This window comes from Crotalus tigris, unplaced genomic scaffold (genome assembly GCF_016545835.1).
Source record: "Crotalus tigris isolate CLP2741 ecotype Arizona unplaced genomic scaffold, ASM1654583v1 scf7180000018077.189128, whole genome shotgun sequence".
NCBI classification, from domain to species: domain Eukaryota; kingdom Metazoa; phylum Chordata; class Lepidosauria; order Squamata; family Viperidae; genus Crotalus; species Crotalus tigris.
The window spans coordinates 3,771-147,949 of NW_024096810.1; the positions used below are offsets into that span (position 1 = coordinate 3,771).

Sequence of the window (144,179 nt, forward strand, 5' to 3'; positions counted from 1 at the left end):
CTGATGGCCTGGGGGAGTGTTCTGTTTGGTTGTGCTCAGGTTAGTCTGAGTTGCAGAGGGGTTTAAGATTTTGGGCTGCCTTGCTATTTTTTGGCTTCGCGTTTTTGGTCGTGCCTCATTTTCATGGAGGGTGTCAGTTTGCTTCATGTATGGATTGGAGGGCTTTAAAGTGGCTAATGATGCAGCTCTGGTCTGGCTTCTGGTTTGTGGTCGTGCCTCATCATCGGTGTGGCTTTGGGTTTGCTTTTTGCGTGGATGTTTGGTGGTGACATCCTGTGTGGTTTTTGTGAGTGTGGGTCTGGTATCATTTTTTGTGTTAGGGAGTCGTTTGTCAATAAGGGCGGGTTTCCAAATGGCTGGTAGGAGGGAGGTATCATCTCGCTTGTTCATGCTGTGTGGGCGTTTTTCTATCTCGATGGCTTCTCTGATTATTCTGTTATTAAAATGTTCACTTTTGGCAATGGTTCTGGTATTTTTAAAGTCAATTTCATGTCCTGTGGCTTTAAGGTGTTGGACCAGGGAAGATGTTGGTTCCTCTTTTTTGACTGAGTTCTTATGTTCTTCAATGCGTGCACTTATTCTTCTGTTGTTTGTCCGATGTATGTGGTGGGACAAGTGGTGCATGGGATTTCGTATACTCCTTGATTTTCTAATTCAATTTTATCTTTGGGGTTTCTAAGGATGGTGGATATTTTTCTGTTTGTGCAGAATGCTGTTTTGATGTTGTGTTTGTGGAGGATCTTACTGATTCTGTCTGTGGTGCCTTTTATGTATGGGAGGAGGGCTTGCCGTTTTCTTGTTCTTTGTCTTGGATTTAGTGGGGGTTTCTTTTTGGATTAGGTTTGTAAGCTTATTTCTTTGGAATCCATGGATGTTATACTTGTGAGAAGTGTGAGTTCGGTTTTTAGCGTGTTTGTTCGTCAGCTAAGCGTTTTGTTCCGGAGATGAGTGTCTGGGCTACAGAGTTGATCTGTGCTGGGTGGTGGTGTGAGAGAGCGTGCAGATAGCGGTTTGTGTGTGTTTTCTTCTGGTAGATGGTGTGTCCTAGGGAGCCATTGGATTTCTTGTAGACTAAGAAATCCAGGAAGGGAAGTTGGTTGTTAGTTTCTGTTTCCATGGTGAACTGTATTTTGGGGTGTAGGCTGTTGAGGTGTGTGAGGAAGTTGTCCAGTTTTTCTTTCCCATGTGGCCAGATTATGAAGGTGTCGTCTACGTATCTGAGCCAGAGTTTGGGTTTATGATCCAATTTTTCTAGAGCTTGGTTTCAAAGTGTTCCATGTAGAGGTTTGCAATGACAGGTGAGAGGGGTGATCCCATGGGTGCTCCTTCTGTTTGTTTGTATTTTTGTCCATTATAGATGAAGTATGTGTTGGATAGGCAGTGGTTGGTCAGATCTAGGATGTGTTTGGGGGGGTATATTTGTTTTGGATGGCTGTCAAGGCTTCTTTGTAGGCACTTGGGTGAAGTCGGGATTATGACATCCAAAAGCTCAACGAGTAGGTCGCTGGGACTGTAAGTTTGTTTCTTTATGATCTCCATAAACTGGAATGAGTTTTTTACGTGTGAGGTGATGGATTCTGCATAGGGCTGTAGTTGTTTGGCGAGAAATCTGGCTAGGTTTTGTAGAGGTGAGCCTATGGAGCTGACTATAGGTCTGAGCGGGGTTCCTTCCTTGTGTATCTTGGGGAGACCATAGAGTTTGGGGCATCTGGATGATTTCTCTCTGGGAATGATTCTTTGCTGGATCTCTTCGCGAATGGGGGAGGCTTTTATTTTGGATCTGGTGGTTTTTTCCAGGTAGGTGGTGGGATCTGTATTTAGGGGTTTGTATGTGGAGTCTTGGAGTAGGTTGGTTAATTTGGTTTGGTAGTCAGATGTGTTCATAACCACCGTGGCGTTGCCCTTGTCTGCTGGTAGGAATATTATGCTGGTGTCTTCTTTCAGGTTACGTAGTGCTGTCTGTTCCTCTTTGGGTAAGTTGCTTTTGGGTGGCTTGCTGGTACAGAGGATGTTGGTGATTTCGAGTCTGATTCTGTTAGCATAGTCGGGGTTGATTTTGGTCAGGCTGGTTTCAACTCCACATATAATGGTTTCAGTGGGGATGTGTTTGGGAGCGACTGCAAAGTTGAATCCTTTGGAAAGGACATTGGTTTCGGCTTTGGTGAGGATCCTATCTGAGATGTTATGCACTGTGTGTTTCATGTGTGGCTGTGAGGGAGGAGGGGTTTGTTTCTGGCGTTCTTGTAGTCTTCGGAGTTTGTTGGTGTGTGTATCTGTCTTGAGGGTGGTCTGTGTTTCGGCTCTCCAGACGGCAAGTTGTTTGGATTTGTCCCAAAGTGCGGGGTGGATCTTGTTGCTGAGTTTGAGGTGGAGTGTGAGGAGATCTTTGTAAATTCGGTCTAGGAGGAATCTTTTTGTGTGAAGTTCATTTCTGATTAGGGCCAATTCTGTTCTTTTCAGGATCCGTTTGGTGGCTGCAGAGTTGGAGTGGAATTTCAGTTGGAAACATGTGGGGATTAGACTTTGATCTCGGCAGTTACGTAGGAATGCGAGGTCACATAAAATGGAAGCTCTTTGGACTTCAAGTTTTTCATAGGTCCTGGTCAGATGGTGGATTTCCTCCCCGTAGAGGTTAGATATTTGTTTTCTGAGGTTTTCGCGGGTATTTGTATATAGGTCTTTGGTTGTTCGGGTTTTCTCCCGCGTAAAATTGGAAGTGTCTTGGCAACGTTTCGACGAAGTCACATTCGTCATCTCAGGCTGGTGTTTTCAGCTTCGTGCTTCGAGCAGCCCCCCCCCAAGCAATGTGTGGTCTTAAGCTGTTCTTCCTTTTAACTGCCAGTGGGGGTACTGATATCTTCGATACTTTGGAACAGATTGGGGGAGCTGCTGGTTTGATGGGTGGAGGTGTGTTATGATTGGCTAGGGGCGTGGCTGTGCTTGATTGGCTGGGGGGTCTGGCTGGCTATGATTGGATGGCGGGGTCGGCTTGTGCTCTGATTGTGCTGGGGGAGTGTTCTGTTTGGTATGTGATCAGGTTAGTTGAGCTTGCAGAGGGTTTAAGATTTTGGGCTGCCTGATATTTTTTGGCTTCGCGTTTGTGGTCTGTGCCCTATTTTTTGGCTTCGCGTTCGTGGTCGTGCTTCCTCTTCATGGAGGGTGTCAGTTTGCTTCATGTATGGATTGGAGGGGTTTAAAGTGGCTAATGATGCAGCTGTGGTCTGGCTTCTGGTTTGTGGTCGTGCCTCATCATCGGTGTGGCTTTGGGTTTGCTTTTTGTGTGGATGTGTGGTGGTGACATCCTGTGTGGTTTTTGTGAGTGTGGGTCTGGTATCATTTTTTGTATTAGGGAGTCGTTTGTCAATAAGGGCGGGTTTCCAAATGGCTGGTAGGCGGGAGGTATCATCTCGCTTGTTCATGCTGTGTGGGCGTTTTTCTATCTCGATGGCTTCTCTGATTATTCTGTTATTAAAATGTTCACTTTTGGCAATGGTTCTGGTATTTTTAAAGTCAATTTCATGTCCTGTGGCTTTAAGGTGTTGGACCAGGGAAGATGTTGGTTCCTCTTTTTTGACTGAGTTCTTATGTTCTTCAATGCGTGCACTTATTCTTCTGTTGGTTTGTCCGATGTATATGTTGGGACAAGCAGTGCATGGGATTTCATATACTCCTTGATTTTCTAATCAATTTTATCTTGGGGGTTTCTTAAGGATGGTGGATATTTTTCTGTTTGTGCAGAATGCTGTTTTGATGTTGTGTTTATGGAGGATCTTACTGATTCTGTCTGTGGTGCCTTTATGTATGGGAGGAGGGCTTTGCCGTTTTCTTGTTCTTGTCTTGGATTTTAGTGGGGGTTTCTTTTTGGATTAGGTTTGTAATCTTATTTCTTTGGAATCCATTGGATGTTAGTACATTGGTGAGAGTGTGTAGTTCGGTTTTTAGGTGTTGTTCGTCAGCTAAGCGTTTTGTTCTGGAGATGAGTGTCTTGGCTACAGAGTTGATCTGTGCTGGGTGGTGGTGTGAGAGAGCGTGCAGATAGCGGTTTGTGTGTGTTTTCTTCTGGTAGATGGTGTGTCCTAGGGAGCCATTGGATTTCTTGTAGACTAAGACATCCAGGAAGGGAAGTTGGTTGTTAGCTTCTGTTTCCATGGTGAACTGTATTTTGGGGTGTAGGCTGTTGAGGTGTGTGAGGAAGTTGTCCAGTTTTTCTTTCCCATGTGGCCAGATTATGAAGGTGTCGTCTACGTATCTGAGCCAGAGTTTGGGTTTGTGATCCGATTTTTCTAGAGCTTGGGTTTCAAAGTGTTCCATGTAGAGGTTGGCAATGACAGGTGAGAGGGGTGATCCCATGGGTGCTCCTTCTGTTTGTTTGTATTTTTGTCCATTATAGATGAAGTATGTGTTGGATAGGCAGTGGTTGGTCAGATCTAAGATGTGTTTGGGGGGGTTATATTTGTTTTGGATAGCTGTCAAGGCTCTTCTTTGATAGGCACTTGGGTGAAGAGGGATCTGACATCAAAGCTCACGAGTAGGTCGCTGGGCTGTAAGTTTTGTTTCTTTATGATCTCTATAAACTGGAATGAGTTTTTTACGTGTGAGGTGATGGATTCTGCATAGGGCTGTAGTTGTTTGGCGAGAATTTGGCTAGGTTTTGTAGAGGTGAGCCTATGGAGCTGACTATAGGTCTGAGTTCCTTCTTTATGTATCTTGGGGAGATCATAGAGTTTGGGGCATCTGAATGATTTCTCTCTGGGAATGATTCTTTGCTGGATCTCTTCGCTAATGGGGGAGGCTTTTATTTTGGATCTGGTGGTTTTTTCCAGGTAGGTGGTGGGATCTGTATTTAGGGGTTTGTATGTGGAGTCTTGGAGTAGGTTGGTTAATTTGGTTTGGTAGTCAGATGTGTTCATAACCACCGTGGCGTTGCCCTTGTCTGCTGGTAGGATTATTATGCTGGTGTCTTCTTTCAGGTTACGTAGTGCTGTCTGTTCCTCTTTGGGTAAGTTGCTTTTGGGTGGCTTGCTGGTACAGAGGATGTTGGTGATTTCGAGTCTGATTCTGTTAGCATCGTCGGGGTTGATTTTGGTCAGGCTGGTTTCAACTCCACATATAATGGTTTCAGTGGGGATGTGTTTGGGAGTGACTGCAAAGTTGAATCCTTTGGAAAGGACATTGGTTTCGGCTTTGGTGAGGATCCTATCTGAGATGTTATGCACTGTTTGTTTCATGTGTGGCTGTGAGGGAGGAGGGGTTTGTTTCTGGCGTTCTTGTAGTCTTCGGAGTTTGTTGGTGTGTGTATCTGTCTTGAGGGGGTCTGTGTTTCGGCTCTCCCAGACGGCAAGTTGTTTGGATTGTCCAATGCGGGGTGGCATCTTGTTTGCTGAGTTTTGAGGTGGAGTTGAGGGATCTTTGTTAATTCGGTCTAGGAGGAATCTTTTTGTGTGAAGTTCATTTCTGATTAGGGCCATTCCCTGTTCTTTTCAGGATCCGTTTGGTGGCTGCAGAGTTGGAGTGGAATTTCAGTTGGAAACATGTGGGGATTAGATTTTGATCTCGGCAGTTACGTAGGAATGCGAGGTCACATAAAATGGAAGCTCTTTGGACTTCAAGTTTTTCATAGGTCCTGGTCAGATGGTGGATTTCCTCCCCGTAGAGGTTCGATATTTGTTTTCTGAGGTTTTCGCGGGTGTTTGTATGTAGGTCTTTGGTTGTTCGGGTTTTCTCCCGCGTAAAATTGGAAGTGTCTTGGCGACGTTTCGACGAAGTCCCATTCGTCATCTTCAGGCTGGTGTTTTCAGCTTCGTGCTTCGAGCAGCAATGTGTGGTCTTAGCTGTTTCTTCCTTTTAACTGCCAGTGGGGGTATGAACTGATTGGGTGGGAGCTTGGCTGTGTTCTGATTGGGTGGAGGTGTGTTCTGATTGGTTAGGGGCGTGGCTGTGCTCTGATTGGCTGGGGTTTGGCTGTGCTCTGATTGGCTGGGGGGTTGGCTGTGCTCTGATTGGCTGGGGGAGTGTTCTGTTTGGTTGTGCTCAGGTTAGTCTGAGTTGCAGAGGGGTTTAAGATTTTGGGCTGCCTTGCTATTTTTTGGCTTCGCGTTTGTGGTCGTGCCTCATTTTCTGGAGGGTGTCAGTTTGCTTCATGTATGGATTGGAGGGCTTTAAAGTGGCTAATGATGCAGCTCTGGTCTGGCTTCTGGTTTGTGGTCGTGCCTCATCATCGGTGTGGCTTTGGGTTTGCTTTTTTGCGTGGATGTGTGGTGGTGACATCCTGTGTGGTTTTTGTGAGTGTGGGTCTGGTATCATTTTTTGTGTTAGGGAGTCGTTTGTCAATAAGGGCGGGTTTCCAAATGGCTGGTAGGCGGGAGGTATCATCTCGCTTGTTCATGCTGTGTGGGCATTTTTCTATCTCGATGGCTTCTCTGATTATTCTGTTATTAAAATGTTCACTTTTGGCAATGGTTCTGGTATTTTTAAAGTCAATTTCATGTCCTGTGGCTTTAAGGTGTTGGACCAGGGAAGATGTTGGTTCCTCTTTTTTGACTGAGTTCTTATGTTCTTCAATGCGTGCACTTATTCTTCTGTTGGTTTGTCCGATGTATGTGGTGGGACAAGTGGTGCATGGGATTTCGTATACTCCTTGATTTTCTAATTCAATTTTATCTTTGGGGTTTCTAAGGATGGTGGATATTTTTCTGTTTGTGCAGAATGCTGTTTTGATGTTGTGTTTATGGAGGATCTTACTGATTCTGTCTGTGGTGCCTTTTATGTATGGGAGGAGGCTTTGCCGTTTTCTTGTTCTTTGTCTTGGATTTTAGTGGGGGTTTCTTTTTGGATTAGGTTTGTAATCTTATTTCTTTGGAATCCATTGGATGTTAGTACATTGGTGAGAGTGTGTAGTTCGGTTTTTAGGTGTTGTTCGTCAGCTAAGCGTTTTGTTCTGGAGATGAGTGTCTTGGCTACAGAGTTGATCTGTGCTGGGTGGTGGTGTGAGAGAGCGTGCAGATAGCGGTTTGTGTGTGTTTTTCTTCTGGTAGATGGTGTGTCCTAGGGAGCCATTGGATTTCTTGTAGACTAAGACATCCAGGAAGGGAAGTTGGTTGTTAGCTTCTGTTTCCATGGTGAACTGTATTTTGGGGTGTAGGCTGTTGAGGTGTGTGAGGAAGTTGTCCAGTTTTTCTTTCCCATGTGGCCAGATTATGAAGGTGTCATCTACGTATCTGAGCCAGAGTTTGGGTTTGTGATCCGATTTTTCTAGAGCTTGGGTTTCAAAGTGTTCCATGTAGAGGTTGGCAATGACAGGTGAGAGGGGTGATCCCATGGGTGCTCCTTCTGTTTGTTTGTATTTTTGTCCATTATAGATGAAGTATGTGTTGGATAGGCAGTGGTTGGTCAGATCTAAGATGTGTTTGGGGGGGTTATATTTGTTTTGGATAGCTGTCAAGGCTTCTTTGATAGGCACTTGGGTGAAGAGGGATATGACATCAAAGCTCACGAGTAGGTCGCTGGGCTGTAAGTTTTGTTTCTTTATGATCTCTATAAACTGGAATGAGTTTTTTACGTGTGAGGTGATGGATTCTGCATAGGGCTGTAGTTGTTTGGCGAGAAATTTGGCTAGGTTTTGTAGAGGTGAGCCTATGGAGCTGACTATAGGTCTGAGCGCGGAGAAAACCCGAACAACCAAAGACCTATATATATATATATATATATATATATATATATATCTATATATATAGCTACATACAAACACCCGCGAAAACCTCAGAAAACATATATATATATTCTTTGTCTTGGATTTGGTGGGGTTTTCTTTTTGGATCTTAAACCCCTCTGCAACTCAGACTAACCTGAGCACAACCAAACAGAACACTCCCCCAGCCAATCAGAGCACAGCCAAGCCCCTAACCATTCAGAACACACCTCCACCCAATCAGAACACAGCCAAGCTCCCACCCAATCAGTTCATACCCCACTGGCAGTTAAAAGGAAGAAACAGCTAAAACCACACATTGCTGCTCAAAGCAAGAAGCTAAAATCACCAGCCTGAAGATGACGAATGTGACTTCGTCGAAACGTTGCCAAGACACTTCCAATTTTACGCGGGAGAAAACCCGAACAACCAAAGACCTATATATATATATATATATATATATATATATATATATATATATATATCCTGCCCCCCCCCACCGTAGTTAATTGCTCTGTTGTTTCCATCACGCTCGTTGACAGTTGTTTGCATTTTGGCGCCCTGCTCCTCTCCTCGCACCCCACCCGTGCGGAGTGTGCATTCTGCTGCACGCAGTCATCTCGCTACTTTTCTGATGTTTGCATATGCGATGCTGCCATTTCAGCTGGTTGTTCTTTCTTGCTGTCATCGCCCCTGTCCATGTTGGTTCCAAGTCCTTTGCTGTCACTCATCGGCGCCGTCTGCCTCCTCTCGATCATTTGCTGTAACCCTAAGTCCATTGAGGAAGGGATACGATCCTCTGTTGACCTGTTTGTATCAGTGAGGCTCTGTGGCTGTTTTATCCTTGCAGTTTTCTTATTTAAAGATATCTGCCGGTGTAATGTCTGATAAGCTGGTAACAGTTCAATATGCCGATTGTTGGAATGCTTTTTGGATAGCCATGCCTCTTTTAGCAGACATCCACCCTTTGTTGCATCATGAGCTATGACCCTGGCCTCAGTGAAATTAAATGTGTGGTTATGTTCTGCAGTGTGAGTCCACACTTGGGACTGCTGCTCATGGCGTTTGATGGCCAACTGATGTTCATGCAGTCTCATTCAAAGACGCTTTGTGGTCTCATCTACATAATTACATGTACAAATTATTACAATTAATTTCATATACCACTGGTGGTATATCTTTGGGGCACATTACCCATGTTCGAAGAGTCTGATTGAGTCTATGTGTCACTCTAATGTTATGCTCAGATAATATTCTTGTAGCCGCTTGGCGTTACAGAGGCTATAAGAACGTAATTCTCAATCCTGGCTAGAACTCTGACAATGTCAGCAGGAGCTGATGAAAGATAAGTTTTTAAATAAATTCTTTAGTCTCGGTGATCTGTGTTTTAGTTTTTATATATATATAGTTTATATATATATTGTTTTTATATATAATGATATTGTTGACAAGAACACAATCATTTCCAATTCTTCCTTTTACTAGTGATAAAGCCATATTGTTATATTATTCACAAATTCTGGCAATGTATTTTTCTTTTATATAATTAATAAAATATGGATTGTATTAAATACATTTAAATAATATATTTAACTAATTATAAAACTTCATTTTATTATTAGCAATTTATTAGTACTTGTCTGAATCAGTCCATGTAACATGTTTGCTACACAGCACTAAAAAAAGGATTAAAGAAAATAAAGAGATGCTACTGGAATTTCTTTGATTTGCCCTTGGATATAACATTCTGCCAGCCTTGTTGAATCTTTTTCCCTTGCAAGTGAGATTAGCTCCATCCTTTTTAGCATTCCACACGTCCTTCAAGACCTTGGGGGTCCAGGAGACTGGGGAGATTTTTTGATGGCTCCCTTGCTGTGTGCCTTTTAATAGTTATTTTTAAAATATTATTGTTTTTATATGTACTTATTATTTTTAATTAAGTGCTGCATTCCACCCATTTTCACTTGAGATAGATGGTGATACAAATAAACAAATAAACATAAAAGACTTCTCAGCAGTCAAGTTAGGTTTAATTATCCAGAAGCTCTCTTATATTCTTTATATGACTCTTATGAATAGAACGCTGATGAAGAAACGAAGATCTGCAGCCAGAAAGGGCTCACAATAAATCAATAGCAGTTACTTTCCATTGCTTCCTTTCAATCACTAATTCCATGTCTTCTTTCAAGCTGTATTCCTCCCACACCTTTCACCTTCTTGAAAAATTAATAGGTATATGCATTTAGTTCTGACTTTTGCTCTAATTTTGTAATATGAACACAAATTTTGGATTCCTTTTTCACAAAGGTAAATGTCACTGCCTTTAATTGCTTATGTGCAATCTCTATAGTTATGCACATTTGGGAGCTTTCCATATTAAGTTGAAAACTTATAAAATAATGTTATTTACTTTTCATCATTACTTTCAAAAATTATTTCTCATGTTGAAAACCCAGTGTTAATTTTTGAATCCATACATAAATGATATAAACTTCAGCTCAATATACTGATCAGTGTCTGAATGCACAGTTCAATGCAAAACTATGTTTTGCCTGGTTTAGTTTGTTAGATGAACCCCAAAAGTCCATTTCACTCACAGCTTCCCTTTTTCCAGATTTCCAAAATATCAGTTGAAGAACTGTGTGATCATTACACTTTCCAAATACAAGGGCTTTCTAATATCAGAGAAGGATTGCTCAGTCTTATATTGCCTTTTCCTTACATGCTACATCTGCATTCTTTAATAATGGTCCCTCGTGTGATTAGTGAGATTAAACAGTTTGTTAGTAGGGTACTAGAATACCTGTTATTTTCAGGGTATTTTTTTTAAAGAATAGGGTCCATATAAATGAGTTTTCTAGTTCTCTGAAATAATGTAAATTTAGAAACAAATATTCCTCTCTTTAAAAAAAACTATATAAATGAATTTCATAGATTTTCTAAAATAATTTGCAGGCAAAAATAGTTAATGATTGGCTGGAACCAAGGCCCTGTTTATTAAAAGTGTAGCCCAGCTAATTAGTACCTAGGTTATTTGTTGATTTGTAGCAGCAGATTGTTATTTTATACTAGCTGTACCCAGCCACGCGTTGCTGTGGCTCAAGAAAGAAAAGAGAAAGCGCACTTTTGTAATATGTTTAATTTCACAATGCTTGTGGGTATACAATATTTTTTGTTGTTCCATTGTGTGTGCAGATATAGAGATTACGTCCAACAGATGATGCTGTTTTTCAAAAAAAGCATGTTTTACCTGTTTTTCAAAAAAAGCATGTTTTTACCTGTCACAGGTATGATATCTATACAATATAGGTATATACAAACATGTGTGTATTCGAATGCAACATTGTGTCAAAATTTCAAAGTAATCGGTGAAGAACTTGCAGAGATTTAAGATTTTGAACAAACGAACATTTACATTTTTATTTATATAGATGAATCATCTGATTTTGCTTGTTTGGAATGTGTTTGCTTTATAGTGCTTTTCCTCTGAACACCTGCCAGAAGTCAATTGGATCTTATTTCTCAGCTTGTGGAGGGTGTTCTGCTTAGTTCTGTGAGACAGGATACAGCTTTGTCATGAACAAGGAGTGCTTCTGTGAGAAAACTCTTGCCTTAAAAGATAAAATCAGTTATGCAGAACATGACAGACAGAATTGATCCTCTGGGCTATAAACTTTCCTGATGGAATTGCCAAGCTGTTATTGCCAGCTACCATTTGCTGGATTTGAAGTTTCCAGCTGGTATGTGTTTCCTGAGAGTGTTCTTTGCATTTCTTTTGAGAGGCAAATACAATTGTTTGCTTACAATATAGTGTGTTTCCAATCTGAAACACTTGCCCAGAATCACTATTGGCTATTTCATTAAAAGACATTGGTGATGTGGTAATAGCACTTGGATACCAGTATCTTCCAAAGGAAATAGCTCTTAAATTGAAATCTAAGAAAAAATAGCTCCCATCCATGTCACTGCTTTATGGGGGGGGGGTTCTAATTAAAGACATATTTAAAAGAATAAAAACAAGTTTTTAAAAAAAGGCAAAGAAAGAAATAGAGAAGAGAAAGAAAGGAAAGAAAGAAAAAAGAAAAGTTTTAAAGAATCAGCTTCCAATCTTCTTAACAGTAGTTACAAGTACATTTATATTTACCCCATCTCTAAGGTTACAACATAATTTCCTTATTTCCATCTCTACCCTTTCTAATCAATCCTATAAATCACAAGTTCATTTTTTTAATCAGCAAAAAGTCCTATTGCTGCTTTAACTTCTAAAGTGATACTCCTAATTATTTTAAGGTCTCACGCAAATGTGCACTGTTAAGCACTGGCATATAAAGAAGAAGACATAGAGAAAATATACCTTACTAATAGAACCAATTTCTCCAGGGCACCAGTGTCAAAGATTTTTTAATTAGATGCAGAAGTAATCATACAGCAGAGCCACTGAAATTAATGAGCCATTTTTAAGTATAATAAGTTAGTGGAAAGCTCTTATTTCTAGAAGTATCATCTGGTCTGATCTGACAATTGTCCTGCCTCTCAAATGCCATAAAATCTTTGATTTTTAGATTTGCTTATCTTTGAAGTATAAAGGCAAGAATTCGTTGTTGTTGTTGTTTTAAATGTGGTGCTTCCAATTGGCACAACCCATTTGTAGTATAACAAATATTTGGACATTTATTTAAATAATATTTATCATGCTAAAACAAGTTCAGTTATCAAATAAGAAATGAATTAATTCTGATTCAGTTTATAATGCAGTGACCATATAGTGTCAATCTAACAACTTCTTTGAAACTGGGGCTGTAACTATGCCACTGTCCCTGGGTGAACTTTTCAATGAAGCATTGGCCTTAATAAAAGACTGCAGTTCCAGAACTGCCAGATAATTTCCAGAAATCCATTTATTGGCTTGTAAAAACGGTTGTTCTAAAAACAATAGTTTTGTTCATTGTTCTCTGTTTCTCTGTTTCACCTGCCCTGGATTTCTGTCTTCTTCATAATGTAGAACTATTTCAGAACAACCATCAGCTAAAACATGTTTTCTTAATACTCAAATTGAAATAGTCACAAATCTCACTGAAAAAACAGCGAGATGACATCAAAAATGCTTTAAAATACAAGAAAAATTTATTGCTGTATAATAATCACCATTATCACCATCGTCATCATAGTCATTGTTTATCCACTGCAGGATGAAGGCCTCTTCCACATGTTTCCAACCCAACCTTATAGTAATAACAGATTCTCTTTTGATTCTTTTTCAGAGAGATTCATTTTATTTATTTATTTATTTTACTTCCATCTTTATTATTTTTATAAGTAATGCAAGGTCGCAAACTTACCTGACATGGCCTTCCTCCTCCTAGGGTCCCCACAACCAGCATCCTGTGAGGTGAGTTGGGCTAAGAGAGCGCAGTTGCCTAATCTTTCACGCCTGTGGTGTAACTAGAATCAAAGTCTCCTGATTTCTAGTCTGGTGCCTTAACCACTACACCAAACTGGATTTAGTCCAGTATGAAAGATTGAATGAATCATTTTATTTTCAGTCTTGGTTCTTTCCCACCTTTCCTTTACTTCTGGGACTATTTTCCCTAAGAAAAAAATTCCCCAGGTAGTCCCCAACTAACAACCATTTCTTTAGTGACCTTCAAAGTTACAATGGCGCTGAAAAGAGTGATTTATGATCTGTTTTCTCACATATCACCATTGAAGCATCCCCATAGCCATGTGATCAAAATTTGGGACACTTGACAACTGGTATGTATTTGTGACAGTTGCAGTGTCCTGCGGTCATGTGGTCACCATTTGCAACTTTCTCAGCTGGCCTCTGACAAACAAAGTCAATGGGGGAAGCCAGATTTGTTTAACAATTATATGATTCAAGTAACAACTGTAATTATTTGCTTAACTAATTGTGGCAAAAAGGTTGTAAAATGAGATGCAACTCACATAGCAACTGCCTTGCTTAGCGAAGGAAATTTTCAGCTCAGCTCCCAAACTGAAGAAACATACCACCTACTTAATAACTTATTGCCTGGGATCAAGTTTACACGCAAAGAGGAAACAGACAACAGGCTCCCCTTCCCCAACATCAGCATAAGGAGAACTGGACAATGGAGAACTGGAAACATGTATCTACCACAAACCTACACACATGGACCAGATCCTCAGCTTCGCAAGCAACCATCTCACCGCACACAAAAGGAGCTGTGTCCGGAATCTCTTCAGAAGGGTCAAGACACACTGCAGCACCACAACACTAAGAAAAGCAGAAGAGAAATGGTTGCTTTCTCCGTAATGGCTATCAAAAAACCTTTGTATTCCAACACATATTACCCAAACCACAACACATCACACAGCCAACCACCATGCAAAAACTAACCTTACCATACACAAAAGGGGTGTTGGAAATGACAGCCAGAATTCTCCAACTCCTAGGAATAGCAATAATCCACAAACCCATAGCCACACTCCACCAGGAATTATCCAGAACCAAATACAAGATACAGAAGGATGAAAGAAACAATGTAATCTACAAAATAAATTGTAACAATTGCAAGCAATTCTATATGGGACAAATATCACATCAGTTAAAAACCAGGATGCGTGAATAGTGGCTGGCAGTCAAAATACCACAATCCCAACTCTTTAATCTCTACCCACACTGACACCAAACAACACCAGTTAGACTGGAGCAACACTAATATCATCAGCCATGCTATCACTCACCATGCTCATGAGTTCATCAAAGCCTGACACTCTACAAGCAATTCCATCAACAGACACATTGACCTACAACCAGCCTACAAACCCCTCAGAATCCAAATCAACTACACAGCCAGCCAGAGACAGCAGCGACCCTCAACCAACCCACACAAGCCCCTCTCCTCCCCACCAGCAGTTCACCTCACAATGACCCTCACCTGATGTAACCTCCCCATCACAAGACCCATCACAAGCCTCTCACTCACGACTCACACCTAACCCATCACAAGACCCTCACTTGACACACCCACACCTGAAGCCCTCATAAACAGAACACTGACACTGACATCCCCTAAACTCTGTTAAAGATGTTACCTAGCCTGGTAATGAAACATTCAGAAACCAACCCACAAGCTCGGAGAACGAACCTTCACCCTCATTAGTTATGCTTTTAGATTTAGATTTCTTTCTTTCTTTTAGGTTTCTGCTCAGAAGCACTGAAGCTTTTCTGTTGAAGATTCAGGTAAGAAAAAACATTAGTGCACACATTTTTCGTATCTTTTGTTTCATGTCCCAAATGACATATTACAAATGGCTTTCACTGATATTTGGAGAAATCTATTGTTCCTGCACATTCCAATATATTTGGAATGGTTTCCGGTCTTTCTTAAACACTTGGAAGTTTCTTTCTGTGTGGAAATTAAGGATATGAAAAGATGTGTGTACAGTACTTATCCATTTATTTTGTGATTTTTATCTACTGGTGCATTGAAGCTCATTCTTATGAGCCTTGTTTTTCCCTTCATTCTAAAAGAATGCATCATAAATAGAGATTGGAGCATGGAGGAAGACAGAAAAAAACAGCTGAATTCAGGAGGGGAAATGCAAATAACTGCATCAAGTGCCATCTGTTTGTTCGTCCTTCCACCCAGAAGAATCTTGAAATACTTCAGGAGAAATACAAATCTTCAGGCAATGTGGATATGGCAAATATTGTATGGTCTTTGGACCTAATGCAAATACCATGCATACCCTCTAGCTCTCTATATAGCAAATTAAAAATATGCCTACTTTCCAAATAGGTATCTGGACTTAGAATGGTATCAGTGATAAAGGGAAGTGATATTTACTCCAGCAAACAGAGTTACTGCCAGCTGATGCAAAACAGAAAACCAAGCAGATCCTTTGCTGTCATGTCATGTATGTGTTTCACTTTGAGAGCGGGCAACTAAATTTCATTTTTGATGTGTGCCATTATGCCCACAGTATAAAAATGACAATAAAGGTCTTATCTTAAACTTTCTAAAGGTAGCTTGGAGTCATTAGCCAGTACTAAGGTTTATCCTGAAATATGAGATGTCAGCATTTTTCTAGCAGGAGAAAGACAAGATAGCAGAAATAAAAGCATTGTCCTTGACAGTCCAAGTTTTGGGGACCAAAGAATTGCACATACTGATCTGAATATCAAGCTGAGGGTCTGAATGAAGGGCTAGGAGCAAGAATGGCAGGGTTATAGGTTCAGAGTTGGAGATTTTTTCCAACAGAGGAACAAAAACCTGAAGGCTATTCTTATATAGTTCCAGGTATTTGTACGGCTCGTTAAGGGTCAGTGTTGATTTCTCCTCTCAAGGAATCGGGCTGATCATCTTTGCTTTTCCCTTCAAAAATCCTAGCATGTCCAGAACCATCATTTGAATCAGGTCTCACATTATCAGGCTTATTGTCTCCTGGAGCGGGCATAGGTTCCTGATTGCTTGCTGGCTGTTCAGATTGCCTGTCTATCTGGCCTGTCTCTTCAGCCTTTGGTTCAGAGAATTCAGAGTACACCATAGCTGTTTTGTGGATATTTCACCCATTCCTCTTGCTAGGGCTGTTCTTCTGAAAGAGATGGTGTGCTATTGGGGGTCGTCCTGGGTTCATAGCTCCTGCTGAAAATGCAGGTTGAAATCATTATCAGAAAAACTTCTGGCCAACCTCAGTGGATCTTAGCAGGTTTCACAGCTCCAAAAATGAACTTCGATGGGTGATTTGACCAAAGTTTTGGTATGGTTGGCTGGTACTTAATCTGGATTATGGTCACCAGAAGACCTGATGGTCATTCCCCCACTTCTTGCTCTTCCCTTCTGTACAAGGAAAGTAAGCCTTACCTGGCCCATCTACCAGTGTTCATCATTCTGGAGTGGGGGGATTATTCCCTTTTCAATTGTCCTCATGACTTTCCTTTGTTTTCCTGATGTTTGCACACATTAATCCTTTCAGCTCACTACCGACATTATTTTCTTTGACTCTAACAGGGGTGCTTTTTCGTTTCTTTTTTCTCTTATACGTCCATCCTTGTTTGGATACTACAATAATCAAAGTGAGAGGAAAAAAGTTATTTTGCTTTGTAAACTCATAGAAATGTTGTGGCAAGGAAGAATTTATACTTCAGATTCATTGAAACAAAGTTACAGTGTTCCTACATCATGTTTTAAAAAGTAAATGAATTAGAAGTTTTGAAGTACCATGAGCAATGCTGGGCAGTGGAGATATAAAGGTTGATTCATGGAATAGGTGCTCCTAAGGTTGAGTATAATTCATTGATGTAATGGGCCATTGATGTATCAACTACCTTTCCCCCCCCCCCCCAAAAAAAATAGCAACTGCTGATCAGTTGCAAAGAACAGAGCCCCTTGGCAGTGCAAGGCAGCAATCAGCTCATGGAGGGAGGGGCATACCAAGCACTATAGCCAATAGGAGGTAGGACTGCTACTAGAAACATTGTAAACAATCCTTTTGAAGGACTCAAGATGGCTCCATCAGAAAACAGCAGTTTTGAATGGAAGCTAGAAAATATAGACATGGATAGTTTGCAATGGGCTATGTGGAGGAGGAGGAGGTCATTAACTGTTCTTATACTCAGGAAGCAATGAATGGACCAAGCAAAAAATGCAGACCTGTCCTCAGACTTTTTATCTTTTTGCACTGAAGTGCAAGTTTTTCTTCCAGTTTTTGCCCCAGTCCATAGAAGCTTATGAGTCAGATATTCTTGTTCACATCGCTACATGAATAGATGAATTGTTAACAGCAGCTACAAATTCAAAATCTCAGTACATTTTGTATTACACAAATGGCTTGTAGGTATTCTGCTGTTATGGGAATTTTAATATGTGAAGCAGTCCTATGCTTGCATAAAAAATGTATAATTCAAAGCCATGCTTGAGGCAGAGGGGCATTTTGGATTGCATTTAACACTTGTGGCAGCAAACTTCCAACAAATGAGGCTTTCAGAAAGATCAGCCACTGGAATAAGGCAACTAGAGATTAAATGCTAGAACTCAACTGTTAATTGTAAGCACTGTTTTTTGAAAGAGTTGTGTTGGATAGTAAAAAAAAAATGAATGGTTAATGCAGAAAGTGCTGTTGACAGGGTGCTCTTTTTGTGTGTAATACAAAATATAATACATTTTGATATAAGGTATACTATGTTTTTTTTTCCTTTTACATAGAATGAGTTTGCCATGTGGTCACAGAGCAACTGACCCCTTTTTGCCTTCAAATTCAATGAAAAACCAGTGCATGAAACGAACCCAGATTCCTCTATTGTCACAGAATTAAAGAAACGTAGATTTAGCTTTCTTAGGGCCCTTCTTCATGGCCCAGATAGTTTTGATGGGGATCTAGAGTGGGTATGTTCAAGGGGAAAACAACTAGCAGACTCCAAGCATTATTCTGCCATTAGCAGTATTTTGAAATACTGATCATCGATAACAGTAATATTGGCAATTCTGGAATAGGATTGTATATGCATCCCCAGAAAACATGCCAAGGCTTGGAGGGATGACTCTTTCCTTGCCAAATCTCTAATTGCATAAAGCAGCTCCAAATGACTGGAGTAGCCAAAGTGCCTCCATATCAGCAGCAAGGGCTTGGAAGGGGCAAAAGATGGCTCTTCAGCTGTCAGCAATCTATTCATTGATTGGCTCAGTGCAATGAATCAACAATCAGCTCAGAGACCTGAGAGGTATCGAGGGAAAGGTTCGTCTGAAAGAGCCATTCTAGAATGGTCCTGCAAAACAGTGCCCAGGACAAAAGGAAGGCAGCATGTTCATACCAGACTAGTGCCCAATAAGTACTGGGCAGGATCCAGTTATTGACCACGTCATCACCAGCATCATTGAAGAAGTGTCATATGACAGGACTTGAGCAGAAGAGAGAAACTAAGCTGGGGTGGGAAAACAAAAGGGTGGCATCATAAGGACACCTTTAAAAGATGCATATACAGAATATGTGTTTTGTTTTAGCAATTCATTTTAAAACTCCAAGAGACATTGGCTTATATTACTTAGATATTGAATTAACCTTTGGGGGGAATCCATAAAGTACATTGAATCCTAACGCATGAGTTGAATATGTGCAATGTGTTAATCCAGAAGCAGCAAAGCAAGATTACCCCTAATCAAAATTAACATGTGTGAATGCAGCATTTAGATCTTTAATTGATCTAAGACTTGTGTGAACCTCAATCTTTTATCTCAAGAACCCTCCATATTTTTAAACAGAAGCCCATGGATAAATAAATAAATTTAAAAATCTTGATGTTTACATCCATGTACAGTATGGGATAGACATGTAGATTTGGGTTTCTTTCAACATAATTTAGAACATAAGTTAAGATATTTACACTTAGGAGCTGGAGCAGTGGGATTGTGCAGTGAGCCAGAACAGATTAGTTGGAGACTAATGCAATTCCCTGATGATATAATTTAGAGAGAGGAATTCTATATAAACATAAATCTATCCAACCTATAGTGACAAGTGTGACATCCATGCATTGATTCTATACTTAGAGCTATGAAAGGGGCCAATAAGATAAACTATTACTGTTATTATTTATAATTGTAAGACATTTCTTACAGATTTTCCCCTCTTCCTGGAATAGACCCAACAACATTAATTGCTAGTAGTCTTAGAGAACATAATGTATGAAAAATATTATACATACAAAAATATACTTTGAGTCTTCTTAACAAAGCATATGTGAATAAGTAGAATAATCTTATCAAGGATATTTATTGGCAAATATTTAAGATCTAAAAGTATATAGAAAATACATTAAGGAAATTACATTTCTAACTGAGAATTTGCATCTTTGATTTTTTTTTTTTTTTACTTCATGGCAAGAGGGAGAGAAGGAAAAGGAGAAACAACATTATTTTTATTGTAGAAAACAAACTGAAGGACAGAACGTAAGAGTATCACTCATCCAGTCAGAGAAAGCAGAGCAGAACCAAAAGGAGGAATATAGGCCTTTATTCGTTGTGTCTGTTCCCAATATTGAAAAGAATGAGAGATACAAAAAGAAGAATGCTTGAGTAAACAGTTTTAATCCATGGCACCTGAAATACTGAATCTGAGCCTATTTATTGCTGTTCATTCTCTCGTTACTCTTTGGTGGTCATTTATGACTGCAGAGCTTTGGACGTCCAGCCTGAGATCCAATTCCAGCTGTCATAGTGCTATCAATAGTTTTGCTTATTGTTCAGATCAATTGCAAACTCTCCATAGACCTAAGTCTATTGCTATATGAAATAACTTGAAGTACCAAAGAAAACTCTGGCTCAGCCAGGCCATATAAGAATTTGAAGAGACCAAAGTATTCAGTATAAGAATCAGCATAGGTTCTAATGGTCTCATGCAAATGACAAATTAAAGTGATTTTGGTAAAAAAAGAATAAATAGCTTTAAAGTGCAATCTACTCAATTGATTCAACCATACATGAAAGAGGTTGACCAGTTTCCTAGGTGCCTTGGATTACAAAAAGTAGCCAATCGCTGCTGGATTATTAACATGATTAATAGACTGTAGATTATATTCATCTTGGTTGGTACAACTACTGCAGATTTCATGTGACTTGTTTCTGTCCTTGTGGTAAAATGGAAAATTATTAACAAAGGAACTTTGGATCAGTAAATAAAAAGCATTTTCATGGATGTGACTGAAGTTAATATAGAAATATGTATGGATGTGGCACACATGAGAAGAATTTAAAGAATTTTTTTCCCCAAAAGCTTTCCTGTCCTGTACCAGGCAGCTCAGTTTGTAATCTTTCCCTTTAGTATCTGTTCACTTTTAGCAAAGAGCTCAGGTGGCCTTAACATCTTCCTTTAAAGAAAGCCAACTAACGTACTGTCTGCTGTGGAGAGGCAATACTAGATCTGTCTGTCATAATCCAGTTAGCTTATTTGAGGAGTTGAATGAACAGTGTCTGGTGACCTTTCTGTAATTATAACATGACCTTACACAGGGAGGGACTTGTTTGGCCAATGTATAAAACTTGGCAGAGACTGAGGTTTTTCATTTTGCCTCTCCATGCTCAGAATGCTGTGCCAGCATAGACAAGGGAACATCGCAGTTCCTAGCTTGGCCTTCCATGTTGTTCCAAGGCTGTTATTACCATGGTATAGGTCACAATGGTGACTCTGCTGATTCTTCACCCAGGCCTTTGGCAAGGGAGGGAGGGCATTCCCTTCATTGCTACTTTTTATCTTTATTGTTAGTCTTTCATTGTGTTTTCTTTGATTGTTGCAAGGTGCCCAGAGTTTTTGAGAGTCAGTTAGCATTCAAGTTTAATAAATGATAATGACGATAGAATGCAGATGAGGATTTTGGTAGGATCATTGAGGGTAGTTTATTGGCTTTTGACCATAGCCAATACTATCTGACAGAGCAGCAATGCAGAGTGTGTAAATTGTGGTTTTTCTTTGATCCTTCACATCACAGTTAACTATGTCCATTTTTTTAAAGCTACACTCATGTGGACAAATGTATATAATGTGTGTGTGTGTGTAGCGGAAGAGACAGAATCCTTACTGAGATATTGAATCCTCTTGTTAATATCATGTGATTTTTGTTGTCATGGTTACTAGTGGTTAAATGCAAAGCAATAAATAAAGAGGTCAAGGCAGGTAGAAACCTAAATGGAAATCAAGGCATAAAATGTAATGGAAAGAAAACATGTCATTGCCAGGTTTTTTTAAAAAAGAGAGATGGGAAGAGTCCAAAAAAAAAAAAACATTGTCACAAAATGTTTAATATAATTAAAGATACATGGTTCCATGCAAACTAGAAGAAGAAGCAGAAAGATAGAGAGATTAATACAAAATTGAAGACACAAATGTTCCTGATCTGAGTTAACCCAATGAAAGTTACTATAATAGAAGAAACTAACAGTGTTGGGGATCTTGCAGTTCTATTTATGCTTGTGTATGAGAGAGATAGCTTATAAATACTACAGGTAGTGCCCAGTTAACTGCTCTGTTTAGCAACCATTCAAACTTACAACAGTGCTGAAAAAAGTAATTTTATGACTAGTTCTTGAACTTAGGACCATCACAGCACCACCATAGTGATGTGATCATGATTTGCATGCTTCACAACTGGTGTGCATTTAAAACAGTTGCAACATCTGCAGTCATATAATTGCCATTTTCGAGCTTTTCAGCAAACAAAGTCAGTGGAGAGGCCAGCGGTAAAACATAAGTTGTGAATATGTGATATTGTGTTTAATGGTGGTATTGTTGGTCCCAACTTAGATCCTTAATAAGGGCTACCTGTATTCATTGTTTCATTGGTGTTTCTAAAACAAATACAAGGAACATGAATGACAGTTAAACTAAAATGAAATTTATAAATAGAAGTTATCATAAAGGCTTAATGCTGTGACAATTAAGAAATTGCAGCCATTTTACCTTTTGCTTTCTTTGTGCTTTTCTGTTGTTTGGGATTCTCAGATGTAGAAGGGGGGAAGAGGGGAATGCTTGAGCTTTTTCAACTAGCTTACACCAGGATAGGCAATCTTGGCTCTTTTATGACTCGTGGATTTCAACTCCCAGAATTCCTGAGCCAGCCATGCTGAGGGGAAAGAGAGGTTTCCATGCTGAGCCATGCTGGCTTAGGAATTCTGGGAGTTGAAGTCCATGAGTCATAAAAGAGCCAAGGTTGCCTACCTTGCAGCTGGATGAGCTTCAAGGTCAATTCTAGATAAAGTTTTGGCAGGCTGAAAAGTAGGGAGGAGAGCCCGCTGTTTTAGATTAATTGGTGAATGTGATTTATGACAGCCTTTCTTGGATGGGAATTGCAACTTGTTACATTGTATCAGAGGGCAGGGAACTTTAGTCTTATGTTCAACTATGTAAATGCCCATACTTTGTTTCTTGAATAAAATGTTCTTTAAGGAAGAACTTTGCCTTGAAGTTCTTTTAAATGGCTTCATCTATATCAGAACCATGACATAGAGTCTTTTCAGCATCTCCAGAATGTTGTTTTGTACCTACTATGGTATTGAAATGCATATTTCTAGATAAATTAGGAGGAAAAAATATAAACAGACAAGGAGAACTTAGTAATTTCATTATTTACAGATACCTAACTTTGCATTTTCCTATAATCAGATGAATGTGAATACTGTAAGACATAGCTGATATTTAGTGAGAATATCACTAAATATTGATTTAGTGATTTTTTTTTTATAGTTTTACTTCTATCCTGGAAGCTATAAATGAGAATAAAAACTTCTTTTTTAAAGTGTACAGTTACTTTTTACCAACATTTGACAAGGAAAATAAAATAGATTTAGGATATCTCTAATTCTTTCAATATATGTTATCACACTCTGCCAGGAAAACTAGAATGTAAGATATTTATACCAAACTAAATCTTTTACCTTTCTATCACTTGTTCCAGGATATTTTTGTCCTTCTGGTTTATGACACCAAAGTAATGTTGCTTTGGAACATGAATCCCTCATTTTTATACTTATAAGGTAAATGGTTACACTAACCCACATTGACTTCTATTTGCAATCCTCTCACTTTGTGGCTTTCAATTTTTTTTATGGAATAAAGGGGTAACCAGAATTATCTGAGAACTAAATCATGAAAGAAACATTAAGGTATCTGGGTATTAGCCTTGAGAGGATATAACTGAGAGGAATAAGATAAAATAGGTTATCATGTGGAAGTAGACCATGATCTGTCCTCTATTCTGCCAGGGTACAGAACACAAAATAATGCAATTAAATTACATGAAAACTGAACTGTTTCCCAACTCAGGACATTATAGAGAAGAATCGGGCTTTGGAAAAATGGTTAAATTACATGCCTTGAGATCAGCTCCCTAGTGAATCAGTGCAAGAACTTAAATTACAACATCCCTGAAAGATGGCTGCCTCTAATTTCTGTTTGAACCATACCCAGTGAAGAAGAGCTGACACTACTTTAAGCAATTTGTCTTACCTTCAGACTGCTCTAATCTTATAGTTGCTGGAATCTGCCCTCCTGTAATTTAAATTCATTATTCCATAATGAATTCTCCATTCCAGGTAAAATAAAACAAATCTTGACCTTGTGACATTCTTTCAGATACTTAAAAATGCTATTATATACCACCCTACCCCTACTCTGGTCTTTTTAAAAATTTAGTTTGCCAAGCTAGGTATCCATCACTCTATATTTACATACTTGATTTCTGTTTCTAAAAAGAGCTTTGCATTTGCTTTGTTAAATTTTATAGTCAGTTTTAGCCGATTTCTCTAGCCTATAAAGATTGTTTCAAAGTTTATTCTTACCTTCTATTGTATGGTATTGTCTATCCCATCAAAAAATTGTAGATTTGATAAGCATTCTTACTTCAGATATATTGCATACATTATTTTGCTAGGCTATATTAAAATAATCTTCATGCTAAAGTTTAATTTCTCTCTTGGAATATAAAAAAAAATCAAACTCCAGATTGCTTCTGATATTTTTCTTAGATAACTATCTTGTTTTACAGAAACAAAGGTAGGTCAGTAATCGCTAGAGGCCCCTTGCTATCAATACTCATCTCCCCCAAAATCCTAAGGATTTATTTCAGCCACAGCTTATTAAGCATTTTCCAATAACAAGAAATAAGGGTGAAGCAAGGTTTTCTTCCATATTATCCATAGGCACATTTGTATTATTTATTGTGTGCAGTGAAGCAAGGGTGTACAGATTGCTTTTAAATGATCTTTTCCTTTGATTTAGAAAATGACACACTAAGAGAATTTAAATTATATTTGAGAATAGTGGTTTTTTTCTCATTTTTTTCTGCATGTTAATTGCCTCACTAATGTCAGTGAGCTGAGCTAGAGTTGCCAGATCTGAGGTATAAAACTCAGTGGACTTACTAGATGGCAGCAAAAGGATGATATTTTTTGTATTCCTCTGTTTTCATCTAGTGGTGATTTTCATTTTTGTAGACCCAATTTAGTAGTTTTAGTTGTACAAAATTGTGATGGTTCCGGTCAAACAAGTGTTCTTCCAAACAAAAGGGGATAAGAGGGAGATCTAAGTAAAAAGCAAATCTGATTCAGTTGTGTCAGGACATAGTAACAAGATTTGATAGAAATATCCTCTACTAAAATGGACTGTAGCATGGATGTCTAAAGTAAAAGAGCAGAAAGGTAAAGGTTAATTGACAGGAGTAGTGGTCTAATTGATATAAAGGTGAAATTAGAAGTGGATTATTATTCCCAAGTAACCTAGTCTCTGCAATTATCTCAATTAGTGCTTGGGATGGAGCAAACCTTTAAGCTTTCTTGAGAATATGGACACCTGTCAGTTCTAGGTCAGGTATCATTAGTATATTGATGATATTAAGTTGTGCTTGGAGAATGTTGGGGTCTGAATAGTTAGGAATGGCCTTAGATTCAAACCTAACAAGAGCAATTGGCTACTTCTGGGGAATTTCCATCGTTGCTTCTGAAAAGGATTGTACTGGTGTGAAATCAGAAGGTGAGAGAGTGTCTTCCTGCACTCTCTGCATTTGCTTTGAGGAGCAAGTGGAAGCTTGGTCTATGAAGAAATTTTCCAAGTTCAGTGTGCACCAATCAAAGCCATTCCTTAATTTAGAGGTTCTCTTCAACTCACTTACACCTCATCAATAGACTATTGAAACATAGTTGGAGATTCATATGGCCCCCATTTTGCCTTCTTTAATTAACCTTTAAAATTGGCTTTCCCCCCCCCCCAGGCTTTGTGTTAAGGCACGGGTGTCAAACTCGCGATGACACATGACATGTTGCGACATATCACCACTTTTTTCCCATTTCTGGCAATGGGGTGGGCGCAGTTTTGGCATGATGCATCCGGCCTGCAGGCTGGCAGTTTGACACCCCTGTGTTAAGGGATGTTCGCATGGAAGGACAGTTTGTTGTTACTAGCTGTTGTTTCTGTGTAATGTTTCTTTTAACTTTGTGAAGTCACACAGAGTTGTTCTGGAGCTGGTAGCCTAAAACTTTAAGAAATAAATGAATAAGATTCCAATCCCTGTGTTGGTAATTTTATTTATTAGAAAATAATTAGAAAATTTGCTTTGTCTCAATAATGGCATTCCTACTAAGTCTGATATATCTGAGCACAAATACTAGATACACTATCCAGATAAATTGTGTCTCTTTGTCACTGGGAAGTACCTCAAGAGAACAACCTGTGCAGTTATTATTCCCATGTGTATTTCTTATGGAGGTATGGCATTTATTTAGGAAGCACAGCAGGTTGTCTTAAAGGTCCTTTTTCAAAGGGCAAGTGGACTTTTTTTCCCTGAGGAAGAAGAAGACATTTCACTTCTCATCCAAGAAGCTTCATGGGGGGTGGGGATGATGGAAGATTACTTCTGACAGAATGGAGGTCTGGGTTGGAAGTATCATATTTCTTTGCAGTCATCTGGCCATTAGCACTCTCCCTGAGAGCTCTTGAAGCCACTTGGGGGTTTATTGTGCCATTAGGGTCACTTGTGCAAATGAGGACGGAATCTTCTTAGAACTGTTGTGAGGGGCTGCGTTGTAGACAGGAGATAGGTGGGTGTCTTATTGCTCCCCCTCTATTGAAGGAGAGCTGTTCTTCACCAAGAAGATTTCACCCCCAGTTGAAGTCTGCATATCTTAAAGATGTCAATGGCTATAACCAATCAAATTTTTCACTTGATTTTTGGGCTGGATATTTATCGTGTTCTTGTCTGCTGATTTAATTTCTGCTTTTTGGCTGGTTTTTTGACTCTGGACAATTTTACTATTCCATATAGTGTAGATATCTGTTCTTGATTCCTTATCTTCATACCAGCAACATCGCTCTTACATTCATAATATTTTGATGCATAGCCCAAATATGTTAGTTAGTCCCTTCCTTGTGTGGCGGTACTTTCCTATGTATAGCAGAATTGATGCCATGCATAGTGAATTTTATTGTACAACACAATATTGTTGTAGAATTGCTTATCTTGTATTGGTTTTTGAAGCTGAATGTGTAGTCAAAGTAATACAAGAATTTAAATCTTTACATTTAAAAATCTCTAATAGGGTTTTATTCTTTCAATGGTTATGAATTTTAGAATAATTGCAACTTAAAATACATTCAGCAACATTTACTAAATAAATGAACACATGGTGAAAAAAGGAAAGCTGCATGCAATATCAAAATTAAAACTTGTTATAAATTGATGTTATAAATAAAATGCATTTGAAATGGAACACTTTGATATTCTACTGGCAATGGATGTGTAATATCTGCTAACAAGCAGAACCTATAATAATCATGCATTATAAGCCAGCAGGGAAAGTTGCAAACAATGCTTTAAAATGTGATATTTCAAAATTCCATTATGAAGTCAATTAACCACAATAGTTATCTACTACATATTTTACACATCTGAATGTTGTGATACTGTTCTCAGTTCCAAAAAAGGCTAAAATATGCATTTTGAAAATTATACATTTAAATATAAATACATTAAAAAGATTTTGCATTTTTAAATCATTAATTAAGGTGCAATTGACCAGTTAATGTGAGTCAGATTTTCAATGTACTAAAAAGAAAGTGCATCCAAAGAGATATATTATAGAAATACATTGCTTTGTTTTTCTCTTCTTAGACTCCAATTGCTTTACTGTTTCCCTACGAGCAATAACAAGTCATCGCTGTCCATCTTTAACACATGAGAAAAGAGGGCCATTAGTGTCATATCTTATTTCAAGCTTCAGAAAAAAATCCTTAACTAACAGAGGATGGATTTTAAAAAGTGTTATGTAAAAAGAACCGAGAGAATCCATTTCACTGTGCCTATAGATTTGTAGAGAACCATGGAGATGGCCTTGGCCTTGAGGGAAATGTTCAGAAACCATTAAATAAGAAGGGCAGAAGCATTATTTGAGCGGGCTGGCCCCTCCCTGATTCACTGGATATAAGAGTGATAGGAAGAAAAATACAATTAGATTTGCAAGATGATTTTAATATGCCATATAATTATAGTCCCGGATAAGGGGAGGATTTTAGGTACCAAAATACACCCAAAATGGCCAGTTGTGAAAATGGATACATGAAAATTTCACGAGTCAGCTTATCTACAAATGGTGTGTTTTTTATGGTATTTGTGTTAAAAAAATTGAGGATTGGCTTATCCACAGTCGAGCTTACCTAGGAATATATATGGTAGCCATCTCAAGAAAGCTTAGATTTAACTTTCTTGTGAAATCTGTTTCCTGATCTAGACATCCTCAAAGGACTACCAGTAGTCCATGTGAAATTATCAGGACCAACCCAAATCAGAATAACACAAGAACAGGCAACATTTTGAACTGCTAATCATAGCAGTTATCCAGAGCAGGTGACATAGGGTTTCCTGCCTGAGCAGGGGGTTGGACCAGATGACGTCCAAGGTCCCTTCCAAGTTTATTATTATTATTATTATTATTATTATTATTATTATTATTATTATTATTATTAATCAACATGCTTGTGCAGTTCAAAGCACTGTGGGTACTTTGTACAAAGTATCTGTGACTGTGGGATGTGGTAACTCAAACCTACCATTCCTTGAGTTTTTCACACATAAACAAGAGAAAGTGATAATTGCTGGAAAAAGCAAACTGCCTCAATTGTTAGAAACACTCAGTTTGTCAGAAGTGGAATAATTGCTGCTTGCATATTTATTCAAAATATGTCAACTAAGAAGCTGAAATAATACTTAGCAGCCAAATACTCAGGAAAAACCTGAAGTATTCTATCATAGGATGAGAAACATTAAGCCATATAATTTTGTATCTATCGAGTATCAGCCTGAAAGAGAATAACTGTGAGGAGATAATGTATCATTTTGCAATAGAAAAATGCCAGAAAAATCTGCATTTAAAGTGAACCTATTTATGAATGATCCACTTCATGCTGATTTGTTTTTTAAAAAAGAGTAAAACATGTTACAGAACAATTAGGAAACTTTTTAGATTTCTCTCCCCCCTTGCCCCACAGGATTTTATGTATAAAGTTTATTTCTTCTTCCATGTCCTCCACTGCTCTACCATTTTCTAAATCAAAATTTGCCATATGATGCTTGGCCTTGCAAACACAAAAAGTTCTGTTTTGCTTATTTTTAAAAACTCTTGTCACCCCAAAGTCAAAAACATTGGGAGCTCCTAATATATTTCTTTGAGTTCCAACCAGACACCAGAACTGAGATGAAAAGATAAATCTGGGCTGGTTTTATTTCAAAGCTACCTGCCCAGCATCTGCAGTGGTATACAGATATTTCAAAGGCACATGTTTTGTACCTTTAACATAAATTAGTTAAGAGGTCACATATTTAATTTCAAATACATGAACAAGCAGAACACAAACAGAAACCCTACCTTGCCAAATGCAGTTCTGCTTATATTCATTACCCATGCCCATTACCCCACTAGTTCCCTATTTCCACAAGCGCAGAGCTATCACTCAAGCTTGAAACCTAGGAAATAATATATGCACCATCTTATGGAGAGGATTCTTCAAGAACAGAGATCTTTAAATCTGAGTTGTTGTTTTTTTTGCTTTTGCAAAGGCCCTTTTCTTTAAGCATGGGAGAAATTATTCCCAAAATGATATTAGGGTTAGTGTGTGCAAAGCCTATGCAAGGTCTGTGGATACTGATATTCATTCATTTGCAATCTGGGTAGAATCACATCCTAAAAACATGATCTTCCATTTTAGCCTCTTAAATTTCCCTATTTTCTACAAAATGAAGTAAGTAATTGACAATTTAGCCTCCTGCTGTCATCAAACTGTAATAAGAAAAGGCCATCAGATAGCAGATGCTTGCCTGAAACACATGTGTTGGAAGTTTGATAGCAGAGGGTAAGGCTCAATGAAGAGCTAATATGGAGATCAAATGAGAGGAGCCTGTTCCAGATCAGGTACAAATAAAATCAGCACAGCAGTCCTAGAAGATAGTATTACCTCTCACCTCATTGATACAAAAGGTTAATATTCACGTACACACACCTTCCTGGAATTATGGAAAATAAGTGAAAATTAAATAATTATTTAATTGTTTACTCTTCATCAATACAGTAGCTGTTTCACAGCAAGACACAACAACTGCAGGTTGATAATTGTACTGTTTTCAGCTAAGGAAAGGAAAAAAAAATACTTCACCTGTTTTCTCTTAGTTAAATTGCTAGTTCGAGTCCATACCTTTCTCGCTGGAATCTTTATCAGCACCACAGGTGATTGTCGTGTACTTTAAGATGCCATGTCATGAAATTAGGAAGTTTAGGAGAGATATGACAACCCTGATGAGACTTAAAAGCATGTATTACAAATTCCATTCTGGTTCAAAGAAAGAGTACATGCCTACAGTCATATGTTTTAAGCGCTGTTGAAGAAGTAAGGATGGGGTGGTGGGGGGAGGGGAGGAGATCCTAATTTCTATTTCTGTGGGTAAAGAATAAACCTGCTGATATTACTAAAGGAAGAAAGAACAAAATAATTTCCATAACAAACTATCATTGACTGGTGTGGGGAATTCAGGCAATGGAAGTGTGAAAATAAGGGTTAAAACCAAACAAAATATAAATTGGAAAAAACAGAGGAGACACTAAAGTTCTTTTATATGACCATTGGAAAAGCCTTGAAGAATATTAAGTTTGAAGAAATGTACTAGGGCAACAAGATATCACTGGTAGATTATGCAACTAGACAATTATGAGCATATTTCACACCCTCAAATACAGAGTGCTTCAGAACCTCCAACAACCACTATATGTTTTAATTTCAACTGTGTTGGCCATGTGTGTTTAATTTATGAAAAGCTGCACTTTGACCCTCCCACCCAGAAATCAAAAGTAGAAGAAAATTAGAAGGAAATCCAGTTCCTTTGGAGCTGGTTTAAGAAAAAGAATGCAGAATATGGGCAGTTGCTTGAAACAGAAGTGAAGTTTGTTTCCGAGAGCACAGGAAGAGTACCAGGTCAACTATTGGAGGTGGATACTTTGCATCTTCCCAGGCAAGTCCTTTATCCTTTACTTCAAATGTAATTCCTAACCTTTTGCTTTGAAAATGGCAGGGAGATTTGAATGAGAGAAACAAAGGGAAGATTGAATGGCAGAGCAAGTTTGATAGCCTTCTTATAGTAATGTTGGAAAGTTCTTCCTAAGAAATTCAAAAGTGGTTCAGTTTTTGGAAGATAACTTTTATGAACTATTGATGGAAATCTCAAATGTAGCTCTCTCCCCTCCCACTCCCAAGAGCAAACTATACAGAATGCTATCTCCAGTTAGCAAGCATTGATATGCACTGGACCAGCATATAAATCTGGCTATTTTCCCCCCCATGAAATTACATGAAGATGTCACCTCAGTTGTGATAGTTATAACAACATGGGGGGGGAGGGAATGAAGTATTATAATTTCTATGTAGCAATGATGCAGCCTCTATTGATTCTTAAGTCTCAAAGATGTTCTTTCAAAAGGCAACTGGATTTTTTTTTGTTTTTCTTTGAAGACCTTTTGCTTTTCCAAGATGAGAAGTGAAACATCTTCAAGGAAAAACAAAGAAGTCCACTTGCCTTTTGAAAAAGTACCTTTGGGGCAACTATGACCTGAATGACTGAGAATTTCCATAGATACATTGATTCTTAAGCTTTCTCCATGAATAACATCATTCCTGTTTTCTTTAATGTTCCTTATTTGATTTGATATTTGTGCATATTCACTTGTGTCTATGTGGTAAACCAATCCTGTGTTCCTCAGTTAAGTTATTCAATATTTTCATTAATTACAAGCATCTCTTATTATCTCTAAGCCTAATTATCCTTGGTTTCACATATCTACTATAGATCTTAATATCCGCATTGAGTTTGGCTTTGAAAAATATGTTTTTCGACACAAAGATAAACCCATTAGGAGAATTTTTGCAGCACTTCTGATATATCTCTTTTGTCAATTAAAATGGGGATACTATTTCACATTTTATATGTGATTATGTGAAATCTTTAACAAATAAGTCCACTACTATAATCTGTAGCTTCAGGCTCAGCTGTAAAATTCATGGGCAAATCACTGTTTCCCAGAAAATCTTCCTCGGAAGTTTATTATTAGGTTATAAATTATAACACCTTGGCTGATCGTAATGATTTTCAAATGTACCTATTTTATTATCATTTCATCAAACATAATGGCTTTCCTAGTCCACCCAAACATTAAATAACAGGACAACATTTGGTCTTCTGCACATTTCAATATTCAACACAGATTTAAACCTGATCTGATAAGCATTTTGAGCTATCACTATTTTGTCTTTAGATATGTATTATACTCTCAAAATTTGTTAAAGGAACACTTTGTGGTGTACTTTTTATTTTATTTATAGCTTTGTCCGTCTACTCATGTGCTTTTATTAATCTAGGTCGTGATAGTCCATTTCTGTTTGGGTAAAGAAAATCCAGTTAATACATGTCAGTGTAACAGTAATTTTACAAATAAATCTTTAAGCTGCCATGAGTTTTTCATGGAATTGGTGATGATAGTATAATAATAATGAAAACTGTTCATAGAAGGCTCTTTGATTCAGAAGGATTCCTTGTGAATTATGAAAAAGAAAGGCAAACTTTTTCTCCTTTTTTCCCCGACAACTTCGCACTCTCCCTTCCAAGGTGTTCCTCAACCGTTAGAAGAGACCATACCGATACGCTTTTTGTCATCCTATCAATAAATTAACTGACTTTAGCATTAAGGTCATTTTAAAATGGTATTTCTACTTGCCAGAGCAGCTTTCTTTAATGTGTATGAACTCCCACTATATCAGAAAAATATAAGTGACTAAGTGCTATAATGAATTATAATGGAGTAGAGTGAGAGAAAAATATTAATTGCAATTTACTAGAGTAAAATGATGCCCTTTTGTAACTGAAAGAAATGCTGTTGAAGAGTTGCCACTGCAGTTCCTATCAATTTCTTTGCAGTGCTTCTGAATTCAGTTGTACGTTTGTAAATAAACAAGTTTTACAGAGAGGAATTGACCTGGTTGTGCATTTGCTCTTTCATACAACTGCCTTGGGGTGTTCGGAACTCTGCCTGGCAGAAATCTGGGATATTCAGCTTTGCTTTCAAGCTCCGTAACATTTAATTCCAGAAATAAAGAAATGCAATTCAGTGAGATGTCTTGTCTATTAAAATATTTCTAATGAGACATTGTTTCCGTATCAGCAACTTCATTGTTTTAGGAAGCAATTTTTCTTGTAGACCTGAAAAGTTGAAAATGTAAAAAGAGAAACAGCTAGATATGTTTGCCTGATTTGTTTCTCTTTCACAAAGTGCAAATGTCAGCACAATGTGGAGGAAAGTTAATTTCCCAGTTCAGAAATATAAGGAATCATCCAGGGGTTTGAACAAAAGGGTGTTAATGATTATTAAGTCTATATAATGTCTTATTAATTGTGTGTTTATTTTCAGGTTTTGCAAACAAAACAAAACTGCTCAATCATTCCCCATCATAAGTCTATTTTAATAACTTGCATTAAATCATGATTAGTACGTATAACCTCTATTAGTCATTTCAGACAGAACACTATTTTTTTTTCTTCTCCACATAGTTTGGTCCAGTCTGAATTCAGTTGTGTTGGATTTCAAATAAAGGAGACTTTAATCTTCAATTTGCCACCAATTTGTCCAGAGTTATTATTTCAGGTCAGGGTGAAATGTTCAAGAAATAGAGCAGGGGCTTTGTCGTTGCCAGTACCAGATTCAAGCTTGAGTTGGGCAAACTTTTTAAAATCTGATTTGAATCAGTTTTTTTAATTGCTAGAACTTTCTCCAATTTCCAGTTTATACTTAAAACTGACAACTGTCATAATGCTCACATTTCATTCTACGGCAAAATTTCCAAAAATGATGAGACTGGTGAAAAAGGAGAATAAAAGGAAAAGTAAAGTAAGCAAATATATTCCTGATGCCTGGAGTTATTTTTAAAAAACCACAAGCTTTGCTGTTTAAAAAAACATTAAAGAAAAACAAGAACTATAAATGCCGGTACTCCTTGCTTAACAACTGCTTGTTCAGTTGCAGCCACCACAGTATCTTTGTAGACACATGATCATGATTCAGATGCTTGGCAATTGGCTCACAATTATAATGTTGCATTGTTCTGTGATCACATTGCAATTTGGGACCTTTGCTCTCGGCTTCGGACAAGCAAAATCAGTAAGGAAGCTGGCAGGAGGTTGCAAATGGTGACCATGTGACAGCCAGTTTATTAACAATGTGGGATTCACTTAATGACAGCAACTGAAGTGCCAGAACTGCTGTTGCTCAACGATGTGATCATGTAACATTGTGCTTTATGACCATGTCACTTAGCAATGGAGATTCTAATCCCTATTGCCAACATTAACTGAGGTTTACTTGTATAATTGAAGCAGAAAAATATTTGGGATGGTTGGATTGTTAGGTAGCAATGGGGTATGGGGATGCTCAATGAGGATATGGAATGGCGGAAAAACTGAATGCATTCCTTGCATTGCAGAAGGTTCAGGACTCACAGTCCATTTCTGAGCAGAGTCAGAAGGTGATGAATTACTTAATCACCCACCTCTGTGCTATATAGCCAGACAATCATTTCATTTTCCCCCTTTTAAATCTTAAGCATGAGAAAAGCAGCATAGCTTATGGAAATGTGCTCTGTCTCTCTGTCTCTCTGTCTCTGTCTCTCTCTCTCTCTCACACACACACACACACAAACACACACACACACACACACACACTTCGTTAAGGGGAGGGGAAGATACTGGGTTCCCGTCCCTTTGGAAGGTGGCAACAGGAAGGGCCAGGATGTTCTGCCCAGCCGAAGGCAGGGCCAGGGTGTAAATCTCCAGAGGGCTTCTGAGAGAGGAGATTTAAAATCTCCAGCCTTCTGTCACATGGATTGTTTTCTTTATGTTCTTTGTTTCTTAGATTTTAAGAAACTTATATTTTTCCTGTTCGTGATATGGGCATTTAAATATATTTAAATAATTCTAAGTAAAAACAAACCTGAAAGTGTCCTTATCGTAGAATAAAAATAAGTTTCTAGGAAGATTTTGCACAATGTACTCCCTCTATTTTATATTTAATCATAGTTTCCTCAACTAATTCACAATTGATTTCATACAACAGACTGAAAATATAAAATAACTATACTACCTGGTTCACAGAAAGCATACCTTAGCAACACACATTTTAGCCTAACATTGTCTGCAAAACTCAATCTTAAAATAGTTGAATTAAAAGGGAAAAAACCCTGTCGTACAAACCCTGCATTGCTTACTATATACCTCTATCAACACAGATATTAAACACTTTATGGTTGATACTTCTGCTAACATTTTGACAGAACAAGTAATAGGAACATTTTAAGAAGTAATTGGGCATAAAAATCTGAAGCAGATTTGTACATAAAAGATTGCAGATTTAACACTAGTTGACCAAAGATGTTGATTTGGGGGTTTTACATTAAAAAGGCTCATTAATCCCTGCTTATATAATTGCAAGAAAGATGACTTTTACTGGAGGTCACTGTATTCATTATATAATTTCATCATAACTTCTCTTTTCTACAGTAGAAATGTGTTCTTTCTCTTCTTTTCTTTATTGCAAAACCTTGTTACACGAAAAAGTATGTAAAAGTGAAGAGACAGAAGCACAACAAAGGATTTGTTTTCCCCTAATTTTACAACTCATAAATTGTTATTTTATTGCTCATCTTTAATAGGATGTGCTGAATTAAACCAAACATAACAGATGGGTGAGTTTATTTTCAAAATAATTTTTGAGCTCCATTATAGTAAAAAAGTAATTATGGACAGTCTGTATTTTTCAAGATGTGTGCTCTACCCATGACAAATTTCTAGTGTGGTCACTTTTAGTCTGCCTTTTTTCTAAGTGTTCCTTCTTCCTTCTCTCCCATTTGCTATTGACCCCACTCCATTATGAAAAATGTCCATTTATTCCTACTCGTCAGTTAGTTGCTTATCTGTAAAAGGGCCTGCTTTTTGTATTCCATAGTTATTAAGTTTCTTGAGACATTTTTTAAGGGGAACTTCATTAAAGGCTTTTTGAAAATCTATGAGGTCACTTTTATCTACATAGTTATTAATATCCTAAAAAACCTGTAATGGATTAGTTAGACAAAACTTTCCCTTAGTGAGGGAGTTTAAATGTAGGTGTACTAATACATTTCGACGTTGTTTGTATACAAAACAGAATAGTTGGTATATACAGTATATAGACAGATCAATTTTATAAATGAGAAAGACAGTAAGCTTTAATTAACTGCTAGTAAACTTATTCCTGCCTCTGTCCTTTTTTGGAGTGTGGTTTCATATATGCATACAATCACATGTTTACATTTATTTGAGGAGGTGGACCTGGGTTTTTGCTTACGATCATAGGCAATAGAAAAACAAAAGCCAGGCAATTCCAAGTTTAGTCTTTATTGCTAGGTCATAAACTTCTTAATAGTAGTTAGGAGTTGGTTGAACAATTAGCCAGTGAGTGCTTCAAATTTGTCTTGTTAGTGGAGCTGTATGGAGGAGAAAGGCAGAAATAGAGTAACTGTCTAATCTAATCCAAGTGTAAGTCAAAGAGCAAAAGCAACAGGAATGCAGGTCAAAGATACATATAAGATATAGATTTCTTTATGTAACTGAAAACATGCATTAAGAAGTTAAATCTCTTTGGGCCACAATTAAAAGAAAGTTACTTTGTATTCAAGAATATCTATCTAAAACATTGGCTTTGCTTGCTCAGTATTGCCACCTACTCTGACCAAAAGCAACTTTTCCAATTATTTAATTCAATGTAACAATTCCATTCCTCCTTGGTGCTCTCTAGTTTTATCAGATTTCAGCTCTCGTCTTCCTTATCCAATAATTATGCCAGCCACAGATGGTGAAACCTGTGGAAGATGGAAATTGGAAGAAGATTTTTTTCCAAGGTGGTTGAGAAATTCATCCTTTTATTCATGAGCTAGAAATGGGACATAGGATAGGATAGGATAGGATAGCATAGCATAGCATAGCATAGCATAGCATAGCATAGCATAGCATAGAATAGGCCTTGGATGTCTTCTAGTCCAGCCCTCTGCTTAAGCAGGAGAATTTCAGACAAGTGACTGTCTAGTCTCTTTTTAAAAACCTCCAGTGGTGGAGCACCCATGATTTCTGAAGGCAAGCTGTTCCACTGGTTAATTGTCCTCACTCTTAGGAAGTTCCTCCTTAAATTCTAGGTTGCTTCTTTCTTTGATCAGTTTCCAACCATTGTTTCTTGTCCTGCCCTCAGGTGCTTTGGAGAATAATTTGACCCCCTCTTTTTGGTGGCATCCCCTCAAATACTGGAATACTGCTATCATGTTACCCCTATTTCTTCTTTTCTTTAGACTAGCCAAACCCAAGTCCTGCAGCCATTCTTCATATGTTTCAGTCTCCAGGTCTTTGATCATTTTAGTTGCTCTTCTCTGAACTTTTTCCAAAGTCTCAACATCTTTTTTGTGGTATGGTGATCAAAACTGATATGTTTTTATTTAAATATTTTTATTCTTTTTTTGGCAAATAAATTTATTTTGAATCAGTATGTCACTTTCTGTAAGTGACTTTCAAATTTTTGAGCCTTATAGGATATAAAAATCCTAAATTTAGTGAAAGAGCTCATTTGGTTTTCTTTGGTTTCGTTTGGGAAAGTTGACAAACTATTGGAAATAAAATTGAATAAGTCATATTAGCAAAATGTCCACATCCTGCAGCTTTAGAACTGAATACAAATTATATCAGTGCTATTAAAAAATGATCAGTCTTGAAATTATTGATGGATAGAGGTAAAACCACACAGCATTTCCAATCAATGTGTTAGTATCATGGTATATTACCAAGCAGATAAGCAGCAGGCTCACAGTTGTAGATTTACAAAGACAGGAATAAATGTCAATAAGTATATTCTGTTTGTCCATTTACAGTAGCTATAAACTAGCGAGCCAACTAAAAATATTTATTGTGCCTTGAAAATGTCTATGGCAATATGCTTCAAGGTGTACTGTTATATCTTCTATATTTTCTCACTTGAATAGTAACTAAAGGAGATTGATTTTTGTCTTTTTTAACTTTGTTTTTTAGTGTAGTGAGAAATTTCTTATAGTCATGATCAGCCCAAGACCAAATGAAAAATACCACCCAAATCTGTGCCACTGATGCTGGCCAAAAAAGCTATTGTTTCAGAGCATATCACAATTCAAACACAATAACGCTTGAGAGGAGCTACTTGTTGGTATTATTTTAAATCTATTTGTTCTATTATGAAAGTAAAACATTTTGCCAAGACTGGCGGTAGATGATCAATATTGCTGAAACAAACATGGTTTTTGCTTAATGAGTTCTCATACCAAGGATAGAAATGTTGGAGACCATCTGATAATTAGGCTTTGAATGATTGCTTCTGTGACTTTTGTGATCAGCAAAAAAAATTTCCTATAACTGAAAAGAGATGGCTCCACATTTATTTTATATCTAGAACCTGCAGTTGAGAACAGTGGGTATTATTCAGGAAGTGGGGGAGATAATATCTGATTTCCCCTAGTCGTGAAGCATGTGTCAGCTTTGTGAAAACTTAGACAAATACTGAAAACATCTGAAAACTAACTGAGGTGTGATTGACTGAACTACCCAACTTTTTATTATTATAAAATAACCTGTAAAATATATCTTTTTATTACCACTGTCATTGTATGCATATGTGGGCATATGCAATATACATTTATGATCCCATAGCTTCTAGAGTCTCCTGATCTGCTAGCTAATTTGAAGATACTAACCAGAGATAGACTGGGAAATACTTGTTTGGGAAAGCACCAGGATATCCCAGGATTTAGAGTAGGTTGTATATGAATTAAAAATCAGAGGAAAAAAAAGAGGAAATCACTTGCACATTTTTGTCAAGAAAACAACATGAATGTATTGTGGGATGTCAAGGGAGACTTCATCCCTATGCTGCTTGGAGGAAAACTGAATTATAACAACTTATTGCTATTTATAAGAAATAAACGCAATAAAAGAAAAAATGTATTTATTCTTAAATAATGATGGATACAATCGCTTTATTTAGAAGAAACATTTTTCACTTTTATAGGACACTGGAATGTCTCTTGTATACTGAGGTCAGTCAATGGTAGTTTTTGTAAGATTATGCATTAAAAATTTCTTCAGGGTCCCTTTCTAATAAATTAACCAATTAAATCAGCTAAATGTTTTAGCCCTGATGGATACAGTATAAAATATTTTTGAAAGGGAAATGTGTTACTTTTATTTTAGAATATACAGCAAATAATATTCATGAATACAATATTTCACTTAGCAAGAGTGGCTTTGATATTTGCCAGGGTCCCCATAGTTATGGTAAGCCAGAGACATGGTCTTTCATGCAACAGCATTCTTGAAAACAAGATCAAAATACTTCTTGCCAGAATAAATTGTATTTGGTTATTCAGTGATGTCATTTAGATTTCCAAATTATTTCAATCATAATACAAAATATATTGCATTATTTGCTAGCAGAATTTATTTAACATATTATCATACCAATCCTTTTTGCAGATCACTTTCATAGTTGCTTCTGTTTCCTTCCTTTCCTTGTCATAGAATTCAAATAATTGCTGTGGCTTAGCAATTTTAAATGGCCTGACAGTTTTATGCCAACTGGCTCAGCATATTATCTAATCTACTTTTAGACTGAAACTGACAGTACCAACAGTAGATTTTTAAAAAACCCTATTTGTTCAGAGCTTACTGTTGTACTATGGCTGCTATTGCAAATCTAATTCATTCATATCCTGTCCTCTTGGTTTTATTTTTTCTGTAGTTACCCTGGATTTGACTTTATTCATGCTACAGGTAGCACCAAAGAAGGGGAAGCATTAATGTGGAAAGTATTTATGCAATAGAATCCATTCGCATGATAAAACATCTCCATGTTATCAGATACTGTGGAATCACTATTGTGATAGGAATCATTTCTGTAGAAAGAACAAACTACTGAGCACTATAGATATGTTGAATTTTTTGAGCTCTTTACCTACCAACTTTAGTTTTGTGTGCCAAAGCTGGAAAATCATCTTGCTCCTTCCATTAATGCATTTAGCTGTGTTCTACTTGGGAAATTGGGGCAAAGTTTTGCAAAATAATTCTGAAACCTCTTGCCTTAATCTATGAATTTATAAAAGGTATCAACTACATCTTGGAATGATACAGTAATGAATTATCTCCCATAAACTGTTCAGATCAGCAGCGTAAGACATCGTGATTCATTTGAAGAGAGAGATGATGGTCTGGAGCAGAGATAATTACAGAGATGGATAATAAGATCGAAGGGTGTGGCAGGATAAATGTGCCATTTTGACAGTTCAGAAAGAGAGAGCAGTAATTCATGGAACAGTGAAAAGGGTTGATTTTCCCCCCCCCCCGGCCCTCTAATAGTTTCCATGAATAATAAATACGTATTTGGATAGGACTATGATATATCATCACAAAGCCCAATGGCATTTCAACAGCCTATGGAATATTAAACCATACTAATAAGTTGCTTTGAATAAGTTGCTGCCTTTTAACTCAAACCCACCATTGGTGATATGTGGATAAAAGTGCTACATTTTTAATGTCTATTAAATAACAAATCTTGCCACGAAGTACACTTTTAAAAATAAGTTCTCATTTATTATGAAGAAACATTAATGTTTTCAGAATCTTGTTCAAAGTAGAGGAAAATGTATTGAGGTATAAAGTGGCAAAGCAGTACATGTTCGTACAGTATGTGCTGGAGGAAGGTGGGTTTCTATCTTTAATTCTGCAATCGTCATTCTAGCAATTTATAGCTGCTCTGGTGGCCTCCAACAGTTAAATCCCAAGGAAATGTACCACTAAGCTTCTTTTTTCCAGATTGAACATTCCAATTTTCTTCAAAATTCCTTAAAGGCACAATATTGGGTCCCTGAGTCATCCTTGTCGCCCTTCACTGAACGTGTTGCAGTCAATATGCTTTTGGAAATGTGGTGCCAGAATTGCACACAATAGTTCAGGAATGATCTCACTAACTGCAGAGTAGGGTGTGTAAGGACTACATATGTTCTTGATATAATTCTTCTTCTAAATCTAAAGCAGTTTAAAACTGCATTTGGCTTTCTAGCAATTGTCTGTTTCTGCTGGCTTAAATTCAGCTTGTTGACACTGACTGTACCTTCTCTGATGTAGTGCTTCCAAGCCACAAATCATACATATTTTCTGTGTGACCTACATTTTTCTCCCTGATATAATATTTTACATTTATTTCCATGCAGAAAACCATCTGGTTCCTCTCAGTCCAATCTTTCACTCTGCCCTGATTAGATTGCAATCTCATTTTACAATCCGGGATTTTGGCTAGATTTCCCAATATTGTGTCACTCACAAATTTGACAAGCAGATTATCAACCCCATTTTGCAGGTCACTAATAAAAATGCTGAATAATGCTGGCCTCAAAACAGATCTCTATGAGACCTCACTAGATGCAGTTGTTTTAGAGGATAGGTTATTGAGGAATAGAAAAATCAACTAGGGATTGGAACCAGTTGTAAATGGAGGCAGAACTGAATTCAAAACGACAGACTGATCCCTTTTCTTCTTTCATCTCTCTGCCATTTATTTTTCCTAATATGTAATTTGTGACTTGGGGAAGAACTTTAATAAATTATGTTCCATTATCCAAAAGTACCTTATATATATACATATATACATATATATATATACATATATATATATATATATATATATATATATATATATATATATATATATATATATAGGTCTTTGGTTGTTCGGGTTTTCTCCCGCGTAAAATTGGAAGTGTCTTGGCGACGTTTCGACGAAGTCCCATTCGTCATCTTCAGGCTGGTGTTTTCAGCTTCGTGCACATACAAATACCCGCGAAAACCTCAGAAAACATATATATATATATATATATATATATATATATATATATATATATATGAGTCTCTCGTCGATTCTTTTACCTAGCCACATTTCAGGGTTAGACTACAGTACATTGTTGCTGAAATAGACATTCTTTTAAAAGTTTGTTACAATTGCTGTTTCCTAGTTCTCTGTGTTTAATGGAACCTGACATATATTATAATGGGGTCTGAGAATAACCTTGAGGAACAGGAGGAAGAGCCACCAGCAAGACAATGATTAGATAAAAGAAAGTTGACGCCAAAATGGGAATGCAGTTTGAGAAAATGTCTCAGCAGACTTGACCTTTCCTGTGTCTCTTGCAGTTTAAAGGCAAGGACAAAAAGACTTTCAGATTTGTAAAACTGGTGTTAGCCTTTCCAGGCAAACCAGATTAAAAAACCCAAAGTTATGAATATTAATGAGACTTGTATTTAGGGTTACAGTAGCAGAATCTTGCAATTCTGAAACCCTAGGCATATTTTATATTGCTATATTATTATTACTATTAATTAATACTATTATTAATGCTATGAATTAGAATTTGGTATTCAAGCTATATATTTGTTTTTTCTTGTTTTATTTTAGTTCTCTGTGCACTGCCCAAGGGTCACTACTGTGAAATGGGCAGTTATATAAATTGTATAAATAAATATACAAAATGGGGAAGTTTGAAGGACAGGCTCACCATATGGATGTATATATGCAACTCTGAAGAGGCCTGGGTCTAATGCAACAATCTTCAAGATGACATTTCTTGATCCTTTCATCCTCCTTATCATTCTCAACATAAGTTTTCACTTGCAGGTAAAATAGCACATGAATAAAAATGAGAGAGAAACTAGGAATGTTTACATCCAAATTCTAGGAGCTGTTCTCTTGGCTCTAGGGTTTTTTCAGAGTTTGCCAGCTGAAAGTGGGGCAGAGTTTATAGCATCCCTTCCTTCCCCTTTTTCCATTTACAGATTATCAATTTCCAACACTTTATTTTCCAACATATTCCAGTTTACAGTACATGTAAGTACACGGTTATTCTTCAGTGAAACAAATTGATTATTGGTGCACGGGAATTAAAAGTGACTCAGACATTCTGTTCTAAAGATAGATCAGAAAAAAGAAAACTGAAATAGTTATTGATTGTATTACTTTCATTCAATGGACAAATTAGTTTAGCAAAGATTAATGTTCAAATTATCAATTAACCTCTGAGCATTGACCCGATACACTGGAGGTAATATATATAATTCCATTATTCTTTATTGCTGACATTCTCATTTGGCAATGTCTTAATACATCTATCATTTCTCATCATTAATAATGGTGAACAGAAACTTCCAAATAAAAAATAGAATTAACAGAATGTATTTTTCATCCTTGGTTGCATGTTTACCAATATTATACATGTAATGCCATTCAAAGTCCTTTGGAATGAAGACAAGTTATAAACAAACAGACAACATTTATATGTGCTTATGTATATATACCCCCTTTATGGATTACTGCCTTGTCGTGGCGAAGGGGCTTGTGCAACTCAATGAAGCTATAAGCTATGCCGTGCAGGGCCACCCAAGACGGACAGGTCATAGCAGAGAGTTCTGACAAAATGTGATCCACTGGAGAAGGAAATGGCAAATCACTCCAGTATCTTTGCCATGAAAACCCCATGGACAGTACTAAAAGGCAAAAAGATATGACGCTGGAAGATGAGCCCCTCAGGTTGGAAGGTGTCCAATATGCTACTGGGGAAGAGCAGAGGGCTACTACTAGTAGCGCCAGAAAGAATGAAGCAACTGGGCCAAAGCCAAAAGGATGCTCAGCTGTGGATATATCTGGTGGTGAAAGGAAAGTCCGATGCTGCAAAGATTTTTTCTCCATAGGAACCTGGAATGTAAGATCCATGAATCAAGGCAAGCTAGACATAGTCAAAAAAGAGATGACAAGACTGAACATCGACATCTTAGTAATCAGCGAACTAAAATGGACAGGAATGGGTGAATTTAACTCAGATGACCATCAGGTATACTACTGTGGGCAAGAATCCCTCAGAAGAAATGGAGTAGCCTTCATAGTCAATAAAAGAATAGAAAAGCAATACTGGGATACAATCCCCAAAATGACAGACTGATCTCAATTCGAATCCAAGGCAAACCATTCAATATCACAGTAGTCCAAATCTATGCCCCAATCACTGGTGCTGAAGAGGATGAAATTGACCGGTTCTATGAAGCCCTACAGCACCTTATAGAATTAACACCAAAAATGATGTCCTTATCATCATGGGGGATTGGAATGCTAAAGTAGGAAGCCAAAAGATAACCAGAATAACAGGCAAGTTTGGCCTTGGAGTACAAAATGAAGCAGGGCACAGGCTGATAGAATTTTGTCAAGAGAATACGATGGTCATAACAAACACTCTTTTCCAACAACCCAAGAGAAGGCTCTACACATGGACATCACCAGACAGTTAACATAGAAATCAGATCGACTATGTATTCTGCAGCCAAAGATGGAGAAGCGCTATACAGTCAGTAAAAAGAAGACCAGGAGCTGACTGTGGCTCAGATCATGAGCTTCTTGTTGCAAAATTTAGGCTTAAATTGAAAAAAGTAGGGGAAAGCACTAGGCCGCTCAGGTATGAACTAAATCATATTCCTGATGAATATACAGTAGAGGTGACAAATAGATTTAAGGAATTAGATCTGATAGACAGAATGCCTGAAGAACTATGGATGGAAGTTCGCAACATTGTATAAGAGGTAGCAACTAAAACCATCCCAAAGAAAAAGAAATGCAAGAAAGCAAAATGGCTGTCTGAGGAAGCTTTGCAAATAGCTGATGAAAGAAGGGAAGCTAAAGGCAAAGGAGAAAGAGAAAGATACACCCAATTGAATGCAGAATTCCAGAGAGTAGCTAGAAGAGATAAGAATGCCTTCTTAAATGAACAGTGCAAAGAAATAGAAGAAAACACCAGAATAGGGAGGACCAGAGATCTCTTCAAGAAAATTGGAGATATGAAGGGAACGTTTCATGCAAAGATGGGCATGATAAAGGACCAAAATGGCAGAGACCTAACAGAGGCAGAAGAGATTAAGAAGAGATGGTAAAACTACACAGAAGAACTATACAAGAATGAGCTTAACATCCCAGATAACCACAATGAGATGGTCATTGACCTCAAACCAGACATCCTAGAATGTGAAGTGAAATGGGCCTTAGAAAATCTGAGTAACAACAAAGCTAGTGGAGGTGACAGTATTCCAGCTGAGCTATTCAAAATCTTAAAAGACGATGCAGTAAAAGTGCTACACTCCATTTGCCAGCAAATTTGGAAAACTCAACAGTGGCCACAGGATTGGAAAAGGTCAGTTTACATTCCAATTCCAAAGAAAAGCAATGCCAAAGAATGTTCAAACTATCGCACCATTGCACTCATTTCACATGCTAGTAAAGTTATGCTTAAAATCCTACAAGCTAGACTCCAGCAGTATGTGGATCGAGAACTACCATAAGTACAGGCAGGATTTCGAAGAGGCAGAGGAACTAGAGATCAAATTGCCAACATACGCTGGATCATGGAGAAAGCTAGGGAGTTCCAGAAAAACATCTACTTCTGCTTCATTGACTATGCTAAAGCCTTTGATTGTGTGGATCACAACAAATTGTGGCAAGTTCTTAAAGAGATGGAGTACCAGACCATCTCATTTGTCTCTTGAGAAACTTATATGCGGGTCAAGAAGCAACAGTGAGAACTGGACACGGAACCACTGATTGGTTCAAAATTGGAAAAGGAGTCCGGCAAGGCTGTATACTGTCACCCTGCCTATTTAACTTATACGCAGAGCACATCATGAGAAAGGCAGGGCTAGATGAATCAAAAGTTGGAATTAAGATTGCCGGGAGAAATATCAACAACCTAAGATATGCAGATGATACCACTCTAATTGCAGAAAGTGAAGAGGAACTAAAGAGCCTCTTGATGCGGGTGAAGAAGGAGAGTGCAAAAGTAGGCTTGAAACTCAACATTAAGAAAACCAAAATCATGGCATCCGGCCCTCTCAATTCCTGGCAAATAGATGGGGAAAAATGGAGGTAGTGACAGATTTTATTTTTCTGGGCTCAAAGATCACCTCAGATGGGGACTGCAGCCAAGAAATTAAAAGACGCTTGCTCCTGGGGAGGAAAGCTATGGCAAATCTAGACAGCATTCTAAAAAGCAGACATCACCCTGCCAACAAAAGTGCGTATAGTCCAGGCCATGGTTTTCCCAGTTGCAATGTATGGCTGTGAAAGTTGGACCATAAGAAAGGCTGAGTGCAAAAGAATTGAGGCCTTTGAACGATGGTGCTGGAGAAGACTCCTGCGAGTCCCTTGGACTGCAAGGCGTTCAAACCGGTCAGTCCTAGAAGAGATCAACCCCGACTGCTCTTTAGAAGGCCAGATCCTGAAGTTGAAACTCAAATACTTTGGCCACCTAATGAGAAGGAAGGACTCACTGGAGAAGGGCCTAATGCTGGTAAAGATTGAGGGCAATAGAAGAAGGGGACGACAGAGAATGAGATGGCTGGATGGAGTCACTGAAGCAGTAGGTGTGAACTTAAATGGACTCCAGAAGATGGTAGAGGACAAGAAGACCTGGAGGAACGTTGTCCATGGGGTCGCGATGGGTCGGACACGACTTCGCAATTAACAACAACAACATGTATATATACATTCAAATAAAAAAAAAGTATAAATATTCTAGAAGTGAATACATTCATTTCCCTCCAAATCTCACTCCAAATCAATTATTTTGTTGCAGGGTCCTTGGTGCTCTCTGAGCATGGTAGGGGGTTTTTTGCAGACGTTTCATAATCAAACTAGGTAACATCATCAGTGCATGACAGTAGTGGTGATGAAATGTCTACAAGAAAACCACCATGCTCGGAGAGCACCAAGGACCTCACAGTTCAACTCTGAGCTGCAGATATTCTCTCCTATCAATTATTTTGTTAATTTGCACCCTACTTCTACTCACTTTTCTCAGTTCATTCTTTGGGAGGTGGGAATTCTGATCTCTCTATCTCCTTTTTGCTGTTTAATTATTTTCCTTCCTACTATTGAACCTGTTGTTGTTGCTACTTGATTCCATAAACTGGAGTTAGAGAAGTTAGTCCCATTGTCTCTTAAGGCGTGCATTGGGAAGCAGGCTTCTCTGCCAAGGGTTTGGTTTGGTACTGCCTTTGCACTTTGTCTTTGCACTTTCCCCAGTAAGGAGCCCTTCACTGAATATCCTTCCTTCTTTCCACACCCAACTACAACCCTGAGTTGTTGCATTCGACAACACGTCTATGGGGGAAATGGCAACTCCTGGAATTGCTTAGTATTTTAAAAAGAAGAAGAAGAAATCTTGGTATCTTGTACTTTTCCCTGAGAATCAGGGTCCTGGGAATTTTACTGAATAAACTGTATGAATATACCTTCAAAGATGCATTTTGTTCAGATGTCATCAAATGGAGGTGGATTTTTTTTCCTAACCCTTTCCATTTGTATTGTGGCTCAGCACAAATTTTCCTAATGGGTTTATTACTTCGTGATTTGCTGCTTCAGAAAGGATTTTTAAATACAAAGGGTGACAGAAACTTGTTAAGATTCCTGATAATGATATGCAAGAAATTCACCTGAAATTCTGTATTTCTGCAGGATAACTAGTATCCGACATGAGGATTTGCCATCCCTTGAGTGAAGAAGGTAGAAGGAACAACCACACTTCCTGAGGATTCAAGGCAGGGCATTCAGAAACATATGGCACATTCTGGTAGTAGTAGACACGGTTAACATTCAAGGCCACACTTAGAGAGAGGGAAAAGAGTGGCTTGTTCCCTGCCAAGTCTAAATAACGATATTTGAATATGGGGGGGGGGGGAGAGAGAATGGAAGAGTAAAAGCAGTATCGTGCCAAGATCTGCTCAGTTCTTGAAATGGAGAAATTTAAATCATCCATCTTGCTGTCACTGCGGCCTTCAAAGAGCACTGATGTTCACTCTGCCAACTTCTGCTACTCTGTATAAAAATGTTATTTGATTTCCTCCTCCAACTTGCAGTATGCAAAATCATTCTTTTTTAAGCTTTTGTCGCCCTCTGGTGGAATTTATTCAGGTGCTTCCTGAACAATAATTGGAAGATCTGGCTACTCTTGAAAACTAACAAGGAAAATATAAGATTCAAAACATCCTTCCAGGAGAGTGTTATGGGAAATAATCTATGTTCTCTTTTTTCTTTCATTTATAGCACCAACTACATAAGGGTAAATAAAATATTTGAAACCAGTTGCCTTACAGCAATAATAGTAATAGCACTGAGAGTTATATACCGCCCCATAAATCTTTACAGCACTGTCTGTATAGTTTACACTGTACAGCATTATTTGCATATTGCTTCCAACAAACTGGGTCCTCATTTTATTGACCTCAGAAAGACGGAAGGCTGAGTCAACCTTGACTCCCATCAGGATCAAATTCCAGGTTGTGGGCAGAATTTGCCTGCAATACTGCACTTTAACCACTGTGCCTCCAGTGTTTATAATAGCAATGTAAATATTTGCTGCCCAGAACAGACACTTTACTTTTTTTTAACAATATGCCCTTTAAAATTCTAAGGAGTAACACCTACTATTGCATATAGCAACTTTATTTTATGGGTTGATAGTATAAAGCAGGCATGTCAAACTCGCGACGTCATATGATGTTGCGCAATGTATTGCAACTTTTTCCCCATTGCCGGTAATGCGGTGGGTGCGGTTTCGACATGATGCATCCAGCCCGTGGGCCGGCATTGACATGCCTGTTATAAAGGGTTGGTGCTGTAGGAAATCGTCAGCTCAGACAGAACTTCTGTGGAATTTATCAGAGCATTCCTGTGTGCTCAAAAGCTATATTCTGTCAAGTCATTTGATAGAAATATGAATAAAAGTGCATACGATTTTCAATTACTGTACCTAAGTGGCCAGCAAAACACACATCGGAATATAGGAATTTCACTTTTTTCCCCCGATCCTATAAATACAATCTAGTATATTTACAAATTATTCTTTCCCTAAGACTAGGAGATTGCTAATCAGTTAGAATTCTTTGCAACCTTAGAAGCAGCATTTAAAACCGCAGGACTTGCCACAGAATAAAAAAAAAACATAAAGCGGACAATCACACCACAAACTAGAGCACAGAATCAGAACCAACTTAAAGCAGAGGACAGAGCAGCCCTCAAATACCTAAAGAAGGACTAACCATTCTCCTCCTTCAAGCAGACAAAGACTGTATCATGATTATCATGGATAGATCATTATACACATAAAAACCCAAAGAATTACTGGAAGACAAAGAAAGCTACATCCTTGTAAACGCCAACCCAATATAGAAACTAGATGTTTTGATCAAGAGAACTCTTAAGAACCTAACCAGAAATGGTCAAATCATCAAACAACAGAGGTGGATGAAAAGCAGGAGACCCATCCTCCCCTGATCCTATTGATGCCCTAAAATACAGAAGCCCAAAATATCTCTTTGCCTAATTGTATTGTTACCAGGGAGTCCAACATATAGCATAGTTAAAGTACTTACAGAAAAGCCTGGACATCTGAAAGAGGGGAATGGATATTCTAGGAATTCACTACTACAGTTCCTCCAGAAAAATCGAAGACCTAATAATAGAAAAAAATGAGGTTATAGTTTCATTTGATGTCACAGCATACATTCATAGACCCAGAACTAACTTAAGAATCCATGGGAGTAGTATTACACAACAAAACACAACCTAACCAAATACACTAAAATTGAAATGCTCAGAATCATGAACCTTACCAACCTCTGCCTCATTGCCTACTTTTAGTTTAATGGGAAAATATACCAACACATCAGCATAACAGCATGTGGAACACCCATGGGATCACTACTCTCAGGACACATAACAGAGATTTTAATGCAGTGTCTAGAAACTACTACTACTACTACTACTACTATTACTAATAATAATAATAATAATAATAATAATAAACCCTTTATTATCAAAGTATAACATGTATACAGTGAAATTGGCTGAGCCTCCCTCTGTGCCCCCCCTCACCACAAACTCACAGTGACTACAATACTCCGGTGCATAGAAGTGTGGATCCAGTATGTAGATGATACTTTTGCCATAATAAAAAAGGAACAACTAGAGAAGTTGTTCTCTAGAGAACTAGAGAATCAGCAACATCTTCAAAGAGATAAAACTCACAAGGGAAGAAGAAGAAAAAACATACTGCCCTTCCTGGATATCCTCATCAACAGAGGAAATGAAGGCAAATTAGAAACAGAAATCTGTCATAAAACCACCCACATTAACCAAGTGCTCCATTATCAGAGTAACAACCCAACCTCTCACAAGAGGAGCTGTGCAAAGAACATTATTCAGATGAGCACAAACATACTGCAGCAAGCCAAAACACCAGAAAGAGGAAACAGAATATCTGTATAACATTTCCCAACAAAATGGATACACTCACACAACTTTATCAAAAAGTTTCTTACCAACTGCCATATATCAAAAACATCTCTAAAACAACCAACAGTTTATTACAACCATATGGCATCACTATAGCACAGAAACAAACTAAAGCCTTCCAAAATATCTTCAGTAAACCAAAAGATCCAATAACCCAAAGAGAAAAAAATCAGGAGGCATCTACAGCATACAGTGTAAGGACTGTAATAATGCTATGTAGAATAGCCAGACAAAAGACTAATAGAAAGCATCCACTATCAATCAGAAGACATGATACAAACTCCTTAATTTCACACACACGACAGAATAGGAATTGTGAGCAAGCTAAATCCAAAAATGCTAGGGAATTCCTGGTATCTTGGAATTCAGACTGATCAGCTATCAACAGGCACATAGAGATAAACAACTTCCTTTTTATGACCCTGTAATCCCTTAATTCAGGGTAGAGTTGGGGTGACTGGATAGAGCTGAGCATTTACTGACCGGATGCCCTTCCTGGCACCTACGTGGAGTTCACAGCAGATATTTTTTCTTTGCACCCTGCGAAAGAAATATCTGCTGCTACCTAGGATTGAACTCTCAACCCTTTGAGTGGAAAGCCATAATCTTCACCACTAGGCCACCATGCTGTTCTCATAGTGGTAAACAACTTTTACAAACACTACTCAAAAGAGACAATAAAAAAGTTAAAGAAGAAGCAAAAAGACTAGAACATTTCATCTCCAGCAATTCACTATCAGATAAGCAAAGATTAACACTAGGGTTAATACTAGACAAACAAGCAGTAAACAATATACTAATCAAGGAAATGCCAATGCAGACAAACATTCAAGTAGTAAACAACAGCTTAATCAAGGAACTACCAAGGAGAAAACAAGAAAACAAGATTGACAGGACAAGCCACTATAGAGAGCAAATCCCATTCCTTTCTAGCACTGGAAATGTAACTTAGTTATGTTTGCATGAAGTAACACCACAATCATATTTTTTCTCAATAATGTAGTTGTAGTTATAACACTCTTCCTATTTTGCTTAGTTGGTTATATTGTATTAGTAAACAAAGAGACAAGTTGACATTTAAGTTAACATCTGGTTCTTAGGCTGCCAGCACAGCACATACACATAGACACAAAAGTATCAATCAAAATGACTACTGATGTAAACTGTTTATTTAAACAATGAACAACAGTTTACAATAACTGAAAGTTGATCATGTGTTGTTTATGGTTCCTTGGATACTAGAAGTATTATTTACAAGAACTAAGATTCATTATTGTTAAGTTTACTGAAAGTTAGAAATCTGTGCAACTTCACTGCACAGTCAAACATTTGCAAAGGTAAAACATTTCATTCAGTTAGCACTTGAACACCATTGAGATTTTAATAAGCTTAAAATGTAAAATATATCAACTAACACACATAAGATCCTAAGGTCTTACATTATGATAATTATTTTTTTCTTTAATAGTTTAGTAAATTGGAAAATATTCAGTGTTTTGCCTTCCTCAAGCATTTGGAAAGCACAGCTCTGACATCACTGCTCTAAACAGAATTAACATTTACTCAGTGGAAACTTCTGTTTCTGATAAAACATGGAATAGTTTTAAACCTTAAACTGTTCTAACAAGTTCTAGACTGGCTGATCTGCTATATATTGACTAGATTCACAAGTAAGATAAAAATACAAATGTCACTTGTATGCCATCAATGTTGGCATAGAAAGCACCCTTGTAAAGAATTCCATTTAGCACTCTTCCCAGAAAGCATTTTTTTAAAAAATCAAAATGTATTATATGTAATTACATACCAATAATTTTCTGAGCATCTGCTGGATTGCATGTAACATTTCTGTCACTATTTTTGGTAGGTCAATGCAAATACAGTCAGTGAGAGTGCATTATTGATATTTTATCTACTTCTCTTTTCTTTTACTTACAACCAGCATCTCTTCTTCCAATGTGATATGCTTGTGTAGTGCACAATTTGCTCATTAGGTTGCAGCAGCCATGAATCTCCCAATTATGTAATATGTAAATGAAGAACCTAAAGAGCAAGATAAGAGCTCAGACTGCTTATCTTCCTTCTCCTGTAATGACTTGCTCTCTTTCACCCACAATTGCATTCCCCTGCTTATCTCTCCTTTCAGAGAGCAACGCTGGCTGTGGAATTCTGGGAGTTGAAGTCCACATGCCTTAAAATTGTCAAGTTTGGGAAACACTGTCCTAGAGGGCTGAGCTGAGTGTAAGAGCCTAAACCTCTTGAGCCATATCAGCTCTCTTCACCAAGTCTATCACCACCATAGCCAGTCAACATTTATAACCTGGTCTGTCTGCAGTGTGGCAAGCCATTCTAGCCAGCCTACTACTTCCATTCCATTTCTATCTTTCTTGCCATGTCCCCCATTCCTACCCTTAATTTCCAATTCTTCTTAATAAAATTACCATATAACAAAACTAAGGTGAATTAGTATAATGCCCTTGCTACTTCTCTATTGCAGCCTAATCTTCTGATAGGCCAACAAGTAAAGGAAATATATGGAGATAAGGGAGCTTTACTCTATAAGAAAACACAAATTCATTTTCAAATCTGATTTTTCAGGGAAGACCACACACACACAAAAAGGCATCTTAGAGCCTCCAGAAATTGTGGATGTTCCAACATTGGAAGTTTTTAAGAAGAGACTGGACAACCATTTGTCTGAAATTGCATAGGGTTTCCTGCCTGAGCAGGGGGTTGGACTAGATGACCTCCAAAGTTTCTTCCAACTCTATTATTATCATTATCATTATTATATCAGTTCTTATATATAAAATCTTAAATGAATAAGCAATGCTTGATTTGATGTAATATATCAAATCAAGCATTGATGAAGATATCCCCATTAATCTATCAAATTATTAGTTTACCTTCTGGAGTTGCTGGAAGGCTTAACAGTATACACCTTGCAAAGAAATTGGTATCTGGGCACGTATGTTGCTCATGTAGGGTTTGTGCATATGGTAATTGGTTACATTTCTGAAAGCTTTTCAAGTCTAAGTTAAACATTCTTTTTTAAAAAAAAATAATGACATATACATAATTTTCTAATTTAGCACTAATGATACATAGTCTGGAGCAACTACAGTATTGCGTACTGTATATCTTTCTATCTCTAAAAAAGAGCAGGCAATGATGAGACTTTTCTCCAGAACTTTATTATAGATTCCTATTTCTTTTTAGTCATTAACCAAAGAGTTCTGTCTTCAAAACAAATTTAAGATGCCAAGAAGAGCAGAGAGCTTCCCAGAATGCTAATTACTATGATTATTCATTCTGATACATTGGTACAGTCTCTGAACTTGTCATTTTCTTCTATACAAATTGGCTAGCAAATCCATCCTTTCCTTTTTTAAAAACCACTACTCACTTCATGCACCAATTATAATTCTTTATCTCTTGTTACAACTTCCTGACTCTAAAGAGATTCATCATTCATAGACTCACTGAAATTCAATACAGGAACCCTGTGTTGAAGTTGGAAGTGGTTGAAGGCTCGAGAGCTAATTGTTTAACAAGTCCGTTAACTCTTGAGGTAAAGTTCAACACTCTAATTACTGGCTTCACATTTCTGTGAAATGCTTCCATAGGAATGGAATGGTTTATCTCTTATAAAGTCCAGATTAATTTCATATGGCTTATGAGTGCTAATTAAAAGCTTCTTGGTTCATATAACATGTTTTAAACTCAACTATTCCTTGAATGTTGTTACCATTTGCTTTCACTAGTATGTGCATATGAATTCATTTCTGAAAAATCTAGAAACATGATGCTATTTTCCAGAGGTGTACAAATAGAAGTCTGTGCATGCATACTATAAAAAAAAATTCTAAGGAATGATAGTGTGGGCAAAGAATTTTGGTTATTCTATAGATTTAGAAGATTGGCAAAAACTATGGGACCGAAATATTAAATTTACTGAAGCAGCTGCATATAAGGAAAACTTATATAAAATGTTTATAGATGGCACATGACACCAGTTAGATTAGAGAAAATGTTTAAAAATGTATCAAATACATTTGATACATTTGTGTTGGAAATGTAAACAACAACCAGGCACTTATTACCATCTCTGGTGAATATATCCTAATGTTAAAAAATTTTGGTTTAAGATTCATATGTGGCTAGAAGAGATGATTAAAATACAGATAGAATTTAAACCAGAACTCTGTTTGTTAGGAATATTAGGTTTGAATTATAGAAAAGAGAATGAGTATTTAATATTGCATGTGCTGACAGCCTCAAAAATAATATTTGCCCAATTTTGGAAAAATGAAAATTTACCATCTGATCAGGCTATAGTAACAAAAATACTTGAATGTGCAGAAATGGATAGACTGACTTTAGAAATGAAAGAGAAAGAAGACACAATTTACTTTAAAACATGGGGAAATTTTTATTATTGGTTAGAAACACACTAGAATGAGAAAAGGTTATGAAATTTAACAAGATAATTGATAATTTGTATTTATATTCCATGATTATTTGTATGAACTTGTTATTATTTGTTCTTCTTCCTCTTTGTATATTTGTGATCTTAAATAATATGGTAAACTATAATTAATATGTAGTATATTATTATTTTAAAGTGATTATAATTAATATTAAGCATTATTAAGTAGCGAAATGAATGAGATTGACTAATTTGTTATTTACATGATTATATGGAAAGTTGTTTAATAATAGAGTAGTTATTAAGATTTAATATGTAAACCCGGACTGGTAGACTTGCTGAAGCGATGTTATTTTGTGGGATTAATCCCACTTATGTGTTATCCCTTTTTCCTGGTCTAGCCTTTTTGTATGTTTCCTGTTGTCTTACCCTTTTTGACCCTATCCCCTCATTACCTTTATAAAACTCAATAAAAATATTTATAAAAAAAATCCTAAGGAAATGGCTATTTCAAAATGGGGAATGTATCTATGTTGCATGTTTGATTATATTACAAATATGTTGCAGGACATAATATATTGTATCCAACTTAACCAAGCTCCCGATATATAAGTCAACATGTATTTCTAACATCAAGAAGAAGAATCAGTAAATAAGTAAGAAAAAATAATAAAATTGCCAAATAAGTAACAAGGAGGGCACCAGGTGAGGTGGAGACATGCATTTTGTAGATAACAAGAAGATGGTCTATGCAAACTGCATAGTATTTCCAATTCTTGCTGTGCACCAGAATTATATTTTAAATGGAGTATTTATTTGTCCATAGGAAAAATGACAGTTTTGCTTTAAAATGTTCAACAAACCCATTTCACTGCTTTTATACGTAGCATCAGCTTATGATTGTACAAAATTCCTATGTTTTCTAACTTGAGTTCCTATTGCTACTCTTTTAATGCTCTTGAATATATTATGCTTTTGTACAGTCTGCTTGTTCTGAAATTGCATTGCATAGATGTTTTGTCCAATAGAATAAGGAACTTCATCACTTTCCCATAGAGAAAAATAGATGCACTTAAATGGCCTAAAATACTAATTGGCATATGAGTAGAGCAAAGCACAATAAAGGGGAAGCTCTTTTAAGAATGCATAATAATTGTGTACGTGCAAACACAAATAATTATTTTTAAAAAGCATGCTCAAATTTGTAGTATCCTTTTGCAGCTTCTAGCTTCTATCTGCATCTCTTTCTTAGGACAGATTGTTCTCTGCCTGTTTTCCTTCCCTGAATGTTCAGTGTGCCAGTTTTTGAAGTAAAGCAAGATAGGATTTGCCTTTCAAGTTGGCGCTGTAGCACGGCCTGCAGCATGGCAGCAATTTGAGTTTGAAGTACACAATCAGTGTTGTGCATTCAAAAGACTTTTGAACTAGACTTTTTCAAACAGTCCCTTTCCTTCCTCCACTGTCACATGATGTTCCTCTTTTAGAACAGATAACCTTTTACTGCATGTGTGTAGCTTGTGAAATGTCCTGGAGCTTTGTACTTTGAAGGAGAAAAGCGTTTACTGAGTTTCCTTGTCCTGCACACTCTACTTTAAACTAGCTTTAGATTTTGAATATAAACCAGGCATTGGCAACTAAAACAATCCCAGCAGTGTTTAATGAAATCCAAAGAATGGCAAGAATAACTGTGGCTCTTTTAACTCAATTTAAGTTTCTAATTGTTACAGAGTTAAGAAAAAAAGCCCAGAAATTAATTGCCAAGTAGCATAGAAAATGGCTTATCAATGCATCTATAGCTATAATCATTTAATGAAAAAAATGTCACTAAATGAATACAGAATTTGTGTAATCCAACAATATGCATTGTGGGGGCTTTGGTGTTCTTTGCGCTTGGTTGTTTGCTTGCAGTTGTTTAATTATCCAACTAGATGACTTCATCAGTATTCTAAAGTGTGGGGTTTGCTCTTTATTTATATACAATAGCTATGCCCTGTCAATGTTGGTTTGTGTGTGCATGTGGGGGGGGGGGGTAGAGTTGTTCATGGTAGTTCCTTATTGTTTTCTGCTTGGTTGTTTGTCTAGTTAATCCCTGCTTCTCTGGGTGTGGGCTAAATGGATCTCCTTTATTTTATTTTTTAAAAAATTGGTGACATTTGCTCCTATAATCATTTTGGTTATAAATTTAGAAATAAAAAATTAAAATGTGTAAGTGTTGTTTTCCTGTTTAGCAGCCTATAGGAAAACCTTAATTTCTTTGGTTCAAAAGGAGGAGCAATGAAGGATAATATTAACAGTGAAAGCTTTCTAAGAATAAGGGGTGAGTTGAATAATTAAAAGTGCATAAACAGACATCACATCAATTGCTTTGAAGAGAAGAAAATCTTTGCGTTTGATTAGTTAATGCCCTTTGTAGAACCATGATGAGCCCTATAGCAACTATGCTTTCATTAATCAAAGGATATCCTATAATGGTACAGCTTTTTTCTGATTTCCCATAACATTAAGATCCCCCAATACCAATTATCCCCAATGCCTATATGCCTTGGCCCATTTCATCAAGCCATTCGGCACAGGTGCTCTCAGAAGATTCAAAGTGGAACAATGAATTCCCACGCAGTCTGTTCTCCCAGGCAACCTGCCTCCTGCCATCAACCTGCCCAAGGCGAGCAATTGAATAGAACTGGAAAGGACCTTGGAGGTCTTCTAGTCCAGCCCCCTGCTCAAGCAGGAGGACCTATACCATTTCAGACAAGTGACTGTCTGGTGGCTAGCCTCTTCTTTAAAATCTCCAGTTATGGAGCACCCACGATTTCTGGAGGCAAGTGTTCCATTGGTTAATTGTCCTCACTGTCAGGAAGTTCCTCCTTAATTCCAGGTTGCTTCTCTCTCTGTTCAGTTTCCAACCATTGTTTCTTGTCCTGCCCTCTGCTGCTTTGGTGAATTACGTGGGGCCCTCTGCCTTGTGGCAGCCCCTCAAATACTGGAATACTACTAGCATGTCGCCCCTATTTCTTCTTTTCTTTAGACTAGCCAAACTCAAGTCCTGCAACCGTTCTTCGCATGTTTTAGTCTCCAGGCTTCCAGCGGGAAGAAACAGGGCCGCCTCTCAACAGGATGAATCTGGACACCATCGCTTTCTTCTCCTCGCCCCTCGACTGTGGGCAACCCGCCTTTTCCAACCTGCGCACTCCTCCTCCTGCTCCACCCCTTGCCTCACCCTGTTTTTCTCTGCAGGCAGCTTCCTAATCTCTAACGGTAGCGATTGGCAGGGCAAGGTGGTGCGGGGCGTCTCAGCAGGAGACCCAGCTGGGAAGTGTGCTGCTGCAGCGCCCAAGTGGCCATTGGGGAGAGTAGCGCCGTCGCCGTCGGACGCCCCGAATTGACAGCAAAGTTAGCCCAGAGGCATGGAAGGAACGGCAGTCGCCCCTGCCGAGAGCACAGCTATGAGCTACGATGTGATCGTGGTTGGGGGAGGCATCTCAGGTCCGTGAGCTTCCGTGGCACCTTCCTCAGGGCCCTGCCTCAACAGGCGGAAAACTTCTCCGTCAAGTTGGATGAGGGGCTGAGGTGAGCAGATCTGCTCCTGTTGCCTCGTTGCGTGTTGTTTTGTTTTTGTTTTGCTTTAAGTTCTGGTCAGGAAGACAACGGAAAGGGGGGGGCAAAAAAGTTATTTCAGACTGAGAGTGAATTGCCTACTGGGCCATTTGATTTCATTTACCTTTTACCTTGGACTCTTCAGTCTTAAATATATTGACTTAGTACATTTTTTCCCCTGGAAAGTTATAGAGCTTGATTTCTCTTTATCGATGAATAAAATATATAGAACATTCTTGCATTTTTGTATCGAATATTTTACAAAATATGTTTGCTAAGATGTAGTTCATTCCCAGATCTCTTTCTACAAATTCATTTAATACATCCTATGCTCTTCTGGGGTTGTTCCTTTGACCATATCAGATGCATGAAACATTCAGGAGAATCACAAATGTCATTAGTTAATGTACTGTCAGACCTGAATAACCTCTGCCTTTGATCGCAAAGACTCACTGTGGGCAGTAAGCGTTCTGTTCTCTGCTTGTCTCTTCTCAGAAGTGTTGATCTTGCTCTTATATAATATTTTCAAATATGATAGTTGCAACAAAGAAAACCGACACGCCATTTTGATTGTAAATTCTATGCACTATAACTCAGAAGCAATTTCTATCAAGTTCACGAGGATATACCTCTACAATGCACAGCAGCTTTCCCCAGTCTGCGGCCCTCTGGATGCACTGCAATTGAATTTCAGAATTCCAGCCAGTATAACTTTTGAAACTGAAGTCTAACACATCTACATTGCAGCACTCCATAGTAATTGCCAATGACTTTTCCTTTCATTGCTCTTTTAATAGTTTTTAGTAATATTTATTACAGTTAATACTCCAGTTCACTTAGTGACCATTTGAAGTTGCAACATAACCCCCCCATTATTTACAACACAGTCCCAAAGTTTCGAATATTGCAGCACCATGGCAGTTGTTCAACCTTACTACCGACTGCAGAGGCACTGCAACATTTGCCCTATTTCCTCCCCGTCCCCCCTCTCTGCAGGGTGAATACTCACTTTTGGTTCCCTGGCCTGCTTTGATGCTTCAGGCATTTAGTATGTTCACAGAGAGTGGAGGCCTAAAGTACCACAAGATCACATAAAATCAGTAGTGTGAGATCTTGCATGATCTCACTGTACTTTAGGCCTCTGTTGTCTGCAAACAGAGGCCTTGATGAGATCTCAGCAAAAGGCTTTGCAAATGGAAAGAAGATCTGAAGCACTGAAGCCTTCTCTCCATTTGCAAAGCCTTTTGGCATCTTTACAAGAAGCCTTTGCCATTGATTACGGAGGCCGCACAGGTGCTTCAGCCATGCGGCATCCTGCCATGAGCAGCGGCCACGGCCTGAAGTGCTGCACAGTGTCCTGCCATGAGTGGCAGCAACGGCCCAAAACACAGCATGGTGTCCTGCTGCGAGAGGTGGCAACGGCCCAAAGTATCATGCGGTTTTCTGCCATGTGCGGCAGCAGCAGTGCAATGAGCCACACAGCTCAACAAGTGTCTCAGGGCATGGGAAACCTGGCTGTCGCAGTCCTATCGGTAAGGTAAACAGATGCGGGGTGCGAGGGGCAGCTCCATCCACCCACCTCCACCCCAGTTTGATTTTTAGGCATGCGCCTCACTCCAAAACTAGGGCTTATTTTTAAGGTAGGGCTTATATTAGGCACACCCTCCAAAATCAAGCTAGGGCTTATTTTCGGGGTAGGTCTTACTTTCGAGGAAACACAATAAGCTATTATTAGATTTTTTTAGAAAAAGAAGAAGTAAAGACTGTTTTCCCATTAAACTTTCAACATAGAATTGTTTTCTCACATTATAGATATAGGATCAATACAGTATTATAGTTTATAATTTCCCCAGAGTTTTCATTTTTCATTTTTGAGAAAGACTAGTGAGAAAGGTAGAACAATAGTTCCTTCCTCCATCCCTCCATCCCTCCTTCCTTCCTTCCTTCCTTCCTTCCTTCCTTCCTTCCTTCCTTCCTTTGAAAATAGGTTCAAGTCTGTAGTCCATCAGTGCCCATCACATAATTGTACTTGTATTGTTTTATCAATATTTTAACTAACATTACATTAGTAAAAACTTGCTTAAATTGAAAGATTTTTATAATACTAAAGCAGTATAATACATGAAGAAAATCCATCCATCCATAACTATTTTAATTGAGTTCCTCTCCAACTGAGCACTTCATCTTTAGAATTTTGTGTCTTCCACTCAAAAAGTTCAATAATATTTATTTTGCCTTTGTATATTTTTAAAGGAAAACCATTCTTCAAAAAAAACATGTTCTTAACACTAAAGAAATAACCAACTGTTATTTACAAAAGTAAACTCAGAATTCTTATTTATAAATTACCATTAAAGTCATTTTAACTTTGTTTGGGGTTTTTTTTGGGGGGGGGATTAACTTTTCCCAACACTGGTGTAGATAGAACATTGTGTAAGAACAGAAATAAAAGCTGCAATATCTTTGATAATACTGAAAATCAGTTACATATTAATTTATACTGAAAAAAGGTATTTGTCTAAATTGGTTATGTATCATCAAATCAGTGTTAGCTCTTAATGACTATATCAATAGATTTTTTTTCCATGATGTTCTGTCATAACCTTGTGCCTGAGGTCTTTCAGCACCCATCACCATTGTAACCAAGTCCATCTGCCTTGCTGCTGGTTGTATGAATACAATTCATTGCATGTATATGAAATATTCTGGGATTCTCAGTTTCTTAAGTACATTCCACAGCTTGATACTGTTGACCCAGTCAAATGATGTTGGAACCTGGGTTTCTTTATATTATTCCTTTGATATATCAGCATTCTTAATAAAATGAATTAATTGAAATGATTGTGTGTTTTCTAATTGAATAATAAATTAGATCTGTCATTTCATAAATGTATTCCACTGTGACTTATGCTGGGGATTACTATCATAGGACAAATCAAGTTGGGATAATACTTTACTTAATCCTGAGTCTGCATTGTTCTTAGGAGCATGGTTAGCACAACTCAAAGTTACAACTGAAAGGAGTAACATTATGAGAAGGAAAGATAAAACAATAAATTTTCATTTTTATTGTTGATGAAGAATTCTTCAAATGTATTTCCTAATGACATTTCTTTAGTTCTCTCTCTGCACTCTATAGCCCAGTGATTCTCAATCTTTCTAATGCCGTGACCCCATAATACAGTTCCCCATGTTGTGGTGACCCCCAAGTGGGTGTGGCCACCAATAAGAGGGAGTAGGACCGCTAGGGAAAAGGGGAAAAAAATGGCGGACAGCATGGTTTGGCGACCCCTGTGAAATGGTCATTCGACCTCAAATGGGGTCCCGACCCACAGGTTGAGAACCACTGCTATAGCCTAAGACAGTGGTGGCGAACCTATGGCACGCGTGCCAGAGGTGGCACTCAGAGCCCTCTCTGTGGACACATGTGCCGTTGCCCCAGCCTCGCCTCCCTCCATGACCCCCTCCTCACTAGCAGCCCCCTGGAGAGGAGTCGCCCCCGAGCGTAGCCCACATGGAGCAGTGCAGCCAAGGACATGGCAGCCAGGCAGCATAGGCAAGGCTCTGCCCTCACTCCCCATCCCATACAGTTGACTCTGCGGGGTGTAGGCAGAGAGCGTGGCTGCCATAGCACTGCTGGGCTGCCTGAGCGATCTGCAGCGGGCCCTGGAGGTGGTGAGTGGCCCTGCGGGCAGATGGGGTAGGGGACAAGGTGGGGGATGGGCTAGGGGTGGGGCAGGGGGTGGAGCGGGGATGGGGTCAGTTTTGGGCACTAAGTCTCTAAAAGGTTCACAATCACTGGCCTAAGAACTAGTCCTTGTCTCAGTAGAGAGGATTTTATCCCTCTCAGTCAACCTCAGATTCACAGCTATGTTCATAATTACTATTGATAGTCATTCTCATTTGATGAAGATGACTTTAATGTTCCAAATAATCCGCATTGCTATAGTCAAAGGCATCCTTCTGTTAAGACAGATGGCTACTCAGATTTCCTAGTGACAGTAAGAATGCTTGGAGCCCTGGGCAGCTTAGGAGGCAAACAAATGCTGAAGGTATGAAAGTAATTAAACTTTTGTCAGTTACAGGCAGCAGCTGGGACACGGAATTGAGCTTGTAAACTTGTGGCCAGCACCTTTCAGGGAAGCACAGTGTAGAAAAGCAGTTCAAGAAAAGATCACTTCCAACTCAAGGTACCGAATTTGAAACTATATTATGACGCTGTGGTCCTAACATTGATTAGGGATTGGATGAATTTAACAAATGTAGAAATACTTCATTTGGAGGGTTGGGATTTACTTTTTGGATGGCATACCTATTTAATTTTTAATAAAAAAGTGGATCGGGTTTTTAAATCTCATATTATAAGGATTTCTTTGCTTAGGGTGTGGAGGAAATATTATAAAAGTGATTTTAAAATACCATTATGGGCTATACCTTGGCATGCGATAGAGGGGATAAAGAGAGGAGTTAAGATGGATACGGTTTCTTATACACAACTACTTAGATGGGATGGTCAAAATTGGCAGTTAAAATCTCTGGAAGATTTAGTACATGCAAACATTACTTACTCATGGTTTCAATATAGACAAATAGTGGATAGATGGAAGACGGATCGTAATATGGGTTGGCTTAGAGAAGATGAAAATCTTTTTAAACAAGTAAGGGATCAAAGACCAACTCATATTAAGAGGGTTTATGGGGTTTTAGTTGAAATGGATTCAGAATCTGAATTAATCAAAGATTGTATGATTAAATGGGCACAAAATATTGGTGAACCAATCCCATTGGATACCTGGGAACTTATCTGGGTGAGGAATGTTAAATTTACACAAGCGCAGAATTTAAGAGAGAATTTTTACAAAATGTTTTATAGATGGCACCTTGATCCACAAAAAATGTCTATTATGTACCCTGATCTACAGCCTAAATGTTGGAGATGTGGTTGTTTGGACGCTACTTATTACCATATTTGGTGGTCGTGTAAAAATATAAAAGCTTTTTGGATTAAGATATGGTGGAATATTCAAAGAATCTTTAGAAGGAGGGTTAAATTTACCCCACAATTATTTTTATTAGGTATTGTTACTGATTGTGATGCTAAGGAAGTTATATTGATGTTAAATTTGATTACAGCCGCAAGGCTGTTAGTAGGACAATATTGGAAGAAGGAATCTTTGCCTACTTTACAAGAGTGGTTTTATAAAGTTTCTTACTTGGCGGAAATGGCAAAGATTTCGGCTTTCTTAAAAGAGCAATCTCAAGAGAATTTTTTTGTTATATGGGAAAAATGGATAAATTTTATGCAATATAATTTGGATATGGAAAAATATCATTTAGCTTTTTCATAGTTTGTATAGATTGTTTTCTCTTTTCTTTTTCCGTCTTTTGTTTTCTTTCTTCTTTTCTTTTTTCTTTTATTTTTTATCTTTTTTTCTTCTTCTTTTTCTTTCTCTCTCTCTTTCCTCTCTTTTTTTATTTCTTTTTTAAGTACTTCTTTTTTTAATGTTCATGTTATGTATACTTTATTATTAATTATTTTATAAGTTGTAAAAGGTTTTTTAAAATTTTAAATAAGCCTATATTCAGTTCTGGGAAGTTTGGGGAGGGGGGGGGTTTGGGAGGGATTGGGTGAGGGTTGATTTGTAAAACTTTTAAAAAATTTTCAATTAAAAAAAAAAAAAGAAAAGATCACTTCCGGAAGGGAAGGGAAGGGAAGGGAATGGGTCAAGCCCAGGACAACATGTATTGAGTGTAATGGCAATCATATGATTGAGAAAGAGACTCTGTAAAGCTTGCAAATGTGTGCCTTGGTTGCAAAGTTATTTTTTGGCACCATCATAACTTCAAATGGTCATTGCATGAGGCAGCCAGTAAACGTTGTATTACACAAAGGTTCTGCAGACAATCATTGTGTTCTTAGCTTCCTTATGTCCTCATGGAAATAATGATCTTGGACATTATAATCCTGAGAACTGAGAGATTTTGAGAATTGGGCAGATGCTTGAAGAAATCTTGGGGGGGGGGGGAAACTTCCAAGTACACTTCAGTTGCTATTTCTTGTTGTTAACAAAATAGCCTCAAAAGTCAACTGTGTGTTGGGAAAGGAAATCATGGCCTGGAACATTTATCCCTGAGGGTATAGAAGAAATGTTTTGTTCCTGTGATTGGAATATTGATTATTATTTCTGCTGGTTTTTCTTGTTTTGACAGAACCAGCAAGTGAAGTATGTCGATGTTGGTGGATCCTATGTGGGACCTACAGAGAATTGGATTCTGCGACTGGCTAAAGAACTTGGGATAGAAGCTTACAAAGTTAATGTACGCGAGGCTACCCTCCTACATACAAATGTAAGAATCTCATTTGCTCTGATCACTTCTGGAAACATACATAATTGAATGGATTATGTTGTGGGGGATTCAGGTCCTAGGCTGAACTTTACTTATTCTGATTGTATGCTGTATTTAGCTTTGTGTGATACAGAATGATAATAAACAATGTGGAACGGGTTTCTTCCCCAAGATGGCTGCTGAATAATAAGAGGCTTTTTCTCTCTTGCCAATGATCTGCTGATTTTGCTGCCAAAGCTGGTTCTCTGGCAATGTTGCTCCCTGCATTTGAATAGGAGCACTTAGGAGTGACCCAGCACAACTTCTGGACAGTTGTGGACTTATTCTGGGAAGGGGAATCTTGAAGATTCTAGTTCCTTGAGGGAATTGTCAGAAAACCACTGGGCATATCTTAATCTTAATCTTGACAGTTCATTTTCTTAAACAAGACTGGGTTTTAAGTTCACTTTTCAAATCTTTTGATTTACTATGTTTTTTATCTTCAAAATATATTTTATCTTCACAGGTCAGTTGAATGCTGATTTATTTTATTTTTGGATTCTAGCTATTCTTTTTCTCTTTCATTTATGTTGTTGTTTTGAATAACTTTCACTTTCTGTAAGGAAACATGACGTGTTTTTGGATGGTAAAGTGTTTTTATTTGACCTCTCACCACAGGGTTTTTTGCATTTTTTTAAATTTGCAAAATATTTGGAATTCTGTTTTTTTTCTTAAATTTCTCTTTTAATCTTGGATTGAAATATCCAGAAAATACTTGTTTCCTGGCTAAGCAGCACAGAGTAACAATGGATCAAATTACAGACAAGCAAGAGTGTCTGAGATATGCAAAAAGACTTTTGGTAACACACAACAATGTTTTTTTAAAAAGTTTGATGAAATGATAATGACTGTGGAAAATGCTGTGGATAAATTAGGTCCACAAAATTCATAAAAGGAATGTAATCTGAAAGCTACAGACCTGTTGGAAAGAGATATGGATTGTATAAACTCAGAAGTAGCTGAGTGGATTGGGTATGCTTCTCTGAAAGTCAAGCCTGCACTCTTTTACAATAGTAGAAGCCTGACTGAAGGGAGAAGTAAATTGGTTTTCTCTAGGAGGACTGGAGGGGATTGGAGAATGGATTTATCACATTTAATCGGAAACCATCTGGAACTCGTTGGGAAGATAGACCGATTCTGAGGACTGAATTTATTATGTTTAATCAGACAACAATTGTTAAGAGATGGTATTAAGAAACCTAACATGGATATTTGATCCAGGATGAATTATTCCTAACTCTTGGGATGGTTTGGAATACATAAGATGCCATGGTAAATTTTCTACAAGTTGATCACAATAACAGTTTCTTAACAGAGGATTTTGAAACTATAACCTTGCCTTTTTTATTATTGTTTTTTCTGTTAACTATTTTGTCATTTTGTATACAGATGATAGGTTTGTATAACTATTTGTAAATCTATTTGTAAGTAGATCTAGCAGTTTAAAAATTTGGGGAGACTGTTTCACAAGGGGTGAGAAACCAATATTGTAGTAATGTATTAATCAGTATACAACTAGTGGGGATGATATGTACATAGATTTTTCTTTAATGCACCTTTTTAATGTCTTGTTTGTTTTGTGCTTTTTTGTTCATTTTTTAAAAAAAACATTTTGGGAATTTTGTATTTTAACTTTTTTTGAATAAAATAAAAATAGTTATAAAGGGAAAAATAAAAATGTGAAAGGGATGTACTCACAATTTAACAAAAGAAACTATGTTAAAATGTACCATTTCTTTTAAAACATATTTTAATAGTTGTGGTTCTGGACTTGGGTTGCATGATTAATGTCACTCAGCAGCAACCATAATCAGCATTTAAGACTCATCCTGTATATATCATCCCATTGTGGACTGGGAATCGTAGACTTATTTGTGAGTAGAAAAAGAAAGAGGAGTTAAATTGCAGCCAGCTCTTGTATCCGGGCTATAAAAATCCAGAAGACTACTTGATGGCATTGAAGAGCTACAGAAAATTCTTCAGATTTTTGCAGGCCAGATACAGTAGAACTACTTAATTGCAAAATGATAGATAGCACCACTGATTAAACTGATTATGGTCTCTAAAATATAATCAGCAGACCTGTTTGTGATAATAGTATTTTGGCTGCTGCTTTTTTTAGCTAGATGTGACCAAGCTTCTTTGGATAATAGCCTGCTGTATATGAAGGTTCTACCAATAATCTTTATCTCCTTAAAATAAGTGGACCCTTATTTATTTTGGTAATACATTTATATAGCTATGATAGATTTGTTGGATTATAACTTTCATCATGATAAGGATTATACTCCAACATTTCTGGAAAGCATTGATTTGGGAAAAGCTAGGCTAAATTGATGTCATGAGTGAAGGCAGAAGTTTGATGGATTTCTAATTCCTGTGTGCAGCTGAACTTGACTGGGGGGAGGGGGAATTACACATTAGAATAACATGAATTGAATGAGAATATGCTTCATTAAATCATATGTTTTTGCACTGTCTTAAAGTTATTATGTTCTAGAAGAAGTAAGAGAAGCTTTAATATTTTTAAATGCCCAAATCTTATTGTACTACATATCTGTTACATGGATATTGATGACTTGACAATGAAAATAGATTTTCCATGCTTTCCTTTTGCTAAAAACATTTTCTTCAATATTAGAAACAGAATTATATGGCCCCAATTAGTGGGTTGAAGTCCTGATATCACCTGCAATTCATGAACAAGTTGTTTATAAGTGTGAATTACACTTGAAAATGTGACTGTATCTTTTTTTAAATAGTTACGCTAAAAATTTCATTCATTTCATTTGACTTGTTTTCTCTCTCCATTTAAAAGAAAAACTAAGATAGGCAATTAAATTTTATAAAACGATTGTGCTTGTTTTATTATTATGACCATATTCAAGGGCAATGGATTGAGGCTATTGATACATGAAAAGAAAATCAGTTCCCATCTCAATCAGCAGATAAACTGTGCACATTTGCAACACCCTATTTATTTTTAGATTCCTGCTGAAGCACCATGGGATGCACCAAATGCAAAAGAGTTGGACAAAATTTCAATGAAACACTTCATCGACAAACATTGCTGGACAAAGTAAGTGATCCATCTTCACTTATAATGTCTTTACTATATATACTGCATGCTTCATTGGTTGTTCTATATTCTCTTTTTTCTCAAGTGGGAGATAACCAATTGTATCTCCAATCATATGTGAGAATGTTAGAACAGAGTTAAATGGAAGGTGGGGAAAATCAGAGGAGCTTAGCATTCTAGCACTTGTCAGCTCTACTTCCAGGTTAAATGAAGCCTGTGCATCTTCAGCTGAATGTGGTTATAGAAATACTAAAAAATGAAAAAGCACTGATGATAACATTGGAACTGCAATGGTCTTTCATTAAAGAAGGAAAATTCCTGATTAATGAAACAGCACCTAATGATTTTTCAATATATCTGTCTAGCCATTGAGTTTCAGGCTGTTGTTGATGTCAAAGCTTTGATCCGAAATAAAAATATTACTCAATACTGTAATCACTTAATATGTTTTGCTGGTGTTCTGCACATTCTGAACATAGCCACTTTGTGGTCATTTGTAATAGTAGTAGGATTAAATGATTTATTCTGAAATACTTCACATTTCAAGCAAAGAGGAGGCATGCTCTGTCTAAGGGTGCTTTTCCCCCAATAATCACATACAGTTTTTCGTTCCATTATTTGTATTTTGTTTTCAAATTTTCAACCTGTGATTGATGTGATGAAGGAAAAATTGCAAAAATAGAAATTTCTCCAAATTTGGAGAAAGTAGAAATAAAAAGCTACATTTCCCATAATATCTGAATGTATTCACACACATTTTTATTCGAAAATCAGGAACTATTAGCTGTTATCATTTTTTCACTTTGCAACCTGATTAAACATGGAGCAAAATAGAATGAAAATGGAAAATTATAATCATAATAAAATTTGGAGGAGGATTGATCTAAATCAAGTTCTTGAACTTTCAGTGGAGGTGTAAGCTGTACTTGACCTTTGAAGAGCATACCATGTTCAAAATGTCATTAAGACCAAGAAGCGGATGGTGCTAGAATACATATCACATTGTTCCCGTTGGGGCATTTTCAGCAAGGAAGATGGCAGATTTCTTACTGGCATTCTTTTACCCATTAAAGAAGAAGCCAATAGTTGTTTTTACCTATTGTTTTTACCTATTAATAATGATATTTATGATAAGCTTAATAAGACTTTATTTAGAAAAAGAATAATGATTACTTGGTAATAATATAAAACAGAATGTTCCCCAAAGCAAGGAGCATCGCATATTGCAGCTATTGAATATGTATGCAGAATCCATTGTTTCCGGGTTCTTGCTACTATACAAACCAGTTGCTCAGAGGAGAATCAGTTTGGGATACCATCTACTCCTGCATGAAATCTTATGCTGCTGCTAATTGTCCCCAAGCATTAAGTTATCCTTTAACATTTAGCAAAATGGGAGCATCTCAGGATATAGTATCTCTCCTTGTCAAAATAAGGAAATGCGCTCTTTATGGTTTTTCCATTTTATTTCATTTCTTAGCAAGATAAAATTAATATGTTGTGCCTGCCTTTGCATTGTATACAGAGCTGCTAGGGATTTTGCTATAGCTTTTGTCAAGATGAATGTCATTTCGGAGACACACAAAGCGTCTGCTCTCTGATTCCTGTGGTATGGGAAGCTGTGTGGGGGAACCACCAGAATCTGTTCTGTAACCAATGGGGAGCAGGTAACACAAGTGATTCATTTGTCCTTCCTTTTGAAAGTTCAAGATGAATGAATGTGATCTTGCATTTGTGTAATATGGAAAGTTTTAAAGCATAACAAAGAATACTTTCCAAAAAGTTAGAGTAGCTTATCAGTTGTGGAAACAGGTGTTCATTGTGGAAGGTCAAAAAAGTCAAGATGGAGACTGCTGTCTTGAGTTTCATTGACTTCCCACTGCAGACATCTCAATCTGAAATAATTAATGAAAATTTTATTTATTGGCAGCGTTCTTAGATTTCTCCTGGAATTAGATTAATATTATTCCATTCACCCTTAATCTGTTCAGTACAATATGGCTGTGATAGAATAATAATTATATTGTTTAGTTTCCATGGTTGTAACCAGTGTCTATACACTCAAAATTCCTATAAACAATCAGAATTTATTTTTTAAAATATAATTTTTATTACCAATTTTAATAATAACAGAGAAAACAAATGCAAACTAAATTTAGAGAAAGAAAATAGAATGGAAAGAAAGGATAGAAAGTAGGGGGGGAAGAAAGAAAAGAAAACTAATGAATATAATCAAGAAAAAGAAAAGAAATATATGAAGTGACCTCCAACCTTCATCACAAGTATAAACAATTTTGATAGCTCTTGACCCCTTATAGGTTTAAACAGATTCCTTTCCATCTCAGATCCCACCCCATATTTATTTATTTGCCAACCATACTTCCACCTGCTCCACTTCCAAAGGACTCTAGGTGGTATATACAAGGGTTTTTCAACCGGTGGTATGCGTACCACCTGTGGTACTTTGTCACGTGGCAGGTGGTATGCGACCATCCTAGAGAAGTGTAGCAGGAGAGGGGAATGTTGCTCTGCATTTCATGTTACTCAAGATGCTTTTCAAGTTGGTTTTATTGATATATTTATGAGAGATTTTTCTCATGTGATACTGTAATTGGCTTCTGACATTTTACCATCTTCCATGAGCCTTGTTTTCTTGTCTTGATTACATCACTGGACTATCAATACAATAGTTGTAGCTTTCCTCTTATATCAATATAAATATTGTATTAATGAAATCTTGAATAAATATATCCCGAAAGCTATAATATGCTACATACACATCAATATTTTTAATTTGAATGAAGTACTTATGCCACAATCAATAACATATAGCAAGAAATGAGTCTTTGACTTTTCTTAATCTTTTGTAAAATATTTCCCGAGAGTTGAGGGCGTTCTGAGGATATTATGTGTTGGCTGGCAATTACTGTTAGTGGAAGGAGCCAGAATGATAGTGTTAGTAATGGGGTTGAGACAGGGTCAAAACTGAGGTGCTCACAATTACTCACTTTGACTATTGCAATGTGCTCTATGTGGAGCTGCCCTTGAAAAGTATCCAGAAGCTTTAATTGGTTCAAAAGGCAGAGGCCCACATGATTTTATGCAAGCCTAGATATGCACATGTATCAACTCTCCTGAAGGAGCTGCATTGGCTGTTGATTTGGTTCTGGGTCCAATTCAAGGTACTGATTGTCACCTTTAAAGCCCTACGTGGCTTGGGACCACATTGAAGGACTGTCTTTTCCCACTCACATCTATCCAACCCATTAGAGCAGGGAAGCAGGAAATGCTACAGGTCCCCTCTCCTAAGAAGATACAACTAGGGAGACCAAGAAGAAAGGTCTTCTCTGTGAGGACTTCCTCCCTATGGAACATCATCCCTGTGAAAATAAAATTGGTTCCCATTTTAACTATCTTTTGCAAGGCCCCAAAGACCTGGTTTTGCCAATGGGTCTGGGGAACCCAGAGTGGGATGCAGCCTGTGAAGTGGCTTATTTAATTGACAGGGACCTGGGGAGGGTTATATTGGGTTTTATCTTTGTAAGCCACCTGGAGTCACTGAAAATGACTTGCAGCCATATAAATTTTCTTAAATAAATGAATACATTTGATTGGGACTTGAGCTTTATTTTAGGAAAGCTAGGCTGAGAAAGTCAAGGGTGAACGTACATAGAGCATGGAATACAGAATAGTAATAGAATTGGAAGAGATCTTGGAGATCTTCTATCTAGTCAAATTCCCTGGTCAAGCAGGAGACGCTATATTATTTCAGATTAATGATTGTACAGTCTCTTTTTGAAAGCCTCCAGTGATGGAGCACCCACAACCTCTGAAGGCAAGTTGTTCCATTGGTTGATTGCTCTCACTATTAGGAAATTTCTCCTTAGTTCTAGGTTGCTTCTTTCTTTCCTTGGTTAGTTTCCATCCGTTGTTTCTTATCTTGCCTTTGGTGCTTTGGAAAATAGTTTGATCCCCTTGTCTTTGTAGGAGCCTCTTCAATATTGGAACACTGCTATCATGTCTCCCTAGTCCTTCTTTTCATTAGGCTAGACATGCCCAATTCCTGTAACTGTCCTTCATATGTTTTAGCCACCAGCTGCCTAATCATTCTTGTTGCTCTTCTCTGCACTCTTTTCAGAATATAAACAATATATATATATATATATATATATATATATATATATATATATGTATGTATGTATGTATGTATGTATGTATGTATGTATGTATGTATATATATATATATATGTGTGTGTGTGTGTGTGTGTGTGTGTGTGTATGTATATATATTGTGCTGACCAGAACAGGATGCAGTATTTGTGGTCTTACTAAGTCTTTATAAAGTGGTACTAGAACTTCTCATGCTCTTGATTCTATCCCTTATTAATGCAGCCTAGGATTACGTTGGCTTTTTTGGCGGCTGCTGTATACTGTTGGCTCATATTTAAGTGATTGAATTAAGTATATGAGATCATCTTATACTGTATATATAAGTATATGAGTATATAAGTATATGAGATCATTACCTGACATAGGATTTTTTATTTTAATAGGAAGGTGGTTCGGATTGTCTTTTTTTTTTTTTTAAATAATCCAGACTGAATAATCTGTGAAGAAGGAGGAGAGGGAGGAGAAAGAGGAGGAGATGGAGCAGCTCATTTACTTTGAACTGCAATTTTATTTTCATTGTTTTAAAGTCTTTTAGAAACACCATAGACCTTGAAAAGGCTCAAAATAGATTGAAATATAGAAATGTTTTTTCAAAATCAGCAACTGTTCCTTGGTGGAGTATTGATTGTTACAATGTTATGATCAGGCTATATGAACTTTTAGGATATATGCTGAAAATATAATGTATTTAAACTATTTAATAAAGCCTCTTGAATAAAATCAAATAAAGCGTTTGCTGGACAATTGTTCATTCAGTAGCCAGGAAATGTGTCATCTAACTGAGCCCAATTTTTCAGATAGATTCTACCAGCATGCAGCCTGTGAAATTTAACCTAGTACTTTCCCCACATTTATGGGAACTCACTAGAATTGTCTACTCTTTTTGAACTCAGTGAACAAGACTAGCTTACTTTTAAAATAGATATGGTTTCAGATGACAACAATTAAATTGTAGGTTGATAGTCTGTTTTCAAAATCAAAATACCGTAATAGGAAAAAATAGCGCTTGCTGTAATTTATTGGATATAACTTCTGATTCCTCATCATGGGACTATAATATGTGAAAAGAGTGTGAGTTCAGAAAATTACAGATTCTCTCCATTAAAAAGTTGAAACAATAAACATTATTTTACAATTTGGGTGGAGGAGGGAGTCCAAATAAAACTTTTGTTCATTTAGTAGCCAGGAAATGTATTATCTAACTGAGCCAAATGGTTCAGACAGATTCTATCAGCATGCAACCTATGAAATTTAACCTAGTACTTTTCAGCTGATATGAATCTGCTTCTATGTAATCATTATTTAGTAATCTCAGTTTTAATCCTGCCAACATGTTTTTGAAAGTTTGCTTTATTTCTCATTGTGGTTTATTCTTACAGCCAGTGCATTATGAAGAAAAGAACTGGTGTACAGAACAATATTCTGGAGGCTATTATACAGCATATTTTCCAACAGGCATTATGTCCCAATATGGAAGGTAAAACAAAATAATAATGTTCACTTTTCTTGGCATTGTTCCCCCTCAGTTTTTGGATATTTGGCAAACTATCTGAACGATGAGCTAACCTCATATTTGAAAGAAAGGTTTATAAAAATAATATACATTTGGCAATAATAAAGTTGTAGTTAGTGCCTTTGACTTTAGTGCTGTTGAATAGAAGAAAGTCAAATGCAAAATCAAGGCTTAACTATAGATTATTATTTGTGGTTATGTTTTTGGAATTATGTGGAAACTGTTCAAATGGTAATGTCTTCGGGTAGCATATTTGCTGCTCTGGGAAAATAAAGATGGGAAAGAGGGAAATTAAATAGAAGGTTTCACTCTCTTTCAAATGGAGTTGGGCTACATTTACCCTTCAGCTATTCAATATTGCCAGCATCCCAGGCGCAGCTGGGATTAAAAATTTATTCATACCAGATTCGAATTGTGGTAAAAGTCTTACTATTTGTGCAAGTAGCAGCATGGTAAAATTGATAGCAAAGATGTACCATTTTCTTTCTATTCTTGAAATTCACTATCATATTGGATGTACAGTTTGGTTAAGTATGTGAAAAGCACCCCCCCCCCAAAAAAAATTAAAACACACAAAGAAGGATGTTGCAAAATGTTTGCGTTCCTTGAAACAAAACTTGACGAAGTTGATGGAAAATGTAAGATGGCACCTGTTTTTGTTCATAACATATTAGCTACAAGTGGAATTACTATCTCTCTATTTTATTTCTATGTGCTTTCTTTAAGAATAATACGTGAGCCCACTGACAGAATCTACTTTGCTGGCATTGAGACAGCAACCCAGTGGAGTGGCTATATGGAAGGAGCTGTGCAGGCTGGAGAAAGAGCTGCTAGAGAGGTAAGCATAACTGCTGCTATTGGCCACCTTCATGAAAGACCCAAATAAACTAGTTTTATTTGAAAAATGATCTGGGAACTTGGCATTCATACTTCCAATATTGCTGCATCAAAGAAAAATTAGAATGACCAAAGAACAATGAAATGTATACTAAGATACTCTGATCCTTTTTTAATACCTGACTGAAATTCCCAAGACAAATACCTGTATTGTACATATTATAGACAAATGGTCTCTTGGCAGTTTTTTTAATCTCTTCTATTCCAGTTGCATGAATAAAATTTGGGTAACAGAACCAGAATCAAAGGCTGAGAAATGATCTTCTTAGAACTCTGAATACTTGTCTACATATTGCCTGTGTACTTGACTGTATCACTCTCCTGTTTTGGGCCTAATGGAAGATGAAGATGTCTAATGAAAATTTGATTATGAACTTAAGAACAAATTTATTAGCCCAGTTTGTTGAGAATATATTTAAAGAATGTTTAAACTGTTTAAAGAAAAACAGTTGAAAATCTTTGCCATTTCTTGCAGATTTTACTTCTTCCACCATCTCACATTTACATAGAAAATGAATACAAATACATACCTTTGAAGTAACTCTACATGTTTAGGATACCATTGCAACTTGGTGCACAATGCATTATAATAGTAAAATGGAGAGTAGAAATATCATAGAAACTTAATGATTTTCATCCTATTAGATTTTAGATCAGTTGCTGGTACTAATAGGAAGTTTCCTCATGTGCACATTTAATAGATGGACACAGTTCTATTAAATAAATATATAAATTAGTTTGTTTAAAATAATAAAATCTGTTTTCCCCTTCCTTCCTCTAACTATATTTATATACATGAATAAATCTAAGTTCAAGGCAGAACTACTTTGCCTTTTTCCTGCACTGTTTTCATATTGCCTAACAAGAAAGGGGCAGGGGATAGAAACTGAAACCATATAAATATTTATAAATCTCACCAAAAACTGCTGTGGATGGCATACAACAATTGAATAAAAACCACAGATATAAATGACATCAGAAACAAAACAAAAATCTACATTAAGAAATAATTAGTATAAAGAACAAATATCTAAACCCCTGGATGAAGAGAGAATAAAAACAGCCACCTCAACTATCTAAGCATACCTCTGGTTCCCTGGAAGCTCCAGGCCTCATAACATAACCAGGTCTTGAGAGCCTTCCGAGAGATCAAAAGGGGTGGAGCTAATTTAAACTTGAGAGTATTCGTGTTTCCTAAGGTGAGTGCCTGGCAGAGAAAGCACATCTTCTGGGACCCACCAAATGTAGATCCCTAGCTGATGGTACCTTCTCTGCCTGATCCAATTGGGCAGGTTGAAATAATTGGAGAAAATGTGGCCCCATGCCATGAAGGGCTTTAAAGGTTAAAACCAGCACCTTGAATTGGACCCAGAAGCAAACTGGTAACCAATGCAGTGTGTGGAGTAGAGATGTAGCATGCATTGTTCTAGTAGCAAACATAACTTCTGTACCATTGCACTCTGCATTGCACAGCTGAAGCTTTGAGATACTCTTCAAAGACAGCCCCATGCAGAGTGTGATGCAGTAGCCCAAGGAAAAACTATAAGCATTTTAACCATCCATAGGAAGTATTACTTTACAGGATGACATTTGTACATACCAAGATGATTATTCCTGATGCTTGGAAGAGTAATGGTAACTAAGTGAATATGTGATTCAGAAAGAGACACACAGAAAGGGAGAGACATTGTGAAGATCACTAATTCTCTTATTCTCTTTCAACTATGCCAGCATAACTCTCACTCTGATGTGTGTTGTTGTGAGGCACACAAAATTTGGTTATAAGTGAACACATTGTTTGGAAAATGATTTTTTACTGCCATTTATTACCATATTTGCGAATATTTGGTAAATGAGGTAACCAATAGATAAGGTGTGGCTATAATAAACCCAATGAACAGAAACAAAATTGAATGCATTTATCTTTATCTGTAGATATTCCAAAGCTCAATTTTTTTATGATTAATGATGATGGTCCATCATCATTTGCCATAGTTAATAGATACGATTCAGTGAAATATGCATTTTACTTTTATCACTGTTTGGCATTAATAAACTAGGCATAAGAACTTTTTTATGTGGCATCAGTTCAGAAGTGGACAATAGATGCTCAACTGCATTTAAACAGTTTCTGAAAAAAGAAGTATATCTAAGAATGTGTTTTCATAGAATTAAATACCACTGAATTGAGGTAGGGTAACTTCCTAATAAAAATGTTGCAGCTTCAAGCTACTCAGATGCTCTAACAATTACTGTAAATATGTTTCATCCTAGGAGGTTCCAGCAATTCCAATTACCACTACATTTTGGGAGAGAAATTTGCCATCTGTTCCTGGACTGCTGTTCTTTCTTGGATGGTCTACTTTCATCACCTCGTTGGCTACAACTGGACTCTTGGCCTACAAAAAGGGACTTCTTTCCCGATAATGTACCGGAGCCAGAATTTTCCATTTATTTTCTTCATGCTATAAATGCTGTTCCTGAAAAAGCCATCTTTCATACCTTTTGGAACACCTGGGTTAACACATCCCAACCAATTTAATTCACCTTCCTTTAAAACATAAAGGGAGGCAGGAAAGATTTGCTTTTCTTTCTTGAGTGACTTCCTGCTTAAAAGTTGGTGACCTCTCATCATATCTTTCTGTGTAATATATACTGTAATATATTACAGTATATATTACACAAAGAACAAAGCAGGCTTGCCATAATCATTGTCAATGTTCCACATGCCTTTATGTTTTCAAAATCTTAGGACAAACAAAGTGAGTGCTGAAGGCTTACTCCCACTTCTTCCTTCCCCAGACTCTTCCCTCTGGTTGTGTTGAACTGCACTCTGCGTTGGTGGAGTTTAAGGGAGGAAGGCAGCCAACACATCCTTCAGGCACTGGAGGCAAGGGTGGGGAATGAGTAGGTACTCTACTTGTTAAACTACCTTCATATTCTGTCAAGGGCCTGTTAAATTTCGTATGCTGCTGTTTAAAAAAGTAAATGCTGCAAAAAGGACATTGCTTGCTTCATGTTAGTATTACATTCCCTCAAACCTTGATAAAACAATACATAATGTGAAAAAGGGAGTTGTGGACTGTGGTATTAAATTCTGCAATCCAAATACATTGACAAATATTCTTATACATTTCTATAACCTTATTCTTTTTCAGTAAATAACTGAAATATGTTTTCTTCCTTGTTTTCATTCTATTTACAATGAAAGCATTTTCTCTATCTTGTCTGTAGCTGGATTGCTAATGCATGTGGTTATTATGGCAGATGAAGAGACTAAATGCATCATGGCACTATGAATGTTATCAGGATTCTCTGTTATGTTGCACCCGATAGAGCAATGGTTCTCAACCTGTGTGTCGGGACCCCATTTGGGGTCGAACGACCATTTCACAGGGGTCGCCAACCAACACAGTCCGTCATATTGTTCGCCTTTTCCTTAGCTGTGCTACTCCCTTTTATTCTATTGGCTTTTGAAAGCCAATAGAATAGACTCTCTTGAATAGAGTCTAATTCTATTGGCTTTCAAAAGCCAGTAGGAATTGTCCAGGCTGTCTCTGCCCTTCTGAACCTGTCAAAAGTCCCATTCTGCAAAGGGTGCTGCACCAATTGAGTAGTCCTCGACTTACGACCGGTTGAGTAGTCCTCAACTTACGACCGGTTGGGGGTCGTGGCATTAAAAAGGTTGAGAACCACTACGATAGAGCAACCCAGGTTAAAAGCTTGTCCTAATTCCGAGGACCCACCATGCTTTGGCACGATATAATATGTTCAACTTTGTTTCCAGAATTATTTTCCCTTTTATATAAGTGGTTTGGAAAAGTTGTTGGCATCCATTTCATCCGTGACAATAGTAGTAGCTATTACAAGTATGGAAGTAAGTGGGAGAAAGGATGCACAAACAGATCAATGAGCAAATGCATGAATGAGAGCAGAAAAGAGTTTTGGCAAGAAAATATCCAGTTTTGGCAGAGAAACAACTCAGCATGTTTCCAGACCTTTGGCACAAATTCATTACACTGGCACAAATCATATGAAAGTGATTTATTTATTTATTCATTTACATAAAGTGAATTCCTGGATGAAAATGATCAGTCTCATAGTACCAGCTATCAAGTCTTTATCATCAGAGATATACATACAGTATAAAAATGGGAGAAATAAAACACTATAAGGAATTAAAAATAATAAAAAAGAAAAATAAAATATAGCAAGATTAAAACAAGATATGTAAGGGACACACAGAGACAGAATAGAAAAAAAATGACTAAAGTGAAAAAGTGAACACTATGCCATCACTGTTGGCATACAAGGAACCCTTGTAAAGAATTCCACTTAGCACTCTCCCCAGAAAGCGTTTTTTTAAAAAAATATTCAAAATTTATAAAGTGTAATTACATATCAAGAATTTTCTGAGCATCTTGCTGGATTGCATGTAGCATTTCAATCACTGGTCTTGGTAGATGATGCAAATACAGTCAGCGAGCATACATTACTGATTTTTTATCTACCTCTTTTCCTTTATGTGCAACTGGCATCTCCTCTTCCAAAGTGACATATTTGTGAAGTGCCCAATTTGCCCACTAGGTTGCAGCATCCATGAATCTCCCAATGCTGTAATGTATAGCAAAGAATCTACCAGTATAGAGAAAGTGGCTGAACCAACTTCAAAAATTCTGCTAAAACCTGTTTTCAAAAACATATTCTTACCCTTTCACTTAGTTTTCTAGGGTGCCATAAATCTGTGTTTTGTTGCCTCTCAAGGTCAGGTTTTCTGGGGTGGCATAGTTATATTAAAAAGGCAGCTTGGTGCAATGGTTATCAGGCATGAAACCAGCTGGATGACCTTGAGCCAGTCACACGCTCACAGCCCTGGAAAGGAGACAATGGCAAACCACTTACAAAATCTTGCCAAAAAACCTGCAAGGAGTTGACCAGGCAGTCGCCATGAGCCAACACTAACTGGGAGTCAACACTGGCTGGAAAGGACATACACATACACACGCACATACACACACACAAACACTCACACACACACACTAAATTGCAAGCTTTGTTCCTCTAGGAAAGGACTCTTTAACATTAGTTCTGGGTTGCAGGCTGTTTAATATAGAGGTGGCAGCAGCAGCAGACTAGCACAGTGAACTATAGCACTAGAGACAGCAGGTTAGAGAGAAAGAGGTTTGTACAGAACAAATGATATTCACAGCCAATCCTCTTCCTCCTTATTAAAAGCAGATATTTGAACAACACATACAAAATTAATACAAAGCCCCAAGTAACCAGTTGAAACTAAGAAAGTTAAATTCTAACAATATTTTTTAAACAGTTATTTAAAGGTAAAATGATAGGAAAGATAGATTCATCAGGGCAGGTCATTTGAACTATTTGTTAACTACTTCCGTAGAAGCAAGTTGCTACTTGCCTCCCTGATGTGGGAGGAATGTAAAGATGTTCCAGACCTGTAAAACTTCACAAGCTACCATCCTGTTTGCTAGAATCTGAGAAAACCATTATGATTCCATTTGAAAAGATCCAGGTAGATTTAAAATCATACAGTTCCATCCATTGATCTTCATTTTGATTCATGGCTCTGGTCTGAATAGGTGATTTGAACAAATCTCTAAGCCAAACCTTTGCACAGTCTTATTGTTCATAACATGCTTTGTATCTTTTTAATGTAAACTTTTTACAGTCAAAGACATACGGTACACATATAGCAAATATTGGAGGTTAGAAGTTAGAAGAGATTGAATGTTCAAGAGCTAATTGTTTTACAAGACTGTTAATTCTTGAGATTACGATCAACATTGTAACCAAAAGACATTGGCTTCACATTTCTGTGAAATGCTTCCATAGGAATGGAATGGTTAATCTCTTAAGTCCAGATTGATTTCATATGACTAATTGCTTCATATAACATGTTTTTGACTCAACTATTCCCTGAATGTTGTTACCATTTGTTTTCACTAGTCTGTGCATATGAATTCATTTTTGAAAAATCTAGAAACATGCTATTTTCCAGAGGTACGATGTACAAATAGAAGTTTGTTCATGCATACTATAAAAAAACCCCTAAGGAAATGGCTATTTCAAAATGGGGAATGTATAAATGTTGCATGTTTGATTATATTACAAATATGTTGCAGGACAGAATATATTGTATCCAACTTAACCAAGCTCCCGATATATAAGTCAACATGCATTTCTAACATCAAGAAGAAGAATCAGTAACTAATTAAGAAAAAATAATAAAATTGCCAAGTAAGTAACAAGGAGAGCATCAGGAGACATGGAGACATACATTTTGTGAATAACAGAGGATGATCTATGCCAGGGGTAGGCAACCCAAAACACTCAAAGAGCCACTTGGACCCGTTTCCCACCAAAAACAAATCACTGGGAGCCGCAAAACCCTGTTGATATCTAAAATGAAGATAACACTGCATATATCCTTTTTTACCTTTATTATAGGTATATATATACATATATATCTTATCTATTGGGTGAGGCACCCGGTCTACAACTATAAATTGGTCTGTTCTGCATTTAGCTCCAATCTAGGAGCATGTTTTTTACTCATAAAGGTCAAAAAGGATATATGCAGTGTTATCTTCATTTTAGATATCAAAAGGGTCTCTCTCTCTCTCTGTCTCTCCCTCCCTCCCTCCCTCTCTCTCCCTCTCCCTCTTTCTGCCCTTGGTCTGCCAGTCCTCTTCCGCCACTCACTCTCTCTTTCCTTTCTCTCTCTCTCTCTCTCTTTCTCTCTCCCTCCCTCTCCCTCTCCCTCTCTTTCTCTCTCTCTCCCCCTCCCTCTCTCTCCGATCTTCTGCTCACCTGGCAAGCTGGCTTCAAGCTGTTCTCCAACAAGCTCAGGGGTAGGCAACCTCGGCTCTTTTATGACTCATGGACTTCAACTCCCAGAATTCCTGAATCAGCATAGCTGGGCTAGCTAGCTCTCTCCTACCCTTCCTGTTTCCTGCTTCCTGCAGAGAGGCAGCAAAGGGAGGAGCTCGCCCAATAAGCTTTTCAGCTCCTCGGAGAACACCGTGAGTTCACTCTCTTTTTTTACACACACACACACACACACAGAGAGAGAGAGAGAGAGAGAGAGGGAGGGGGGGAAGCAGGGAAGCGCAAGTGCCTCTCTCTGTCTCTTTCTCTGCAAATGGCAGAGAAGGCTGGGAGCCACAGGGGAAGGTTCAAAGAGCCGCATGCGGCTCTGGAGCCGCAGGTTGCTGACCTGTGATCTATGCAAACAACACAGTATTTCTAATTCCTGCTGTCACCAGTGTTATATTTTAAATGGTACATTTACCGTAATTATCCACAGGAAAAGTGACAGTTCTGCTTTAACTTGCTCAACAAACCCATTTCATTGCTTCTATATGTAGCATCAGCTTATGATTGTACAAAGATCCTATGTTTTCTAACTTGGGTTCCTATTGCTACTCTTTTAATGCTCTTGAATATATTATGCTTTTGTACAGTCTACTTGTTCTGAAATTGCATTGCATAGATGTTTTGTGCAATAGAATAAGGAACTTCATAGATGCACTTAAATGACTTAAAATATTGACTAGCAGATGAGGAAAGCACAATAAAGGAGAAGCTCTTTTAAGAATGATGCCTTTTTCTGCATGATAATTTTGTACATGCAACCACAAATAATTATTTTAAAAAAGCATGCCCAAATTTGCAGTATCTATTTCAGCTTCTAGCCTAACCCTGCATCTCTTTCTTAGAACAGATTGTTTGGTCTCTGTCTGTTTTCCTTCCGTGAATGTTCAGTGTTTTTGAATTAAAGCAAGGTAGTATTTGCCTTTCAAATTGGCGCTGTAGCATGGCCTGCTGTATGCTAGCACTTTGAGTCATTGGCACGACCAGCAGTTTTATTGGCTAGGATCCAAAGAAGTACACAATCAGTTTTGTACATTCAAAAGACTTTTGGACTAGACTTTTTCAAACAGTCCCTTTCCTTCCTCCACTGTCACATGACATTCCTCTTTTAGAACAGATAACCTTTTACTGCATGTGTGTAGCTTGTGAAATGTCCTGGAGCTTTGTACTTTGAAGGAGAAAAGCATTTACTGAGCCTCCTTGTCCTGCACACTCTACTTTAAACTAGCTTTAGATTTCGAATATAAACCAGGCATTGGCAACAAAAACAATCCCAGCAGTGTTTAATGAAATCCAAAGAGTGGCAAGAATAACCGTGGCTCTTTTAAGTGTCTCGTTATTGCAATTCAAAGATCTCAAGAGACATGGGTTGCAACCAAAGTGGGAAAAAATAAATGTGGCCCACCTCAGCCTCCCACCAGGGTGACATCTAGCTTTTACAGTATGTAACTGTTTGGAATGTCTACCTAATCCAATCTAGGGGGAAAGAAACATTGTTCTCTGCTTCTAATCTTGCATCCCTGTTCAGTTTGCGCAAAGGGCGTTTATGCTAACATAAATGTTGCTTATGAATGAACCTTGTATCCATTAACATAGGTTCAGTATAATAAAATTATTTTATAGATAGCTTATCAATTTATTTGTACATATATAGTTTCAGCCTAGTATCACCTCTCAATATTAGAAATAACTTTGAACATATTTAAGATATATCTTCTTAATATAGTTCATGCTAGAAAAGATGTAACCTACTCCACTGATATTGCTAATTGTTACAAAGTAAAAAGACAGAGAGCCCAGAAATTACTTGCTAAATCACAATGACTTATCAATGCATCCATAGCTATAATCATTTAACAGAAAAAGTCATTAAATGGATATAGAACTTGTGTAATCCAACAGTACACATTGGGGGGCTTTGTGCTCTCTAAACATCAGTATGACAACATGTGGGATTTGGCCTTTATTTATATAGAGTAGCATGGGGGGTTCCATGGTAGTTCTTCAATTATTGTTTTCTGCTTGTTTTTCCAGTGTTAATCCCTGCTTATCTGGGTGTGGGCTGCTGGAAAGCATGTATTCTGAACTTTTTATTTCTGTTATTGCTTTTTTGTCTCTTTTTCATAGTGTATAAATGTTGTTTATTTCTATGTATTGTTGTTGGCTAATTAGTCTGAATGCCAAGATATCTGAAATTCCCTAGTATTTTAGCTTGGTCCAGAATGCTCATTGTTTCCCGGTTGAAACTGTGGTTAATTCGGATGTGTGCTACAAAATTAAGGCATTTTTATCATGTCTTCTGACTGCTAGTTGATGTGCTCAGTTAATCTTCTGGCTGTTTGTCTTACAAAGTATCTATTACAAGCCTTACACTGCATGTTGTAGATGACTCTATGGATGTGCATTACTCCTACATTTGTTTAAATATATACACCCACAAACACACATAAAACACTACAGATGTCTAACTGAAACATGGATGTGAAATATATCTCTTTAGGAAAGGAGTAAACTTACCTCTTTAATAAAAGTTTCAAACTGTGAATGACTGTTATTGTGTATGTACTTTAAATTCATTTAAATAGGTCTGCTTTATATTATTTAAAATATTTTTTGGTGATATTAGCTCCTATAATCATCCTGCTCTGGGTATAAATAAAAAAAAATCAAATGCATGAATGTTGTTTTCCTGTTTAGCAATCTATAGTAAAACCTTGATTTCTTTGGTACAAAAGGAGGAGCAATGAAGGATAATATTAACAGTGAAAACTTTCTATGAACAAGGGATGAGATGAACAATTGGAACTGTGCACACAGACATCACTTCAGTTGCCTTGAAGACAAGAATGTCATAAAGAAAATCTGTGCTTGATGAGTTAATGTCCTTTATAGAACTATGATGAGCTCTATAGCCACAGTGCTTTCATTAATCAAAGGATATCCTACAACGGTACAACTTGCATCTGATTTCCCCTACTTGGTTACAAAAATGATTATATATATATATAACATTAAGATCAAATAAAAATTGATGGAACCAAATAATACAATCAAGCCAGTAACCCGAAAACAAAAATGCTCCAAGTAATTTAATTTTGCTAGATGGTATAATCTAATTAGAACTATACCTAAGAAAGCCCCATATATAGAACTGGAATTTCTTAAGATCAAAGATCTGTTGACTGCACTTTTCCAAGCAGACTTTAATCATGATCTTAAAAACTGCTCTTAGATATTCAAAAGCCCAGATGGATACTTGAGCTTTGGGAACACTGTTATTTAAAAGATCCAGATCTATGAACCAATCACCATGATTACCTCTGTCTCTTTACTCTTTACTCCAGGAACTAGACTAGAGCATGATGACAAAACACTGAAACCCAAGCAAGAGTGATATGCTTATCAGGACAAACAGTAACATGCAGTCCAGTCGTACTGATAGTTCACCATATATCAAGCTTCTTAATTTGGAAAGTTTCTGAATCATATGGCCAAAAGTCCTACCTTTGAGGGGAAATGTGAACAGTTCTTTGGATGCTTGTTTCTTATTTCATTTGAATTCTATTCTGCCTTCTTCCTGAAGCAAAAGGCCAGCTTAACCAAATGAAAGGATAGTAGCTTTACAAAGAGTTCCTGCTGGCCTTTTCTAGGCACTTATAAGAGGATAGCCAGAAGGAACATTATATAATTATCTGGAACTTCAATAACCCAGAACAATAGAGCTGCTGCTGTAATTTACTGATCATTAAATACAGTACATTATATTGTCAAATGCCACATGCCAAGAACCATTATATTGAAGTCAGCAACTGATACTCTAGCTGCTTTCAAATCCCATGTAGTTTTTATTGAAGTAAATTCTTAAGGAAATTAAAATAACTGCCTTTAATTTCCCTCCTTTTCTGTACTAAAATTATTTTTAAAAACCCTCTATTATGTGGTTAAATTTTATTAATATTTTTATTGTTAGTTTAAGCACACAAAATGTTTCCTACTTCAAAGATGAATTTCCCCTTGATTCTTTGATCAATCCGATTTCAGCCATTCCTCAGTAGGAGCGGCTACATCAAAATGTGCCCAGAAGAAGCTGCCTCATGAAGTGGTCATTGTTATCATAATAACCACTTCGTTTTATTTTATTGTAAAACTTTTATACAGATACCCTCCTTATACTGAACTTTGGGTGGCTCCCAATCAATAATTAAAACGGTGTCCATAATAAAACAAAACAATACATATACCTATTAAAACCACAAACATAAAAAAATCTGGCACCAAAATTAAGCTTTCACCTAAAGTTAATAGTTCGTTGCTGAGTTATCCTGGGATTTGTCTGGCTTTTGCTGCCCGCCAGGGACCCCCGATGCCTGTGACTTGTTCCCCCAATACCAGTGATCCCCAATGTCTATGCCTTGGCCCCCTTCACCAAGCCATTCGGCGCAGGTGCTCTCGGAAGATTCAAGGCGGAACAATGAATTCCCACGCAGTGTACTCTCCCCGGCGACCTGCCCCCTGCCATCAACCTGCCCAAGGCGAGTAGGAAGAAGCAGGGCCGCCTCTCGACAGGACGAATCTGGACACCGTCGCTCTCTTCTCCTCGCCCCTCGACTGTGGGCAACCCGCCTTTCCGACCTGTGCACTCCTCCTCCTGCTCCACCCCTTGCCTCACCCGGTTTATCTCCGCAGGCAGCTTCCTAATCTCTAACGGAGGCGATTGGCGGGGCAAGGCGGGGCGGGGCATCTCAGCAGGAGACCCAGCTGGGAAATGTGCTGCTGCAGCGCCCAAGTGGCCATTGGGGAAAGTAGCGCCCTCGCCGTCGGACGCCCCGAACTGACGGGAAAGTTAGCCCAGAGGCATGGAAGGAACGGCAGTCGCCCCCGCCGAGAGCGCAGCTATGAGCTACGACGTGGTCGTGGTTGGGGGAGGCATCTCAGGTCAGTGAGCTTCCGCGGCACCTTCCGCAGGCCACGGCGCCCCTCTCGCTCCCTGCCTCCACAGGCGGCGAACTTCTCCGTCAAGTTGGACGAGGGGCTGAGGCGAGCAGATCTGCTCCTGTTGCCTCGTTGCGTGTTGTTTTGTATTTGTTTTGCTTTAAGTTCTGGTCAGGAAGACAACGGGGGATAGATTTCAGGAGGAGATCGCAGAGAGGATTTTCCTCTGCCGGATTGCCTAGGTAGAGAGACAGTTTGGTGTAGTAGTTAACTGGGAAACCGCGAGTTCTAGTTCCACTTAATGTACAAAGCCAACTGGGGTGACCCAGGGCCAGCCACTCTCTTTCAGCCCTAGGGAGGGAACAAGAGCAAACGGTTTCTGAAAACTTGCCAGAAAATTGCAGGAATGTTGCCAGAAAGGGGTGGGGGGAAGACTGCCAAAGTTCTTTCAGACTGAGTGAATACAAAGTGTGAATTGCCTACTAGGCTGTTTGATGTCATTTATCTTTTATCTTGGACTCTTCGACTCTTACATATCTTAAATATGTTGACTTTGTACATTTTTTTTCAGGAAAGCTATAGAGCTTGTTTTCTCTTTATCTAAGAATAGCATATATAAGACACATTCTTGCAATTGGATATAGAATGTTTTACAAAACATGTATTTGCTAACATGTATTTCATTACCAGATCTCTTTCTCTATAACTTCATTTAAATACATCCTATATGCTCTTCTGAAGTTGTTCCTTTGACCATATCAAATGCATGAAACAGTCAGGAGAATCACAAATGTCATTTGTTAATGTACTGTCAGAGCTGAGTAACCTCTGCCTTTGATTGCAAAGACTCACTGTAGTTTTGTTCTCTGCTTCTCTCTCCCCAGACCTGTTAATCTTCCTCTTATATTTTAATTTAAAAAATGTTCAAATATGATAGTTGCAACAAAGAAAACCCATATGCCATTCATACCTCGTGGATTATTTAAATATTTGTTTTATTGAATTGTTCAAACAAGTTTTTGTTTTTTAGTTATTTATTATAAAGTTTTACTTAAGCCAGCAGTGGTAATATAGAAATGGGAGCAAACTATTAAAAGAGCAATGAAAGGAAAAGTCATTGGCAATTACTATGGAGTGCTCAAATCTAGATATGTTGGACTTCAGTTTTAAAAGTTGTACTGGCTGGAAATTCTGAAATTGAATTGCAGTGCATCCAGAGGGCCACAGACTGGGGAAAGCTGCTCGTGAACTTGATAGAAATTGCTTCTGAGTTGAAGTGCATAGAATTGCACTATTTACAACTTTGGACACACTGTTTTTAAGGAAAGCCCATCTTAGACTCATTTATTAATTGTGCTTAAACTTTTTTTTAAAAAAGTATTTTCAAATTATTTTTAAAATTAAGTTAACCTACTAGCCCTATTTTAACCTTCAAAAAATTATAAAAACATTAAAATTGAATTGTGCTGGGGTGTAAATTCTTTTTAGTTAACTAATCCACTTTCAGTTTTTAATTTTTTATCATTTTCCACAAGCCCTTCAGATCACAAAGGAATGGCGCCAAAAATTACTGTCAACTTTCTATTTTAATAGTGTGATAGAACTGTAACATTGCTTTCTGAAAGATTGCCACAATCGGTTTCTTTTTCTTTTTACAACTCTGTAATCCCTTAATTCAGTTAAATCAGGGTGACTGAATGGAGCTGAGCAGTTACTGGCTGGATGACAGGTGTGGAGTTGTGTGGAGATGTAGAGTTCGCAGCAAATATTTTATTTTTGTCCCTGAGAGAGAAGTATTTGCTACTATCTGTGATTGAACTTTCAACCTTCCGAGGGGGAGGCGAGCATCTACACCACTAGACCACCACACCACTCTGGAAGATTTCCACAATCGGTGAATATGGAAAACCATCCTCCAATTCTATGTCTCAGTAAAACTCTGGGAAATAGATGTACTGTTAGAGACATAGTGATATTTTAATTTTAAAAATTGGACTCTCTAACAATAATGAAAGTCAATCATAAATACTAGTAATAAATAATTGTACTTTACTAGTCACAAACAGTAGTAATAGTACTTTGGCTCCTGAATAATAATAACAACCCACAACCAGCTTTGAAACAGGTCATAACTGATTCTGTCCTCTAGCTTTTGGGTGTGGCCAGAAAGCAACTCTTAAAGAATGTCCAACCTATATTATTATTTTTAAAGCACTTAATAGAAAGGTGCAGTCAGAGAAATGCAAGTTCAGAGTATATGTCAGGTAAAATGTAGTGAAACAAAACCAGACTCATGGCTGAACAAATGTGAGCCAGTTGCAATGTCCTTTGTTATCTTGAGCACACTTGGGATTTGTGCAGCTGCCAGCAAAAGAAATGATTTAATTTTCTTGCAGTGAATCAGAGCTGAACGCGCCCATGTGGGATGTTGCTATAGGAGGCAAGAGAAAAAATAACTTCAAACTATTATTTATATTTTATTTACCACATTTGCTTTCCACAAACTAAGGATTATATGGCACTAGTTAAAGAAAGATCAGGCTATGTCTGTACTATTTTGGAGACAGTATTCTACAAAACATATTAGTAGCTTCTTTTAGCACTTTTAAAGTAGAGTTACAGCTATTATTAGATTTAAAAAAATAAAAATGAAGTAAGGACTGTTTTTCCACTATACATTCAAGGTAAAATATCTCACTTGTTTACATTTTAGATGTAGGGTCAATATAGTATTATATGTTATTTCCCCAGAGTTTTCATGTTTCGCTCTGGAGAAAGACCAATGAGAAAGGTAGAACAATAGTACAATATCATGATTATAGACTTCCTTCCTTCTTTCCTTTCTTTCTTTCTTTCTTTCTTTCTTTCTTTCTTTCTTTCTTTCTTTCTTTCTTTCTTTCTTTCTTTCTTCATGCTTCATATTTAGAGTTTTGTCTCTCATACCCAAAAAGTTCAACATTTTTTTATTTTGCCATTCTATTTGTCTAAGGAAAATCATTCTTTTTAAAAAAAATTATGTTCTTAACACTAAATAAATAACCAACAGTTGTTTAGGAAGGCATATTCAGAAATTATATTTTTAAATGACCATTAAAGGGTCATTTTTATCTTTTTTTTAATTGAATTTTTCCCAACTCTGATGTAAGAATAGAGATAAAAACTGCAATATCTTTGATAATACTGAAAATCAATCACAGATTAATTTATATTGAAAAAAAGGCATTGGCCTAAATTGATTATTTACTATCAAATCAGTGTTAACTCTTAATGACCACATAGATTTTTTTTCCTGGATGTTCTGTCATTCTTTGGGCTTGAGGTCTTCTAGCACCCATCACCACTGTAACCCAAGTCCATCCACCTTGCTGTTGGTTGTCCTCTTTTTTCTTTTTTCCTTGTCTAAGAACTTTGCACAATATTTCCAAAGTATGGTGATTTTACCCTGGTCATTTATGCATCTAATGAAACTCTGGGCTAAGTTGATCATTAATCCATTTGTATTCTTGGCTATCCATGGTATTTCTAGAAGTCTTTTCCAACACCAAACTTGAAAAATGTCAATACTCTTTCAAGTTATTAATGTTTTTTCCTTCAGTTTTAAAACCCTGCTCATCTTCTTCCAATTCAGTTTCCCTTAATACATATTCATTATATATGTTTAAGGGGAGAGTGTATAGCTTTGTCTCACTCCTTTGTCAACCTGCAGTCTGTTTCACCATGCTCCGTCCAAAGTGTAGCTTCCTGACCTGAATATAAATTTTGCATGAATACAGTGAGATGTTCTGGGATTCTCAGTTTCTTAAGCACATTCCATAGCTTGACACTGTTGACCCAGTCAATGGCCCTGCAATTCTAGAATCAGTGAAACATGTATTGAGGTTTTTTTTTTGTAAATTTTTGACTTTCTCTTATGCACCAGCAATATTTTTTTTTCTTGCCTTTTCTAAAGCCAGTTCAAACATCTGCAGAATCAGGAAAATTAATAATATTTCAGATACCAACAAGACAGGGAGAACTCTTACCTGCTTTTCCTCATGTATATCAGTTCTTTAAAGAAATAGCAGTTGGCTAAGGTGCTATTTTAATACAAAAATCATCCCTGTGTCCCAGTATTGTATATTTTAAAGGCTAACAAAGCTGTACTAGAAGAAAAGGATCACCTCTATTAATAACAAGTAAGATTGCAGTTATCTATGTGGTGCTTTTTGAGGGCTCAAATGCATCAAGTTCCTTGCATTTTCTTCATAGTCTCTACAACAGCCTAATTGCAGATGAATAGCTTGTAGCTGAAATGACATTGGAACCTCAGTTTCTCCACACTGTTCCTTTGACATACCAGCATTCTTAATAAAATGAATTAATTGAAATGATGCTATGTTTTCTAACTGGATATTAAATTAAACCGGTCATTTCATAAAATGATAGAAGGTGTTGAAATCACAGGAACCTTGGGGGGAGTGACAATGCAATATTGGAATTCAACATTATGCAAGCGGAAACAATAGAACACAGTCAACCTAGAGTCTTGGACTTTTAAGAGACCTTGGGAAGCATTCCATGGATGAGAATCCTCAAGGGGAAAACAACTCAAGAAGATTGGGAAATTTTGAAAAGTGAGACTATAAAAGCCCAGTCTAGCACAATACCAGCGAAGAACAAAAATAATAGCTGTCAAAAGAAACCAGCATGGCTGCATAAAGAATTCACTGATAAATTGAAAGACAAAAAGGACAAGTATAAAAAGTGGAAAGAGGGGCACATAACTAAGGCAGAATATCAGCAAATCACCTGAGCCTAGAAAGATGAAGTGAGGAAAGCTAAGGCTCAAAATGAACTAAGGCTTGCAACAAAAGTCAAAAATAACAAAAAAAGCTTCTTTCAACATGTTAAAAACAAGAAAAAAGTTAACGAAATAATTGGTCCACTAGTGGGAGAAAGTGGCAAGAAGGCGACAAGCAACCGGGAGAAAGCAGAACTAAACTCGTATTTACACAAAAGGAAAAAACAGTCCAACTTATCAAAAACAGTACCGTAAAAAACAGAAACATAAGTTAAGATTGTGGGGAAAACTGCACGCACAGTGAACTGCCATGCTTTCCCCCCCACAAACCTCATAACCTTTTGATAACCTTTGTCCCAAGGAAGCAGCCAAAAGGTCATCCCCTTTTGACTTAATACCTTACCTATCTAAATAAATAATATGCTTAAGTTCCCTCTTATCTCTTCCTGTCTTTCATCTCCCTGTATTTGACTTTACCTGGTCTCTGAACAGGTAATATGTTACTAGAAAATAGTTGCTTATATGAAGGAATTTTCCAATAAAGAAACTTTATGTCAGCATCTAAAGGTTAAACTTATGAATGTAAAATGTCAGCTTTTAATGTAAAAGCCTATGTATGTAAAAAGTAACAAGAAGCAATAACTCAGAGTTTGTCAAGCTGTGTCCTGCAGCTTCAAACCTCTGCTCAAGAAATGCCTGAGTCTTTTTCTTAGCATCATTACATAAGATAGGCTAGAAAATGATAAGTGAGCATCTGTCCACTCTAGATGAGTTCAAATCACCAGGACCAGATGGACTACACCCCAAGGTTCTGAAGGAACTGACAGATGTGATCTCAGAATCACTGAACTATATATTTCAAAGATCCTGGAGCACTGGGGAACTACCAGAGGCTAGAGAAGAGCTGAAGTTGTTCCCATCTTCAAAAAAGGGAAAAAAATGGATCCAGGAAATTACAGACCTATCACCCTGACCTCAATACCTGGGAAGATCTTGGAAAAGATAATCAAGCAACGAATCAGTGAACACCTAGAGGCAAACAAAGTTATTACCAAAAGCCAACATGGGTTTGTCAAAAACAAATCATGCCAGACAAATCTTATTGCGTTCTTTGACCAGGTGACAAAATTAGTAGACCAGAGGAATGCTGTGGATATAATTTACTTGGATTTCAATATGGCATTTGATAAAGTAGACCACAACCTACTACTTGATAAGATAGAAAAATGTGGGTTAGACAGCATCACCATGAGATGGATTCGTAGCTTGCTGACCGGCTGTACTCAGCATGTGTACAATGGAACTGCATCTACATGGAGGGAAATGTGTACTGGGGTGCCCAGGGCTGTCTTCTAGGCCCAGTGCTCTTCAATATCTTCATCAACGATTTAGATGAGGGGATAGATGGGAAACTCATCAAATTTGCAGATGACACCAAGCTGGCAGGAATAGCCAACATTCCAGAAGATAGGCTTAAGATACAGAAGGATCTTGATAGACTTGAACATTGGGCGCTATCTAACAAAATGAAATTCAATGGTGAAATAAGTAAGGTTCTACATTTAGGCAAAAAAACCCAAATGCACAGGTATAGTATAGGTGGTACCTTGCTCAATAGTAGCAACTGTGAGAGGGATCTTGCAGTCCTAGTGGACAATCACTTAAATATGAGCCAGCACTGTGCTGCAGCTGCCAAAAAAACCAACACAGAGGGATGGAATCAAGATCACGTGAAGTATTAATACCACTTTACAATGCATTGGTGAGGCCACACTTGGAATACTGCATCCAGTTTTGGTCACCACGATGTAAAAAAGATGTTGAGACTCTAGAAAGAGTGCAGAGAAGAGCAACAAAGATGATCAGGGGACTGGAGGCTAAAACATGTAAGGAACAGTTGCTGAAATTGGGAATGTCTAGTCTAATGAAGAGAAGGACGAGGGGGGACATGATAGCAGTGCAATATCTCAAGGTCTGCCACAAAGAAGAGGGAGTCAAGCTATTCTCCAAAGCACCTGAAGGCAGGAGAAGAAGCAACAGATGGAAACTAATCAAAAAGAGAAGCAACCTAGAACTGTTCTAACTGTTTTCTGACAGTTAGAACAATTAATCAGTGGAACAACCTGCCTCCAGAAGCGGTGAATGCTCCAACACTGGAAGTTTTTAAGAAGAGAATGGACAACCATTAGTCCGAAATGATGTAGGGTTTCCTGCCTGAGCAGGGGGTTGGACTCGATAACCTCCAAGGTCTCTTCCAACTTTATTATTATTGTTATTGTTATTATATATCATCAGACAATCAGCCAGATGTTGAGACTGGATTTGGCATTTTGTCTACCCATCGAGTGCTTACTGAGGACCTGGGATAGGCAGATGTGGATGTTTGATGTTATTACAGATATTGTTGCAGGATGGAAGCAGTTCCTAGTAAGGCCGCCTTTTGCAATTGACTAATGGCAAATTTGTCAATGCCCATGGCATTCAAGTGGTGCTCCAGTTGTTTTGGGATTGCTCTCAAGGCACCTATTACTATTGGTACTACCCTTGTTTGCTTTTGCCACAGTCTTTCTATTTCTATTTATAGGTCTTTGTATTTTGTTGTCTTTCCCAGCTATCTTTTTTTAATGTACTGGTCATGTAATGCTTTGTCTTCCCATGCCTCTATTCTGTTCTTCATTGTAGGCCAGTTTGGTCTCTCCAGTAGTCAGTAAGCTTTCCAGATATACTAATTTCAGTGCATCTTCATCATTGTCCTTCAGATATTCTTCCAAAGCCATTTTTTCTTCTTCAACCATCTGATGTACTTGCAGCATTCCATGCCCACCTATTTGCCTTGGTAATTATTGTTGTTGTTGTTGTTGTTGTTGTATTCTACTGTGACTTATCCTAGAGATTACTGTCATAGGACGAATTAAATTGGACAATACTTCTGAGCCTGCATTGTTCTTAGGAGCATGGTTAGCACAACTCAAAATTACAGCTTTAAGGAGTAACATTTTGTAAAGGAAAGATAAAAAAAGAAATTTTTATTATTGCTGAAGAACTCTTTACATATATTTCCTAACATTCCTTTAGTTCTCTCTCTGCACTTAATAGCCTAAGAACAAGTCCTTGTCTCAGGTAGAGAAGATTTTAATGAAGGTACTTTTTGATTAATACTAGTGAAGAAGGATCTGAGTCCAATCATAGGCAATTTTAATAATGTCAAGATGCTGTGATCATTTCTGTGCACTAGAGGTTGGAAACATCAAAAAGAACATTGAATTCATGTATCTCTCCCAATCAAACTCAGATACACAAACCTTCATCCGTGTTCATAATTACCAATGATAGTCATTCTCATTTGATGAAGATGACTTTGATGTTCCAAATGACCCTTATTGCTATATTCTAAGGCATTCTGCTATCAAAGCAAGGGGCTACTCAGATTTGCTAGTGATAGTGAGAAATAAAAGTGCTTCCTGCCTTTTTCTCTATCAAAGGCCAAAATAGTTAAGGAGAAAAAGAATTATTTTTATTCCGGGATGTATTGATGTATCTGGTGATGATCACAAGAAACACATCTGCATGTGTCTGATTGTTGTCCAATAGTATCAGAGATACTGATTGATGGTTTTCAAGATAGTTTTAGGAACAGGCATTCCTTCTGCCCATAGCATAGGAAAAGAAATGTTTTTGCTTGGGAGATTCTGGCATGATTTCAAGAGCCAATGTGTCATATATTGGGTGTACTCCAGCAAAACATGTATCCAAGGCTTAAGTAAATAGGCTTAAAGTGGACAGCTAAGTGTTTATAACTGGAATTTTCTGTATGTTCATTTCACACCAAACCTGTTTGACCTTAGGTAAACTAAGAAAATACACTCTGGAAGGAAACTGACATTTGCAGAAAGCATATGATTATAGTTTAGTTTATGAGATTCATAGGATATTAAACTAGACATGAAGAACCAGCTAGCTTTAATAATGTACTTCGATATAGATAGTCCTTACTGAAGAACTATCTTGTGCAGCAATCATTTGAAGTTATGATGGTGCAAAAAAAAAAAAAATAGCATTGCAACCAATCTCCCCATTTATGACCATCACAGAGCCCCTCAGTCATATGATTGCTATTTGTGTACTTCAAACAACATGCATTTTCACTTGTGGCAAGCACAATAAGTCATGATGGTGTAATTTTCCACTTAGCAACTATGTTGCTTAGTGACCATTTTATCAGTCCCAATAGTGGCCATAAGCAAAGACTATCTGCAATATATTTCCTCATTAGAAGCCAATAGTTGTATTTTCCCACATATATAAGCTATTAATATCGATCATTGTTTTTTTAACCTGTGCAACCACATTGTAAAGAAACACTCACATTTGATGTTTAATAGGACTTATCAGAGGCAGATAAACAATTATGATTTTTATTATTAGTAGCCTTGTGACATTTTTTGAGAGTTTTTAAATACTGATATTATAGTTGTTACAAAAAATATAATAAGCAGTTAAAGAAAGGGATTGAAACTATTTATTCTCCTGCTTTAAAGATTTGATTTACATTTGCTTTTATTTATTGTTTCCCAGTGTATGTTTTTTTTCTTAGCAATGTTTGTTGCTGCCAGTGCTGTCCTTAGAATTGGAAAGGTGGGACAGAAATAATTTCAGTATAATAACATGCAGGTCTAAACTCTGACCCAAGTATTTAACAATTCTTATCTTATATCTAAGTTTATAATCACCAGTTTTAAAATTTTAAAATTTTAAAATTCACCAATGGCCTCTTTATGTTTAAGCTAAAAGTGTTGTCAAATATATGTCTGTATTGATTTATTTACTAGATTTTTTTAAAATCCTTCTGTTATTAATGCAAATTATTACTAGGAAGTGCCATTAAGATTGCTATGGATGAGAAAAGAAGATTAACCATTCCCCTTCCAGTTTTTGAAATGTGCATGTTAAAGATCAAATTGAGTTTGGCCCTCATTTATTGCTATGTGATAAGCAATTGTCTCTTCTGAGGTAATTATATACTGTACAGTTGCTTAACTTTGTGACTATTTATATATGTAGTATTCATTTAGTAACCACAATTGGCACTACAACTCAGTTACTAAGTGACATGGGCACTGAGGAGGAAATTATGTGATTGCAACTATGCTTACATTTTTAACTTCAGCTCATCCCAGGACTGTGATAATTAGCAAAAAGAGAATTGATGTTTGTGTTTACATTCCTTGAAGAGGAATGTAAGATTACAAAAGAAAAAGCAGACCCAAAATGAGGAATATACATTGAAAGCATGCACTAGCATCCACTGTTTGTCTAATATGCTTGGAGCCCTGGACAGCTTAGGAGGCAAACAAACGCTGAAGGTATGAAAGTGGTTAAAGTTTTGTCAGTTACAGACAGCAGCTGGAACATGGAACTGAGCTTGCATACTTGTGGCCAGTACTTTTCACGGAAGCACAGTGTAGAAAAGCAGTTCAGGAAAAGATCACTTCCGGAAGGGAAGGGAAGGGAAGGGAAGGGAAGGGAAGAAAATGGGTCAAGCCCAGGACAACATGTATTGAGTGTAATGGCAAACACATGATTGAAAAAGAGACTCTGTAAAGCTTGCAGATGTGTGCCTTGGTTGCAAAGTTATTTTTGGGCACCATCATAACTTCAAATGGTCATTGCATGAGGCAGCCAGTAAACATTGTATTACACAAAAGTTCTGCAGACAGTCATTGTGTTCTTAGCTTCCTTATGTCCTCATGGAAATAATGATCTTGGAAATTATAATTCTGAGAACTGAGAGATTTTGAGAATTGGGCTGATGCTTGAAGAAATCTTGGGGGGGGGGAACTTCCAAGTACACTTCAGTTGCTATTTCTTGTTGTTAACAAAATAGCCTCAAAAGTCAACTGTGTGTTGGGAAAGGAAATCATGGGCTGGAACATTTATCCCCGAGGGTATAGAATAAATGTTATCTGGTTTATTTTGGCTGCTCTGCATTAACTTCTCTGCCCAGAGATTCCTATTTGACTAATGTGAGCGAGATAAAGAGGGCTATTGCCAGATGTCATTTCTCAGTGGAGCACAGAAGTGATTAGGTTTCCCATTAGTGAAGCAGTGTCAGTAAATCACAGCAAAAGTGCATTGCTATGGTAGACCTTTAATGCAACGGATACATTGATGGCCATCTTGTACTGCCATTTACTGTGCTTTGAGACAATCAAGAAGTACAAAAGTTAAATATTCAGCAACAGTTGTAGCTTAGGAGTACTAAAAAGACAAGACTATAAGAGATTTTTCCAGTACTTATTACTCAGAATCTACTTGCCAGGTAATTGCTTTAATCATCTAATAATAATATAATGCCCTGAACTACGATCATCTACTGAAAAGTATGATTCCTATTCATCAGTTCGTTTAGCTCTTGCTTATCATGCTAATTAACGAAGGATTGTCTGAAAAAATGGGATAAATAAGTGAAGCTTATTCTTCCCTTGGCAAATCAAGATGCTTCTTTTTTTTAGAAGTGAAAGTTAAGTTTGTTCTTAATAATGCTTAAAACTGGTTGAAATCTGGTGGGGATTTCCTTTATTTTCATGTCTGCCATGCTGATTAAGAATTTGTGGTCTCATATATCAAGGGAATAAAATGTTCTTAATTAATTAAGCCTTGGGTTCTTTGGATAATATTGGGATGTTCCAATTTATTCTACATATATATATATAATAAAATAAAATCATGATAAAACCCCAATTGTAATTATATAAGAGAAATCTACTCCCTTTGGGATTGCTACAAAGTGCAACCCAAACGAATAATTCCTTTTTGTTTGTTTTTTTACATGACACAATTTTTCACAGACTTAATTTAATAAGTTTTATAGCATTTGCAAATACAATTCTGACTTTAGTTTCAAACAGATTGATTTCGGCAACTACTACGCACAATTGTTGAACAGCTGCTAGGAACACTTTGGAAACTTTAGTCTGATATTACATCATTCTGAAAATTAGAAAGAACTTGATTCATAAAGTTCATGACCTTTGTTGTCTCTGTGCTAATGCTTCTAATATTGAAATTAATTATATTAAAAAAATTGAAATGTTAATAAAAGAAAAATATGATATACTAAATATAACTGAGACCTAGAGATATCATAATTGGAAAACAAAGGATACATCTACTTCAGAATGAACAGATACAATAGAACTGGAAGAATATAAAATGTGTAAATCTAGTCAAACGGAAAAGTATATTTGCAGATATTTGACTTAGAAATGTACATGTGAAAATGAACTTCTAATTGTAGTGGAACACAAGCTAAATATTTAGGGATGTAACGCTGAGTACAAATTACCTACTAATTTTTAAAATGTCTGTATTCAATAGTAGAAACTAGTTCATTCAGCATGGATCATTACATCTTACACTGATAATAATCTGCTCAAGCCATTCAAATGTTAGTAAAGAATAACTAATGGATCAAGTTCTTGAGAATCTGATTACAGATAACATGGTTTTAATTCTGATCAAACATTGTGGTAGGGATACTTCTCCTATCTCCCAAAATTATTGCTTTGAATTAATGATCAGAATTCACTCAACTATTGATTTTTTCCCCTAATACTTATTTAGAATTTGGCTTTTTCTTTGGGGTCTGACTGTGGATTCAGAGGGATTTGAGTGTATCTCCCTCTGTGTTTATGTGTGTATTATTTATATATTTAATAATTTGATATTGATTGTCAAAATTTTGTTGTTAAAATAAAATATATTTTATTGCTGTTTTAATGTATGAAAGTCGCCTAGAATAGATAAATTGATTAAATAAATACATTAGTAAAATGTTCACAAGTATGCAGGTTTAATGTATTGCACAGGTAGTCAACTGTTACAAATGGGATGAAAAAATAATTTTGTGACCGCTCTTTGAATTTATGATCTTTGCAAATCTCTAAAGCATAGGAAAGCTGAAGTAAAATTGTAATATTTCACTTAGCAACTGTTTTGTTTAACAATTGATTTGCCAGTCCCAGTCCCCTTGTATCACTATACAAGGACTACCTGTCTTTAAAAACAGAGTAAAAATATTTATGTTGAAAAGATTAAAAATTAAAATGTATTCAGGAAAACACTGTTATGTATTCAGTTTATCACAGATTGGACGTTAGGGATATATTACATTTGAAAATGCTGCTTATCTGCTAACAAATGTTTCAGGTGATATTCTTGACAGTAAAACAAAAAACAATTAAAATTAATTTATCTTTGTTTTAGGCATGTCAGCAGCTAAATTGTTGTTTGAATCGGGACTTAGTGTAGTGGTTTTAGAAGCTCGTGACAGAGTTGGGGGAAGGACTTTCACCATTAGGGTAAGCAATTTTTTTAAACAAATGTAAAAATATCATTCATTAAGTTTTGTAATTTTTAGTTTGCAACATTTTGGAAAGAGATGCTAATCTCCTAACCATGCTAACTGGGACTGTTGGAACTGCAGTTGTAAGTTGGTCCAGCCAGCACTTAGTGACTTAAGTTATCACTTGCAGCTTCAGATTTCCATTTTTTATATTGCAACTTCAGCAACTCAGTGTCCCAGGGGCTTTAATATAGCCATGTCATAAGCACATTAGTACTTTGAAAGATTCTCAGCAATTTCATTGTAGCATTTTCCGATACAGTATGAATTGGTGCCATTGTCATTTACGCAATTGTCCTCCTCCAGCATCTTCCTATATTGCTGCTGTGGGTGACCCTGAGAATATATGCCGAGAACATATATTCTTGCCACAAGTTCCCAATGTTCTTCACTACTCCTTCCAAGGAACATGCCCACCACAATGAGGCAGGACAGGAGGACTGAGGGGCATTTAACTGTGTTTAAGTTAATTTAATGATATAGAACACAGGCCATGCCTTGAAGTCTCTTAGGTAAATTTCAGCTATTTTTTTTAATAATGAACATGAGCATTTTTATTCCTGTGATTGGAACATTGATTATTATTTCTGCTAATTTTTCCTGTTTTGACAGAACAAGCAAGTAAAGTATGTCGATGTTGGTGGAGCTTATGTGGGACCTACACAGAATCGGATTCTGCGGCTGGCTAAAGAACTTGGGATAGAAACTTACAAAGTGAATGTACGTGAGGCTACCCTCCTACATACAAAGGTAAGAATCTCATTTGCTCTGATCACTTCTGGAGACATACATAATTGAATGGATTATGTTGTGGGGGATTCAGGTCCTAGGCCAATCTTTACTTATTCTAATTGTAATGCTGTATTTAGCTTTGTGTGATGCAGAATGATAATAAACAATGTGGAAGGGGTACACTGATGTTTTAATAAAACAAAATATGCTAAAATATACCATTTCTTATAAAGCTTTATATTTTAATCATTGTGGTTGCATAATTAATGTTCCTTAGCAGCAACCATAATCAGAGTTTAAGACTCGTTCTGTATACATCGTCCCAGTATGGACTGGGACTCATAGACTTACTTGTGAGTCAAAAAAGAAAGAGGGAATTAACTTGCAGCTCTTGTCTCCGGACTATAAAAATCCAGAAGACCACGTGATGGCATTGAAGAGATACAGAAAATTCTTCCAGATTTTTGCAGACCAGATTCAGTAGGCCTACTTAACTGCAACATAATAATCAGCAGACTTGTTTGTGATAATAGTATTAGCTGCTGCTTATTTTAGTTGGATGAACATCTCAAAGTAACCAAGCTTCTTTGGATGAAAGCCTGTACAAAGGTTCTACCAATAATCTTTATCTCCTTAGAATAAGTAGACCCTTATTTATTTTGGTAATACATTTATATAGCTGTGGTAGATCTGTTGTATTATAACTTTCATCATGAAGAGTTATATTCCAACATTTCTGGAAAGCATTGACTTGGGAAAGGCTAGGCTAAATTGATGTTATGAGTGAAGGCAGAAGTTTGATGGATCTTCAGTTCCTACATGAAGTTGCACTTGACTCAGAAGAAAAGTGTTCATATTTGAACAACATGAATTGAATGAGAATCTAAAAAAATCTTATGGCTGCTAGACATTCAATTTTTTAACACTATAAAAAAATCAGAAGATATATAGCAAAGGGAAATTTACTTTTGTCATACAGTAATGTGTAATATTTGTAGGCTTCCCTGATTAGTATATACACTTCTCTACTGGGTGAATTTTCTGTCATAAGGATGCTGGAATGGCTCTCATATTATTTTCCAGTGTGGTAGACCACTCTTTAAAAGATTATAAACACATGAGAGAAGCAGCGTCCAGCAGAGTCTTTGTTTCAAAGAATCAGGAAGGAAGGAAGGAAGGAAGGAAGGAAGGAAGGAAGGAAGGAAGGAAGGAAGGAAGGAAGGAAGGAAGGAAGGAAGGAAGGCTCTGAAAATGAAAGAAAAGAGAAAAGAAGAGGAATAGAGGGAAAATTGATGGAGGTAAAGACAGGTGAACTGGAAAGTATAGACAGAAAACAAGAAAGACAAAAATTCTGCTTAGGTTTTACAGAAAGGTTTAAATTCATCGGAAAAGCACCTTGTCTTATCCAACTGGTGTCATGGTTCCGATAGATAAAACCCATCAAAAGAACTTCAAGGCAAGAATTCTTCCTTAAAGAACATTTTATTCAGGAAACAATATATCGGCACTACATAGTTGAATCGAAAACTAAATTCCCTTCCCCCAATAGAAAGTAAAAAATTGCAGTTCCCACCCCCAATAAGCAGTCATAAATCACATTCTCCAATTAGCCTGAAATGCCGGCTTTCTCTCCAGCTCCTCAGCTCGCCAAACAGTTATCCGTTCGTCCTTGAATTCCCACAGAGCAGCGTTGTTATTATGTCTAGCTGAGCAAAAGCATTCATCCCAACCCCCCTTCTGCACCTATTTCTAAATAGAAGAAAAAGCATGTTAAAAGCAAAGTGGAAATGGCTGCAATTTTCATCAGTTGTCAGAGCAGGAGCATTCAATGTTTACAGCGTTGACATCTGGCTGATCCTCAAAGAGAATTCTGTTTTGCTTTTCAGCAATTCTGTCTCAAGCCATTTGTATTTCTGTCTACTCCTTTGCTCTTTTCTATTCAACAACAAGTGTAGGATGGCTCTCCTCTCCAATTCCCTAGTAACTGTTGGGTCAGGATGATGATCTATACTTTCTATAATGTAAATACATGTCTGGTCATAAAGCAAACTGCTGTGATTACAATATTCATGTTTCATTTAAAAGCATTTGATAACTATTGTACACACACACACACACACACACACACACACACACACACACCTAAAGTAATGCACTGATTTTTTTTTCTAAAGCTCAAGGTAACATTCAAAGGGCCAAACTTATTTTAATTTCTATAACAACAGCACGAGGGTTCAATGCTCTTTTTTCAATGTATGTCCTTCTCTCCAACACATGTAAAAATAAACTGATAATTAAATGAATGTAATGAAAAAGATAGCAGTAAAAGAAGAATTTGAAGCTAATATTGAAATTTTGTTTTATGCTTTACCTTACATTTGTATTTCTCAATCTGAAAAAGAAAAGCAATGAAGAAGCCAAGATTTGCATTACATTTTTTAGTCTCTATGTGTTAGATTGATTTCTAGATTTGCATATTCAATTCTACTGAATATATTTATAATACACAATTGACTGCAATTACTATAATTAAAAAATAACTATTACATATGAATATTTAAGATTAATAAGAGAGGAAATAAATCAACTACTCAATTACATCTTGTTCATTTTTCTGTTTTAGGGAAAATCCTATTCAATGCAGGACATGTTTCCTTCTACATGGAACCCTTTCATACATCTAGATTACATCAATTTCTGGAGAACAATGGATAAACTGGGAAAAGAGGTATGCTGGGAATAATGAATATGCGTGCAACTGACTAGAGTAATAAAAAAATATTCATCAAGTTTTTCATCGGAATTTTTTTAAATCACAGTATACTGACAAAAAGTATTCAGGAAGCAAATATATTTTTACTTACTTTTAATGCAAATATTGAAATCTCCAATGGTAAAGTGAAAGGATTTTGTTTAAGAGGCAAATTACAATGTCCCCTACAGTTTTCTATAGGAAAATACATCAGAGACTCACATTAGTACTTCTTCCCTGTAAGATACAGCACCTCCATTCTTCTACATTTTAAATAGGAAGATTATTAAACGATCATATAGGTCTGTGGTGGCGAACCTATGGCACGCGTGCCACAGGTGGCATGCAGAGCCTTCTCTGTGGGCACGCGTACCATCGCCCCAGTCCTAGGCCTTCAGCTGAGTTTTATAAAACCTTTTCGCTTTAGGCCTCCGCCATTGTGTGCAAAAAAAAAAGGTTCAATCAATCAATTTCAACTTTTCATGGGAAAAAAAAGATCTCGCAAAGTTGGAGTTGATTGATTGAACTTTTTAGTCCCACCCAGACTGCCGTTAGCACTGCAACCACGCTCACCCAATGGGCCATGCCCACCTGGCACCCGACTATACAGACATGGGTTTTGGGTTGCATTTGGACACTCGGTCTCTAACCACTGATATAGGTGGTTACCCTTTGGAATGCTCTTCCTGGAGCTGGGATAATTAACAAAAATGGAATTAATGTTCATATTTACAATCATTGGAGAGGAGGGATTTCAAGAGAGTAAGCAGGCACACAGTGAGGAATGCTTATTGAAAGTAATGTGCTGGTGCCAGCAGTCATAAACAAATGATGAAAACAGCCTGGAATAATTGCTTTCAATGTATGTTCCCCATTGTGTGTCTGCTGTTTCTCTTGTAATCCCCCCCTGCAGCTTGTAAGGGAGGGAAAAGAAAAACAGGTAAGGCACAGAAAAAACTTACTGATTATGATGAGAATCACTTGGCTGAGAGCTGCTGCTTCATAGATACCGGCATGTAAAGTTCTTTTTCCAGTACCATTCAAACGTTTACTGATCAAGGCACTCAGTAAGAACCATCTGTCCTTATGAAATAAGCAAAAAAAATCAGCTATAGGAGATTTTTGTAATCAACACTAAAATATACTTTCTATTAAATAGAGATGCAATTTGCTTGCGTATGTAACATTGCAATATATCTCAAAACGTTTATTCTCATGGACTTATTAACTATTCTTATTGATCAGAGCAAGACTCTTGGCTGGATATAGATTTACCAGTTAAGTGAATTAAGTGTCTTAAAGTTATTATGTTCTAGAAGAAGTAGTTGCATAAATGGCTTTGAGACAGGCTTTAATACTTTTGAATGTCCAAAACTTATTGCACTACATATCTGTTACATGGATATTGATGACTGGACAATAAAAATAGATTTTCCATGCTTTCTTTTTGATAAAACCTTTTTTGTTCGATATTGGAAAACTATGTCATGACTTTTATTACTTTATCAATGTATAAAATTCAAAGAAAAATACAGATAGAAAATTAAGGGAAGGAAAAAGAGAGGGGAAAAGAAAATATGAGGTACAAGGAAGAAAGAAAAAAAGCACTGACTTCTGACTCTTTTTAGCATAGTACAAGATAACCAAACTCCAGCCTCAACTTTTTACTTTTACACTAGCCATTTCTATAACAACAAATCTATCTAATTGGCAAAACCAAAGTCAACGTTTCATTTTATATCACAAGTACAAAATCCAGAAGTAATATCCAAATAAAAAACATAATTAAATGCATTCTCCTCTTTGAATAAAACAATCAATCTAACCATTTCTGCTTTATCTTCCTTGCTGTGGAAATAATATGTATTTCTATTTGCACTTAATAATCTTTATAAACTATTACCATTTATATTAATAAAATTCCTACTGTATTCTTTCATTATTTAAAGGGAAAAATACTTTTTAATCCATTTTAAAAAACAACTTTTTTTACAAAAATCTAAAATCAAAGCATTCTAATACGTCTGTTTTTAACTTCTTCTTAACATACATACGTTAAAGCTCACTTTCAGACCAATAAAATTCCAACTAACTCCAATTAACATTAAATTTAGATCACTCCCTCTAGGTTACCCTCATAGAATAATTTTTTCTTCTTATATATATCCTTTTTTAAACTCTAAACTTTTCTTTAAGCTAATGCATCTTTTTCTTTAACTTTCTCTTAACATAGATACTTTCAAAGATACTTCCAATAATATTTTACAAAATAATAATGATGATGATGATGATGATGATGTTGGAAGAAACCTTGGAGGTCATCTAGTCCAACCCCCTGCTCAAGCAGAAAACCCTATACCATTTCAGACAAATGGCTGTCCAGTCTCTTCTTAAAAACTTCCAGTGTTGGAGCATTCCCCACTTCTGGAGGCAGGTTGTTCCACTGGTTAATTGTTCTAACTGTCAGGAAGTTTCTCCTTAGTTCTAGGCTGCTTCTCTGCTTGATTAGTTTCCATCCATTGCTTCTTATCCTACCTTCAGGTGCTTTGGAGAATACCTTCTCTCCCTCTTCTTTGTGGCAGCCCCTGAGATATTGGAACACTGCTATCATGTCCCCCCTCGTCCTTCTCTTCGTTAAACTAGACATACCCAAATCCAGCAACCGTTCCTTATATGTTTTAGCCTCCAGTTCCCTAATCACTTACTTAAGCATTATATATAAAGAAAAAAATACATTTTCAAAATTTAGATTAGGACTTTTTTTGAATTACAAATATCTGATTGATTAAAATCCATCCTAATTCCAATTGACTCATTAAACTTACGTAAGTCATTCCTTCCAGTTAGTCTTCATGGAATAAAATCTTTTTCTTCTCTGGAATGTTTAAGTAATTATCAGCTTCTTTTTTCTCAAGGATTTCTCAAACTTCCATGAGAAAAAAGTTCCAAACTTCCACATTTTCTTGGGGTTCTTCTTTTAATTGTGTTGGGAGGTTTATATTTAAACCATCATAATAAAAATTGGTATCAAGTTTATATTCCAAAATTGCAATTGACTCCTCTGCATTGTCAGCTACTTGTGAAATTGCATTGGTGGTTTGGTAACTTTCTACACATATTTGCATCTCTGAAGTAGTTTGAGAAGTTTTTTTTTAACAGCTTTGGAGCATAGCTGATCTATGAACTGATGGATTTTATTTAATGGTTTTTCAAATACATCTCAAATACTCCTCCATCTTCTTAACTCCCTCCCCAATCAGAAATCATAAAAATTGGAAAATTTTAGCCACTCACAGCATAGCAAACCAAGCTACAAATTACTAAAAATAATAAACTGGAATCACAACTTTCTGCCCTTATATTTCTTCATCAACTGCTTTAAAAAAAAAAAAGATAGTCCACACTTCCTTATTTTAGCTTGCTTTCAGCAACATTCTTCCTTGTTGTTTAACAATGAAGAAATCTCCAAAGTGGCATAGTTCTTCAAAAAGAAATAATAGCATAATAGTGGCTGAAGAGAGCCTCTTTTAGCTTAATAAAGATTAATAGTCCTTAAAAATGATTAAGAAATGAAAGGCACAACTTACTGTCCATTTGAAAAATAAATTCCAAAATGGCTGCTTCTTCAACGAACTAATTGCAGACCCCCCCCCCAGCTTTCAGCACACAGCTCCTGAAGCTATTTGCAGACCTTTCCTGTATCAGAGGGTTGTGGGGGATAATTCTAGAACTTTCCCTAACCCAGGAGACTCATATGAACTAAAGGAATGCCAGTTCCTTCTGTTGATAAACTAAAAAAGCTATAGTACAGGGAAAAACACTCCTGGGATACTTCCCTGGGCGTGTCGTCAGTTGGCCATCTTTTCATCGGAAGTTGAGCCGGTGCTTGTTTTTCTTTTTATGAAGATATTGCAAGGACAATGGATTGAGGCTATTGATACATGAAAAGAAAATCAATTCCCATCCCAATCAGCAGATAAACTGTGCATACTTGCAATACTTGGTTTATTTTTAGATTCCTGCTGAAGCACCATGGGATGCACCAAATGCAAAAGAGTTGGACAAAATTTCAATGAAACACTTCATCGACAAACATTGCTGGACAAAGTAAGTGATCCATCTTCACTTATAATGTCTTTACTATATATACTGCATGCTTCATTGGTTGTTCTATATTCTCTTTTTTCTCAAGTGGGAGATAACCAATTGTATCTCCAATCATATGTGAGAATGTTAGAACAGAGTTAAATGGAAGGTGGGGAAAATCAGAGGAGCTTAGCATTCTAGCACTTGTCAGCTCTACTTCCAGGTTAAATGAAGCCTGTGCATCTTCAGCTGAATGTGGTTATAGAAATACTAAAAAATAAAAAAGCACTGATGATAACATTGGAACTACAATGGTCTTTCATTAAAGAAGGAAAATTCCTGATTAATGAAACAGCACCTAATGATTTCTAATATAGCTTTATTCAATAAAATAGATTGGATTTTTCAACATATCTGTCTAGCCATTGAGTTTCAGGCTTTGCTGATGTCAAAGCTTTGATCAGAAATAAAAATATTACTCAGTACTGTAATCACTTAATATGTTTTGCTGGTGTTCTGCACATTCTGAACATAGCCACTTTGTGGTCATTTGTAATAGTAGTAGGATTAAATGGTTTATTCTGAAATACTTCACATTTCAAGCATAGAAAAGGCATGCTTTGTCTAAGGGTGCTTTTCCCCCAATAGTCACATATGGTTTTTTCATTCCATGATTTGTATTTTGTCAAAAGTTTTCAACTTGTGATTGATATGAAGAAGGAAAAATTGCAAAAATTGAAGGTTTCTCCAGATTTGTAGTCTTGAGGACTTTGAAACTGGCTCAGAGTAGAAATAAAAAGCTACATTTCCCATAATATCTGAATGTATTCACACACATTTTTATTAGAAAATCAGGAACCATTGCTATCTCTTTTTCACTTTGCAACCTGATGGAGCAAAATAGAATGAAAATTGAAAATTATAATCATAATAAAATTTGGAGGAGGATTGATCTAAATCAAGTTCTTGAACTTTCAGTGGAGGTGTAAGATGTACTTGACCTTTGAAGAGCATACCATGTTCAAAATGTCATTAAGACCAAGAAGCGGATGATGCTAGAATACATATCACACTGTTCCCGTTGGGGCATTTTCAGCAAGGAAGATGGCAGATTTCTTACTGGCATTCTTTTACCCATTAAAGAAGAAGCCAATAGTTGTTTTTACCTATTAATAATGATATTTATGATAAGCTTAATAAGGCTTCATTTAGAAAAAGAATAATGATTACTTGGTAATAATATAAAACAGAATGTTCCCCAAAGTAAGGAGCATCACATATTGCAGATACTGAATATGCATCAGGATCCATTGTTTCTGGATTCTTGCTACTACACAAACCAGTTGCTCAGAGGAGAATATCAGTTTGGGATATCATCTACTCCTACATGATGTCCTATGCTGCTTCAGTTTAAGTGTTCCAAAGCATTGAGTTGTGAATCCTTTTACATTTAGCAAAGTGGGAGCATCTTAGGATATAGTAACAGCAATATATCTTGAAACACCCATTATGCAATTACACACTACACAAGTAACATATATCTCCTTGTCAAATTAAGGAAATGCACTCTTTACGGTTTTCTGTTTTATTTCATTTCTTAACAAGATAAAATTAATATTTTGTCCCTGCCTTTGCATTGTATACAGAGCTGCTAGGGACTTTGCTACAATCTTTGTCAACGTCAATGTCACATCGGAGACACATGAAGTCTCTGCTCTCTGGTTCCTGTGGTATGTGAAGCTGTGTGGGGGAACCACCAGGATTTTTTCTATAACCAATGGAGGACAGGTAAAGCAAGTGATTTGTTTATCCTTCCTTTTGAGAGTTCAAAATGAATGAATGTGATCTTGCATTTGTGTGATATGGAAAGTTTTAAAGCATAACAAAGAATACTTTCCCAAAAGTTAAAGTAGTTTTTTAGTTGTGGAAATGAGTGCCCATTGGTCAAAAAAGTCAAGATGGGGACTGCAGTCTTGAGTTTCATTGGCTTCCCCCTGCAAACATCTCAATTTAGAATAATTAATAAAATATTTATTTGTTGGCAGCATTCTTAGTTTTCTCCTGAAATTAGATTAATATTGTGACAAACCTTATTCCATTCACCCCTAGTCTATTCAGTACAATATGACTGTGGCAGTATAATAATTGTATTGTTTAGTTTCCATGGTTATAACCAGTGTCTATACACTCAAAAATCTCTTATAAAATAAGTTTTATTAGCAATTTTAATTATAGAAGTAAAAACTAATGCAAACTAAATTTAGAGAAAGAAAATAGAATGGAAAGAAAGAACAAAAAATGCAGGGGGGGGAGAAAGAAAGAAAGAAAGAAAGAAAAGAAAGAAAGAAAGAAAGAAAGAAAGAAAGAAAGAAAGAAAGAAAGAAAGAAAGAAAGAAAAGAAAGCAAAATAATATAATAAAGAAATACATGAAGTGACCTCCAACCTTCATCACAAGTATAAATATATTTAATAGCTCTTCAACCCTTATAGATTTAAACAGATATTTTTCCTCCCATATCCCATTCCATATTTATTTGCATGCCAACCATACTTCTATTTATTAAAGGACTCTAGGTATTTAACATCAGGTGAAAAGTTAAAAAAAAAGGAAGATCAGGACAATATCAAAAACAATCATAGCCAAATAAAAGCAAAGATAAAACCCAAGATAAGTGCCGATAGTCAGCTGGGAGTTCTTTGTTATAACTGCTCTAGCAAAGGCCTTTTATATTTTACATTCCAGTCCCTTAAAATATTTTGTCATTATTAATATGTTATGATTACTTGAAAATTTTATGTAATGGATATCCTACTGTCAGGTACTTTGTACCAGTTATATACTTCAAACCGTCTTCTCATTTTACTGAAGTCTTTGTTGTTCCTAGGAAAGAAAATTTATCGGAGGTTCTGGACAAATTACAGAAAAGATAATGGAACTACTCAGAGATAAAGTTAAACTCGAGAGTCCTGTAGTCCATATTGACCAGTCAGGTGATAGCATCATTGTGGAGACACTGAACCATGAGATATATGAGGTAATTGATTAGCATTATTGCATCACAGGTATTTAAACAAAAACATGCCTGATGCAACTTTTAGCCCAATGTAATTGGCCCACTATTGCATGTTGCTCTGCATTTAATGTTACTAAAGATGCTTTTCAAGTTGCTTTTATTGATATATTTATGAGAGATTTTGTGATACTGTAATTGTGATACTATAATTGGCTTCTGACATTTCACTCTCTTCCATGGGTCTTGTTTTCTTGTCTTGATTACATCACTGGACTATCAGTATAGTAGTTGTAGGAGGGGGAGGAAAAGGAGAAGAAAAAGAAGGTGAACGAGAAAGAGAAAGAAGAGAAGGAGAAAGAGAAGGAGCAGCTCATTTACTTTGAACTGCAATTTTATTTTCATTGTTTTAAACTCTTTTAGAAACACCATTTTAAAAGGCTCAAAATAGATTGAAATATAGAAATGCTTTTCAAAATGTGTCATAAGTTTGCCTATGTTGTATTTACCAGGGCAAGTATGTCATTAGTGCCATCCCACCAATATTGACTGGAAAGATTCATTTCACTCCAGAACTGCCAACAATAAGAAACCAATTAATCCAGCGCCTCCCGATGGGTTCCGTCATTAAATGCATGATGTACTACAAAGAAGCCTTTTGGAAGAAGTTGGGTATGTATGGAATCTGTTTTATGACAGTTAATGTTCTAATACCTTCGGATGAAACTTCACATAATATGAACAGTCATAAAAAAGAGGTTTTGTCGCAAAAAAAAAAGGTAGAGAGGATTAATCAGCAAATATCTGACAAGCTGTAATATATGGCAAGTAGACTGAGATTATCTTGCATAGGCCTAAACTGGTTTATGGATGTGTTACAAATACCAGCATTGATATGCTCTTTTCTACACAAGATATAGTGAGTTTCAGTGTAAGAGCTAGTTGTACTTTATCAGATTAAAATCCCCCATTTGTCTTCACAAATTCTTTGGAAGGTTAGAAACAGGAATATTTGCAGAATAGCTTTAAATGTATATTTGCTAAGAAGAAAAGTAAAACTTTGCAATAGACCATTAAAAATGTTTGCCAGGAAATTATGCTCTGGATTGAATTTTTGTGTTGGTCATCCTCTTTTTATTTTTCTGTTAGGTTTCTGTGGTTGCACAATTATTCTGGATGATGATGCTCCCATTTCAGCAACATTAGATGATACTAAACCAGATGGATCTATACCTGCTCTTATGGGGTAAGAAATCCAGCATTTATCTGTTTGGCTACCAAATACGAATAAAGTTGTATTGAATATTTGCTTATATGTACGAGTCCTAAAAACCTGAGAGAACCTTGAAAAAAATCATCTTTATATCATATCAATTCCCACATTCATGTTCTCAGTTCTGTCTTTTTCTTTCCTTCCCATTACATATGCATCCCACACAGAGAGAAAGAGGTGTTCTTCTTTGCAGCATAATGCCACTACCCCATGAAAACTCCCATAGATCAGATATCAAGAAGAAGGTCAGCTGAGTCTGGCCAAGCATCGTGTCCATTCCTCTTCTCCATTGCTGGCTAAATTGCCGCTCCTTTGTTGATTGTGTGACTCAGAAGTGTTTGTGGTGGTGGAGATGATATGGAGAGTTCTGCTGACTTGCCTCCAGTCACTCAGCACAGTCAAGCTGCTGGAGGCTCTCCACTTGTCTTAATCCCAGAATGGGACCATGAGGTGGGAGTTCACTTAAGAAGCATTGGGATTGTCATAACCCACCAGGCTGCTTCATTGTGAGGCAAGAGGTTCTACTTGCAGACAGTGATGAAGAACCTATGCTCTTGGCAATGGCCTTTCACTCTCACAGCTACCTTCTACCATGGATGTTGAAATGATTCTTCTCTTCTCATCCATGTTGACCTGATGTGCTCTTAGCTGACCATGGAACTATCTTTTTACACAAGAGCAGGAACAAAGTTCTCACAGGGATCCACTATGGGCAAGCCCAAATAAACTATGAAGCCTTCACATTTGCCTATTATCCTGGAAAATAGGAGAGTCTCACTCTACAATTTGAGAATCCCAGCTACAATGGTTAGCATATACCTTTCTATTATATTTGTAGCTGAATAAGTGCCAGGCTATGGCAAATCTAGACAGCATACTAAAAAGCAGAGACATCACCCTGCCAACAAAAGTGCGTATAGTCCAGGCCATGGTTTTCTCAGTTGCAATGTATGGCTGTGAAAGTTGGACCATAAGAAAGGCTGAGCGCCAAAGAATTGAGGCCTTTGAATTATGGTGCTGGAGAAGACTCCTGCGAGTCCCTTGGACTGGAAGGCGTTCAAACCGGTCAGTCCTAGAAGAGATCAACCCCGACTGCTCTTTAGAAGGCCAGATCCTGAAGTTGAAACTCAAATACTTTGGCCACCTAATGAGAAGGAAGGACTCACTGGAGAAGGGCCTAATGCCGGGAAAGATTGAGGGCAATAGAAGAAGGGGACGACAGAGAATGAGACGGCTGGATGGAGTCACTGAAGCAGTAGGTGTGAACTTAAATGGACTCCAGAAGATGGTAGAGAACAGGAAGACCTGGAGGAATGCTGTTCATGGGGTCGCGATGGGTCGGACACGACTTCGCAATTAACAACAACAACAACAAGTGCCAGGCAAAAACTAGATTGGTGATATTTTTTTTTGAAGCAGTAATATTGTTCATGTGTGTTGCATTGGGATATATATATTCATTTATGTAACACTGATGGAAAATTCTTTTTATATTTAGATTTATCCTTGCAAGAAAAGCCTTTAGACTAGCAAATATTAGCAAAGAAGAGAGGTAAGAAGCAACAGATTTTGGAAATTTTTCTAATTTAAATGTTTGATTTTAATTCTCTGAGAATAATTAATTCTGTGTTAACCTACCATTAAAGTTTTGTTTTCCACCTTTGTTGTTGCAACACAATAACTTTTTGTAACAAGCTAGTAATCCAGGTTTCCCAAACCCCAAATCCAGTTCCTAAGGGTCAGAATAAATCAGAGAAGTAAAATGGTTAGAAATTTTGTAAAAATTTGGAGAACCTTAACTCTAACCCTAATCTTAAGCCTAACCCTGAATTTTACTACAGAGTTATAGGAAAGGGATAGAGGACAAAATGTAAGTGTTTCTAATGTACTCCTTCCCAACAGTACTCTAACTCAAAATTATGGAAAGCCTGCTGCTTTTATATGTGAATTTTGGTGTAGTTTAGAATAAATATTTCTAGAATTATGTACTGTATTTCTATATCAAAAGTGAATTTCTATTGTGGCTTAACTATATTATTTGTTTATTTATCTCATTTGTATACTCCCAAATGGTATGTCTTGTGATGTTAGTTTAAAAGCTAGTGATGAATTTAGACTAGTTTTAAACATTTTCATTCTTTATGCAGAAAGAGAAAAATCTGTGAATTGTACGCTAAAGTGCTAGGATCAGAAGAAGCTTTACATGTAAGGAAGAAGAACATCTAAAATTGGTGGAGTATTGATTGTTATAATATTATGGTCGAGCCATATAAATTTTTAGGATGCATGTTCATAATATATTTAAACTATTTAATACAGCCTCTTGAATAAAATCCTGAAGTAATGATGCAGCAATGTTTTTCTCAAGCATCAGGTACACAGTAGAAGATGTGAGCTGATAGAGAAGTAGGGGAAGGATTTGAAGTTCATGCTGCAAGACAAAAAATGTGAAGTACTGGAGCTTTGGGACAGCTAGAAAGAATAGTTTTTTAATTAGGCGGTTAACCATTTTGATAATTGTGAATAAGCCTACACAGAACAAAAAGTCAGGGCTTAACCAAAGTAGCATGGTGCCTAGAATGTCTAGGAGTTTGACAAAAAATTGTGAACTTTGGCTAGGTTGCTGAAAATGAGATAGCATCTGGAGAGCTATCTGATCATTTTGCTATTGACTGGATTGATGCAGCACATTTAAGTCAGCCACTAACTTTTTCATAGTTCTGTCCTTAGACCTAGCAGCATATAATCATGCTAGTTATATCAAGGGCTGTAATTTTGGAAAATATGCAAGCTCTGTTCACTTCCTACAATTCTACCCAATGTCCTATGAAGTCTTGTGCCAAACTTGGTTATATTAATTGTTCCTTCCCCATTGCACAATATAGCCCCAAGGTGTTTGGGAGGCATTTTCTTTGTTACTGGACTTCAATGGCGCATTTTGTCTTGTAGCACCTTATGTTTTCTGCCATTATACACCTCCATCACATTTCCTGAAAGTTTGACTTTCAAAGTTGTTAATTTCCACAGCTGACTGCATCTCACTTGAGGTGCTGACTAGAAAGTAGTACTCTGAGTCAAAAATGCTTTGATACAGTTTGGGTTAAAACTGCTTCTTGATTGTCTCTGATATTATCACGATTCATTGTTTCCCAAGTTTTCTATGTAAGAACTGACTGAGTTAAACTGGGTGACTCATCATATTCTATGAAGATTGATCAACAAATTAAATATAATTTGCTTGCTTATCTGAAGGGAGCTAAATCCTACAGCAGCATTCCTGGATTTTAGAATACTTAAAACTTTTAAGAATATGAGACAACATTATATTGTTGAGCAAATGTAATATTCATGCCATTTTCAAATGTACCAAAATTACATTCTGTCCATAGTAGTGTCCTCACTGTTCCATAAATTTCTGCCTTCTTTTTGAGATTCTGCATTTTGCAGCAGAAAAAGAACATTTTTTCTAAAATCCTAAAGCCATTTACTGGTTTAAAGCACCTTAGAGCTGAGCAACTACAATGACATTAGAATTAAACAGTCTTCAGTAAGGTATCTTTATTGTCAGTCTTAGGGCAAATACCAAATCTTGCAAATTGCAAGAATTTCCAATCTCATTTATAGTGATTTCATTATGATGGAGTCTCTTTGAATTATTTGAAGCAGTTCTTTCTTGCAACATGAGCAGAGTTGATATTTAGAAGCTAAGCTGTAAACTTGTCTTCTTTTTCTTAATTATTCATGTCTACTCTCTCTTTTGTTACTTACCCACTCTGTCCACAATCTCTCACGTTTATGGGAACTCACTAGAATTGTCTACTCTTTTGAACTCAGTGAACAAGACTAGCTTACTTTTAAAATAGATATAGTTTCAGATGACAACAGATTAAATTATAGGTTGATAGTCTGTTTTCAAAATCAAAATACCATAATAGGAAAAAATAGGACTTGCTGTAATTTATTGGATATAACTTCTGATTCCTCACTGTGGGATTATAATATATGAAAAGAGTGTGAGTTCTGAAAAATACAGCTTTTCGTTAAAAAGTTGAAACAATAAACATTATTTTCCCATTTTGGGGGGAAGGGGGAGACCAAATAAAACCTTTGTACATTCAGTAGCCAGGAAATGTGTTATCTTGTTGTTAATTGCGAAGTCGTGTCCGACCCGTCGCGACCCCATGGACAATGTTCCTCCAGGTCTTCCTGTCCTCTACCATCTTCTGGAGTCCATTTAAGTTCACACCTACTGCCTCAGTGACTCCATCCAGCCATCTCATTCTCTGTCGTCCCCTTCTTCTATTGCCCTCAATCTTTCCCAGCATTAGGCTCTTCTCCAGTGAATCCTTCCTTCTCATTAGGTGGCCAAAGTACTTGAGCTTCAACTTCAGGATCTGGCCTTCTAAGGAGCAGTCGGGGTTGATCTCTTCTAGGACTGACCGGTTTGAACGCCTTGCAGTCCAAGGGACTCGCAGGAGTCTTCTCCAGCACCATAGTTCAAAGGCCTCAATTCTTTTGCGCTCAGCCTTTCTTATGGTCCAACTTTCACAGCCATATGTGTTATCTAACTGAGCCAAATTGTTCAGATAGACTCTATCAGCATGCAGCCTATGAAGTTTAACCTAGTACTTTTCAGTTGATATGAATCTGCTTCTGTGTAATCATTATCTAGTAATCCCAATGTTTTTGAATGTTTGATTTATTTCTCATCGTGGTTTATTCTTACAGCCAGTGCATTATGAAGAAAAGAACTGGTGTACAGAACAATATTCTGGAGGCTGTTATACAGCATATTTTCCACCAGGCATTATGTCCCAATATGGAAGGTAAAACAAAATAGTAATGTTCACTTTTCTTGGCATTGTTCCCCTTCAGTTTTTGGATATTTGACAAACTATCAAAACAATGAGCTAATCTCATATTTGAAAGAAAGGTTTATAAAAATACAATATATTTGGCAAAAATAAAGTTGCAGTTAGTGCCTTTGATTTTAGTATTACTGAATAGAAGAAAGTCAAATGCAAAATCAGGGCTTAACTACAGATTATTATTTGCGGATATGATCTTGGAATTATGTGGAAACTGTTCAAATGGTAATGTCTTAGGGTGGCATATTTGCTGCTCTGGGAAAAGGAAGAAAGTTAAATGGAAGGCTTCACTCTCTTTCAAATGGAGTTGGGCTACATTTACTCTTCAGATATTTAATATGCCAAGGCAAAATAAGCAGATACTTTGCTCCATACATTCTTTTTATTTTCACTAATTTGTGAAAAAAACAGACTTTGTATGAAATAGATCTTGAAATATGAGGAAATATACCAGTACTCTTCCTAATTTAGGTCCGCCAGCATCCCAGGTGTAGCTGGGATTAAACATTTATTCATAACAGATTAGAGTTGTGGAAAAAATGTTACTACTTGTGCAAGTAGCAGCATGGCAAGGCAAATGGGTAGCAAAGATGCATCATTTTCTTTCTATTCTTGAAATTCACTATCATGTTGGATGTACAATTTGGTTAAATATGTGAAAAAAAACCCAAAATTAAAACACACAAAGGATGTTGCAAAATGTTTGCGTTCCTTGAAACAAAACTTGACAAAGTTGTTGGAAAATGTAAGATGGCACCTGTTTTTGTTCATAAAAATATTAGCTACAAGCGGAATTACTATCTATTTTATTTGTATGTGCTTTCTTTAAAGAATAATACGTGAGCCCGCTGGCAAAATCTATTTTGCTGGCACTGAGACAGCAACCCAGTGGAGTGGCTATATGGAAGGAGCTGTGCAGGCTGGAGAGAGAGCTGCTAGAGAGGTAAGCAGAACCGCTGCTATTGGCCACCTTCATGAAAGACCCAAATAAACTAGTTTTATTTGAAAGATGATCTGGGAACTTGGCATTGATACTTTTCTGTATTGCTGCACCAAAGAAAAATTAGAATGACCAAAGAACAATTAAATGTATACTAAGATACTGTGATTTTTTTTTTATATACATGACTGAAATTTCTAAGACAAAGCATTTTTCAGGTCTACCTTAATTTTTCAGCCAGTGGACTAAATTAGTAAGCCTGAATAAATGGAATAACACGAAGTAGCTATGTAATTTAAAGTCTTTGAAATGTTGTATACCACCAATGGAAGATAGTTCACATATTCCATGAATAAGGCAAACTTGAAGTTATATGAGCAAAAATGTCAAGATTGAATGTTGACATTCTGAAAACTGAAACTGAAATGATCTGGATGGGTCACTTCTCATCAAAGGGGTATCAGATCTATTACTACAGACAAGAATGAGTAGCCTTCTTGCATAAAAGAAATGGGGTAGCTATCAATATTAACAAAATAGTATCAAAATAATTGCATGATACTAGATTGGAAGTAGTAAAATTTAGACCCGAAGGAGCCCCTCTTGGATCTAGAATAGGAGGGAAGCTGGCAAAACTGATGGATTTTAATAATAATAATAATAATAATAATAATAATAATAATAATAATAATAATAATAATAATATTTTTATCCATTACTGTTATGAACACACACTGTCTTTGGACTGATCTGGATTGGATGGGACCAGCTCTTATGTGACTTTATCCTAAGGGGATAAAGGGGTTACGTCTTCTGGTGTTACTAATATTTTTGGTGTTAGCAACATTTGAATTAGGAATTATATGGAAAGGCCGGTAAATGATGTTTACCGCATCAGCTCTTTATTGGCCCCAAAGCCAATGCTGTTTGCTTTATCTTTGTTTCAAACATTTGTCATTTGGGAATTCAACATAAACAGATATCTGAGCTGTACATTCCATAGGCAAATGGTCTCTTGATAGTTTTAATAAAACTCTTCCATTCCAATTGCATAATGTGTATGATTCAAAAATATAACTTTTCTCTTCCAGATATTGCATAGCATGGGAAAAATTTCAAAAAATGAAATTTGGGTAACAGAACCAGAATCAAAGGTAAGTGTGCTTATAAATGATCTTCTAAGAACTCTGATTGTTCTAAAAATGCCAGTTTGTTGAGAATATGTTTAAAGAATGCATTTCTTATCAGCAGGGATATCCACAATTTAAAATCTTTGCTATTTCTTGCAGCATTTTACTTCTTCCACCATCTGACAGATACACAGGAAATTGTATAGAATACATAGCTTGAAGTAACTCTAAGTGCTTATGATACCATTACAACTTGGTACACATGCATTTTAATAGTAAAATGGAGAGTAGAGAGACGTACCATAGAAACTGAAGTTATTTTGTTTAAAATAATGAACTTTGTTTTCCCCTTCCTTCCTCTAACTATGTTTGTACACATTTGGCCCTTTTCCTGCACTGCTTTTCATAGTTCCTACTTGCACCTGTATTTCCGCTATATATATTCTTGCTTCTGAGTTCCTTTATGTTGTCCCTGGTCAGGCTCCTTTTTGTTTCTTTCATTTTTGTCCTTTTAAAAATGAAAAAAAAACAGCTAAAAAGAATTAAAACAAGAAAGGGGGAGGGGAATGGAAACTGAAACCACATAAATACTTATAAATATATTTTATTTATTAATAAAATTTATAAAGCTGCTCATTTCACCAAAAGCTGCTAAGGGTAGCATACACTAATTGGATAAAAACCACAGATATACAGACAACAGATCTAATTGATCTGTTGCCTGATCTAATTGGGCAGGTTGAAATAACTGGAGAGAGGTGGTCCCTGAGAAAACATGGCCCCATGCCATGAAGGGCTTTAAAGATTAAAACCTTTGTAAAAGTTAAAAAACCAGAGAAAGAGACACACAGAAAGGGAGAGACATTGTGAAGATCACTAATTCTCTTATTCCGTTTCAACTATGCCAGCATAACTCTCACTTTGGTGTTTGTTGTTGTAAGGCACACAAAATTTGGTTATTGTTTGGAAAATGATTTTTTACTGCCATTTATTACCATATTTGCGAATATTTGGTAAATGAGGTAACCAATAGATAAGGTGTGGCTATAATAAATCCAATGAATAGAAACCAGATCTGAATGCATTTGTCTTTATCTGTAGATATTCCAAAGCTCATTTTTTTAATCATTAATGATGATGGTCCAAGCTATTTGCCATACTTATAGATACAATTCAGTGAAATGTGCATTTTACTTTTATCAGTGTTTGGCATTAATAAACTAGGCATAAGAACTTTTTTATGTGGCATCAGTTCAGAAGTAGACAATAGATGCTCAACTGCATTTAAGCAGTTTCTGAAAAAAGAAGTATATCTAAGAACGTGTTTTCATAGAATTAAATACCACTGAATTGAGGTAGGGTAACTTCCTAATAAAAATGTTGCAGCTTCAAGCTACTCAGATGCTCTAATAATTACTGTAAATATGTTTCATCGTAGGAGGTTCCAGCAATTCCAATTACCACTACATTTTGGGAGAGAAATTTGCCATCTGTTCCTGGACTGCTGTTCTTTCTTGGATGGTCTACTTTCATCACCTCGTTGGCTACAACTGGACTCTTGGCCTACAAAAAGGGACTTCTTTCCCGATAATGTACCGGAGCCAGAATTTTCCATTTATTTCCTTCATGCTAAAATGCTGTTCCTGAAAAAGCCATCTTTCATACCTTTTGGAACACCTGGGTTAACACAACACAACCAATTTAATTCACCTTCCTTTAAAACACAAAGGGAGGCAGAAAAGATTTGCTTTTCTGAGTGACTTCCTGCTTAAAAGTTGGTGATCTGTTATCATACTGTATCTTTCTGTGTAATATATGCTGTAATGAGAACAAAGCAGGCTTATCGTAATCATTGTCAAAGTTCCACATGTCTTCATGTTTTCAAAATCTTATGACGAACAAAGTGACTGCTGAAGGCTTACTCCCACTTCTCCCTTCCCCAGACTCTTCCCTCTGGTTGTGTTGAACTGCACTCTGCGTTGGTGGAGTTTAAGGGAGGAAGGCAGCTAACACATCCTTCAGGCACTGGAAGCAAGGGTGGGGAATGAGTAGGTACTCTACTTGTTAAACTACCTTCATATTCTGTCAAGGGCCTGTTAAATTTCGTATGCTGCTGTTTAAAAAAGTAAATGCTGCAAAAAGGACATTGCTTGCTTCATGTTAGTATTACATTCCCTCAAACCTTGATAAAACAATACATAATGTGAAAAAGGGAGTTGTGGACTGTGGTATTAAATTTTGCAATCCAAATACATTGACAAATATTCTTATACATTTCTATAACCTTATTCTTTTTCAGTAAATAACTGAAATATGTTTTCTTCCTTGTCTTAGTTCTATTTACAACGAAAGCGTTTTCTCTATCTTGTCTGTAGCTGGATTTCTAATGCATGTGGTTATTATGGCAAATGAAGAGACTGAATGCATCATGGCACTATGAATATTATCAGGATTCTCTGTTATGTTGCATCCGATAGAGTAACCCAGGTTAAAAGTTTGTCCTAATGCCGAAGACCCACCATGCTTTGGCATGATATAATATGTCCAACTTTGTTTCCAGAATTATTTTCCCTTTTGTGTATAATAATAAGGAATTAAAAACAATAAAAATAGAAAACTAAAATACAGCATCAGTAAAACTAGTTATATAAGGGACACAGAAAGAGAGAAAATAGGAAAAAATGACGTGAAAAAGTGAACACTAATTGATTTTAATTGGAGAATTGGAAAAATAAACATTGGCTGCAATAGAAAAATCATTTAAGACTGATCACCGGCCACTCATGGCAAAACTCCACTGGAGAGGGGTTGAAAACAAATTTCCAGTCTCTCAAGAATGCATACTTTCCACTTTCCTCCTTCATATTTCTAACAACCTGATTTTCCTAGCAGCTGAACACCTTATATTTTTTTACTATATTCTGGTCTATTCAATAAGCCATGAAGAAAGCAACTGTTTCCATAGGGCAGTAGGTGTGAATTCAGCCCTTTCTTCATAAATGTGAAAGAAGATATTTGCAACAGGAAATCTAATGTTAGAACTCTACACACACACATGTTCCACTTTCAAATGACTATATTCACATTCAACTCTCTTGGCAAGACATCAGTGAGACAAGTGACTACAAAATTTCTTGTATCATTTGTCACAGCCAAATAAATTAAGAAAAGCAAATCAAAAGAAAGTGATGTTTATTCTTTTGAGTGTGAGTTTAAAAAAAGTTCACGCTGCCAGATAAAAATACACATAACACATATTTAATAGGAAAATGAATATAATAGATTTAATGAACACAATCACCACGGAGGCACTTTTAGAGGAACAGCACAATTATATAAGGCACAATCACTTACAAAATCCATATCTTGCAATTGGACTGTCACTTTAGTTTTACAAAAGGCAGACATGACAATATATGAGTAGCAAATGGCTCAACAACAGTTTAGGTCTAACAAAGTATTTCATTAAAAAATGTTTTTTAAAAATTCCCATCCTAGAAGAAAATTTTTTAATTTTCTTGAATGGCAACACATTACAGAAGAAAGTTTTAGGGGAAAGATGCTGGAAGGAACATTATGTTTAGCCAATTGTAAAACTTACTTAATGGAGAATTGTAACTTACTTTTAATTGCACTGTTTAGAATTGCAAAAGCAATTGTCTTGTCTCCTAAGGATTAGCTTTTGCAGCGCAGTTTGTTTAAGTACATGAAGATTTCTCTTTCTTAGAATCAAATATTTACTTTTATCACTTTAAAAAATAGCTCTTCGGTTTTAGAAGGCTGCTTCTTCATACACTATGGATCCAAGTGAAAGGTTTTACACAGGTTTTTCTTATGTTGTGCACTGTAAGCACTTTTGTTTGAATAGAAAATTTATCTGGAAAAAGAGACTTGGCAGAAATTAAATGTGCTAGTTTCTTGGTGCATATTTTGATGCCTATATATCCAAATTAGGATACCCGTATATAGTAGAAGTGTCTTTTAAAATTATCATGTGTATGTGACTTATCATCAGAGTGCATGAATGCATATGTGAAACACATGATTTGACTCCCTCAAGAATTGTTGACTTCAATACTCTGCATAGAGGTTTTGTTTGCTATCCAGTCTAGGACTGGATGCACACTTGGACATAAATGTTTGCACACTGACCCATCAAGGCCTATCAAAATGATGATTCTATAATCAAATAGAGATGATCAAACATATCCTGATCAAACATATATAGATGTAATCCCACTTATTTTAAAGTAAATTACAGCAGTATATATTGTGCCTTTACTGACTCAGTGAAAATTTTAAGAACACATTTCCAGTAATATTTGCTAAAGAATAGTCACTTAACATATTATTTAAATTATGCCTTATGTTAATTGCCATTAATAGAATACTCAGAAGAAGTGATTGTTCTTAGTTTGAAAAGATAGCTCTATCCTGCCTTTTCTGTGAACTTTCTGAAGACGTCTAGCTAGCCAATTCACATCAAGAGACTGCTTGACTGAATGGGCCTTCTTTGGTCTGGAGATATAACAATTCATATACATTTTTGCCTGTCATGTATATAAGCTTACACTTTTTTCAATAAGGAAGATTTACAGATGAAACTAAATACTTTGCTAAAGCCATAAGTGAACAAAATAGCTCAGAATCCACCACTGGACTAATAAACAGCAGGACAAAAGTTGTGGAAAGGAGGAAATTGGGATAATGTTTAACTCACTCCAAGTAGGATAAATGTTTCTAACCTATTTTATCCTTGTTTCCAAAATTTCCATGAAGCTTTGCTGCAATATATAGTTTAAGAGTTCCATTACATTGCGAAGAGCAGAATGTCACCAAGAATTAAAACCTTTTGATGCTTTACGTAAAAGTCTTGGTAAGGAGGGGGGAATATCAGATTCAGTAATTAATACTTCTGTTAATGAAGTTTAGAATCAATCCAATTGTAGCCTTCTAGATGAATAGCAACAGAAAACATATACATGGTTTTACTTACAATTACATCTTACTGCCCTCCAACTTGTGTTCCCAGGTTGTGACATCACTGGCTCCTGTAAACAACCTCTAACCAATGTATGCTTGGTGATGTTATCCTCATTCCTATTCTGCTTTGTTCCTCCTTCAGTTAGTTTCCAGGCTATATTTTTCCTCATCTTTCCTTTCCTTTTACTTCTTTCCTTTCACAGCGTGCGTGTGATATTCTCATCTTTTGTTTTATTTAGAGCTATAGTTTTCCAAACACTCTAATTACTTTTTAACCCTTCTCCATTTATTTTCCCCTAATCATTCATTAGTTTCTGCTTTTAAAAACTTATAAAATCATTTTAAATAATACAACTGTGTGGGTGGGTATGTTTCTTGGTTGTGTTAGTGCAAAAATAGGAGGATGAAACAAGCATTGGAGTCTGTTTTTATTAACCCTAACCCTGAATTGGGAACAAAGTCTCCCTTTAGGTTAATCCAAGGATATCTTAAGTTATTTCTACAATCAAAGACCTGCCAGGAAGCCAGGAAGCTGATTCTGCTCGTCCCAAAGAAAGCCCTGCTCTTCCAGCAGTTCTGAAAGGCAGATTGTCTGACTGCAGGGAAAGCGAGAGAGAAGCTATCTCTAGATCCAGGCCAGCCTCGGATTTTGTTCTTTCCGAACAAAGAGGCCAAGCAGTTGATGAACTTTTGCCTGTGGTTTCCCCACAGTAACCTTTTGTATTCTTTCTGTTCCTTGGTCTCTCGCATTGGATTGCAATATAAGTTACACTGAGGTATTGGACTTGCTTCTGAGAAATGTTATAAAAACATAAGAGCTAGGAGGGCCAAAAGTTCAATTAGTTCAGCCTTTTGCCCAAAGCAGGCTCTTCCACCAAAGCCTATAGATTAGATCAGTTTATGCAATCCAAACTGTACAGCTGAAACTAAGAGCTAAGAATTTTTATTTTTATTTTTGCTCAGCCACGAGAAACAGTTTCATTTTCTTTATTAATTTCAGCTTTCATCCATCTCACGAAATGAGTAAGAAAGTGACAAAACAAATTAAAGAAATACGTTCTCAGTATTTGTCACCTATTTTAATGCTTGTCAGAAAGGGAAAAGCATTGCTGAGAGTGAATTTTTATAACTGCAGTCTCAGAGCTTAGCTACAAATGAAACAGGCTTCCCAAATACAATCCTATTTAAACATGACAGTTATATCTGGGATCTATTTTTTCCTCAGTTCAACTCCTGCCAAGAATTTAAAGGTTGCATTCTTACAATCATATCCATTATAGGCAACTGCTTATTAAGTGCAGCCTTTGCCAACCTAGTGCCCTCCTGATGTCTTGATGTACACAAATCCCAGAATTCCCTACCACGTCTTCTCCTGTGGCATTATAGAGGAACAAAAGCACAAACTGTCATACTCTTCAAGTAGTACAATAATTGTAAAATAATTGTACAATAATTCCTTGGAAACCGAATTCTCTTTATTTATACCCAAATTGATATATTATAAGTCTGCATACCAAACACGTGAGTTGTTATTTAATTTCATTAATATATTAAGTGACATCAACTGTTGTACATTTTACTACTCCTAACTCATGTCATTGGTAGTACTCTGAGATAATAATGCTGTGATGTCACTAAAGCTGTGGAGTTATCCCTTTTGTTGCCCATGCTAGGTGTTTAGGACAGGGAAGAAAGAGAAACAAAACAATGCTAGGTCCTTGATAAAGTTTACCTTGAACCTTTCCTTTGTATTTTTTTTCTTCTGCATGTTTATTTAAAATGATTTCAACTAACCAACCAACCAATCAATCAGAATAGAGCTAGAAGGGACCTTGGAGGTCTTCTAGTCCAACCCCATTCAAGCAGAAGACTAAATACTGTTGCAGGCAAGTGACTGTCCAGTCTCTTTTTAAAAACCTCCAGTGATGAAGCACCCACAACATCTGAAGGCAAGCTGTTCCACTGGTTAATTGTCCTCACTGTTAGGAAGGTTCTCCTTAATTTTAGGTTGCTTCTCTCCTTGATTATTTTCCATCCATTGTTTCTTGTCCTGCCTTCAGGTGCTTTGGAAAATGAATTATCCCCTCCTCCTTGTGGCAACCTATCAAATACTGGAATATTGCTATCCCCCCCCACCCAGTCTTTCTTTTCTCTAGACTAGCCAAACCCAAATCCTGCAACAGTTCTTCGTATGTTTTAGTTTCCAGGCGTTAATCATCTTAGTTGTTTTTCTTTGCACTTTTTCCAAAGTCTCAACATCTTTTTTGTAATCTGACCAAAACTGGATGCAGTATTCCAGGTGTGGTCTTATTAAGGCTTTATGAAGCGGTACTAATACTTTACATGATTTTGATTCTATGCCTCTGTTTATACAACCAAGGATTGTATTAGCTTTTTTGGCTGCTATCGCACACTGCTGACTCATATTTAAATGATCATCCACTAGGACTTCAAGCTCCTTCTCTCAGTTACTGTTTTTGAGGCAGGTTTTGCCTAATCTGTATTTGTGCCTTTAGTTTTTCCTGCATAAGGGTAAAACCTTGCTTTTCTCCACATTAAATTTCATTTTGTTGGATAGGACCCATTGTTCAAGTCTGTCAAGATCTTTTTGGATTCTGAGTTTGTCTTCTGGGGTATTGGCTATTCCTGCCAGTTTAGTGTCATCTGCAAATTTGATGAGTTCCCCTTCTATTCACTCATTTAAGTTATTTATGAAGATATTGAAGAGTACTGGGCCTAAGATGGAACCTTGTGGTACCCCAGTGCTTACTTCCCTCCATGTAACAAACATTTCATGTAACAGATCTGGGAGAATCCTGTGCATGAGACTTTGGAAAGCCTCTGTTAGTTAGAACATAACATGGGATAGCCCAGACTCCTTCAGCCTGGCACTCTGCAGATAATTCTTGAAATTCCCAGATTTCAGCCACCTTCTAAAGTTACTGTTACTGCTCAAGCCATTAAAGGGCATAAGGCTATAAAAAGCTAGAATGTTATTTTTATTACATGGTAACAGACAGTACTTGTTCTTTTTTCAGACTGAGAAGTAAACATGGGACCCAAACAAATCCTGACCTTCTATATCTACAAACAGCATATTAGAACCACCTCACTGAAATTAAGATACTTCTTCCTTACTCCCACCCCCAAGTGAAAAATGAAAATGCAGGTTTCTTGAATTTCTTGAGTCCTGATTTACACTATTTCTTTTTATGAGAAAGACAAAGAGAAAAATGTGTTATAGTATGCTACTTATTAAATGAAGTCTTTAGTGTGTGCCTGACAAGGCACAGTTTTATTAAATATGTTTCAGTATGATATCTGATTGTAGCATCTGGTTACTAGAGTACTTAATTTAAAAATACTAAACAGTGCAATTCCAAGTATGTTCATTCAGAACTAGATCCATTTCAATGAAATTTGCTTTCTATGAAGTCTGCAGCCCCTTTGGTGATCAATCTAAGGGCAATACAAGAAGAGACAAGTTCAAAGAGGACAAATCTACCTTAGAGTGAGGTTTGATATATATGCAAAATACTTCGTTGGTATAAATCTACCTCTAGCAGTATAGCCAAAACTTTTTCTAGAAATAAAATCAACTTCTCTCTTTCTCAAGGACTCCCAGGATCAGACCACTATATTAGTAAATAACTGTTGGAGAAAAGAATAAGTTTGCTTTCTGCCACCATCTTTCATTAATTTATATATTAAGAAATCAGCAAGGAACTATTACATCACTTCCCACCCCATATAGGATTGCTTTGTTACCTCATTAATAGCCAACATTTAAACAGTTTTATCACATATTTCATCAATAAAGTCTGATACAAAACAGTACAGTGGTCCTGAACAGAATAGTTAACTATTTTTGCTGAGAGCAAAGTGCCAGATATTTAAGCTAAAACTCTGTAAATCTTTTCCAGACTTAATTCATAAGCCACAGAGTTGAGAGGTAGAGAAATCTGCTTGTTCTCTCCTTTAAAAAGCTGCTCCTGGTTCTTGAAAGAGTCTCCAATAAAGTCTATTGAAGAAGTGTTAGGAAGGAAAGCTAATGGAAAAAATAATTTTATCTATCTCAAATTGGATCCTGGAGAGAGTCCTGAAGTCTTGTGCTTTTCTTTGTAATCACAAGAGGCTCACAAAATTATGACATAGTAAGAATAATAAACAGACACAGAAACAATAGCAGTAGCATACATACATTATGCTCCTTTGTTTTGGCATTGTATATCAGTAAAAAATATTATACAGCACACTCTTTAGAAATCATGGAACTGTTAGGAAGAATTAATCTTAGGTTAGGAATGTGCAAAATCTGGATTCTCTGAGTCAAAAAGAAAGATAGCTACTTCTGGGCTGCAGCTTTTTCTGACTTTTAACTCTTTAAGCAGCAACCCTGATCCTGAAAAAGTCTGAAAAGATCCTGAAAACATTATAACCAAACTTTGCCACTATCTCCCACTTTCAGAGGGAGAAAATCAACACTCTTAGTCTCCTATTAATTTTTATGATTAACCAATTCATTTTAAAGAGGTTTCTTAGATCTGCCCCATTTTCTGATGCAGAATGAATAATGGGCTTAGGGCCCTTTTTTCCAGTGCATGCTTTTACCACCCACTTGAATATTATCAGAAGAGGAGCCAGACACAACATGATATTAAGAAATCCTTTCAATCTATTAAAATACATTAATGTCAGGTGGGAAATGAATGGGAAGAAGAAGACAGGGAAAAACATTCTAATACTATAGCTAAACATTTTTCAAAATTGCACCTCTTTATGTCTGTCTCTCCTTAAGCAAGACTTAGTTGTGATTATATTTTTAAGAAAAATATTATAATCCTGAAAAAAGGTATTCAAATTTTTAAAAAGCCAAAAAATATCCATTATTTCATACTTAAGATAAAAGAGTATGAAAGATATTTCTTGACATCCTAAAAAACTAGTGAAACCCTAGACAGCTGTTTCGCGGGCCAGGTAGAGGTTCACAAATTCTTCCATTTATTCTATACTGATCCTAAATAATGGGATTACTGATTAAGATATGCAAGTAGTCCTCACTTAACCACCACGACTGATCCTGGAATTTGGTTGTAAGTTGTTGCAATTGTTCAGTGAGTTACCATGCCACCTAACTCAATTTTATGTTTTTATGACAGTCTCATAAAGTGAGTCACCATAGTTGTTAATCAGCAAAAAACCCAAAATCAGCAAAAACATCACAAATTGTGGTTATGTGACCATAGGACACTGCAACTGATCATAAATGATTACCAAATGCCTGAAATGCAGCATTTTGGGGCGTTTGCTTTTTTGCTGCCTGTCTGACTCCCTTTAGGACCCAACTTCTGCCATGGCCATTTGCTGTGCGTTTGTGCTGCCATTTTTTCTTCGGAGCTGAATTTTTTCTTCAGCTCCTCAAGATAAATAAGCTGCAAAAAGATTGTCTTTGCTTGCTTCCTTCCCTTTCTCTACAGTATTCTTCAGCCTGGCAGTCACTCATCAAGGTAATTAATATATAGATTTTTATTTACAGTAAATTTAACAAATTAAATTGTTAAAAGTGATTGAGATTAGAGGGCAGAGACAGAGAGTTTAGTTTCAGCCTCTAATGGTGGGGGAAGAAAGAGCAACAAGTCTGTCCCTCCCAGTTTGGGGTTGTTGTTGTTTGCTTTCTTTATTGAACAAATGTGGATTCCCAGGGTGGTGGGAGAAAGAAGAGCCAGGAGATGCTGCAGTGTCCTTAGGGTCGATCATAAGGGTGAATGACCATGGAGGTGCTACAACCGCTATAAGTTTGAAAAAGGGTTGTATGTAGCTTTGGGGTGGGTCTGTCATAACTTCAAATGGTCATAAGTGACTGGTCATATCCTGAGGACTACCTGTAATTGGATTCCAGACAATTACTATATTATTTTTATAGCAGCCAAATTATAGTGCCCTTGAAAACAGATATTGGACTCCATCACAAGATCCAAGACACTTTGAACTAATAGACCGAATAACAGAGAATTGCAATCAACAGTCTAAACAAGAGGGAAATGATTGTGTTAATGTATATAAATTTGCAGACCAAACTGTATAGTTTCCTATTAGCACATCTGTTTTCAGTTTCGCACTAAGAGATCCTTTTTATAGGCAAAGAGCCCAGCTGCAGCCACTGATGTAAAGAAAATAGAGAACCCCATCAATTTCAGTAGTCCAGGAACAGAAGGCAAGTTCCTTTCCCAAAATGTTGCAGTTATTGGCAGGGTTGTCACATCCTGGATGGAAGAACATTCAGAATTAATAGGGGTTCTTTTTTTTCAAGATAAAGTACCAGAAAACAACAACAAAGCACAGCTTTCTTAGGTTAAACAATTACAGTTTTATAATATGGTTGGAGTAGGAATGATTAAAGTAGAGTGGTCTGCATTTTTCAAGCAGAACGCTACAGAGAGAGAGATGGGGGAGGAAGGGAGAGAGAACTGAAGACTTGTGAAGACCACTGTAATTAGAAAGATAAATACACAACCCTAAGTAAAGATGGGGAGTGAGGGGGTAGGATGAGGAGGGGGAGGGGGGATCCGTTATTAGTCTGTCAACCAGCCCCAATGTGAAACTGCCCCCATTGGACCCCCAAGCCAGCTGGCCGGCCCATGTCTTTAAGCTCTTGTGGAAGGTCGGGGGTGGGGGTGGAGCCGACTTCACTCCAGGGGGCAAGATGTTCCAAAATCATATTTATTTACAAAAGCTATTCAGCATGTCACATCAATTGGTGGTTTACAGTATGAGCTATCATGGCTATTGTTAAAGGCATATTGTTGGTGAGATTTAAATTATATCCCTATAATTAACTCACTGTACAAGTAGTCCTCGACTTAGGACTACAGTTGAGACTGGATCTTCCATCACTAAGTGATGAGGTCATGATGTAGCTTTGAACAGTTGCTGAACAAATGGTTGTAAATCAAGGACTGCCTGTAGCTCATTTATGAAGTTCAGCACAGAGTGAGGACCAAATCATTCCCTTTCCACATGGCCTCTTTTCTAATTCTGGGTATTAAATTCACATTCCATATCAAATAAAACATTGCATACTTACAGGTGATTCCGATTCTGATTTCCATATTTCTCCTGAATATCTTCCCATCGAGTGTAGTACCTAAAAAGAGGTGATTTGAGACTTAAGTAGAAAACAGTCAACCAAAAGCTTTTCCAATGGCTGTTTTAAAAGATATCCTGCTTCTGGCCAAAGTTCGGAAATGCTGATTTATAGGCACTGTAAATATGCAAATATGCAAATCTTATTGACATAAATGGGACTTGTATAAAAGTGCAATTTCGTTTAAAAAAAAAAAGCAGTCAAGACAAGCCAGGTCAGTTTCTTTTGCTCAAATTCTCATCAACAAACATGAGACTGGATTTCTCATCTATATAGCAATCTATTCATTTTTAAAACAGACTGTTTTGGATTACTAATTCAGAACAATGCGGCTTTATCTCCATTTCTAATATTCAGTTTCATTTTCTCTGTCCTTTACATTGGAGAATTTTCCTTAATCATCAGCACTGGAAGTCATCCTATCACCATCAGAACTTTAGGGTCTAATTGAGCAAGGCTAGGATATCCAGAGGGAGCTCAGTACAACTCCTCTTTTGATACTCTGATGCCTTTTTAAGAACTTTGCATTTGCCCTTTTCTGGGATTGATTTAAGTCCTAAATGCACACATGACATCCAGTGTCCATGAGTTTGGTTTTAGCTTTTGATATTTAATGCTTTTTGCTTGCTTGTGTCAAGTGCCAGGGAAATCAGCAGTTCAAATGAGCGTATTTATTTATTGCATCATAACTGATGACGTGTTTGACCCTCTCCCTTGAGCTCAGCCTACAGCTTGTTTTTCTTATAAGACTAATACATCATTTATTTTTAACTGAAGGTCATGCAGACCAACTTGAGGATGCGTTGGGTTGGAAATTCATACAAAGAATCATCATGAAAACGTAAGTAAAATTATTTGATGCAACAAACCTCTCTGGCTGCTCTTTCTCCAGCCTGAACAGCACCTTCCATGTAGCCGCTCCATTCTGAAGCTGTTTCAGTACCTGCAAAGAAAATCCTCCCAACCGGCTCACGAAGAATCCTTTGGAAAGAAGTGCAGATCATGAAATGCCAAGGGACACATTCCTCTGATTATAAACAATGCACCCTAAATAGCAGTAGCTATGCCCTTTTATTTCTGATCAACTTGAAACTTGCTCCAGGATATTCAAGGCAAAATTAAATGTGGTATTAAGTGAATGCAATAAACATGCACATTTTCCCCCGCCCCTTGAAGCCTCCATTTGTAACAGGGGAAAGAGTCTCTGTTGGCAGAAACAGAAACTTCTCTTTAATGCAGTGATATGTAGCCGGAATGATGCATTATAATACACTACCACGTGTTCCTCTTCCCCACTTCTCCATCCTTGTATCTCCTGAAAAACTGGCCAAAATAAATTCAGCTCTAGCCGTTTCAGTGGGATTGTGATCCAGACAGCTCAACCCTATTAGCCTTTTTGTAAAGCTGTGAAGACCTGACCATTCAGGACAGGAGGCTACCCTAGTTGTTGATATGTTTTTATGATTGGAAGATGCTCTTTACCTGGGGCACCATGGGTTATTGTTCTAATTGTTGGGTTTAAACCTTTGTACATCACCCAGAGTTATTGTTGTGAAATAGATGGCCTTATAATGAGTGGCCTTTCTCTTCTTTCTCTGCAATAAAACAATATCAAGCCTGTCAAGCTTTTGCTGTTATAGAGTCCCTGAATATAATTTGCAGCCAAGTCTAGACTGGTGTGATAACCAGATGAAAGAATGAATTGCAGTCCTAGCTTCAAGAATTCTCTAAGAGATCCATCAATTCCTTGTTCAAGAAGATGTAAATTTGGGCTTTTTTTATCACAATCCTTTTATATATTGACTGTGATTATTGGACTTCAAAGTACAGCAATGTTGGCATGCCTATTTAATATTTAATAAAAAAATAGATTGGGCTTTTAAATCTCATATTTTAAGAATTTCTTTACTTAGGATTTGGAGAAAATATTATAAAAGTGATTTTAAAGTACCATTATGGGCTATACCTTGGCATGCGATAGAAGGAATAAAAAGAGGGGTTAAAATGGATATGGTGTCTTATAAACAGTTACTTAAATGGGATGGACAAAACTGGCAATTAAAATCACGGGAAGAATTAGCACAAGAAAATTTTACTTATTCTTGGTTCCAATATAGGCAACTACTAGATCGATGGAAGATGGATTGCAAGGTGGGTTTTCTTAGAGAAGATGAAAATCTTATTAAGCAACTGAAGGATCAAAGACAAACCCACATTAAGAGAATTTATGGGGTTTTAGTTGAATTGGACTCAGAAATGGAACTAATTAAAGATTGTATGATTAGATGGGCGCAGAACTTTGGTGAGCCAGTTTCATTGGACACCTGGGAAATTATTTGGGTGAGAAATGTCAAATTTACTCAAGCACAGAATTTAAGGGAGAATTTTTATAAAATGTTTTATAGATGGCACCTTGATCCACAAAAAATGTCTTATATGTATCCTGACGTGCAACCCAAATGTTTGAGATGTGGTTATAAGGAGGCTTCCTATTATCATATTTGGTGGTCATGCAGAGAGATAAAAGCATTTTGGATTAAAATATGGTGGAATATCCAGAGAATTTTTAGAAGGAGGGTAAAATTTACTCCGCAATTATTTTTGTTAGGTATTGTTACAGATTGTGATACAAAGGAGGTTGTATTGATGTTAAAATTGATCACAGCCGCTAGGCTGTTAGTAGGACAATACTGGAAGAAGGAATCTTTGCCTACATTGCAGGAATGGTTTCTTAAAGTAGCTTATCTGGAAGAAATGGCAAAGATTTCGGCTTTCTTAAAGCAACAAACGCAAGAGAAGTTTTTTGCTGTTTGGGATAAATGGATAAAATTTATACAATTTAGATTGGGTATACAAAAATATTATATAGTTTTTTCATAAGTTTTATTTTCATATATATTATAGATAATTTTTTTATATATATAAATATAAAGTTTTTTAATTTAATATTTATTTTTATTTTTTAAGCCTATATTCTGCTCTGGGAAGCTCAGGGGGGGGGGAAGGGAGGGTTTTTTTTCCTTTTTTTTTTTTTGGGAGGGCTGGGGGATGGGGTTTTGTTTTTTTTTTTATTTAATATATGTATTGTTTAGTTTTATTTTTCTGTATATGTTGCCTCTTGTTTTGTATTATTTTTCCTTTTTTGTAAAATTTATAAAACTTTCAATAAAAAAAAAAAAAAAAAGTACAGCAATGTTGTATATTTACAGTATTTATACAAATGCGTTATATTTATAATTATATTTTTATATTAATATATTTTTCAAATACGTATTAGAATTAGTATTATCCTTTACAGGTAGTCCTTGACTTATATCAATTCATTTAGTAACTGTTTGAAATTACAATAGCACTGAAAAAAGTGATTTATGACCGTTTTTCACGCTTATGACCATTGAAGCATCCCTATGGTCAGGCAATCAAAATTCTGAAACTTGGCATCTGACTCATATTTATGACGTTTGCAGTGTCCTGGGGTCATGTGATCACCTTTTGCGAACTTCTGACAAGCAAAATCAATGGGGAAGCCAGATTCCCTTAACAACTGTGCTACTAATTAACAACTGCAGTGATTCACTTAACTATGGTAAGAAAGGTCATAAAATGGGGCAAAATTCACTTAACAAATGTTTTGCTTAGCAACAGAAATTTTGGGCTCAACTGTAGTCGTCAGTCAAGGACTATCTGTATTAAATAGCTATATTATAATATTAAATTGGGTTTCTAAAGAGTTAAGGTAAAATGTATTAAATATATGGCCAGAAAATAATCAGATTAAGTTTCATTAAACTTTTAATTATATGTAAATGTAAACAAAATAAAACCATATAGTTTTTGCGCTGGACCCAGTTATTACTTTTTGGATTTTTTTTCAAAAGTATATGGTTTGAAAGCTATATGTGCCCCTCACCCTGGAGAAAGCTGTGGTCAGTTGTGATAGGAGTATTTTTGTAGCCTGATGGTGCATGCAAACAGCTTTAGTACTTTGGAATTGCTCTAAAAAGAACAATATTCAACTTAATTAAATCAGAAAAAGGAAACACAACTCTGATAATAAGACTAACCTACCATCTAACCACTTCTACAAGGATGAAATAATTTATCCAAGAGTAATTTATAAAAAAGATGCAGTCATCTGATACATATATAAAACTTTTAGAAAGAAAATAAAACATAACAATAGGTATGTAGAAACATCCATCAAGCCGATTAATTAAAAGCAGTTCATCAAAACTTTTTCTACGAACTCAGGGACCATACATAGGGTGTATGTGACTGCTGTTTTTCAAAGTAATCTATCAATAATGTCAAAGCCCTGCTGAACTCTGAAATTAACTCCAAATCATATTGCTCAAGAAGGCTATACTTAATTACCCATAAATTTTTCATGCATGACTTGCTACAACACATACCACTTTATGCAGAAATGTTATAAAGCATAATATCCTTCTGTATATATGGGGAGAGGTACAGAAACTTATCATAGCCATAAAAAGCAATTATATTTATGCAATCCAGGTCTAGTAGCTTTAATGGGAAGGTAAATAAATGGATATAAAATCACTGAAATGCATCATTCTTACTGGATCAAGGCATTAAAGACAGTAAAAAAATCTATCAGTTTAATATATAATTACTTTTGATTATTACTCAGTTACAATAGAAAACCCATTATAAATAGAGATTTTAACTGCAAATTAATATGCATTTTACAGGATGATACATAAATTTCAATAATTCCTAAATATATTTCCCAATTACACTCTTGTTGCAGGGTTTGTTGTTATTTGTTGCCTATATAGTGTATAGCTACAAAATGCCATCATTATTCTGGTAAAAGTATGTAATTAATACTTCAATCTTTTGCACAATCCTCAGAAATTATATCTATGGAATAAGCTAAAGAAATTGATTTGAATTAACAGAACATAAAGTCCTTCATATTCTTCATTAACCCTTTAATCTTAACATCCTTACTTATGATTACCATACCTTCCATACTGGGTCATTATCCCTGGTGGAAAATAAGCTGTATAACATCCTCCAGAATATTGTTCTTCACACCAGTTCTTCTCTTCATAGTGCACTGGCTACAAAATCATCAATAGCAAATAATGAAAGGAGGCAAAAATAGATACTTTACAAAATAAATAGAAAACTTTGAATTAACCAATTTCCCATGTCACTTCATCTCCAAGGACTACAAACATATAAATCTACTTTAAAAGATGATAGGAAACAAGGGATAGTGTAAAAGTTAAATCATCTTTGTTCCCAGTAATTAGAAATCTGTAATGACAGATACAGAAACATAGCATCTTGTTATGCTTAGTACTTTTTAAACATAATGCACTTCAACGTTATGCACTCATGTGATCAAAATCTGTAACATTCCAAGGTGGCTGACTCAAAGGAAGGTACTTAAATGAGTGGGTGCATTTTCCTTGGTCTTCAATGGACAACTCAGGCAGCCACTGATATTAAAATTTTAAAGTATGTGGAGCTTCCACCTAGGCATTCACAGGAATATTTTGTTTTCAGTGTTAAGGCTGGATATAAAATAAGATGCATGTCAACTTTCTGAAACCAGACTGGAGAAGTCAAACTAGCTGTTTTGGCAAGACAAATCCACCTTACACAGGAAATCCATTACTGAATATCCATTTGCTTCTTATGCTTACTTTTCCTCACATGTCATTTTTAAAAATGTAATTTTTTTTTTCAGAAAAGAAAAAAATTGATCTCAAGAACAGGTTCTACAGAAACTTACTTTTCTTCATATGGAAATTCTTCACAAAACTATATGAAGGAAGCCGAATATTTATTCAATAAAAAACTTCATCTGCAAATCCTCTATTTTATATATTTATATATTAGATTTATATTTACTTCTTCATTTGCCTTCTTCCTCCATTTCCAGATCTCTTGATGTATGTGAGTGGTACAAGAATAGACTATTAAAATTATCAACTGTTGGATTACTATTTTTATATTTTGTAAGCTATTAACTTGCAATGTTTAATTCTGAAGTGTATTAAATAATCTCTCACATTTTGAACCATAAAATAATATCTGAAGCTTCTTTGAATGTACACTTACCAGCTTCCTCATTTACCCAATTTACACAATTGGAGCAGACCCTAGAGATATTTTGACAATAATAAATAATTAAATTTGCCCTCACATTTGGGCTTTTGCTGACCTGGCCTATGACTGAAATCAATCGTTATCTTGAAATTTAGCTTCAGTTTGGCTTCTCCAACTCTAGGCACACTAAATGTATCTGCTAAGGTTCATGAATTTTCAATGCTACTTAAAAAAAACTGATATATCAGAAATTAAGTTCTTACATGTAAGGCTTCTTGTGTTCCCAGCACCTTTGCATAGAGCTCACAGATCTGTGTTTTCCTGTAAGAGAAACATTAATGAGATATACATTGCCTCTTTGAAATAGCTTTAGTTAGGATTTTAAACATCTTTTAAGATTTGCTAATGATTTGTGTTTGCAAGGATTGAAGCTGTATCATAGAAACTGCCTTCCACGGTCTCTCTCTTTCTTTTTTTGTCAAAGCCAAGTCTCTGAAACTGAACACATATATAAACAATTTCTGCAATCTGCATGTACTGTAGTTGTTAACTGGAAGAGACATAACAACTACAAATAGATCCTTGTATTCGCCTGGGACCTGGGACCATTGACAAAAATGTTGCAAATGACCATTCAAAGAGAGAAGATGAGGCATATGTGTTTTCCTGCCAACAGCTGACCAGTGGGAGTTTCTATGTTCAAAAAGGAGTTGACTAGTGCATCATACGGTGCCTTTTAGCACAAAGTAGTTCCACAAATGGGTCTTTTTCAACTATTTGCCCAAAAGAAATATTTTGTATCCATGCATGAAAGTTGTAATCCCTGTTTAGACAGATTTCCCATATACTATATGATCCTTGAGAGAACAGGGAGGTCTAACCATGCACATGAGCTAAAAGGGAACATGGTTGTTTGTTTGGTGCTGTTAATATTATCAATAAATCCTCAGTCAGATAATTAACTATGCATCAGACCAAATATTTTTATCCCAGATGAGACAAAATGATCCACATCCTGGTTTTAATTGCTAATCTTCTGAAATCACATGGTATCTTGTGTGTGTGTGTGTGTGTGTGTGTGTGTGTGTGTGTGTGTGTGTGTGTGAGAGAGAGAGAGAGAGAGAGAGAGAGAGAGAGAGAGAGAGAGAGAGAGAGAGACATAGAGAGATTATACATCCTCTTTACTAATCAAAAATAGATACATATAAAAAGTAATATTGACACTGCAGAAAAAAATGAAATGATATGAAGATTGTTGCTTTATTAGTTTTCAGTGTCAAGCAAGAATTGAGAAAGATATGTTAATATTCTATTCTGTGAATAGATACCATGTAGAGATAGAGGAGCTTGATAGTACGTATGATTCTGTCAAGAGCAGAGATTCCTATAAGGCGGGGGTGTCAAACTTGCAACATCATGTGATGTATCGCAATGTATCACTACTTTTTCCCCATTGCCAGCAATGGGGTGGGCACGGTTTCACCATGATGCATCTGGCCCACAGGCCAGTAGTTTGACACCCTTGCTATAAGGAATCAATACAATTCACTGGAGAAGGAAATGGTGACCAATTTCAATTTGTCCAGAAAGCCTAATCAACATTTACAATCAAGAGAAAATAGACAAGATACTAGAATATGAGCACCTGAGGTCAGAAGATGGGTGCCAAAGTACTAGAGGAGAATAGAATCAAGTATGAATACGACTGTGCTTGTGATGTCACTGGATTAAAACCAAAACAACTATCTGTTGATTTGGCTAGAGTGAAATGGAAACTTTGATGCTGCAAATATATTTGTGTATTGGTACATTGAATAAAGTACATTCAGTCCACCTGAATAAAGTTGTTTTCCCAGCATTATGAAATGTCAGTAGATGGGGAATGATAAAGATCCTGAGGGTAAAATGTTTGAAATACCAAGTCTCCCACAGAGAAAAGGCCTTAATGTGGAGATCTGGTTTTTGCGACTTTGATTTTCTGTGAAGCTGTCTAGATAGAAAGCCTCTCCTTGGCTTTCCAATGAATGAAAATAAATAGGGAAAAAAAACATTCCTTTTTTTTTTACACCTAGAAATATAATTCATTAAGATTTATGGTTCAAACCTTTCTTCCTTGGTGAGATTAATCAGTCTTCTACACTTCCGGGCAAGGATGAAACTGAAATTTAAAATAAAAAAAATGGAAGAAATAAATGTTATTCCTCTTACCATTTAATCATTTAATAACATGATCAATTTATGTCAGTTAAGTTTTAATATGATTTCCTAAAACACATTTCCAAAATTTTCAGATTCCAATTAATAGCATATTTTCATATTTCAAAATATGAAGAAGTGCTGGATTTTCAATCAATGCTTCCAAATTGTTACAGAGAGGGAAATATATGTTTTTTTTTCTTCAGTTAGGGGTGAAATCCATAAAACCCACACAAAGGCACTACAATACAATTGCTACCTAAAATAAGGTAAGAAAGAGGCTGTTATTTGTAACCCACATATAGCACCTATTGTATATATTTTTATCGATGAATACTCATGCTTCAAGTGTACAAATGTACAATATAGTTACAACTGTTACTCAAGACATAGTTAATTCTCTCTTGGATCCTGCTTTTCACCCTTCATCTCTGATAGCTTTGAAGTAATTCTTACCCAATTATGGCTGGAAAGCTTCCATCGGGTTTGGTGTCATCTAATGCCAACCCAATTGGTGCATCCTCATCTTCAATAATCATGGAACCACAATAATCTGGAAAAAAAGGAAGATATTAGCATCTCTACTAGGTTTAGTGAATATGATACTCCTTTAAATAAAAGCTGCCAAGTGTTTTATTGCAATGGTCATTATGACAATAAGTAAAAATTGGCATATCTGCAACTCTTTTGAAACAAAACACATATACTATAATAGCACTATGAACTGTTAGGATAATCAGGAGTGGCTACCTCTTGGTAAGATCCCACAAAGAACTGTTTCTCCATCATCCTAAAATCTATTCATGTATGGATACTGTGAGTTGAGTTGAACTCAGAATTGTATGGGAAGTATAAATGACTTAGACTCAGAATTGTGCAGTGATTAAAAAAAAATACTATAGGATTATAAGAATTGCTTCAGAACCTCCATCATCACTGATTTTCTAAACATCACATTTCTATTATGTAACTGTGTGAGCGAGCAAAATGGTATTTGTTTGATTGTTCATTTGTTTTAGATCCATAGATATTGTCTGAATGCATGCCAGATTCTTGTTTTCCTGACAAATGGCAATCATAAAGAATTATCACCAGGTGTTTCCTCTCTATAGTGCACCACAGGCATTGTCAAAGATAAGAAACATAACACCATCTTTAAAACATTCATCAATCCCAAGGAAGTCTGGTTGATATAATTGAAAGTAAAAAAATAGAAATAAATGACATGTATTTGTATGCATGTGTGTTTGTGCATGTGTGTATATATGTGTGTGTGTGTGTGTGGATTTTTTTATTAATATTTCATGTAAGTGATTCTGATTCACTGATTTTAATATACATGGTCTGTTTTCCTATTTTCCTGTTCCTTGCTTGTTTTAAAATATTACATAATTATTACAACCCACTTTTGGTGGCAAATGTTTGTCATGTCTTTCAAAATCCTGCTGAAGCTAAAAGGCGTAAGAACAGAACAATAGTATATTGTGGGACAACTCTGTATGTGCCCCCTTGAAATTTGATGCCCATGTAGTACCACAAAAGCATACACAATATTATTTTCAATACATTTGCCTTAGTGATAGATTTCCAAATTTTACACTAATGAAATATAGCATAAGGTAAAGCCATACATTTGCATGCACAAATCTCTTGAAGATCTTCACAAAAGTAGTGAAGCGATTTTATTGTGCTTATGATTTTAGTATGTTTAAGTTTGATATTAGCATTTATTTTATATATAGTAACCATTTTATATTGATACTTACAGTGTTATCATGTAATCATTGTTTTGTTATTTTGTAATCATTATTTTGTAGTTAATTGCTTATCAGATGCTTTATATATATATATATATTGGAAAAGTAAGGGCTTCATGCTTTAGGTATAGGTGATTGCTTATATAAAAGAGCACAGTAAGGGAAGGGGGAAAGGAATTACGGATGGAGCCTGGGTTGCTGTGTATGAATCATCATCTAGGAATTGTTTTTTTGTGCCATCTTATGCCTAGTACCAAGACCTGATCTTTTTGTTCTGAAAAGGTATAAAAGGTGGAAGACATCTTTTCTGGTTGTTGCCTTCATCTCTCTACCAGCCACGAAGAGAGATGGGGTCACCCAACTCTATTTTGATCAAAATAAAAGTTGTTTGCTTGCTGACACTTCGGCTCAGGAGTTTCTTTGGCTCTTTTAAATTCCTGAGTAATGCTGGGGCAATTGTGAGGCTAAGTGGAAAATCTTACAGTAGGAATTGATACATTAAGTGTAAGCATTGTCCCTGTTTTCTCCTTTGCCCTGCCCATTCAGTTAACATGAAATACCTTTTTTCTTCCAGAATGCATCCTTGTAGTATACTATACACTTGATCACTGAACCCATAGGAATCCGATTAATCATCTGATTCCTCATTGAAGGCAAAGGAGGATTAAAATGAATCTTCAGGCTAAGCACAGGAGGGATGGCACTAATAACATATTGGGTCTGGAAAAGAAATGCAAACAAAGTTAATTGTTGTTATTACATAACACAATAACACACTTCTGTGGCATGAAAGTCCCAGTTATAGCAGATCAAGAAAACTGAGTCCCACAATAAGACACAATTGGCAGGATTGAATTGGAATCTCTGGCTTGTTAACAAGATCTTGTCTTGTCTTGATCTCACCTGATTGCTTGATATGCCTACCCAATTCACAGATAGCAACTCTGGGTGGCACACATACAGTTAAGAAACGAAAATTATCTATGTCAAACACAGAAATACACAGTACAGTATAGCACAGCTAAGGCCAACCCCACATATACTAAATTCAAAGCTATTACAGATCAAGATCATTCAACACTCTGACCTAAGGGAAGAACTATTGTTAAGTCTTCAAGATCATATGGAAGGTCAACAGGATTAGGTCCAACCACATCTCATGCAGTACGCTGTTTCAGAGTGCAAGTGCTGCAACAGAGAAGGCAAGCTTCCTAGGTCCTGCTAGGTGACATAAAAGAACCCTGGTGGTGCAGAGTTGCAACAAACTCTGCTCACAGTCTGAAATTTGATCCTGGCAGGGCTGGAGGTTGACTTGGTCCTTCCATCCTTCTAAGTTCAGTAAAATGAGGACCCAGATTGTTGGGGGCAATATGCAAATAATGCTTACACTGTAAGTTACCCAGAGAATGCTGTAAAGCACTATGGGGTGGTATATAAGTCTAAATGCTATTGCTATAATTCTACAGAAGGGATCTGAAACATAACCACCCTACCAATCCTGTGGTATGGGCAGAGACAGTCAGAAATATGTAATCCCCAAAAAACAAAATTTTGAACCTTTATAGATGTTAACCAGGACTCTGAATTGCTTACAGAAACTTAAATGGAATCTCTGCATCATGCAAAGTAATGATGTTGCATAAGATATACTATGATGTGCTCATAGGCACCAGCACAACAGAATACTGGATGAATTGCAGATTCCAAATGGTCTTCAAGGGCAACCCTACGTACAGCACATTGTAATAGTTTAAAAAAAGAAGTGACCAAGACATAAGTGACTGTGAGTAAGGCCTCCTAATCCAAGAAGAGGAGCAATTGGTGTTCAAGATGGATTTGGAGAAAGCTCTTGGGCAGGGCTGATACTTCTCTTTTAGAAGAACCAAGAGAACCTCCAAATTTCACATCCTCACCCAGAAATAAAGATGGAAAGTCTCCAGAATTGGAAGCTCCTAAAACTCACTCAGTCTTACTTGGTTAAAAACTAAAGCCTGACCTTCCTTATTCAGACTTCCTTAGTTTCCAGATACCAGGAAGCAATCTTGATGGTAGCACTTGGTCAGCCCAGGGTGAAGATGTCTAACTGAGTATCATCAACATACTGTTGATATCTAATTTCATGCCACAAAACAGCTTCATGTAGATATTAAATAGTAATGGAGAGAGAGGGTAGAACCCCAAGGAACTCCACAAAACAGGAGCCTAGATGAGATCCCGCTCCCTTATGCTATCAACACCTATTGTAACTGGCTCTGATAGAAGGAGGAGATTCACCACAATATCTCATCTCCCTAACCCTTGAACCCAGTCCAGAAGAATATCATGATCAATAATATCGAATGCTGCTGAGGGATCAAGGAGTTCTGTCAAAGGTCATCAAAAAGTGTGATCAGTGCTATTTTGGTACTATATCTCAGTCTGAAACTGACAGAAAAGGGCCCAGATAATCTGTTTCCTAAGGGGGGAGCTGGACCGGCAAACTGATCACTTCTAAACAACCTTTCCAAAAAGAGAGACACTTGATAAATATTGTCCAGTATTGTTGGATTCAGGGAGTGTCTCTTGAAAATGGGATGGGCCACTACATATCTATGGAGATTCTCAATCATTCAGGTCATGTAATAGTAATAGTAATAGTAGTAAAGTTGGAAGGGACCTTGGAGGTCATCTAGTCCAACCCCCTGCTCGGGCAGGAAACCCTACACCATTTCGGACAAATGGCTGTCCAGTCTCTTCTTAAAAACTTCCAGTGTTGGAGCATTTACTGCTTCTGGAGGCAAGCTGTTCCACTGATTAATTGTTCTCACTGTCAGGAAGTTTCTCCTTAGTTCTAGGTTGCTTCTCTCCTTGATTAGTTTCCACCCGTTGCTTCTTGTCCTGCCTTCAGGTGCTTTGGAAAATAGCTTAATTCCCTCTTCTTTATGGCAGCCCCTGAGATATTGGAATACTGCTATCATGTCCCCCCTTGTCCTTCTCTTCGTTAAACTAGACATACCCAATTCTCGCAACCGTTCCTTATATGTTTTAGCCTCCAGTCCCCTAATCATCTTTGTTGCTCTTCTCTGTACTCTTTCTAGAGTCTCAACATCTTTTTTACATCGTGGTGACCAAAACTGGATGCAGTATTCCAAGTGTGGCCTTACCAAGGCATTGAAGAGTGGTATTAATACTTCACGTGATCTTGATTCTATCCCTCTGTTAATGCAGCCTAGCACTGTGTTGGCCTTTTTGGCAGCTGCAGCACACTGCTGGCTCATATTTAAGTGATTGTCTACTAGGACTCCGAGGTCCCTCTCACAGTTACTACTATTGAGCATGGTGCCACCTATGCTGTACTTGTGCATTTGGTTTTTCTTGCCTAAATGTAGAACCTTGCTTTTTTCACCATTGAATTTCATTTTGTTAGTTAGTGCCCAGTGTTCAAGTCTGTCCAGATCCTTCTGTATCTGAAGCCTGTCTTCTGGAGTGTTGGCTATTCCTGCCAGCTTGGTGTCGTCTGCAAATTTGATGAGTTCCCCATCTATCCCTTCATCCAAATCGTTGATGAAGATGTTGAAGAGTACTGGGCCCAGAACAGAGCCCTGGGGCACCCCACTACACACTTCCCTCCATATAGATGCAGTTCCATTGAGGACCACTCGCTGAGTACGGCCGGTCAGCCAGCTACGGATCCATCTGGTGGTGGTTCTGTCTACCCCACATTTTTCTATCTTGTCAAGTAGTAGGTTGTGATCTACTTTATCAAATGCCTTACTGAAGTCCAAGTAAATTATGTCCACAGCATTCCTCTGATCCACTAATTTTGTCACTTGGTCAAAGAATGCAATAAGATTTGTCTGGCATGATCTATTTTTGACAAACCCATGTTGGCTTTTAGTAATGACTTTGTTTGCCTCTAGGTGTTCGTTGATTCGTTGTTT

General features: G+C 36.7%; 3 protein-coding genes and 1 long non-coding RNA gene across 5 annotated transcripts in view; 2 read left to right on the forward strand and 2 right to left on the reverse strand.

Annotated features, from left to right (window-relative positions):
• Positions 1–35,082: 35,082 nt before the first annotated feature.
• On the reverse strand, positions 35,083–52,262 carry LOC120309839. Of its 2 annotated transcripts, none has more exons than XR_005557203.1 (3): positions 52,022–52,262; positions 49,293–49,372; positions 35,083–36,253 (listed from the first exon to the last, which is right to left on the reverse strand). It is a non-coding gene; the product is annotated as an uncharacterized LOC120309839 (long non-coding RNA). The 2 variants fall into 2 exon arrangements; XR_005557202.1 differs by lacking the exon at positions 35,083–36,253 and adding an exon at positions 41,769–42,792.
• Positions 52,263–64,980: 12,718 nt separating this feature from the next.
• LOC120309837 (amine oxidase [flavin-containing]-like) lies at positions 64,981–77,425 on the forward strand. Its single transcript, XM_039347454.1, has 6 exons — positions 64,981–65,090; positions 67,612–67,703; positions 73,253–73,350; positions 74,113–74,268; positions 74,498–74,531; positions 76,558–77,425. The coding sequence occupies exons 2-6, from the start codon at positions 67,629–67,631 to the stop codon at positions 76,708–76,710; spliced, it is 516 nt and encodes a 171-aa protein (XP_039203388.1). The 5' UTR covers positions 64,981–65,090; positions 67,612–67,628; the 3' UTR covers positions 76,711–77,425.
• Positions 77,426–85,922: 8,497 nt separating this feature from the next.
• LOC120309840 (amine oxidase [flavin-containing] A-like) lies at positions 85,923–120,408 on the forward strand. Its single transcript, XM_039347455.1, has 15 exons — positions 85,923–86,118; positions 99,161–99,255; positions 99,912–100,049; positions 102,655–102,759; positions 106,799–106,890; positions 108,516–108,657; positions 109,756–109,905; positions 110,394–110,553; positions 111,031–111,127; positions 112,653–112,706; positions 113,302–113,359; positions 115,883–115,980; positions 116,854–116,965; positions 118,054–118,116; positions 119,531–120,408. The coding sequence occupies exons 1-15, from the start codon at positions 86,040–86,042 to the stop codon at positions 119,681–119,683; spliced, it is 1,596 nt and encodes a 531-aa protein (XP_039203389.1). The 5' UTR covers positions 85,923–86,039; the 3' UTR covers positions 119,684–120,408.
• Positions 120,409–125,733: 5,325 nt separating this feature from the next.
• LOC120309841 (amine oxidase [flavin-containing] B-like) overlaps positions 125,734–144,179 on the reverse strand; it is a 59,454-nt gene continuing 41,008 nt past the window's right edge. The window contains exons 8-15 of the mRNA XM_039347456.1: positions 140,820–140,979; positions 138,959–139,055; positions 138,411–138,464; positions 136,570–136,627; positions 135,212–135,309; positions 131,089–131,200; positions 130,160–130,219; positions 125,734–129,338 (exon numbers count right to left, since the gene is read on the reverse strand). Coding sequence (XP_039203390.1) covers positions 129,183–129,338; positions 130,160–130,219; positions 131,089–131,200; positions 135,212–135,309; positions 136,570–136,627; positions 138,411–138,464; positions 138,959–139,055; positions 140,820–140,979 — 795 coding nt within the window. The 3' untranslated portion in view covers positions 125,734–129,182. The remainder of the gene's footprint in view (positions 129,339–130,159; positions 130,220–131,088; positions 131,201–135,211; positions 135,310–136,569; positions 136,628–138,410; positions 138,465–138,958; positions 139,056–140,819; positions 140,980–144,179) is intronic.

Excerpts from the sequence above, each read along its gene's own strand:
- LOC120309840 (XM_039347455.1), top strand. The coding sequence starts at position 86,040 with ATGGAAGGAACGGCAGTCGCCCCCGCCGAGAGCGCAGCTATGAGCTAC. Across the intron at positions 99,256-99,911 it reads GAAGGACTTTCACCATTAGG|AACAAGCAAGTAAAGTATGT; the intron begins GTAAGCAATTTT and ends CTGTTTTGACAG. Across the intron at positions 115,981-116,853 it reads ATTATGTCCCAATATGGAAG|AATAATACGTGAGCCCGCTG; the intron begins GTAAAACAAAAT and ends CTTTCTTTAAAG.
- LOC120309837 (XM_039347454.1), top strand. The coding sequence starts at position 67,629 with ATGGGATGCACCAAATGCAAAAGAGTTGGACAAAATTTCAATGAAACA. Across the intron at positions 73,351-74,112 it reads ATTATGTCCCAATATGGAAG|AATAATACGTGAGCCCACTG; the intron begins GTAAAACAAAAT and ends GCTTTCTTTAAG. Across the intron at positions 74,532-76,557 it reads TAACAGAACCAGAATCAAAG|GAGGTTCCAGCAATTCCAAT; the intron begins GCTGAGAAATGA and ends GTTTCATCCTAG.